The 136239-nt window shown below is 32.2% G+C and overlaps 3 protein-coding genes across 3 annotated transcripts; 1 reads left to right on the top strand and 2 right to left on the bottom strand.

Annotated features, from left to right (window-relative positions):
- Nucleotides 1-55492: 55492 nt before the first annotated feature.
- On the bottom strand, nucleotides 55493-56875 carry LOC139526366 (uncharacterized). The gene has a single exon (XM_071321503.1). The coding sequence runs from the start codon at nucleotides 56873-56875 to the stop codon at nucleotides 55493-55495; it is 1383 nt and encodes a 460-aa protein (XP_071177604.1).
- Nucleotides 56876-60847: 3972 nt separating this feature from the next.
- LOC139526365 (uncharacterized) lies at nucleotides 60848-61891 on the bottom strand. The gene has a single exon (XM_071321501.1). It carries the CDS (start codon nucleotides 61889-61891, stop codon nucleotides 60848-60850), a length of 1044 nt encoding a protein of 347 aa, XP_071177602.1.
- Nucleotides 61892-71925: 10034 nt separating this feature from the next.
- LOC139527561 (uncharacterized) lies at nucleotides 71926-119520 on the top strand. The gene is made up of 8 exons (XM_071323069.1): nucleotides 71926-72091; nucleotides 78626-78728; nucleotides 80633-80770; nucleotides 82351-82677; nucleotides 98936-99247; nucleotides 100030-100065; nucleotides 107570-107614; nucleotides 113256-119520. Exons 2-8 carry the CDS (start codon nucleotides 78629-78631, stop codon nucleotides 116006-116008), a joined length of 3711 nt encoding a protein of 1236 aa, XP_071179170.1. The 5' UTR covers nucleotides 71926-72091; nucleotides 78626-78628; the 3' UTR covers nucleotides 116009-119520.
- The last annotated feature ends 16719 nt before the right edge of the window (nucleotides 119521-136239 follow it).

The following is a 136239-nucleotide window of genomic DNA, read 5'->3' as shown; positions in this document are numbered from 1 at the left end:
CTTCTACCAGACCTGCGACTAAAGGGCGATGATAACCAAATGTGTCTGTTTGGATTTGATTAAAACAATGGTATCGTTCACTTCCTTACACAGGAAGACCAACGTCGCTTAGCTAAAGTTTTCTAATCTTTTCCTTTTGGGCTTTGAATCGTCTGCTACCATTTTATTTGATAGGTTTCATAATATATTTTCAGAAAATAAAAAGAAAAAATGGTGTCACGGTACCGAACTTGTTTTCATGCTACAAGTAGAAAATAAAATTTTCCCTACATGTCCAGTTTTCCTTTTATAAATCAACAGTGTAACCAATACATTGCAAATCTGTCACAAATCTGTCACAACAAATAATTCAGATTTGGACGAAGAACTATACAGATTATTTACTGTGATTTTACAATTCAAGATGGCGGTATACCCCTGACCTATCTAAGTCTGCTTTTGGTGGTATCCAATTGACGTGGCTCTGTACCTGTACATCCCATTATTGTTCTATAACAGTTTTTGTATTGTCTTTTATATTTTCTATTATGCTTTGTCTATATGCCTTTTTGCGATTCTCTTTTACATATGACGTTGTTCTGTACTTATGCATCCATTAATAGTCTTATTTTTCGATTATATGTTCATTTTGGTTAGAATATTTTGTCTATATGCCTTTTTGTGTTTCTTTCTTGCAAATTACATGGCTTTGTACTTGTACGTACAGTCATTTTGTTATTGTCATGGTCAATGTTTCTTTGTATTTCAAGTAATAAAGCACTGTAGGTAATAAGCAACTGGGTAAAGTTGTAATCCACTTGATAACGGTGCTATATATTGGTTAGCTAGGCGATACACTATCTAGTGGTTGAGAAGTGATAAAATGGCCAATTGATAGCTTTCTAATGGATAGGCTGTCCAGCTGAAAACTTTATCAAACGTTTTGATCAACTCAGTTCATACTAATTGATAAGATAATTCTTGTTCTTAATAAAATGTTGGGTTGTTTTTTACTCAGAACTTTGTTTGTTTGTAGATAAAGATTAATAAAAAATAATGCAAAATGCCTATTACTAATAATTAATTTCTATATAATTAAAGAAAACAATTGTTAAAGCCTGGATGTTGCTGTGGATAGTATCTGGTTTTTCCCGCTCTTAACAAAATGTGATTTGATTGTCATTACTGTCCAAGTTGGAAATAGAAATTTGTCAGAAAGCCGTGTTGTTAGTAATTGTGAATATTAGAAAAAATTATTTTGCTGAAAAATACTTTTAAACTGAAAATTTGAGAGATTTCGGAAAACGGACTTTGTACTTGTTTTTTGTAAAAAAAAATAATTTTAAAATGCATGGTTTTCTTTCACTTTAAAAGAGGGACAGTCAAACTCATAAATAAAAATCAAACTGACAACGCCTGGCTAAAAATAAAAAAGACAAACAATAGAACACATGACACAACAAAGAAAACTGAAAAATAAGCAACATCAACCCCTTACTTTTCCTTAGTTGACTAAATAAGCATGCACGATCAGAGTGAACACATAGTTTCTCATTGGTTCAACAGAATAGCAGAAATTGACACATAGGTCGAAAAAAAATGATGATGTTAGACAACAGTTTGTTCATCGTTTGGACCAAGTAGAACATAATCTGGCATAATTACAACCACTTAATAAAGAAATTGAAAAACAACTTTAAGGGTATAGATCAAGTTATTGGAAAAGTTATAGAAAATTGTGACTCAAATATATTTTATATTGAAAAGAAAACACTATACAGGAAGAGCAATTATCAACGAACTGCAGGAAACCATTCTAGACCTGAAATGTGTTAGCAGCATGAAAAATAACTTGGTACTCAACTGTATAATTTATTATCCATCTCAGGACTGTGGGGCAAGTGCAGAATCTTTTATTAATATGGAACTAGGAATAGAAAATATGATTGCAATATGGAAATGTACAGATTCGTCAAACATGCATGGTAGAGATGGATCACACCTGAATTTTTGGAAGATTCTTCAATAGAAAAGGGATTAGAACAAGTTCTGAAACATACATATCGACTTGAAAATACAAACTTCGGTATCTACAAGCAATTCCCGCTAGAGATAGAGATAAGGCGCCGCAAACTAGACCCGATCTTAAAATAGAAAACCTATTCATATCCTGGGCTCATATTCGAATGTAATGGTTCTTTTACAAAGCCAAAAAACAATTGGTTCATCAAACACAAAAACTTAAAGCATCATACAACTTTTACAAAAGTAAAAGACATTAAGTCATTCCATTAGATTTACAGCTTAAACTTTTAGATGTCATGGTAGACCATATTCTTTTATATTGCTGCGAGATTTAGGGACACGAAAACACGGTCTAGTTATTGAAAACTTCGCACTTCGTATATTGTAACTGCATAATGCGTATTTTGATCAATCACCTGCTACAGTTTGATGTGGTTGAGCTTCAAGTTTTGCCATTAGATAACGGACATTCTGTATTGGGTTTTCGTTGGAATTCAGTGATAACTGTTTATATTTATTTAGTTACTCAACATTTATATACCATAGAAATATTACATATTTCACAAAATTTCTTCAGTTTTTTGTACCAGAATAATGTTCTTTAAAATGTATTTCTCATATATCTTACACCACACAAATTTCTGTTGAGATATTATATAGTTGGTGAATAATTTATCCATTGATTCTTCTGTGCAAAATATATTACTTTGTTGAACACGAAAAACTCACTTAATTCAACAAGAACGATACATATATCGATTTTTAAAGAAATAAATAAATGTCGAGTTAGAAAAATCTAATTGTGAGATTCAGTATGTTGAGGCGATGTCCTAAAAAGCGAACAGTTTCAGTCAAAGCAGGTGTTAGGACCCCGGTAACTTTGCAGGATTGCAAGACCTGGTAATTTGTCCAAGTCTATATATATATACAACTTCTGGACATGAAGGCGTTGCCATACCAACCGTTTCAATGACTTGAAGGTTGATGCCAACACTTCCTAACAATTCAGACAACACGGACCACATTCCAGATACGTCACATGTTCCATCATCATGGCAACCAAATAGAGATAATAGAAAAAAAAATTTCAAACACAAGGGTACAGCATTCAACATAGTGTTTTAATCTAAATCACTATAGTACAAACACATATATAACAAAGAAGCATATAGACAAAGCAAATAAGCAAAAATGAAAGATAATACAAAATTTACAATTCCACCATGACAGGATGTATAAGTTCAAAGCCACGTCAAATGTATCAAAGAAGCGAATACATTGTAGATACATTAGCCAAAATACAAAATAGATGAATAACACAATGGCGGGATGTATAAGTACAGCGCCACGTCATATATAACACAAAAACAAAAAACCATATAAAGGTGATAAACCAGAATTCAAAAAATATGATAGATGAATAACACAACGATGAGATTTATAGGTACAAAGCCACTTCATATATATATATAGATAGATAGCAGTACCACAAAAAGCATATTAAGTTGATGTTATTATGAAATTGATTAGCCTTGCATAGCGGTAGTAAACCTTTCTTTAATATCCATCGCTTATTTTTATTATCGTTGTATTTACATTGTATCAATTTATTCGTGCAGTGTATGTTAATTTGTGTTACTTCGTTTTTTGATTGAGTTACATGTAAGCCATTCCAACTGATATTTTATAGTGGGTCTTTCTATGTTATGATATTACACTATTGTTTTAGATAAGGGAGGAGGTTTGGTACCATTAAAACATTAAATCCCGCTGCAATTGTTTGCAACTGTCATCAGTCAGGAATCAGATAATTAGTAGTAGTCTCTTGTTGCTGTGGTTTATAAGTGTTTCTCGTTTCTCTTTTTTATATATAGATTAGGCCGTAAATTTTCCCGTTTGAATGATTTTATACTAGTATTTATGTGAGTCTTTCATATCTTGCTGTTCGGTGTGAGCCAATACTCCGTGTTGACGACCGTACCTTAACCTTTAAGGGTTTACTTTTATAAATTGTGACTTTGATGGAGAGTTGTCTCATTGACACTCGTATCACATCTTCCTATATCTATATATACAAAGCATAAATAAAAATTTAGTTTAACCAAATACAATGAAACGTCAAATTGATATCACAAAAACTAGACTAATCAGTAAAAGTAGTATTCCTAAAGACAGATCAAAGAATACTATAACACTTTATCAACATGATGAACAACGTCAGTACCCAGAAATCTATACTTACCATAAGACCATTGCGTGTTAGTTGTGTAGTTGATACCGAATATTTATCAACAAGGTCTTACCATGGTAGCTTCTGATAAACTTTGTTAGGAAAATGACAAGACGTTCGTCGACATACCCCTTGTTTATCAACTTAATGAAATGAACCAGTGATCGGATATCGTCGAGTTCTTTTTTCAGCCTAAGGGTCTTATGCAGTGTCCTGTAGAGGAGTATAGAGAAAACAAATATGCTACCCAGTCAAAATACATGGTAAAGAAACATGCAAATATGGGTACCTGCTGCATGACCGATTAATAGAGGATTTATTAATCCTGGGTTATAAATATGTAAGTGTAGTATTAGTAGGGTTAGACTTAGGTCATCAGATAGACCATCTAGAGATATCCCGAAGAACTAGTCAGAAGCAAGCCTATTCCGGTAATGGACTAATAATTGCTACAGACAAATTATTATACTGAAGAGCAACCTGCCCGTTCCCGACACAGGACAGACCATCCAAGGTATCTATTTGTATTTTGTATGAATACAAAAGACGACAAACAGCTTTCATTGAGATGGTTTTACAGCTTCATGGGAAGATGGCTAACTTAAGATATGGAGACCCGAATGGGTAAATGGCCAGAACTAAATGTATGGAGACCCAAACGGGAAGATGGCCGGAACTAAAGGTATGTAAACCCAAAACTATTACAGAACTAAGAGCAGAGGCAAACCTCAAGGGCGCTGAGAAAAACCCTATTTTTTTAGTCAAAATTGTGCTCTTCTGCGAAATCTTGTTATGCAACGTTATGCAATTGCTACGTTAAAATGTGACTGCCTCAAACAAAAAACAACATTGAAACACTCACAAGATTGCCAGCAGTACTTAGAGGAAAGGATATAAGGAAGCACAGAAGGTGGATTTTCCCGGAATTGAAGAAACATGCAACAACTACATACAGGGACTTATTATGGCACATGCTAATGTCATTTGTTGTCCACAGGAGTGTTTATATAAACCATTTTGAACAATATGACCTGGTTAGTGTTTGGACAACTTAATTCATACTTGTTTTTTTACTGTAAGCCACATTATTTACAGTTGGGTTTTTTTGTTTGGCTGAAGGATGTTAATTCGATGAAATGTACATTCATTTTTTTCCAATAAAAGCATATTTAGAGGCGTACTCGTAGATAGTCGGACAGAAAAGAGAGAGGCAGTATGTAATGTTGAGACTGTGAGGCCGAGTATTTTTAAGATGTAGGGATTTGAAGAGGAGTGTTGATGATGAAAGTGATAATGAGTCAGGGATTGACAGTAAATTGGAGGAGGATGTGGTGTTTGCAAGGTTGGTAAATTTTTCCAGAGATTAACAAGTATGTTTGTTCTGTTGTTTGATGTAGCTTATTCAAATGAATAAAACCATTGAATTATTCAGTCTTCATAAAAAGATATGTACAAAAAACTGCTACACAGGGCATGAGGATTCCCATAATGTAAATGATTTTTTTTTAATAAATTTAAAACAAGTAAGACAAAGTTTACATTTTTCTAAGCATCTAGTTCTATCCAGGTATGATAAGAATGCAGGGTATTCAGTGTAGAATTTCAAAATTTTCTTTGGGGGCATGCCCAAAAACCTCCCTAGTAAGTTCAGCCTGCAGAACGGGCTTCACATGTTGATAGTGAAATAAAGTGGGCTACTTACTTTTTCTCTGGGCTAATTGATTTTCATGTCTAGTAGCCCAGCTGACTACCGACCTTAAAACGTTAATATTTACCTCTAATTCAATTTAATTTATTATCATTTATTGATTCTGACGGATCTAAGTTTACAGTGTACGTGGCAGCTGCTAGCACTATAACTTTGGAGGAATATCTTAAGAGACATCATTAGCATGTTCCGATACTTCATTTATTTCATCGAGGATTTATGATACTTCTTTTGTGTATTCTGCCGTTGCTTGTTAATCTTCCAGTACTCGGACCACCTGGCGCGAATTACCGCCATTTGCTGTACCTCCCATTTTTAAGGTAGAAGACCGCCAGGCTGCAAACTACCGACTAGAAAACGTTAAGAGCTATGGAAGCTGAAAACAGAAGGTTGAGGACCCAAAATAGCAGAATGAAAGAACAGAGATCATCTTTTCCAGGATATGGAACTCAAAAAAACATTGAACATTTCTTGTGCCAAATTTTTTCTTGAGAGTTGTTTGTTGGTATTTTTTTAGTAGATATATTGACTTGAGTTCGCAACTTATATTCATATGAATGGGTATTTTGTCTTTGATGACTTCGTGAATTTTGAAGATTTATTGCACTAGTGCAATATTAGAACTTATTATACACGCTAACTTTTGGTTACTTTCTGTGGGAAATATGATATTACTTTGCAATAAAATGCATAATTCTGCAGTAGTCAATATATACATGTGCAAACAAATTTTTTGGCATTTAGAGCATGGGTTTATTCACAAAGCGAAAGAAGCAAGTCATATTAGAATAATCAGTTATAGTATTAGAATATTGATAAAAATGTATTGATTTCTGTCTTAAATATACTTTTAGATATTCAGATCACTTCACGGAATTGAGTCAGCTTGCGGTGTTTCATACCTGAGAATGGTAGATTCCATTGTTTCTATCAACACAGTATCTGGGTTGATAGAGACAGAGAAGAAGAAAACATAGCTAAAGAAGATTTTTGTAAATATAACTGAGTCAGAGGATTGGGAGGAGGCAGAGTTGTTGTATGAACAGCACATAAGTAAAATAGATGATTTTTGGGTAAATATAATAGAAAAAATTTATGCAATTCTTTTAGATTTTTATTAGCTCACCTGGCCTAAAAGGCCAAGTGAGCTTTTCTCATTACTTTGCGTCCGTGGTCATTAACTTTTACGAAAATCTTCTTCTCTGAAACTACTAGGCCAAATTTAACCAAACTTGGCCACAATCATCATAGGGGTATCTCGTTTAAAAATGTGTCCGTTGACCCGGCCAACCAACCAAGATGGAGGCCATGGCTAAACATAGAATATAGGGGTAAAATGTAGATTTCGGCTTAACAAAGCATTTAGAGCAAATCTGACATGGAGTTAAATTGTTTATCAAGTCAAGATCTATCTGCCCTGAAATTTTCAAACGAATCATACAATCGGTTGTTGGGTTGCTGCCCCTGAATTGGTAATTTTTAAGGAAATTTTGCCATTTTTGGTTATCTGGAATATTTTTATAGATATAGATAAACTGTAAACGGCAATAATGTTCAGCAAAGTAAAATCAACAAAGAGTTATTGCCCTTTACAGTCAGCATAGACCAAGGTTTCCCTCAAGAATGGATACATCCGTGTTTACCTGTTTCAAAATATGCCACTGCCAATTTGATATTTTGGATTTTATAGTGGGTCTTTCTATGTTATGATATTACACTATTGTTTTAGATAAGGGAGGAGGTTTGGTACCATTAAAACATTAAATCCCGCTGCAATTGTTTGCAACTGTCATCAGTCAGGAATCAGATAATTAGTAGTAGTCTCTTGTTGCTGTGGTTTATAAGTGTTTCTCGTTTCTCTTTTTTATATATAGATTAGGCCGTAAATTTTCCCGTTTGAATGATTTTATACTAGTATTTATGTGAGTCTTTCATATCTTGCTGTTCGGTGTGAGCCAATACTCCGTGTTGACGACCGTACCTTAACCTTTAAGGGTTTACTTTTATAAATTGTGACTTTGATGGAGAGTTGTCTCATTGACACTCGTATCACATCTTCCTATATCTATATATACAAAGCACATTTAGTTTAACCAAATACAATGAAACGTCAAATTGATATCACAAAAACTAGACTAATCAGTAAAAGTAGTATTCCTAAAGACAGATCAAAGAATACTATAACACTTTATCAACATGATGAACAACGTCAGTACCCAGAAATCTATACTTACCATAAGACCATTGCGTGTTAGTTGTGTAGTTGATACCGAATATTTATCAACAAGGTCTTACCATGGTAGCTTCTGATAAACTTTGTTAGGAAAATGACAAGACGTTCGTCGACATACCCCTTGTTTATCAACTTAATGAAATGAACCAGTGATCGGATATCGTCGAGTTCTTTTTTCAGCCTAAGGGTCTTATGCAGTGTCCTGTAGAGGAGTATAGAGAAAACAAATATGCTACCCAGTCAAAATACATGGTAAAGAAACATGCAAATATGGGTACCTGCTGCATGACCGATTAATAGAGGATTTATTAATCCTGGGTTATAAATATGTAAGTGTAGTATTAGTAGGGTTAGACTTAGGTCATCAGATAGACCATCTAGAGATATCCCGAAGAACTAGTCAGAAGCAAGCCTATTCCGGTAATGGACTAATAATTGCTACAGACAAATTATTATACTGAAGAGCAACCTGCCCGTTCCCGACACAGGACAGACCATCCAAGGTATCTATTTGTATTTTGTATGAATACAAAAGACGACAAACAGCTTTCATTGAGATGGTTTTACAGCTTCATGGGAAGATGGCTAACTTAAGATATGGAGACCCGAATGGGTAAATGGCCAGAACTAAATGTATGGAGACCCAAACGGGAAGATGGCCGGAACTAAAGGTATGTAAACCCAAAACTATTACAGAACTAAGAGCAGAGGCAAACCTCAAGGGCGCTGAGAAAAACCCTATTTTTTTAGTCAAAATTGTGCTCTTCTGCGAAATCTTGTTATGCAACGTTATGCAATTGCTACGTTAAAATGTGACTGCCTCAAACAAAAAACAACATTGAAACACTCACAAGATTGCCAGCAGTACTTAGAGGAAAGGATATAAGGAAGCACAGAAGGTGGATTTTCCCGGAATTGAAGAAACATGCAACAACTACATACAGGGACTTATTATGGCACATGCTAATGTCATTTGTTGTCCACAGGAGTGTTTATATAAACCATTTTGAACAATATGACCTGGTTAGTGTTTGGACAACTTAATTCATACTTGTTTTTTTACTGTAAGCCACATTATTTACAGTTGGTTTTTTTTGTTTGGCTGAAGGATGTTAATTCGATGAAATGTACATTCATTTTTTTCCAATAAAAGCATATTTAGAGGCGTACTCGTAGATAGTCGGACAGAAAAGAGAGAGGCAGTATGTAATGTTGAGACTGTGAGGCCGAGTATTTTTAAGATGTAGGGATTTGAAGAGGAGTGTTGATGATGAAAGTGATAATGAGTCAGGGATTGACAGTAAATTGGAGGAGGATGTGGTGTTTGCAAGGTTGGTAAATTTTTCCAGAGATTAACAAGTATGTTTGTTCTGTTGTTTGATGTAGCTTATTCAAATGAATAAAACCATTGAATTATTCAGTCTTCATAAAAAGATATGTACAAAAAACTGCTACACAGGGCATGAGGATTCCCATAATGTAAATGATTTTTTTTTAATAAATTTAAAACAAGTAAGACAAAGTTTACATTTTTCTAAGCATCTAGTTCTATCCAGGTATGATAAGAATGCAGGGTATTCAGTGTAGAATTTCAAAATTTTCTTTGGGGGCATGCCCAAAAACCTCCCTAGTAAGTTCAGCCTGCAGAACGGGCTTCACATGTTGATAGTGAAATAAAGTGGGCTACTTACTTTTTCTCTGGGCTAATTGATTTTCATGTCTAGTAGCCCAGCTGACTACCGACCTTAAAACGTTAATATTTACCTCTAGTTCAATTTAATTTATTATCATTTATTGATTCTGACGGATCTAAGTTTACAGTGTACGTGGCAGCTGCTAGCACTATAACTTTGGAGGAATATCTTAAGAGACATCATTAGCATGTTCCGATACTTCATTTATTTCATCGAGGATTTATGATACTTCTTTTGTGTATTCTGCCGTTGCTTGTTAATCTTCCAGTACTCGGACCACCTGGCGCGAATTACCGCCATTTGCTGTACCTCCCATTTTTAAGGTAGAAGACCGCCAGGCTGCAAACTACCGACTAGAAAACGTTAAGAGCTATGGAAGCTGAAAACAGAAGGTTGAGGACCCAAAATAGCAGAATGAAAGAACAGAGATCATCTTTTCCAGGATATGGAACTCAAAAAAACATTGAACATTTCTTGTGCCAAATTTTTTCTTGAGAGTTGTTTGTTGGTATTTTTTTAGTAGATATATTGACTTGAGTTCGCAACTTATATTCATATGAATGGGTATTTTGTCTTTGATGACTTCGTGAATTTTGAAGATTTATTGCACTAGTGCAATATTAGAACTTATTATACACGCTAACTTTTGGTTACTTTCTGTGGGAAATATGATATTACTTTGCAATAAAATGCATAATTCTGCAGTAGTCAATATATACATGTGCAAACAAATTTTTTGGCATTTAGAGCATGGGTTTATTCACAAAGCGAAAGAAGCAAGTCATATTAGAATAATCAGTTATAGTATTAGAATATTGATAAAAATGTATTGATTTCTGTCTTAAATATACTTTTAGATATTCAGATCACTTCACGGAATTGAGTCAGCTTGCGTTGTTTCATACCTGAGAATGGTAGATTCCATTGTTTCTATCAACACAGTATCTGGGTTGATAGAGACAGAGAAGAAGAAAACATAGCTAAAGAAGATTTTTGTAAATATAACTGAGTCAGAGGATTGGGAGGAGGCAGAGTTGTTGTATGAACAGCACATAAGTAAAATAGATGATTTTTGGGTAAATATAATAGAAAAAATTTATGCAATTCTTTTAGATTTTTATTAGCTCACCTGGCCTAAAAGGCCAAGTGAGCTTTTCTCATTACTTTGCGTCCGTGGTCATTAACTTTTACGAAAATCTTCTTCTCTGAAACTACTAGGCCAAATTTAACCAAACTTGGCCACAATCATCATAGGGGTATCTCGTTTAAAAATGTGTCCGTTGACCCGGCCAACCAACCAAGATGGAGGCCATGGCTAAACATAGAATATAGGGGTAAAATGTAGATTTCGGCTTAACAAAGCATTTAGAGCAAATCTGACATGGAGTTAAATTGTTTATCAAGTCAAGATCTATCTGCCCTGAAATTTTCAAACGAATCATACAATCGGTTGTTGGGTTGCTGCCCCTGAATTGGTAATTTTTAAGGAAATTTTGCCATTTTTGGTTATCTGGAATATTTTTATAGATATAGATAAACTGTAAACGGCAATAATGTTCAGCAAAGTAAAATCAACAAAGAGTTATTGCCCTTTACAGTCAGCATAGACCAAGGTTTCCCTCAAGAATGGATACATCCGTGTTTACCTGTTTCAAAATATGCCACTGCCAATTTGATATTTTGGATTTTATAGTGGGTCTTTCTATGTTATGATATTACACTATTGTTTTAGATAAGGGAGGAGGTTTGGTACCATTAAAACATTAAATCCCGCTGCAATTGTTTGCAACTGTCATCAGTCAGGAATCAGATAATTAGTAGTAGTCTCTTGTTGCTGTGGTTTATAAGTGTTTCTCGTTTCTCTTTTTTATATATAGATTAGGCCGTAAATTTTCCCGTTTGAATGATTTTATACTAGTATTTATGTGAGTCTTTCATATCTTGCTGTTCGGTGTGAGCCAATACTCCGTGTTGACGACCGTACCTTAACCTTTAAGGGTTTACTTTTATAAATTGTGACTTTGATGGAGAGTTGTCTCATTGACACTCGTATCACATCTTCCTATATCTATATATACAAAGCACATTTAGTTTAACCAAATACAATGAAACGTCAAATTGATATCACAAAAACTAGACTAATCAGTAAAAGTAGTATTCCTAAAGACAGATCAAAGAATACTATAACACTTTATCAACATGATGAACAACGTCAGTACCCAGAAATCTATACTTACCATAAGACCATTGCGTGTTAGTTGTGTAGTTGATACCGAATATTTATCAACAAGGTCTTACCATGGTAGCTTCTGATAAACTTTGTTAGGAAAATGACAAGACGTTCGTCGACATACCCCTTGTTTATCAACTTAATGAAATGAACCAGTGATCGGATATCGTCGAGTTCTTTTTTCAGCCTAAGGGTCTTATGCAGTGTCCTGTAGAGGAGTATAGAGAAAACAAATATGCTACCCAGTCAAAATACATGGTAAAGAAACATGCAAATATGGGTACCTGCTGCATGACCGATTAATAGAGGATTTATTAATCCTGGGTTATAAATATGTAAGTGTAGTATTAGTAGGGTTAGACTTAGGTCATCAGATAGACCATCTAGAGATATCCCGAAGAACTAGTCAGAAGCAAGCCTATTCCGGTAATGGACTAATAATTGCTACAGACAAATTATTATACTGAAGAGCAACCTGCCCGTTCCCGACACAGGACAGACCATCCAAGGTATCTATTTGTATTTTGTATGAATACAAAAGACGACAAACAGCTTTCATTGAGATGGTTTTACAGCTTCATGGGAAGATGGCTAACTTAAGATATGGAGACCCGAATGGGTAAATGGCCAGAACTAAATGTATGGAGACCCAAACGGGAAGATGGCCGGAACTAAAGGTATGTAAACCCAAAACTATTACAGAACTAAGAGCAGAGGCAAACCTCAAGGGCGCTGAGAAAAACCCTATTTTTTTAGTCAAAATTGTGCTCTTCTGCGAAATCTTGTTATGCAACGTTATGCAATTGCTACGTTAAAATGTGACTGCCTCAAACAAAAAACAACATTGAAACACTCACAAGATTGCCAGCAGTACTTAGAGGAAAGGATATAAGGAAGCACAGAAGGTGGATTTTCCCGGAATTGAAGAAACATGCAACAACTACATACAGGGACTTATTATGGCACATGCTAATGTCATTTGTTGTCCACAGGAGTGTTTATATAAACCATTTTTAACAATATGACCTGGTTAGTGTTTGGACAACTTAATTCATACTTGTTTTTTTACTGTAAGCCACATTATTTACAGTTGGGTTTTTTTGTTTGGCTGAAGGATGTTAATTCGATGAAATGTACATTCATTTTTTTCCAATAAAAGCATATTTAGAGGCGTACTCGTAGATAGTCGGACAGAAAAGAGAGAGGCAGTATGTAATGTTGAGACTGTGAGGCCGAGTATTTTTAAGATGTAGGGATTTGAAGAGGAGTGTTGATGATGAAAGTGATAATGAGTCAGGGATTGACATTAAATTGGAGGAGGATGTGGTGTTTGCAAGGTTGGTAAATTTTTCCAGAGATTAACAAGTATGTTTGTTCTGTTGTTTGATGTAGCTTATTCAAATGAATAAAACCATTGAATTATTCAGTCTTCATAAAAAGATATGTACAAAAAACTGCTACACAGGGCATGAGGATTCCCATAATGTAAATGATTTTTTTTTAATAAATTTAAAACAAGTAAGACAAAGTTTACATTTTTCTAAGCATCTAGTTCTATCCAGGTATGATAAGAATGCAGGGTATTCAGTGTAGAATTTCAAAATTTTCTTTGGGGGCATGCCCAAAAACCTCCCTAGTAAGTTCAGCCTGCAGAACGGGCTTCACATGTTGATAGTGAAATAAAGTGGGCTACTTACTTTTTCTCTGGGCTAATTGATTTTCATGTCTAGTAGCCCAGCTGACTACCGACCTTAAAACGTTAATATTTACCTCTAATTCAATTTAATTTATTATCATTTATTGATTCTGACGGATCTAAGTTTACAGTGTACGTGGCAGCTGCTAGCACTATAACTTTGGAGGAATATCTTAAGAGACATCATTAGCATGTTCCGATACTTCATTTATTTCATCGAGGATTTATGATACTTCTTTTGTGTATTCTGCCGTTGCTTGTTAATCTTCCAGTACTCGGACCACCTGGCGCGAATTACCGCCATTTGCTGTACCTCCCATTTTTAAGGTAGAAGACCGCCAGGCTGCAAACTACCGACTAGAAAACGTTAAGAGCTATGGAAGCTGAAAACAGAAGGTTGAGGACCCAAAATAGCAGAATGAAAGAACAGAGATCATCTTTTCCAGGATATGGAACTCAAAAAAACATTGAACATTTCTTGTGCCAAATTTTTTCTTGAGAGTTGTTTGTTGGTATTTTTTTAGTAGATATATTGACTTGAGTTCGCAACTTATATTCATATGAATGGGTATTTTGTCTTTGATGACTTCGTGAATTTTGAAGATTTATTGCACTAGTGCAATATTAGAACTTATTATACACGCTAACTTTTGGTTACTTTCTGTGGGAAATATGATATTACTTTGCAATAAAATGCATAATTCTGCAGTAGTCAATATATACATGTGCAAACAAATTTTTTGGCATTTAGAGCATGGGTTTATTCACAAAGCGAAAGAAGCAAGTCATATTAGAATAATCAGTTATAGTATTAGAATATTGATAAAAATGTATTGATTTCTGTCTTAAATATACTTTTAGATATTCAGATCACTTCACAGAATTGAGTCAGCTTGCGTTGTTTCATACCTGAGAATGGTAGATTCCATTGTTTCTATCAACACAGTATCTGGGTTGATAGAGACAGAGAAGAAGAAAACATAGCTAAAGAAGATTTTTGTAAATATAACTGAGTCAGAGGATTGGGAGGAGGCAGAGTTGTTGTATGAACAGCACATAAGTAAAATAGATGATTTTTGGGTAAATATAATAGAAAAAATTTATGCAATTCTTTTAGATTTTTATTAGCTCACCTGGCCTAAAAGGCCAAGTGAGCTTTTCTCATTACTTTGCGTCCGTGGTCATTAACTTTTACGAAAATCTTCTTCTCTGAAACTACTAGGCCAAATTTAACCAAACTTGGCCACAATCATCATAGGGGTATCTCGTTTAAAAATGTGTCCGTTGACCCGGCCAACCAACCAAGATGGAGGCCATGGCTAAACATAGAATATAGGGGTAAAATGTAGATTTCGGCTTAACAAAGCATTTAGAGCAAATCTGACATGGAGTTAAATTGTTTATCAAGTCAAGATCTATCTGCCCTGAAATTTTCAAACGAATCATACAATCGGTTGTTGGGTTGCTGCCCCTGAATTGGTAATTTTTAAGGAAATTTTGCCATTTTTGGTTATCTGGAATATTTTTATAGATATAGATAAACTGTAAACGGCAATAATGTTCAGCAAAGTAAAATCAACAAAGAGTTATTGCCCTTTACAGTCAGCATAGACCAAGGTTTCCCTCAAGAATGGATACATCCGTGTTTACCTGTTTCAAAATATGCCACTGCCAATTTGATATTTTGGATTGTCGACATGCTCATCTGATGTATAAAAATGTGTACTGTTTATCATATTTTTTTTATTTGATCCCTCAAGATTATCAAATAGAGTGAAAATTTTCATCATTTAAGTACATGATCTGTGTAGCTTTGCAAACCTTTGCGGAAGATAAAACAATACACAGCGTACCTTATGATATACATAAAGGCAACAGTAGTATACCGCTGTTCGAAACTCATAAATCGATAAAAAAAAAATCCGGGTTACAAACTAAAACTGAGGGAAACGCATTAAATATAAGAGAACAACGACACAACATTAAAATGTAACACAGACACAAACGAACTAAGCATTAGACAAAATTCGATGAGAATAATTTGGGATAGAAAAGTACCGTGACACGTCTTATAGTAATGTGAATTCACACTAAAACATAAGAGGTAACAAACGACAAAACAGAAACACAACGTTAAAATGTAACACACACTGAAACGTCTATAGCAGTGGCCATATTCCTGACTTGGTACAGGAATTTTTTTTAAAGAAAAAAATGGTGAGTTGAACCTGGTTTTGAGGCATGCCAAACCTCCCGCTGTAATGGCAATGTTAAATATAACATTAAAATGACAACATTACAGGACTACAATACAAGTAAATAGGAGAACATATTGGACAAAGAAACACACGAATAATAGCTAACAAAAGGCACCAGGTTTAAACATTAATACACCAGAAGAGCGTTTCGTCCATACAAGACTCACCAGTGACGCTCAGGTACAAAAGTTTGAAAGCCAAAACAAGTACAAAGTTGAACAGCACTGAGGACCGAAAGTTCAAAAAAGTTGTGCCAAATACGGTGAGGGTTTTGTGCTTGGGACAAGAACATCCTTATTAAGAATAATTTATGCTTTTGCAAACAGTAAATTTTATAAAATGACTATATAAAAGATGTACATGATAAAACTGAAGTATTAACTAATTACAGAAAAAAAATCGAATACATTACATAAACCAACATAATCCAACACAAAAAATAGACACAACCGAGTTATTCAAGGCCTCAACGCGAAAAGTGACGTCACATTTGAAATTGTAAAAAGGCACAAAAAAGATGACGTCACATTTGAAATTCTAAAACAGCACACAAAAAATGACGTCACATTTGAATGACTAAAACTGTTTCTCAAAAAAAAAGACAATAAGGATTGATTTAAGATATTTGTTCTAAATACTGATATCACATTTAATAACAATGGAAATTGCAATACTTATTAAAAAATAATATCAAAATGAGGTAGCAATAAGACAATTAACTATATTATAGCTATGTCCGGTTTATTGTGAATCACTGCAAACGTAATACATCGTACAAATTACGTTGAACCAAATCTAATAAATGAAAGCAGTGATTAATATTCTTCATCATAACACATGAATATAACAGAAAAGACGTCAATACATTTGACAAAATTCGATGAGAATTACAAATATAACATCAAAACTAAATACATGGAAAACTAAATACATGTACCGCGTTCAATATCGTAGCTGCTACGTAGATTTTGACTATTGAACGTGTAGCTATAGACTAGCTGCTACGATATTGAACGCTATCCTAAATTTGGGGTAGAAAAGTACCGTTACACGTCTTATAGCATTCACAGTCAGCAAAACAGTCACAATCAGGAATAAAAAGTAAAATCACAAAAATACTGAACTTCGTAAAGTCCATAATCACATGGCAAAATTAAATAACAAAACCCATAAAAAACGAATGGACAAGAACTGTCATATTAGACGACGTAATGACAAACAACAATCTAACATTTTGTAAAAATGTCCTTAGAGAGTTTGAACAAAGACACATCGTGTGGATCAACCAATTCGTGATGGTGTCTGTAAAATGTACCACACTCCTGTATATGAAGTCCTTATAGTGTGAACAAGCACGAGAATAACGTAATACTTGAAGTCCATGATACAGTTTTTAATTCCACACAACCGAGAGAGGCATGATAAAAATAAACCCAGAAAATCTGAAGTCTATTGTACATCTCAAGAGGAATTAAATCAGCAGAAAATATACACACTTGATGAGAAGCAAACATACAGAGTATACAAATTATGAATAACATGGTATTACAAGAAAAGTAAACACTGGTACTAGAACCATAGAAGCGCTACTAGGAACTGGTTTGTATGCACGTACAGGAATGTGCATGCTTGTACTTTGCAAAATCTAAAAAATAATAGTGTTCCGCTATACAACTACGTGAACCCTCTAAGTGCGTAGCTAAATTTCAAAACATTGTCCAGAAACGGGTCAATTTCAGTAAAAAATAGTAAAAACAGTAAATTGTTATTTAGTCTTGTATAACAGCATGTTAACTCAAATAATTGAAGAATTACCAAACATAAAGTATAGATGTTTTTTTTTTTTTTTTTCAAAAAATAACGTTATTTATAATGATGATCACGTCACGTCCTAAGGAAGTTTCGCGCTATTCAATTAGTCAAGCACTTTGCAGTGTTTTGAAGAAAACGTTCAGTTTTTGCAAAACAGCACTATACTTTACAAAATTTCAAGTCAGATTTACAGCTGTACTTATTTTCGGTTGGTCATCTTAGATCAAATAAAATATTTCATTGGATAAAGCACCTATAAAAAAAGATGGCATTGCGTATTCCAAGTGTACTTCAACAAACATGACATATATACAACATGACAAATAATGTAAATAAAACATAATGCAAAAAAAGAGAAAATTCATTATATGCTGCATCTACAACTACAAGTCTATTTTTTGTATAGTTCTTCCATTATTTATGGTAGACTAACTGACACTAAGCATTGTTTTGAACTTTAAATTGTGGTTTTCTCATTGTTAATGACCGTACGGTTGCCTGTAGTTACAATGTACTTACATCCACTTCATTTGAACTTTGGTGGATAGTTGTCTTATTGCCAATCATACCACATCTGACATCTCCTTTTTTTATATTCAAATGCTTATCTCATATATTTACAAATTTGGTTGGCATCAGCAATTTTATTTTGATTAATCAAATATGATACTGATTTGATAACATTAACTTTAACTTTAACCAATTTTTGAAAACTTAAACGTAAATTCTCCCGAAGGTTTTTATATTGGGGACATTATAAAAGGAAATGCGCACAATATTCTACGGTATCTCCGCAAAATTTACAGAAACTTTCAGTTGCTAGTGCTTTATGTAAACTGTGTATCACCCCGTTTCAATAGCAAGTGATTGTGCACTTATTTTTAATTCGTAAGAAGTAAGCTCTCATACTTTGGTATAACAAAGCATAGGTAAGCTTTTTAAAGTCAAACGATTAGCAAGTTATACAAAAACAATCTGAGTTAAATAGTGATGTGTTATTATGTTAACTATGCTCAAGTTGATATAATGTTATGAAGGATGTATGTGCCCCAACATAAATATCGCCACACCTAAAATCAAAACCATTTTATTGGCTTAATATTTTGATATGAGCGTCACTGATGAGTCTTATGTAGACGAAACGCGCGTCTGGCGTACTAGCTAAATTATAATCCTGGTACCTTTGATAACTATACTATGACGCAATTAATTTTCAGCCTTAATTTTTTAAGAAAGACACATGATTAATGGTGTTTACACATGCACACTTTATATCCTTTTTTTTAATAGAAATGTTTAAAAATGCCAAAAATATGTCAATGCTGTGAAATGTTTTGCTATGTATACTGTAAAATGTATCTGTCTCCGTAAATATTCTCCATCAGTGATACACTGTAATCGTCTTGTTCCTTTTTCTGTGTAGATGATGGTTGCACCGACGCTAATGTCATCACTTGAAATATTTCTTGTGTTTACTACTGTTATTCTTTTCTATGATATGCTGATGTTCAGTAGTTGTCGTGTGTTGGTGTGGTTCATAAGTGTTTCTCGTTTCTCGTTTTTTATATAGATTATACCGTTGTTTTTTCCGGGTTTTTTTTACACTAGAATTGTTTGGGGCCCTTTATAGCTTGCTGTTCGGTGTCAGCCAAGGCTCCGTGTTGAAGCATGTACTTTGACCTATCGTGGTTTACTTTTATATAAATTGTGACTCGGATGGAGAGTTGTCTCGTTGGCACTCATACCACATTTCTCAAATCTATTCATATCATATTTTATTTGTCATATTCATTTTCATAACACATTGATGCTTAACGAATGACAAATCCAAATCAACACACATTTTTACCTGGTGCATGCTTACTAATTACCACCATAAAATTCCTTCTTAACTGTACTATATCTTTGCATACCTGTATTTTTCATTCAGGTGTTGTAATCTGTGGATGGCGTGCGCTATTAGCTATATTTTTACATGTTTGTTTTTTCTGTTTCTTATTTTTTTAGGTTCGGTTCTAATATTTTCGTTAATAACTGCCTAATTTCTGTGATTACTATTGTTCAATGGTATATTTATACTATTTGTAAACATCAATATGTATATATTTATACTATTTGTAAACATCAATATGTATATATTTATACTATTTGTAAACATCAATATGTATATATTTATACTATTTGTAAACATCAATATGTATATATTTATACTATTTGTAAACATCAATATGTATATATTTATAGAATAAATAATTAGAGGGCCCTTCCGAATTTATTTGCGTACTTCAATCTAATATTTACATATATTTAGAAAAGATATTTTATTACATCTTTCGAAAGGAATTAAAAATTTGTCGTTAAAAATGTGAAACTCTGATCTTTTATTGGTATAAATACAGTTCCAATGTGGTGTAACTTCGAGTCATCACAAGCCACGCGTTATAAAATTATATATATATAGATATAATGAGAACACTTGTTCTGAAAGGTTGAAAGGCAGGATACAAAAAACTATAACACAAAATAGATTAAGTTACACATAAGTTTTCAGCAGCAAATATTTCAAAAGGTAACAACACTCGTCAACAACAAACAATGACCAGAAAAATAAAGATAGCACACTCTTTTGTTTACGTCCCAATTCATGAGTCTGTAATTCAGTGGTTGTCGTTGGATCATGTCTGTCACATATGTTTTTAATAAATTAAATTGTTATAAATTATGCCGTTAGTTTTCATGTTAGTTTTACATTTTTTCATGTCGGGGCCTTCTTTAGCTGACTTTACGCTAAAGGCTTTTCTCATTATTTTGCTGATTCCTGCTCCTAATGGGTGTTCAATAACTACATAGTATCTATACATTTTTGCACATAAACTAAAACTAAAGTTTATAATAGCTAATAGTGCATAAAAAAATACATTAAAATGCAGAATGCTATTTTATGCCAATTTTACAATTCGTGTCAGTAAATCAATTAGACTTATTTATTTATTAAATACCAACGTAGACTTTTTCGTTGTTTAATTAATTTGTTTTTAAAGAAGTAAGAAAACCAAGGCAAGCATCAAGTACAAGACTAAGTATATATGTGTTCCTCCAAATCTAAAAGAATTAAGGACATTTGTTTAAAATATTTATTTATTGTTGGGTTTTGTTTGTATTGCTTAATGATCATTTGTTGAGGTTGGGTTCTATCTTCCTTCTGTTTCATACTATGATTCTTTTTTATTTTATCAATAACAGAATAAAATTGATCATTCTAAAATTTGATAGCGCTATCATGCCGTCAAATCAATTACGACGTCGAATGACGTCAAATAATATATGACGTAATGATGACGTTTTATGAAACAGATAGAAAAAAAGAAAACAACAACAAAAATAATAATCACATGATGAATAAAATATATAAAATGTATTCAATAACTGAAGGAAAGGTGTTTTTTCAGAAATATTACGAAAGGGAAAAAAATAATCATTTTTTTACACAAAGGACATATATGTCCTTCCCGCAGTAAGCCAGGGGAGGACACAAATGCCCTTCCCGCAGTAAGAGGGTTAATGGAGTACAGATTTGTACAAGAACTGACATGATCTACTGGTAGAAAAAAAACTATAGAGAAAACTATTCAGGTAATTCCTCAGTCTACATGAAAGACTTGCATCACCTCTATATTCTACTTGGAAATAAGACAGTTTATGACAGAAATATGCTCTTTATTGCTGACAATTTCTTTTCTATAGACTGAAAGAGGTCCCCTTCACGGTTATTTCGGATATATTAGATATGTGGCAGATTTTTATAATGTAGGTAAAAATTAGTGTGAAAATACAGGAAAGCATCATTAAACAGAGCAGTTTCTTGGAAACATTCATGGACTTCCCATACCATTTCCACCTATTTTCAAAAAAGTCTGCCCCTTATTCAATATGGTTAAGTGGCCTATTTGAAAAGACAGAATCGTTTATTAACAAAACAGCAAACATCTGAAATAGGTATAGATTACCACGTTTTTTCTATACTCTAGAAACCCCGCCATTAAAATATAAATGAGAAACAGTTCTGAAAAGAGGCATATTTTACTTTTTATAATTATATAGTTAAATATATGGAAAGAGAAATGCTCAACTAAATCAAAGAATGAAATGCTGTGAGTTCGATTTATTATCACGATGAAAATTAATCAAAGCACATTTACACAATTACAGGATGTATAAGTACAGAGCCACGTCAAATGGATAAAACAAAAAATACAATAAACAGAAAACATGGTTAAAGAGTAACAGTTTATTAACCCTCTTGCTGCCGAGTTTTTTTCTTGCTTTGTCGCTTTGTCGCGCCAAAAGCATCTTGACGTTTTTTATCTGTGACGTTGCAAAACTTGTGCCTCTCTGTAGAACTGCGCTTTCCCGCTGTTCATAGTTTTTCCCGCGTCAATGTAGCCGTAATTATGAAAAGCGATGTATCAGTAACTTTACGGAAGTTATTGCTCTAAGATTGTCATAAACGATGTTTTTAATACAACAATATTTAAAAATACAACTTTTAACCTTGGAATATATATTTTTTTTCATCTTTCTTGTCTTAAAATAAAAGTGAAAATAATATACCAATTGCTATTCTAGCTTTGAAGGCGACTTTGTTTTATCTTTGTCAAGTGAAATGCATAAACGATTCTTAACCACCTATAAAATACTAACTTATATTTATTCTCGTTTTTTGTTTTATTAGGTAGTTGGTAAATACTGTAAAAAAAAACCACTCAAATCATTATATATATATATTAAAACGACAAAAACAACGGCACTCAATGACAATGAAAATAAAAACAAAGCGTGTACAAATTAATAAAAATAAATAAAATCTCCGAGCAGCTGTTCTATGATTCTATGAACTATTTCTTGTTGTAAAGTATCAAACGTGTCAGATTAAAATTATCATGATTTCAATCCTTGTTTCGGTAGTCGAGGAAATATTTTTTATATAAAAATTATTATCCATATTCATTTTGCTTATTTTTTTATCATGTCTATTATTATTTTGTTGACCACTTATTGCTCAAAATTTTAGAGAATACGAATAAAAAAACATAGTAAAAACGAAGGAAGAAATTCTCTAAAATGAATTTCTATTGTCTACAAGTGAACCTGAATCAATAATTAATTTTCATTTACTATGACTAAAGTACACACTGTAATTGACATACACGAAATATCTTTAAAATCTGTTAACTGATAAATTGTTCTCTTTTCAACGTTCAGTGGCAAATATTTCATGCATGATTAAGGACGTCTGAAATTCAATATACAATAAATCTATTGCTCAGTGGGTCCTACAAAGTAAAAGATCTGTGGTGAATGCCAGAAAAAAAGAGGTTGCTACTGGGAAAGGATATATATGATAGGAATAGAAATCATTGTGTCTACTACTAATTTAACATCCCCCATGATTTCGAATGAAAATAAACATTTTTAAGTCAGTGCTTCCATGATGAAACAGGTTTAAAATGAATTGAAATATCGTATGGCAATACAAGTACATCGGTTAACATGTGCGTATTTTTACAACAACAAAAAAATCCTAGCTGAGATTTCAATCGTGGTATTTGAGCCCTAAATAATTTATCCAGTTCTTTTAAATAAAGCGTGTATGGTGTATTGTGAATGAATATTAATATATTTCGCGTAATCAAGTATAACAGATTCCTTTTTTATGATTATTTATCAGGGATAAGATTTTTGATTTATATGAGATATTCTGATTGATAGATGTACGAAAAAAAACGTAAAACAAATTTCTCGAAAGAATGCAACATTTTACTTCATGTACATGGAAATGACGAACTAGATAATTAGTAAACACGTTAAATAAGTTGGTATTATAGTACTAACAAGCTTATGATCCTGTATCATTTCTTGACATCCGTTTTAAGTATACCTTTAAAGCATTTTATTCAGTTTGATTCATTCCCGCCAAAATCGCCCTTTTGACGCCGTCTTTTGACGTTGTCAGTGCCCCTGAGTATTGTGACGTTACAATGGACCTTTGACGTTCTACACAATCAACAAGATTTGTGTGTAGAAGCCATAAATGTCCCTTTGGCAGCAAGAGGGTTAAGAATAAAAAAAAACAACACTATAACACATAATTAAGATGATAAACAACTTCAGTACCTAGAACTGTATGCTTCAAGACTATCGTGTATTTTTGTGAAGTTGATACGGTTTATTCATCCAAGGGCTTGGTATTTCCGATGAACAATTTAAGAAAAAAGACGAGACGTTCTATGACATAACACTGGTTTAATAACTTTCAGCCCAGTCACTGGTGACGTTTTTGTAAATTTAGAGTTACATCTACAAGCTCTTTTATTTCGAATAAGTTGGGGAGAGTCATATCCGATATGTTGATGAAGTTGATATACATTTATACTAAGTTGGGCAAAATTCAAATCGTCTTGTTTGTAATTGATTCTGGTACTGAGATGACTGCTTATGTCAAAATCGAGGTATAAATCTATAAAAGGGACAAGGGAGCCGTTGTTCCTTTAATTTCTAGATCTGGAGAATATAAACATGAAACAAAATCAGAAAACTTTTCAGTGAACCAAATATGGTTGAACTTATTTTTATACATAAACCTGTCTTTACATAGTTTTTTTCTCAGTCTTCTATTAAGAAAGAAACCTGCAGTACAAAGAAGTAAGAAGAGAGAACCACGTCCAGTTGTTCATACATGAAATCCAGTCATTCTAATAAGGTATTCCAGTCATCCATATATAAAAGCCAGTCATTCATATGTGTAAGCCAGTCACTCATATATGTAATCTAGTCATGCATACGTGTAGTCTAGTCATACATATATGTCATCCGGTCATTCATATAAGTAACCCAGTCACTAATACATGTCATCCAGTTATTCATACATATAGTCCAGTCATTCATATATGTGATCCAGTCACTCATATATGTAATACAGTCATTCATATAAGGTAATTTAGTCGTGCATACATGTAGTCCCTTCATTCATATATGTAATCAAGTCATTCAGATAAGGTATTTTAGTCATTCATATATGTAATCTAGTCATTCATATATGTAGTTCAGTCATCTATATATGTAATCCAGTCATTTTAAAATACATGTAATCCAGTCATTCATATATGTCATCCAGTCATTCAGATAAGATATTCCAGTCATTCATACATGTAATACAATCATTAATATAGATAATCCAGTCATCATAAAGGTATTAGCAGTCATTTATACATTTAATCCAGTCATTCATACATGTAATCCAGTCATTAATATAAGGTATTCCAGTCATTCCTATATTTTATCAGTCATTCATAGATGTAATCCAGTCACTCATACATGTGATCAAGTCATTTATATTTTCGGTGATTTAGAGACAGTTTAACGTACGTGTCAAACCTTAACACTTCTTTTATCGCCGTTGTTGACGTCACCATAAATTTTGTTAACGTTGTTCTTTTGTTATGTAATATTTAACTATATTGAGTTGAGATTACACAATCAAACGAAACAGACCTTTTTTACTGCCTGTCTATACATTGAGTTTAACCTACCGTTACATTGGTGCCATGATAGGAAGATATAATGACGAAAAAGTAGGCCATTAGAGTGGACCATCGAGAAGCCACAAGAAGATTTATCTGAAAGATTGAATAAAAGTTAGAATGAAACTAGCTCTAATCAGAAGTTTAATCCAAATGCAGCAGATTTTGTTTTTATTAACCCAATATATACATGTCATACTCCATATCCCATGCAGAATAATGACATGCAATACAGATCGTCAATGAGCGCAACAAATTTAAGCATCTACCACAACCTACTAAAATTGAATCAACCAAATTTAAATGGCAATTTATTAAAATAGATACCTTTCTGTGATGAGTATCAATCAACAATGCATGATAACCATACATTATTATTTTAATTTTAGTTTCTTGTGTACAATTTGGAAATTAGTATGACGTTCATTATCACTGAACTAGTATATATTTGTTTAGGGGCCAGCTGAAGGACGCCTCCGGGTGCGGGAATTTCTCGCTACATTGAAAACCTGTTCGTGACCTTCTGCTGTTGTTTTTTCTATGGTCGGGTTATTGTCTCTTTGACACATTTTCCATTCTCAACAGACGTACAAAAATTTACGTATTTGCACAAAAAATCAATGTTTAGCCGCACAAGGTATCGCCGGATTTAACCACTACCAAGTGCAAATTATTATCCAGCCGTAGCAATACTGAGAGAGAGTTTTGATCAGATCCACGAAATCATGCATGTATTTCAAATTTTATTAATTTGCCAGCGCCGAGGTCTAATGCAAACAGCTTGAGAAACTTTTCGGACAGAATTGAGAGTAGCATACGAGGTTTGGAATCGTTAGAAACAAGCGAGAGTACATTCGGAAAATTCCTTACGTCTATTATATACAATAAATATACGTAAAATCATAACCCGAGACCGCAAAAACGACGACTGGGACATCGAATCATGGCGAGTAACAATAAAGAGGAAAGTATGCGTAAAGCTCGCAGAACAATATATAGGTCCATGTAATGAAGCATTAGAAATTGTACCGGCCGCTTCGTTTAAAGCCGGAACAACGAACTCAAAGAACGAGAAGCAGTCGATGATGAAACGTAAAAAAATATTATTTTGTGAAGAACCGCAACATTGAATACACGTAAAAAAAAAGGCAACAGTAGTATACCGCTGTTCAAAACTCATAAATCCATGGACAAAAAACAAAATCGGGATAACAAACAAAAACTTAGGGAAACGCATTAAATATAATAGAACAACGACACAACATTAAAATGTAACACACACAGAAACGGACTAGGCATTAAACAAAATCCTATGAGAATAACAAATATAACATCAAAACCAAGTACATGAATTTGGGATAGATAAGTACCGTGACACGTCTTATAAGAATGTGAATTCACACTCACAAATAAGAGAAAACAAACTACACAACGGAAACACAACGTTAAAATGTAACACACACATAAACGAACTATAATATTATAATATAACAATGGCCATATTCCTTACTTGGTACAGGACATTTTTAAAGGAAAAAATTGTGGGTTGAACCTGGTTTTTGTGGCATGCCAAACCTCCCTCTTTTATGGCCATGTGAAATATAACATTAAAATGACAACACAACATTACAGGACTACAATATAAATAAATAGGAGAAAAGACAAAGAAACACACGAATAATAGCTAACAAAAGGCAACAAGTTTAAAATTTTTAATACGCCAGAAGTGCATTTTGCCCACACAAGACTTACTAGTGACGCCAAGATACAATAGTTTGAAAGCCGAAACAAGTACAAAGTTGAACAGCATTGAGGACCAAAAGTTTAAAAAAGGTGTGCCAAAAACGGCCAGGGTTTTCTGTTAGGTACCAGAATATCCCTATTATTTAGAATAATTTATACTTTTGTAAACAGTAAATTTTATAAAATGACTATACAATAGATGTACATATAAAAAAGAAGATGTGGTATGATTGCCAATGAGACAACTATCCACAAAAGACCAAAATGACACAGACATTAACAACTACATGATAAAACTGAAGAATTAGCTAATTACAGGAAACAACCGAAATACATTACATAACCCGACAAAATGCAACACATCCGAATAAGTTTAAACCTCGACGCCAAGTGACGTCATATTAGAAATTGTAAAAAAATGACAAAACAAAAACGTGAAAGATGTTGAGAAACGCATAGAAATTGTAAAGCAAAAACGGGTATGTTTTAACTGTTCTAGAAACCACAAAGTAGCTCACTGTAGATCTGAATTTAATTGCTGACAGTGCGGAAAGAGACATCATTCAAGCAAAAATTTACAAACCACATAATCAAAGAGCTTGACAGCAAATGAGAATAGCGCACAAAAGGACCGTAACACATACTGCCGTAGAGGAAACACAACTAAAGCCGACCGCATCATTGCATTCTACTGTTACCGCACATCCAGATGTTCTATTGAAAATTGCCGTAACACAAGTTTGGTCTGATAATCGATCGATCATGACAAATATATTACTTGACTAGGGAGCACTGAATTCCTTTACAACTGAAGATTTAGTGTGCAAATTAGAAATTGATTAGCGCTGATTATTACTGGTCAATATTTGAAGACGAAACAATCCGAGATGTCCGAATCCATGATGACTAAGAACGGAAGTTGTACAAACAATCTGCCATGATGGAATATTTTGACTAGTTACAGAGCCGTTGTTTGCAACTTAGAAAATAATTTAAGCTTTAAATCATTGGGAGTTACAGGAAGCGATTACATAATGAGTCAGTCGAAGTACTAACTCTGTGCATGTATTCCAAACCTCTTGCATAAGTTTAACAAAAAAATCATGAGCATCTTGTTTCTTACCAAATCGATACTTGTGCCAAACAGCTAAAACATTTTTAGAAAACTATGAATAAAGCGGGATGGTATTTCAAATTATTTTTCAAAGATAAATCAACTGTTTCAAAATCAACTTAAGAAACAATAATTTTAGCATTGCTTCTAAAACAATTGTTCTCCCATTCTGAAAAAATTGTATCAGTTAACAAAGTGATATATATGTGAATTCCTTCAACACATGCAAAATAGAATGGGTTTTGTTTGAAATCCATATCAAATTAAAAAGAAATATATGAATGTATATGCACGGTGTAGAATGGTAACGGACTTATCGGGTTTTTGTCGGCGTTTCCGCACTAATCGGGTTCGGCAACGGACTTATCGCGTTTTGTTTTCAGACAGTGTGACACAAAATGAGCCAAATAGACGAAAAGAAGTCGTTAGTGTTTTTAGCTCACCTGGCCCGAAGGGCCAAGTGAGCTTTTCCCATCACTTTGCGTCCGTCGTCGTCGTCCGTCGTCGTTAACTTTTACAAAAATCTTATCCTCTGAAACTACTGGGCCAAGTTAAACCAAACTTGGCCACAATCATCATTGGGTTATCTAGTTTAAAAAATGTGTGGCGTGACCCGGGCAACCAACCAATATGGCCGCCATGGCTAAAAATAGAACATAGGGGTAAAATGCAGTTTTTGGCTTATAACTCAAAAACCAAAGCATTTAGAGCAAATCTGACGGTGTAAAATTGTTTATCAGGTCAAGATCTATCTGCCCTGAAATTTTCAGATGAATCGGACAACCCGTTGTTGGGTTGCTGCCCCTGAATTGATAATTTTAAGGACATTTTGCTGTTTTTGGTTATTATCTTGAATATTATTATAGATAGAGATAAACTGTAAACAGCAATAATGTTCAGCAAAGTAAGATTTACAATTAAGTCAACGTGACCGAAATGGTCAGTTGACCCCTTTAGGAGTTATTGCCCTTTTTAGTCCATTTTTATCCATTTTTCGTAAATCTTAGTTATCTTTTACAAAAATCTTCTCCTCTGGAACTATTGGGACAAATTAATCCAAACTTGGCCACAATCATCATTGGGGTATCTAGTTTAAAAAATGTGTGGCGTGACCCGGCAAACCAACCAAGATGTCCGCCATGGCTAAAAATAGAACATAGGGGTGAAATGCAGTTTTTGGCTTATAACTCAAAAACCAAAGCATTAAGAGCAAATCTGACATGGAGTAAAATTGTTCATCAGGTCAAGATCTATCTGCCCTGAAATTTTAACACTGGTACTAAAACCATAGAAGCGCTACTAGGAACTGGCTGTATGCACGTACAGGAATGTGCATGCTTGTACTTTGCAAAATCTAAAGAAAAAATAATAGTGTTTCGCTATACAACTACGTTAATGGAGTACAGATTTGTACAAGAACTGACATGATCTACTGGTAGAAAAAAACTATAGAGAAAACTATTAAGGTAATTCCTCAGTCTACATGAAAGACTTGCATCACCTCTATATTCTACTTGGAAATAAGACAGTTTATGACAGAAATATGCTCTTTATTGCTGACAATTTCTATAGACTGAAATAGGTCCCCTTCACGGATAGTTCGGATATATTGGATATGTGGCAGATTTTTATAATGTAGGTAAAAATTAGTGTGAAAATACAGGAAAGCATCATTAAACAGAGCAGTTTCTTGGAAACATTCATAGGACTTCCCACACCATTTCCACCTATTTTCAAAAAAGTCTGCCCCTTATTCAATATGGTTAAGTGGCCTATTTGAAAAGACAGAATCGTTTATTAACAAAACAGCAAACATCTGAAATAGGTATAGATTACCATGTTTTTTCTATACTCTAGAAACCCCACCATTAAAATATACATGAGAAACAATGCTGAAAAGAGGCATAAATATATACAGTTAAATATATGGAAAGAGAAATGCTCAACTAAATCAAAGAATGAAATGCTGTGAGTTCGATTTATTATCACGATGAAAATTAATCAAAGCACATTTGCACAATTACAGGATGTATAAGTACAGAGCCACGTCAAATGGATAAAACAAAAAATACAATAAACAGAAAACATGGTTAATGAGTAACAGTTTATTAAGAATAAAAAAAACAGCACTATAACACATAATTAAGATGATAAACAACTTCAGTACCTAGAACTGTATGCTTCAAGACTATCGTGTATTTTTGTGAAGTTGATACGGTTTATTCATCCAAGGGCTTGGTATTTCCGATGAACAATTTAAGAAAAAAAGACGAGATCTCTATGACATAACCCTGGTTTAATAACTTTCAGCCCAGTCACTGGTGACGTTTTTGTAAATTCAGAGTAACATCTACAAGCTCTTTTATTTCGAATAAGTGGGGAAATCCATATCCGATATGTTGATGAAGTTGATGTACATTTACACTAAGTTGGGGAAAATTTATAATTTTAAAATTCAAATCGTCTTGTTTGTAATTGATTCTGGTACTGAGATGACCGCTTATGTCAAAAAAATCGAGGTATAAGTCTATAATTAGTTATCAAAGGTACCAGGATTATAGTTTAGTACGCCAGACGCGCGTTTCGTGTACATAAGACTCATCAGTGACGCTCATATCAAAATATTTATAAAGCCAAACAAGTACAAAGTTGAAGAGCATTGAGGATCAAAAATTCCAAAAAGTTGTGCCAAATACGGCTAAGGTAATCTATGCCTGGGATAAGAAAATCCTTAGTTTTTCGTAAAATTTAAAGTTTTGAAAACAGGAAATTTAAAAAAAAAGCATATTATTGATATTCATGTAAAAGAGACAAGGGAGCCGTTGTTTCTTTAATTTCTAGATCTGGAGAATATAAACATGAAACAAAATCAGAAAAGTTTTCAGTGAACCCAATATAGTTGAACTTATTTTTATACATGAACCTGTCTTTACATTGTTTTTTTTCTCAGTCTTCTATTAAGAAAGAAACCTGCAGTACAAGGAAGTAAGAAGAGAGAACCACGTCCAGTTGTTCATACATGAAATCCAGTCATTCTGATCAGGTATTCCAGTCATTCATATGTGTAAGCCAGTCACTCATATATGTAATCTAGTCATGCATACGTGTAGTCTAGTCATACATATATGTCATCCGGTCATTCATATAAGTAACCCAGTCACTCATACATGTAATCCAGTTATTCAAACATATAGTCCAGTCATTCATATATGTAATACAGTCATTCATATAAGGTAATTTGGTCGTTCATACATGTAATCCCTTCATTCATATATGTATTCCAGTCATTCATATGTGTAAGCCAGTCACTCATATATGTAATCTAGTCATGCATACGTGTAGTCTAGTCATACATATATGTCATCCGGTCATTCATATAAGTAACCCAGTCACTCATACATGTAATCCAGTTATTCAAACATATAGTCCAGTCATTCATATATGTAATACAGTCATTCATATAAGGTAATTTGGTCGTTCATACATGTAATCCCTTCATTCATATATGTAATCCAGTCATTCAGATTAGGTATTTTAGTCATTCATATATGTAATCCAGTCATTCATATATGTAATCTAGTCATTCATATATGTAGTCCAGTCATCTATATATGTAATCCAGTCATTAATATATGTAATCCAGTCATTCATATATGTCATCCAGTCATTCAGATAAGATATTCCAGTCATTCATATGTGTATTCCAGTCATTCATACATGTAATACAATCAATAATATATGTAATCTAGTCATCATAAAGGTATTCCAGTCATTTATATACTTAATCCAGTCATTCATACATATAATCCAGTCATTAATATAAGGTATTCCAGTCATTCCTATATTTTATCAGTCATTCATATATGTAATCCAGTCACTCATACATGTGATCAAGTCATTTATATTTTCGGTGATTTAGAGACGGTTTAACTTACGTGTCAAACTACATAAGTGTCCTTACAAACAACGGTATATTGCTGGGTTTTCCAAGTGCTCCACGAAACCTCTTTCTAAATTATTAACATCTATTTTATCAGAAATCAAAGACGGGCTTCAAAAGTATTGTGAAACTGCCTATTCTAGAGGTGGCGTGAATCAGATGTGGATACTTAAACATTCCAAAGATCTTTTAGAGTACATACAATCTAACTCTCTTTCATCTTGTAACAGTATTAAAACATTTGACTTTTCTACTCTTTACACAAGTATTCCACATTCCAAACTAAAAGACAAATTGAAAGAGTTGGTTTTACTTTGCTTCATAAAAAAGAATGGCCAACGTAGATACAAGTATCTTGTCTTAGGGAGGGATAAATCATACTTTGTAAAGAATCACTCTGATTCAAACAAAAAATTCTCTGAAACCGATATTATCAAGATGCTTGATTTCTTGATTGACAACATATTTGTAACGTTCGGAGGACGTGTTTTTCAACAGACTGTCGGCATCCCAATGGGAACAAACTGTGCACCTCTACTTGCCGACTTGTTTCTTTATTATTATGAGGCTGACTTCATGCAGGAACTTCTTAGGAAGAAGGATAAGAAGTTAGCAATATCCTTTAACTCTACTTTCCGCTATATAGACGACGTTCTTTCACTAAACAATTCAAAATTTGGTGACTATGTGGAACGCATCTATCCAATCGAATTGGAGATAAAGGATACTACAGATACAGTTAAGTCGGCTTCATATCTTGACTTACATCTAGAAATTGACAATGAGGGTCGGTTGAAAACAAAACTTTACGACAAAAGAGATGATTTCAGCTTTCCTATTGTGAACTTTCCATTTCTAAGTAGCAACATTCCAGCAGCACCTGCATACGGGGTATATATCTCCCAATTGATACGATATTCCCGTGCTTGCATTTCTTATCATGATTTTCTTGATAGAGGGTTACTGCTCACAAGGAAGCTATTAAACCAAGAGTTCCAAATGGTGAAGTTGAAATCATCCCTTCGTAAATTTTACGGACGCCATCACGAGTTGGTTGACCGTTATGGAATAACCGTTTCACAAATGATATCGGATATGTTCCTTACGTCGTAACTACAATCCCCTTCCCTTTCATGAATGTGACCTACCGAATTCGACCATTTACCGGATTTGTAATCACATAAGCAACACGACGGGTGCCACATGTGGAGCAGGATCTGCTTATCTTTCCGGAGCACCTGAGATCACCCCTAGTTTTTGGTGGGGTTTGTGTTGTTTATTCTTTAGTTTTCTATGTTGTGTCATGTGTACTATTGTTTTTCTGTTTGTCTTTGTCATTTTTAGCCATGGCGTTGTCAGTTTGTTTTAGATTTATGAGTTTGACTGTCCCTTTGGTATCTTTCGTCCCTCTTTTTTTAACACTTTTTTTTATCGCCGTTGTTGACGTCACCATAAATTTTGTTAACGTTGTTCTTTTGTTATGTAATATATAACTATATTGAGTTGAGATTACACAATCAAACGAAACAGACCTTTTTTACTGCCTGCATTGAAGACCTGTTCGTGACCTTCTGTAGTTGTTTTTTGTATGGTCGGGTTGTTGTCTCTTTGACACATTCCCCATTTCCATTCTCAACAGACGTACAAAAATTTACGTATTTGCACAAAAAATCAATGTTTAGCCGCACAAGGTATCGCCGGATTACCACTACCAAGTGCAAATTATTATCCAGCCGTAGCAATACTGAGAGAGAGTTTTGATCAGATCCACGAAATCATGCATGTATTTAAAATTTTATTAATTTGCCAGCGCCGAGGTCTAATGCAAACAGCTTGAGAAACTTTTCGGACAGAATTGAGAGTAGCATACGAGGTTTGGAATCGTTAGAAACAAGCGAGAGTACATTCGGAACATTCCTTACGTCTATTATATACAATAAATATACGTAAAGTCATAACCCGAGACCGCAAAAGCGACGACTGGGACATCGAATCATGGCGAGTAACAATAAAGAGGAAAGTATGCGTAAAGCTCGCAGAACAATATATAGGTCCATGTAATGAAGAATTAGAAATTGTACCGGCCGCTTCGTTTAAAGCCGGAACAACGAACTCAAAGAACGAGGAGCAGTCGATGATGAAACGTAAAAAAATATTATTTTGTGAAGAACCGCAACATTGAATACACGTAAAAAAAAAAGGCAACAGTAGTATACCGCTGTTCAAAACTCATAAATTCATGGACAAAAAACAAAATCGGGTTAACAAACTAAAACTGAGGGAAACGCATTAAATATAGAACAACGACACAACATTAAAATGTAACACACACACACACACACACACACACAGACACGGACGAGGCATTAGACAAAATCCTATGAGAATAACAAATATAACATCAAAACCAAGTACATGAATTTGGGATAGATAAGTACCGTGACACGTCTTATAATAATGTGAATTCACACTCACAAATAAGAGAAAACAAACTACACAACGTTAAAATGTAACACACACATAAACGAACTATAATATTATAATATAACAATGGCCATATTCCTGACTTGGTACATGACATTTTTAAAGGAAAAAATTGTGGGTTGAACCTGGTTTTGTGGCATGCCAAACCTCCCTCTTTTATGACCATGTGAAATATAACATTAAAATGACAACACAACATTACAGGACTACAATATAAATAAATAGGAGAAAAGACAAAGAAACACACGAATAATAGCTAACAAAAGGCAACAAGTTTAAAATTTTTAATACGCCAGAAGTGCATTTTGCCCACACAAGACTTACTAGTGACGCCAAGATACAATAGTTTGAAAGCCGAAACAAGTACAAAGTTGAACAGCATCGAGGACCAAAAGTTTAAAAAAAGTTGTGCCAAAAACGGCCAGGGTTTTCTGTTAGGTACCAGAATATCCCTATTATTTAGAATAATTTATACTTTTGTAAACAGTAAGTTTTATAAAATGACTATACAAAAGATGTACATATAAAAAAGAAGATGTGGTATGATTGGCAATGAGACAACTATCCACAAAAGACCAAAATGACACAGACATTAACAACTACATGATAAAACTGAAGAATTAGCTAAATACAGGAAACAACCGAAATACATTACATAACCCGACAAAATGCAACACATCCGAATAAGTTTAAACCTCGACGCCAAGTGACGTCATATTAGAAATTGTAAAAAATGACAAAACAAAAACGTGAAAGATGTTGAGAAACGCATAGAAATTGTAAAGCAAAAACGGGTATGTGTTTTAACTGTTTTAGAAACCACACAGTAGCTCACTGTAGATCTGAATTTAATTGCTGACAGTGCGGAAAGAGACATCATTCAAGCAAAAATTTACAAACCACATAATCAAAGAGCTTGACAGCAAATGAGACTAGCGCACAAAAGGACCGTAACACATACTGCCGTAGAGGAAACACAACTAAAGCCGACCGCATCATTGCATTTTACTGTTACCGCACATCTAGATGTTCTATCGAAAATTGCCGTAACACAAGTTTGGTCTGATAATCGATCGATCATGACAAATATATTACTTGACTAGGGAGCACTGAATTCCTTTACAACTGAAGATTCAGTGTGCAAATTAGAAATTGATTAGCGCTGATTATTACTGGTCAATATTTGAAGACGAAACAATCCGAGATGTCCGAATCCATGATGACTAAGAACGGAAGTTGTACAAACAATCTGCCATGATGGAATATTTTGACTAGTTACAGAGCCGTTGTTTGCAACTTAGAAAATAATTTAAGCTTTAAATCATTGGGAGTTACAGGAAGCGATTACATAATGAGTCAGTCGAAGTACTAACTCTGTGCATGTATTCCAAACCTCTTGCATAAGTTTAACAAAAAAATCATGAGCATCTTGTTTCTTTCCAAATCGGTACTTGTGCCAAACAGCTAAAACATTTTTAGAAAACTATGAATAAAGCGGGATGGTATTTCAAATTATTTTTCAAAGATAAATCAACTGTTTCAAAATCAACTTAAGAAACAATAATTTTAGCATTGCTTCTAAAACAATTGTTCTCCCATTCTGAAAAAAATTGTATCGGTTAACAAAGTGATATATATGTGAATTCCTTCAACACATGCAAAATAGAATGGGTTTTGTTTGAAATCCATATCAAATTAAAAAGAAATATATGAATGTATATGCACGGTGTAGAATGGTAACGGACTTATCGGGTTTTTGTCGGCGTTTCCGCACTAATCGGGTTCGGCAACGGACTTATCGCGTTTTGTTTTCAGACAGTGTGACACGAAATGAGCCAAATAGACGAAAAGAAGTCGTTAGTGTTTTTAGCTCACCTGGCCCGTAGGGCCAAGTGAGCTTTTCCCATCACTTTGCGTCCGGCGTCCGTCGTCGTTAACTTTTACAAAAATCTTCTCCTCTGAAACTACTGGGCCAAGTTAAACCAAACTTGGCCACAATCATCATTGGGGTATCTAGTTTAAAAAATGTGTGGCGTGACCCGGCCAACCAACCAAGATGGCCGCCATGGCTAAAAATAGAACATAGGGGTAAAATGCAGTTTTTGGCTTATAACTCAAAAACCAAAGCATTTAGAGCAAATTTGACGGTGTAAAATTGTTTATCAGGTCAAGATCTATCTGCCCTGAAATTTTCAGATGAATCGGACAACCCGTTGTTGGGTTGCTGCGCCTGAATTGATAATTTTAAGGACATTTTGCTGTTTTTGGTTATTATCTTGAATATTATTATAGATAGAGATAAACTGTAAACAGCAATAATGTTCAGCAAAGTAAGATTTACAATTAAGTCAAGGTGACCGAAATGGTCAGTTGACCCCTTTAGGAGTTATTGCCCTTTTTAGTCCATTTTTAACCATTTTTCGTAAATCTTAGTTATCTTTTACAAAAATCTTATCCTCTGAAACTACTGGGCCAAGTTAAACCAAACTTGGCCACAATCATCATTGGGGTATCTAGTTTAAAAAATGTGTGGTGTGACCCGGCCAACCAACCAAGATAGCCGCCATGGCTAAAAATAAAACATACGGGTAAAATACAGTTTTTGGCTTATAACTCGAAAACCAAAGCATTTAGAGCAAATCTGACGGTGTAAAATTGTTTATCAGGTCAAGATCTATCTGCCCTGAAATTTTCAGATGAATCGGACAACCCGTTGTTGGGTTGCTGCCCCTGAATTGATAATTTTAAGGAAATTTTGCTGTTTTTGGTTATCATCTTGAATATTATTATAGATAGAGATAAACTGTAAACAGCAATAATGTTCAGCAAAGTAAGATTTACAATTAAGTCAACGTGACCGAAATGGTCAGTTGACCCCTTTAGGAGTTATTGCCCTTTTTAGTCCATTTTTAACCATTTTTCGTAAATCTTAGTTATCTTTTACAAAAATCTTCTCCTCTGAAACTATTGGGACAAATTAATCCAAACTTGGCCGAAATCATCATTGGGGTATCTAGTTTAAAAAATGTGTGGCGTGACCCGGCAAACCAACCAAGATGTCCGCCATGGCTAAAAATAGAACATAGGGGTGAAATGCAGTTTTTGGCTTATAACTCAAAAACCAAAGCATTTAGAGCAAATCTGACAGGAGTAAAATTGTTCATCAGGTCAAGATCTATCTGCCCTGAAATTTTCAGATGAATCAGACACTCCGTTGTTGGGTTACTGCCCCTGAAATGGTAATTTTAACGAAATTTTGCTGTTTTTGGTTATTATCTTGAATATTATTATAGATAGAGATAAACTGTAAACAGCAATAATGTTCAGCAAAGTAAGATTTACAATTAAGTCAACGTGACCGAAATGGTCAGTTGACCCCTTTAGGAGTTATTGCCCTTTTTAGTCCATTTTTAACCATTTTTCGTAAATCTTAGTTATCTTTTACAAAAATCTTCTCCTCTGAAACTATTGGGACAAATTAATCCAAACTTGGCCACAATCATCATTGGGGTATCTAGTTTAAAAAATGTGTGGCGTGACCCGGCAAACCAACCGAGATGTCCGCCATGGCTAAAAATAGAACATAGGGGTAAAATGCAGTTTTTGGCTTATAACTCAAAAACCAAAGCATTTAGAGCAAATCTGACAGGAGTAAAATTGTTCATCAGGTCAAGATCTATCTGCCCTGAAATTTTCAGATGAATCGGACACTCCGTTGTTGGGTTACTGCCCCTGAAATGGTAATTTTAACGAAATTTTGCTGTTTTTGGTTATTATCTTGAATATTATTATAGATAGAGATAAACTGTAAACAGCAATAATGTTCAGCAAAGTAAGATCTACAAATAAGTCTAATGAACAAAATGGTCAGTTGACCACTTTAGGAGTTATTGCCCTTTATAGTCAATTTTTAACCATTTTTCGTAAATCTTGGTAATCTTTTAGAAAAATCTTCTCCTCTGAAACTACTGGGCCAAATTTAACCAAACTTAGCCATAATTTGGGTATTTAGTTAAAAAAATGTGTCCGGTAACTCGGCCAACAAACCAAGATGGCCGCCATGGCTAAAAATAGAACATGGGGGTAAAATGCAGTTTTTGGCTTATAACTCAAAAACCAAAGCATTAAGAGCAAATCTGAGATGAATCGGATAATCGGTTGTTAGGTTGCTGCCCCTGAATTGGTAATTTTGAGAAAATTTTGCTGTTTTTTTTTGTTATCTTGAATATTATTATAGATAGAGATAAACTGTAAACAGCAATAATGTACAGCAAAGTAAGAACTAAAAATAAGTCACTATGACCAAAATAGTCAATTGACCTCCTAAGGAGTCATTGCCCTTCATAGTCAATTTTTAACAATTTTCTTAAAATTTGAAGATTTTCAATAACATTTTCCACAGAAAGTACTGTTATAGATAGAGATAATTGTAAGCAGCAAGATTGTTTACTAAAGTAAGATCTACAAACACATCACCATCACCAAAACACAATTTTGTCATGAATCCATCTGTGTCCATTGTTTAATATTCACATAGACCAAGGTGAGCTATACAGGCTCTTTAGAGCCTCTAGTTGTTTATATGATTACAGAAGACACCGATGATCTAACTTTGCAAAATGGTGTAAACAAGTATGCTGGATTTCAGTTGGTTGATATCTAGTGTATTTTTCTACATAGGAAAATGCCTGGACCAAGTCAGGAAAAGGACAGTTGTTATCCATTCGTTTAAGACGTTTGAGCTTTTGTTTATGCCATTTGTTTAGGGACTTCCAGCTTTTTTTATTTTTCATTCAAGTTTGGTATTTTTGGTATTTTCATTTTTTTTCTCATCTTTTTCTTTTATGTAATGAATATCACTCATATTTAATCACTGCTTGGTTATATGCAGATGGTAATACCTTTTGTACCCTCTTTGCAATGATATTTGCCTTTTCACCCTTCAGACAATGACTGATAATTTGTGTTTAATTAAATACAAATGTACAGCTAGTGAAAGAATTTTGGTATAAATTAAATATTTAAGTTAATCAATCATATCGATATGCAGTGTAATTTAACATGCCAAATAAAAATAATGTGACCATCAACCAGAAATGCTTACACTTCCAGAGTACCTGTATGCTGCTCAATCTTAGTTTTTATTGTGAAGTGTTGTGGTAAGACTGCCTGTATTTCTAATTCACTGTGGTGTTGTCTAGTGTGTTTTTTTTTTAATTGTCTTATATTTTAAACATGTAATTTTTGTTACATTTATATAAACTGATAAAAGCTGTTATTACCAAAGTCCTCATTTCCAAGCAGCTGGTCTTATTTAACTGCAGCCTATTTCGTTGACTTTGACAACTCATTTTCCCGAATGGCTTGGTGATCTTCATCCAAGGAATGAACACATAGAACCTTATATGTGACATTATAAATATTTTAAGTTACCTATTTCAATTAGCATGTATAGTTATGAAATTAAAGAATATTTCATGATCATGGCTATATTATATACAGGTAACACTTAAATGTATTTGTACTTACAGCTTATAATTTCGGCATGCAACAACCAATAATAGAATATTGTAATACATTTTGTATCTAGAGGCTAGAACTGCAATAATATGATTCGAAATACTTAAGTAATAGTGATATAAACATTTTTAACTAATTCAGATTAGGAACCAAGTCTAAATTTGGGTCAGATAGTTATAGATTTAGCTTCATGTTGGTTTCGTTAGACACATGTGACACAAATGAAATGAAATGTTGTGGAAGGCAAAAAGAAGGAGAAATGGGTAAATTTATGGTTGAGATTTTTTTTCTTTTTTTGTTATGATGTTAATAAAAATAGACTTTTTGGATAAAGCATGATAAATTTTATTAATGTCATCTTTATGAATGATAGCTTTACACAAGTTTTCTAAAACCCGTTAGGTATACTGATTTGCTAAGTAAACAAATAAACATTGTATATTAAAATCAGACGCATGGTTATACCCGTTAATGACAACTGCATTAAAGAAGAATATAACTATTTGTTTCAAATAATATCTTCTTAAAAACGTACATCAGATTGGATTTCTATGTTATCTTTCTGATGCCGTCTTCTAAAAAAAATAATAGTTATTATTCAGTCTGACTGATAAAGAACTTAACATGTATCAAGAGATAATCTGATGTCATATATTCACTCTATCCACGTTTTCGCTAACCAAATTCGAGTTTATTTTTTGTGAATGAGTAATACCAGTTGACCTGAGGTCTATCGGTGAAAATGACGTAATCGAACAGTCGAATATTTGTACCTTCTTTGTGACGTAACAACATGTACAATGTTTTGGGGGTAATGTATAGTTAACTGCAATTTAATTTATATGTAACAGTCAAACATTTTCCGAAATATGAATCTTATCTCCATTTGGACTGTGGCTACTGAATTGGCTGATTCTTGTTGATTCTAAAACATATATTTTATGGAATTTAAAAAATGTATGACGTGACACTTTAGTTTTTCCTGTTTGTAACTGAAAACATATACTTAATGATTAGTTTCCAATTCGAACAGGTCATATGTATATCATAAATTGAGGAGTTTCGAAATTGGGCATAACAATAATTGTTAATTAACATTTAGGTTTTAATTTCTAATGATGATGGAAATAATGAAAGTAGCACTTTTTTGGAACCTACCAACTTTCACAAGTTCTTCAATTTGCAATAAAATTAACGGTACCAATGTTCTTGCACCAGATGCGCATTTCGACAAAACATGTCTCTTCAGTGATGCTCGTGACCAAAATATTTGAAATCCAAAGCTTATATAAAAGATGAAGAGCTATAATCCAAAAGGTCCAAAAAGTATAGCCAAATTCGCGAAAGGAATCACAACTTATTTGATGACGCTGCGAATGGAAACTACATCTGAAATTTACATTTGCAGTTTTGAAAATGATATTTAAGCAGTGCCATTGTTTCAATTCAACATGTTTTGTTAATCTAGTTGTTCATGTTCAAATAATATTATCTTTTTAAAACCTTACATCAGATTGGATTTCTATGTTATCTCTTGACGCCGTCTACTACGAGTTGATGGAATTTCCTAACATCAAAAATAATTGGCATTACACAGTCTGACTGATATAGAACTTAACATGTATCAAGAGATAATCTGATATCATTTATTCACTCATATTACGCTAACCAAATTCGAGTTTATTTTTTGTGAATGAGTAACACCAGTTGACCTAATGGCAATCTGTGTAAATGGCGTAATCCCGGGGTATAATCAAAAAAATGAATCTTTGTTCATTTATTGTGACGTAATAAAAATGACACTGTTTTGTAAGTTATTATTCGAATGCCGTCGCGTCAGTTTTAGAAATAATTTAAGTAGCTAACTTATGTTCACAACCGAAATTGACATATGAAATGTACAAAAAAAAATATATAAGTAACCGCAAACGTTTATACAAATAGGAAGCTAACATATAAAAAAAGAAGATGTGGTATGATTGCCAATGAGACACCTCCGTTTGAACTGTGACACCCGAATCGGGTGATTCTTGTTGATTCTAAAACATAATTTTAATGGAATTTACAAAATCTGTATGCCATGAAACTTTTGTTTTTGTTGTTGTAACCAAGACTGTATGCTGTTCCTTTGCTTTTTGTGTGGTTTTTTTTTCTTCGTGTGTGCGATTTATTTGTTGGCTACGTGAACTGGAAACAACATCGCCAATTGACATTTTCAGTTGTGAAAAAAATATGTTAGGAGTGTTATAGGTAATATTAACATATTCTGTAAATCCAGCTTAATATATTTATATAATACTATCTTCTTTAAACCGTACATCAGATATGGTTTCTATATTTTGTAGTTGATGCCGTCTACTCCTATAAGGTGGTAGAATTTCCAAAAATTAAAAATAATGCTTATTATAAACTAGTTTGACTGATAAATAGTATTTTTACTGACCCCCCTATCCCCCTCCCTTTTTCTCAAATTGATTGACCAATAAGGATATATATAAAATCGATGTCCATTAAACAAAACTTGCAGCAACTTTGACCCCACCCTTCCAAACTATTTGAATTAAGTTTTTTTATCCTACATTGATTTTTGTTTATGTCGTCCCTAAGGTTTCATTGGAATGGGTATTTGAATTTATAGCTGAATTCCGAGGAAGGACAGCGGTTGTCCGAATGATACATATTCTGGCAATGCTTACGTTTAATCAATGATCCTTATACAGCATGTACTCGCAAAGCGACAAACAGGGATCATTATCCGTCGTCGGCCGTGTCAACGACGTCAAAAAGATTTTTGTCGCACGTTTCTCTGGAATTTATTTTGGTTGAGTCATGATATTTGTCTTAAAGCCTCATTTAAATATGTTGTATAGCGTATTCATTATGTTCACTCATCAATTTAATTTTTACCGAAGACTTATATGGAGACACAGACGACAACTCTTAAAGTCTAATGTTGAAACTCCAATCTAAGTATGAATTGATAGAAGCGTAAAAATCTACTAGTGCATTCGATAAACACCACAGTTTTAAACGTGTGCATGGAAAACAAATTTATCAGTAAAAAAAGTCTGAAATACATCACAACCACTTCCAAAAGACGAAAGAGTCAATGAAAATCATTATTTTAACTGTCTTTTCTGATTGTTATCTTTTATTCATTTTGATATTCGCAATTGGCAGGCAGCAGTTTATAAGAAATTCGTTGTTTATACTTCTAGTAAAAATAGGTTGTACATATATTTTATTAACCTGATCAAAAGGAGACCTTTCTAGCTTAGATCTACTGTTTTCGTCTTCGTCTACCTAAATGTATATGCTTATGATTTTAAATTTCAAAACCTATTGATTTTATGTAATGTTAAAACTACATGTAACTGTAAAACGGGGCTTTTATTACCGTTGGGAACATAAAACGAAAATATAAGTCAGGAAAGTTTTAAAATAAACCCATTCAATGTCTTCTAACCTTGATAAAACTCTAGAACAATGTTAACCAGCATTTGTTGATATAATAAAATGGCTGTCGTTACCATGGAAACAATGCAAAAAAAAAATGTTTTAAACCATTAAAGTAGTATTTCCTCTCTTACAATAGAAGGCCAAACCCGGTGATACTTTGATGTTATGATCCCTCTTATGTTCATTAAATTTTAGAAAATTGTGAACACAGCAAAAAGACCAAAATTTTAAAATGCTCGAAATTTAATGAAATTTGATATGAATATTGAATTGCAAAAAAAAGACCTTTGAGTTAGGAATTTCCTAAATTGCCGCCGTTGCCATGAAAACAGCAAAACGTTTAATTTTCGATCTCCAAATGTTCTGAAAAATTACAGAATGGTGTTTAGCTGGTAATATATATGTGCATTTACTATTAACAAAATCGTAGAAAGGATGGAAACGGCTATTTCTTGCAATGGACAATCTATATTTAATTATCATTCCAATGTGTCCGTAGTTATTCTCGGAAACGACTGGACCTATTTTAATGTTACTTTGTGATTAACATATTGTCATATGTAGATGATTTGTACACTATTTTTACTTGTTGTTATATGTTGTTTTAAAGTATAATTACCAGTTCTAAAGGTGTGCTTGGTCTGACGTATAACATAAATTTTTTGAGTCTGTGGCGAATGATTTCCATGGTTTCACCCTCCATCTTCCTGAAAAAAATTCCATCGTTCTTTGAACACTTCTTTTCCAGATAGGCACGGGAATGCCTTGGTGATTTTTTTCTATTAATTTTTGTTTTCTTGCTGATCTTCTCACTTTGGTGGAGTGTTTCCCTGTATAGCAGGGTAACATGTAGAAGACAAATTTTAAACAATCCGTTTATTAGCGAATTAGTAAACGATATTCTAATGGTAAGAGTTATTTTTAAAAGTCAAGTTAATATTTACAAGTCCTTGATTAATCGTATTAGCTGAACTTTGAACTCGACGACCTTTAATTTCATTCGGTTTTTAAACACCTGTGGAAAGCTGACTTCGTAATAAGTTTAAACCGGTTTAGAGTTCATGTAAAATAAGTTTTTTTAAAGTCAAGTAAAATCTGTACTGTCTTCAACTTATTATGAAACCAGGAGTGTTCATAAAAAAAATTTTTAAAAATTTAGAATTGACTCACTGTATGTTTTTTATAGGAAATATTTTTGTGCACTTTATAGTTGGCTTTGCCTTGCGACCATTGGCTCTATGTTGAAAGTCGTCCTATAACATATAACTGATTATATCGACGACATTTGGTCTTGATTGGAGAGTTGAATCATTTGCAATAATATCACTTCTTATTCTTTTATTGGCACGAAATTATTCTCTAGTCATCCCCTAAAAGATCGTGTTTTCTTATAACAATCATCTATGCATATCTTCTTTTCTGTTCTTCGTCTAATTAGTTCTTATTAATACATATGATCTTTAAAAAGCTTTAACTTACCTAATGACTTCTTACTTAAGTCTAATATATGTGGGTTGTCTAGACAGACAACCATAAATGTGGATGTTGGGTATTTTTTCATACTTTTTTTTTAGTTTGTTGACTGTTTGAACTGTTGGAACCTACCTATGAATGTTGAAAGCTTTTTTCAAAGTTTTACTAGATCGGTACTATTTTTAACTGACCACACGGAAAGAAGACGAGTCAAAGAGTTGTGCTCAACCGTTGATAGTTATTCATATTTAATAAAATAATGGTATTTCAGACGTAAAAATTGTTATTGTCATATGAATATGGTGCATAATATCTTATTTGGTTTTGCATGACCTTCAAGCAAAATGGTGTCCAGCATTTTCAAAATTAAGTGTAAACTGTTCATGAAACAGTTTTCAGAGCAGTTTTGATTCAGACACTCAATTTTTATTAAGCAGAGATGGCCCAAAATAAACCAATTCCATAAAGAACACATGCATAAAAAAAACTTTAACGCAAGTCAATCATTCAACATTTATAATTTAGGTGTAAGATACCTGAAGGGATGGCCATTAATTAGTACCATTAATAGTTGATACTTTAGCACTCCATAGATTCAGTCACGGTGTCGGACATGTAGGAAGACGCTTAAATTTTGTAAACAGTTACACAACGGGAATACATCGCTCAATTATTTGTTTTGATTTTTTAATTATTTTTTTTCAAAAAGGTGAGCCTTTTATATGCCAAAGATTGATCAGTCCTTCTAGTCGTTATACAATTACTACATATAATTTTATAATATTGAATACGAAGAGCAGGACAAAGAGTTTCAATATAATCTCTATAAAAACAAAAACAAAATCTGCACTAGTTTTTTTTTATTTTGGTCTAAACCCTTAACCTCTTTGTATATCACCAAAGGGACAATCCTCTGACTTTGTTTAAGCTGAAAAAAGTTTAATAGAACACAGACATTTATTTGAAATATTAAGTTGCTTTCAAACATTTGAAATTGACGTTGCAATGTGGCTTTTACACGTCTATGTACAAAAGAGGGACGAAAAATAACAGTGGGACAGTCAAACTCATAGATTGAAAATTAACTGACAACGCCATGGCTAAACTAAAAATAAAAATACAATCATACAAACAGACAAGTAATAGTACAGAAGACAAAACAAAGAAAACTAAAGTATGACGTTGCTTAACGCATGATATTATAAAAGTTATTTACGGGTACGCATCACGCTCACGAACTTTTGCTTAAACTATCTATTAATAATAAATACCACATCATGATCAAGTGATTATTAAACAATTCAATTGACCTTTGAATAAAAATTAGTCATGATGAGAAGTGCATTTAAGTGATTTTTCTGAGTCCGTGCTGATCTCAACTTCATTTAAAAATATTCAATGCTATCTGTTTTCTGCCTAAATCGAAAATCCACGTGTGACATTAAATAATTATATTATCTTATGTCTTGAGTAACCAACATATACTAGAAGCAGAAGTTGTTATATGATTGAAACATTTCCTGTGTATTAATTTTTAAATGATCTTCACGTGATACCCTTCTGTTTCAATAATCCTTCTAAGTAAAGTCTCATTCATTTGTTCATGAAATTCAATGAAAGTTTCATATATTTTTGATTTGCATGACGTTATATCTAACGGCAATATAAATGATAAATGCCTTTATATTTCTAATAGACACTACTAATATATTATATCTATGTATGCTCAACATACTTCTTAAATTATAGAATTTTTGTCTTTATCTTTAAAACATTTCTATAAATTTCATAAATAAATTGATCCTTTTAAAATCAAAAAGTAATATTGGAATACACAATCAACTGCATTACGACCATCACATCGTGCAAGGGCTGAATTATCATAGCCAGTCAAGGTGGTTCAAAACTGTCATCGTCGTGTAATCTCGCGTTAGATAAAAGTAGCTTAGCTACCATTGACACTTAATCAATAATCAATAATCAAATCCAAAAAAGTACGAATTTTAAGGTCAATTAAATATGTATTAAAGCGTTTATAATTCAATTTATAAAATGTGAATTTAACATTAATTCTTGAAAACGGAAAAATGGTGTACGTGTTTAAACTATTAAGTTCCTGTATATGATTGTCGGATGTGCAAGAACATTATTTGATTTCATTGAAGTCAGAACATTTGTTACGGGCTTCAAAATAACGGGCTTAAAAGTAATTGTGAAACTGCCTATTCTAGAGTTGGCGTGAATCAGATGTGGATACTCAAAAATTCCAAATATCTTTTAGAGTACATACACTCTAACTCTCTTTCATCTTGTAATAGTATTAAAACATTTGACTTTTCTACTCTTTACACAAATATTCCACATTCCAAACTAAAAGACAAATTGAAAGAGTTGGTATTGCTTTGCTTCATAAAAAAGAATGGCCAACGTAGATACAAGTATAAAGATGCCACTGCTGGTGGACGTTTCATCCCCGAGGGTATCGACAGCCCAGTAGTCAACACTTCGGTGTTGACATGAATATCAATAATGTGGTCATTTTTATAAATTTCCCGTTTACAAAACTTTGAATTTTTCGAAAAAACTAAGGCATAGATTACCTTAGACGTATTTAGCACAACTATTTAGAATTTTGGATCCTCAATGCTCTTCAACTTTGTACTTGTTTGGCTTTATAAATATTTTGATATGAGCGTCACTGGTGAGTCTTATGTAGACGAAACGCGCGTCTGGCGTACTAAATTATAATCCTGGTACCTTTGATAACTATTTACACAACTGGGTCGATGCCACTGCTGGTGGACGTTTCGTCCCCGAGGGTATCACCAGCCCAGTAGTCAACACTTCGGTGTTGACATGAATATCAATAATGTGGTCATTTTTATAAATTTCCCGTTTACAAAACTAAGGATTTTTCGAAAAACTAAGGATTTTCTTATACCAGGCATAGATTACCTTAGACGTATTTGGCACAACTATTTGGAATTTTGGAACCTCAATGCTCTTCAACTTTGTACTTGTTTGGCTTTATAAATATTTTGATATGAGCGTCACTGATGAGTCTTCTGTAGACGAAACGCGCGTCTGGCGTACTAAATTATAATCCTGGTACCTTTGATAACTAATTAAGCAGGGATAAATCCTAATTTGTAAAAGATCACTCTGATTCAAACAATAAAGTTCTCTGAAACTGACATTAGCAAGATGATTTCTTGATTGACAACATATTTGTTACGTTCGGAGGACGTGTTTTTCAACAGACTGTCGGCATTCCAGTGGGAACAAATTGTGCCCTCTACTTGCCGATTTGTTTCTTTATTATTATGAGGCAGACTTATGCAAGATCTTCTTAGGAAGAAAGATAAGAAGTTAGCAATATCCCTTAACTAACTTTCCGCTATATAGATGATGTTCTTTCACTAAATTATTCAAAATTTGGTGTAATTTATCTATCCCATCGAACTAGAGATAAAGGATACTACAGATACAGTTAAGTCGGCCTCATATCTTGACTTACATTTAGAAATTGACAATGAGGGTCGGCTAAAAACAAAACTTTACGACAAAAAAGATGATTTCAGCTTTCCAATTGTGAACTTTCCATTTCTAAAGAGCATCATTCCAGCAGCACCTGCATACGGGGTATATATCTCCCAATTTATACGATATTACCGTGCTTGCATTTCCTATCAGGATTTTCTTGATAAAGGGTTGCTGCTCACAAGGAAGCGATTAAACCAAGAGTTCCAAATGGTGAAGTTGAAATCATCCCTTCGTAAATTTTACGGACACCATCACGAGTTGAGTGACCGTTATGGAATAACCATTTCACAAATGATATCGGATATGTTCCTTACATCGAAACTACAATACCCTTCCCTTCCATGAATGTGACCTACCGAATTAGACTATTTACCGGATTTGTTATCTCATAAGCAACACGACGGGTGCCATATGTGGAGCAGGATCTGCGTACCCTTCCGGAACACCTGATATCACCCTTAGTTTTTGGTGGGGTTCGTGTTGCTCATTCTTTAGTTTTCTATGTGGTGTCATGTGTACTATTGTTTGTATTTTTCATTTTTAGCCATAGCGTTGTCAGTTTAATTTCGATTTATGAGTTTGACTGTACCTGTGGTATCTTTCGTCCCTCTTTTGTATTGATTTTTACAAAAAAATGATTCGATTTCCTACTTGGTGTAGTTCAGTACAGTTATGATTCATTCACAAGCGTGTCAATCTCTGATTTATCAGGATATAGCATTAATAATTCTATGTGACTGTATGGTGTGTCAAAAAAAAGAGAGGATAAAAACAAATTGATTGAAAACACATAATTGAATATTAAATATAAATGATTTTGTCTAATGCTTAGTTCGTTTCTGTGTGTGTTACATTTTAATATTGTGTCGTTGTTCTCCTCTTATATTCAATGCGTTTCCATCAGTTTTAGTTTGTAACCCGGATTTGTTTTTTTTCTATCGATTTATGAGTGTCTAACAGCGGAATACTAATGTTGCCTTTATATAAACTATGTTTGCTGACTCGTATTCTAGTTACACTCTATGTTAACCCATTTTTGTTTTTAAAGTCATTAACTTCCTGTCTGAAGGTTTTTTTGTGTCGTTTGGCTGATGTCTGACAACGCCTACCGTATTTTTTTTCATACTCATATTAAGCTATTTTGCTGAATTACTAGTTAAATGATTGAGAATGCTTAAATACGATACTGGGTATAAGTCAATCAGAAAGGGATCAAATTATAAACGAAACATTTAAAAAAGTAACATGCGGTCTTTTCATACAACTGTCTGCACTTAATGTAGGGTTCAATAGAATACCGAGTCTAGACAAGTTGTAAATAAATGAATGAGGTAAAACTCTGCTATTAAGGATGTCTGCTTGTCATGTATGGAATTTTTGTCAGATTTTCGGAATCCTCTGGTTTTATCCATTTGAATGCCTTAAAAAAATATATTTTATAAATCTTTTACGTATATACAAAAGTCCTAGGTATCTATGATGAGTTTATTTACATGTATTACATGTATAATTTTAAGTAATTTGTAAAAGTCTTATAAAATTTTATTTATTTTTTAATAGTATTTGAGAATTTTAACTGGTCAATGATAAAGCTCTGAAAAATCAAGAGAGAACATTTTCCCGCCAAAATTCCAATGGCTAATATCTCGAAAACAAGCACATTGACCCCTATATTTTTTTTGCTTTTTTTAATTCCTCAATTTATTCCCTATCAATACATACTAGTTTTATGAAAAGTTATTTATTTTGAAACTGAGCAGGGAACATCCTTAACATCAACATAAAAAGTTTCCGACACCCCAGAAAGACACGAATAGTGACAGAGCCAAACCAATTTTTAGCACTAACTTTTCCATTATTAAATTCTCTAACGTAAACGATCAAGAACAAAATATTCAGCTACAATAAGTGAAACTTTCAACCAAAACCAAGCATATCCGCCCTTCAAGCATTTTTATTTACAACGTCGAATTTGAAAACATTTCCATTTAAAGTCAAAATCAATAGCTGATTCTTCTCCTTGTTAAAATACATTGAACTAGCATATTTAAAATGTCCGCTTGATTTAGTTAATATTTTAAACAATATTCCGTCAGTTCCAACGGCGAACACACAACCTGATTCAAAGTCGATGGTAAATAAGATATCAGAACCATTGGACGTTAATGCAAAGGGCGTTTTCAGTGTCAAATGCTCGAATTTCCATATCTCATCGCCATTCATATCACAGCAGCTGAGGCCATCGCTTGCTACATAGTATATGTGTTCCTTAATACACAGTGCTTCATGTGAATTTTTATCACTAAGTATGCTTTCAGTTTTTGTTTTTACTGTTCCATCTAGATCGAGTAAACTAAATCCGTAAGAATCGTTTTGAATTATGATTTCATTTTCTCTCACAGAAATTGACCTTAATTGAAAATTCGAATCGAAAGTTACTTTCTTGAATGAAAGGCCTTTTTCCACATCGAAGAATATCAATTTTTGATCTCTGTATGGTACTATAATTATCTGGGTACCTTTTAAAAATGCGAGACCTAACGGAACGAATGATAAGCTCAATTGTTTTTTGAACTCTCCATTATTATTTAGAATTACAAGTCTTTTATTCAGGCTGTCTGATATTATCACATCGCCATTCTCAAGAGTGCAACAACCACAACAATCAACTTCCTCTCTGGTGTCATTTCTGCCAGAACGTATAAGCTGAACTGAAAATTTCACTTTTATTTGAATATATGGTATTTCAACTGGAAAGAATACTTTTGAAATTAATTGTGCTTCTTGAATTTTTCTCATTTTAAATGAAATTTTGGGCAAATTATATTTTACAATTACTTTTCCTAATGATTGAAAATTACTGTTGATTGAGTAAGGTACAGTAGGTTCCATTGAAATCTCTATATGTGTTAACTGGTTCCCCTCAAAAACTTTTCGGGTAGCCAGTTCAACACAATTTATATTCTCTGATATTTTCCGAAAAGCCATAAAAGCTTGAAAATCTGTAGCAAAGATTTTTAGTGTATGTACGCATTCTAGAGAATTATTTATGATAAATCTATATTTTTCGAATTCTTCCAACAATTTTTTTATTTCACTCTCTTTTTCCGAAAATTCTTTATTCATGTCCATTTTAATGTGATCTTCAAATTTTACAAGAATGGCATAAACGGATGCTCTAGCAGATCGTATGTCCTTGCGAAATTTCATCTTCTGTGTTTTTAGTTCCTGAAGGTTTTCTGTACGATCGTCGATAACTTTGCTAATGTTGTTGTTTAAATATGAAAGCATATTCACAAGGTCATAAAATACCGAGGAAAACTTTACATCTTTGACGATGTTTTGAATTGATGACATATTATGACATTCGCTATGCACATCCCTTAAACAGTTTGAACAACATGGCTCGTTATGCTCGCAGCAAAAATACTCATACATCTCTTCGTGGTCTATGCAATATAATTTGGTGTCTTGAACAAACTGTGGCAATTTTGAGATATTTTGGAGGGTCATACACTCGTGATTTCTGCTCAATCTAGCAACAGAATGGTTTGCGCTACATCTTTCGCATAATTTTTCATCGCATTCCGGACAAAAAACAGTGGCGATTGCTGGTATATGTTGATAATAACATATATCACAGAGTTCTTTGCTGCAAGTTGACATATCTTCAAATAAATATAAATCATATGCATTGGAAAAGAAAGACAGTCTGATGAGAAAATACAGTTAACAAACTTACTACGCACGTAAAAAAAGCCAAATGTAAAGGAACAGCGCTGTTATAGGGTTCTGAATCTCAAAGTCACATCGAGGAAAGTTGTACTCTCAAAATATTTTAATTAAGACGACCTCTTACAGCAGTCTAAGTTTACTTAATTGTTAGATGTTGATCAAATTGGTATACCGATAAAAAAAATGTATATAGACGGTGATATAAACAAAGTATAAAATAAATATCTCGAAATGAATTGTAAAAATACTTTCAAATGAACTGCCCAGTAAAAATATTAATATACTTAATTGGCAAATGTTAATTACGTATCATAATTCCATGAACTTATGCCTTCAACAACGGATAATACTACAAGTCTCATTGTTTCATTGAATAGTCAAGAAATGCTGTACTTAACGAGTAACATTTTGATTTTGTACATTTCTAGGTCCATATCATAAATTTCTCGTATCTTATTGTGCTGACACAAAGGTTAAAATTTGCGCAATTTACGTTGATCTATGCCTGATTTGGCTGTACCTGTACAGGCGCTTTTAAACTTCATACTTTCAACTGTTTTATATCATTTGTTTTACTTTAACCTTAGATCTCAAGAGAAACAAAGCAAATAAACACGTATTAATAATTGATATTTCAATATTGAATGTATCTGTGAAATATTTGCATAATAAAAACAAACTTGAATTAATGACAGTTGATCGGAACTGAAAAAAAAAAAGTAAAATCACAAAAATACTGAACTTAGAGGAAAATCAATTCGGAAAGTCCATAATCACATGGCAAAATCAAATAACAAAACGCATCAAAAACGAATGGACAAGAACTGTCATATTCCTGACTTGGTACAGGCATTTTCAAATGTAGAAAATGGTGAATTAAACCTAGTTCTATAGCGCTAACCCTCTCACTTTAATGACAGTCTCATCAAATTCCGTTATATTTACATTGATGCGTTAAATAAACAGACATAATAAAAAAATTTCCGGCATTTGATGTCTTATCCTGGACGAGAAAAGTCTCCAATTATTTATCTCATTTAAGCAAATAGCCGTTGCTGTAGCTCAGCCGCATCCAATCAGAATCTAGATGTGATAAGTAATTTATTCAAGATAGCGTTTATTTCGACTGAAACTAATAGTTCCGCACCATGATGCGAAGCAAACATGTGTGATGCGTTAGCAAATCTGCATCATCCATTCGTACAAGACCAAAACACTTTCCTGGTCACCCAAATAAAATTTTGCAAGGAAAATGACGAAAACATTAGCTGTTTTGGCAAACCTTTTAGGAATTTTTGGTCCTCAATGCTCTTCAACATCGTACGTCTATTTGGCATTTAAACATTTTTTTTATTCGAGCGTCACTTATGAGTCTTTAATAGACGAAACGCGCGTCTAGCGTAAAGATAAAATTTTAATCCTGGTATCTATGATGAGTATATTTATTCAGATATTCCATTACATTATCAACTGGTAGAACGCAACATGTGGAGGTGTTGGCTATATTAAACAATGTGTAGCAGTTCCGCAGCAAAGAAAACGATCAAAGTTAGTAAAATTATAAAACAAAAAATTGAACTGTTCTACACGGTGATCATGCTGAAAGTAAATACTTTTCTACTTATTTGTGACACGTTTGTTGACAGCAAAATTTAGTTAATTCCTCACTGAAATTATAAAAAAGTTTTCATTTGACTAGTAAAGCATGTAATTTTACGAAGCAGTTCTAATAGATTTTATCCATGTAAGCTTTTCATACCTCTTCATTCAGTCCGATAATAATGTTTACACCTAAATATAAAAATACCCACCGATAAGAATGTCTACTTATTGAAACGTCTACGTTCAATGAATCATCTAGCGTAAAAGATAAACTTTCAATATATTCAAGTTTAATGTCAGTCAAATTGTATTAATGTACCTACCAGTGACGCATTATCAAAGTTGTAGAACAAACAAATTCAGATAAAAATGTATTGAAACTTTTACATTTAAATCCATTTTTCAAACTGAATTAAAGGTGTACATGTTTGAAAAATATAGTTGTGTTGAATGAAAGTCAAATGATATCATTGTATTAACTAAAAAATATTAATCTGTAATGGCATACCTCTGTTTTAACTATTACATGTGCCAACAAATATCACAAAATAAAATTTTAACTTAGAACCCTTTTGAAAGGAGATATTCGATTGTAAAAGCATGCTCATTGGGCTCCTTGGACCTTTGTATATTTTGCCAGTATCGATGGGGATGTTGTTGAGAACTCTTAACCATGATTACAAACCCATCGTTTATTTTACAAAGACAGGAGGGGGGAATCATGTCCAATCCTGACGTTGTTAAAGAGGTAATGTCTATTGATGGTTGATAATTTTCCCAAGAATATAGTAAATTTCTATATAAACTCCTATAATGCAAGTTAGTGTTGTGCAAATCTCCGAATTCTTTTTCGTGATAGTTAATTTTTGATGTAGTAGTAGAACTTTTATCGGTCCAGTAAAGACTCGTTTATAAACCAATTCATGTTCACATGACCCGGGATTAAATTAATAAATGCGCATGTGAACACATTTCTATTGAATGAGAACATGTGTTTTCCTAGGTTGACAATTTTGACGAACTCGTATAGAAGTTCTAGCGAAATTTGCAATATATAACTGATATGTAATGAAGTTCACTTCACCTGATTGTACGCAACGGACTAATAATTAGCATGTAAATTTACGATTACACATTTTAGAAATTCGTAAAATACATTAGATTTGTGAGTGAAATGATATAAATGCAATGAAAAAAAATACCCAAGGGAGTGTAATTCACTGTTAACAAATGTGGTCAGTTGAAAATTAATCATGGCCATCACAAAATGATATAATAACTATTTAACATTAAACCAACTTAATTTATCATTTTTTTATTTATGTATTAATGGGTTAAAAACATTAAAATGTTAATAAATTCTACAATAATTTGTAGCCACTTCATAAGATAGTACCATCAAGTGTGATTGATAAATTCTAATATTAAGTACTTTCAATCATTTTTACTTGCAACCGCATACATTAAAACAGTTCCCTTTTCTGTCACCATCAGTAGCTTCTTATTACTATAGTCATAGTTCATCGAATTAACATATCTAAGTCGTTCGTCTGCATAAAATATTTTAAACGATTTTCCATCAGTTCCAATGGCAAATACGTACCCTGTTTGATAGTCTGTGGTTATTAAGATATCAGAACCATTAGACGTCAAAGCATACGGTTTTCTCAATTGCAAGTGTTGGAATTTCCATATTTCATCACCTTGCATGTCACAGCAACAGATCCCATCATTTGCTACATAGTATATGTGGTCATTAATGCAGACAACTTCATGCAAATCTAAATCAATAACTATACTTTTAGAGTTGCTTTCAACGTCACCGTTTGAATAAAGTAAACAAAATCCACGAGAATCGTGTTGACCTAAAATGTCATTATCTTTCATAGAAATTAACTTCAATGGTAAAGTCTCATCGTATGCCATTATTTTTGATATTTCATCTTTTTCTACATCAAAGATATACAACCGTTTTTCGTTGTATGGTGCTATGATTATCTGAGCAGAATTCAAATAAACAGTTCGTAGGGGAATAAAGGTCAAGTTAACTTGCTTTCTCAAATCGCCATTGTTGTTCAAAATCAAAAGTCTGTGATAAATGCTGTCTGATATAAGAATATCTCCATTTTTCAGAATGCAACAACCACTAATATTTAACTTTTTAGTCCCTTCAAAACCTGGTATCGTAACTGAAAATTTAGCTTTAAGTTGAATATCTGGACTTTTCATCGAAATGGCAGCATATCCGATCCATCGAGCCTCAAAGGAAGGTTTGCGAGAAGAGTATTTTACATTTAAAGTTCCTAATGAATTTAATTTGCTTTTAATTAAGGAAAGTGCAGTAGGTTTCATTGAAATTTTTACGTGTGTTAGGTGTTTGCCCTTAAACACCTTTCTCGTTGCCTTATGGACACAATTTGCATCTATTGATATTTGTCGAGCACCTATTAAAGCCTGAAAATCTGTGGCAAAGGATTTTATGGTATCTAAACATTCCTTTGATTTATTTATGATACTAAAATATCTTTCAAATATTTCTAACAAATTTTCTATGTCACTCTCCTTTTCTGCAAATTCCTTATACATCTTCATTGTAATCTCATGTTCCATTTTGTCTAGGATGGCATTAACAGTTGCTCTAGCAGATCGTATGGCCTGCCGGAATTTTATTTTCTGATTTTTCAGTTCCTGAAGGTTTTCTCTACGATCAGCAATAACCTTACTAATGTTATGGATTAAATCTAAGATCTTTCTTTCAAGGTCACAAAATTCTTGAGAAAACTTAATATTTTTGACTCCGTTTTGAAGAGATGACATATATGGACATTCAGAATGCACACCATTAAAACAACTAATACAGCATGGTTCGTCATGCTCAAAGCAATAATATTCGTACCTCTCATCATGGGCCTTGCAGTATAATTTGGTATTTTGAATAAACTTCGGTAACTTTGAAAAATTCTCGAGGGTAATACACTCGTGTTTTCTGCTTAATCTTGCAACAGAATGGTTTGCTCTACATCTTTCGCACAATTTTTCATCGCATTTAGAACAAAAAATAATTGCTTCTGAGGTTATATGTTGATTATAACAAATATCACAAAGTTCTTTGACGCGGGTTGCCATATCTAAAACGAAATGCAAAGTATATATATGTCAACAATCAACAGTTTTCATTGTGAAGTATACGCCGAAAATAAGATTCGAATTTCATCCAATTATGTTACAAGTAACCAAATTTTGCAATCATGTAGTATTTCGAGAACAGTTCTAACAAATCAACAATATTGATGTGAAGTTATCCTTCGATGGTAAACTTAACCAGCGCCCAAAATGCATCAATTGATGTCGATGAATAAATAATAATGGTGACAGTATTTCTAAGGATGCTTACTACAAGAATCTGCGGTGTTCAGAATTTTTGACAGCAGCGTATGATAAACCCTTAATCGTATCCACGAGTTCTGTCAATTAATTGATTTTAAAAAACTAAAACGTTCGTTCGTTTTCTGAATAAATCTTATTCAACTACATTAATAACCAACAGTTTCGAAAGCCACACATAAAAACCTTTGATGGAATGAAAATAAAACAGATCAAAACGTCTTAAACTAACTTCACCAGAGGGTATTGAAACTTTTGTTTCGAACCTGTCATGCTGAACATAATTTTATGAGCAGCAACAATGACTGTTGGTCTCTCTCAACACCAAGACGAAAATGCACATCAACAATAAAAAGACAACAAGCAGAGTGGACAAGTTGTTGACGTGAGACGGGGAAATGTGAAACTCACAGGCCTAGGGTTAAACTTATTCTATCAAAATTGAGAATTGAAACGAGGAATGTATCAAAGCGACAACCCGAGCAATCAGCAGAAAACAGCCAATTGCCATTAAAGTGAGAAAATCCATCACCCAGAGGCGGGCTCCAGCTGAACCGTAACCAAAAATATCTAGTTAAGCGGAAATGGAAGTCACACTTAAACTTCAAATATGCAGATAAACCTAGATTTAAAAACAAAAAGCACCCAAATATATAAGAAAATGTGGTATGAGTCCCAATGAGACAATCAATAATCTAAACCACAGTTTGTAAAAAGTAAATCAGTTTAGGTCAAAGTACGCCCATTACGCATATATAAACGGCCCTGAAATAGAAAATGTAAAACAATTCAAAGGAGAAAAATTAGCGGCTTGGTTAATGTACAAAAATAATTAACGAAAAACAAATATGTTACGCAGCAACAAATGTCAACCACTGAATTACTTGGGACAGGCACATCCATACAGAATGTGGCGAATTAAACATGTTAGCGAGATCACAACCCTCCCCTACCCTTGGATAGGGATGTTACAGTACAATGTAAGAACAAACTATAAAAAAAAACCGTTGAAAAGGTCTTTTCTCATCAGATGGGTACTTATAGAAATACATCTAACAAAAACACTTGGTCGGGTAATTGTACACACAAACAACAACAAAGCACTAAGTATAGATCTGAGAATACTCGCAGTTACTGAAAGCTAGTTAAAAGCCACTAACTGCTTATCTATACCATTTCCCCCTTCAACGCAAATATTAAGATACTGATTATGTCCTCAAATTAATGTGTGCATGCGTACTATCACGTGCAAAGTGGCCATACCAGGACATATTTACTATTTTTTTAATTGGGTAAAAAGTCTATCTTCATGTTTCAAGGATAAGCTTATTAAAAATGATTCCATAACTAAACGTAATCTGAAGTGTCTTCATTTGCTGACAATGAGAAGTATAATAACAAAAATACCGAGCCATTTTATAGCTAGCCTAATTGGCGAATTGAACTAACATTCGAGTTATTTTTTTTCTACTTGCGAAAGTTGCGTAAAATTAATATCAACTACATAAATAAAAACATTTCTATTTTCAGATAAGTCGAACATGGAAGGAATTTACTAGGCAAATATTTGACATGAACGAAATTTTTAAAAACGCATAATGTTAAGATTATTTTTTTTATAAAAAAAACTGCAATCAAAGATAGAATTCGGAATAAAACAAATAGCTTTAAGATGCAATTAGTTGTTTAACAGTTGCGGGTATAATCATTGACATTTTTACTGTTAATCAATATGTTTTCAATTTCTCTATTTATTTTTCCAAAAATACGAAAGAACATTTAATAAACTCTAAACTTTACCGTACGTGATATATCAAAAAATAAATTCATTTTGAATTCATTCTACATAAGCACTGCTTAAACATTTGATATATACAAATTGTTCTTACCTTTCGCTCAGTTTGTTAACAAAATTTCGTCCATTTATAAAGACAACTATGTACTTTAGATGTTCAAGTTGAAATTAATTTTCAAAATGGCAATCAATCACAATGTATAATGCAGTCAGATTGCAGTAACGTAGCTACCATTGACGAATTATCACATTTGTCAGAAGTTTAGACATGATAAGAAATTATAGTGAAATAAAATTGTATTGAACATTTGATAATGATTGTTTATAATTGCATAAACATGCAAATTTTCACAATAATTTTAAAAACTAAGTGGTTAAAATCATGATCAAAGTGTCTGCAAATAAGAACAAAATATCATAGTGAATCTAGACAAAAGTTATCGTATTGGCGTACTAAATTATAATCCTGGTACCTTTGATAACTATTGACTTGAACGTGATCATTTAGTTTCACATAATTTTATTTGTAATCCCTTTACGGTGTTATGTGTATTTTAAAAGTTAACATAGGTAAATTCCCGCTGAGTGATACAATTAGGTCACACTGAAGTTGACCTTCACAGAGCACGAGACTATAAATAGACATCTTTTCAGTTGTTTTATTTTTATCGCTTTTCTTTGTTCTAGGACATTTATCTATGATTCGACTTTTACTTTGTCTTATTAATAGGCATAAGTTATTTATTTTTCTCTTACATTTGAAACTCAAATTGTTTGTTTTATAGTTTATAAAATTTATACTATTGACAATGTCATGACTGCTATCTTTGTTAATGTTTATAAACAGGGTTATTGTTTTACCTCTATTTGTATTTACAATCCTTTTGCAAAAAGGATGAAATACGTATTTCGTTTGAATGTTTTTACATGTATCCACAAGTAAAATGTTAGCACAATTTGTTTCTATTAAAAGCATACAATAACAAGTTACATATACATTCACAGATAAATAAAATCTGTTGTTTTCTTTTACATATACCCCATGGGTCATTAATTGGGTCATCCATGTGACTTCAAAAACAGACATTGACATATGCCTCACAATTTTAGCACACTCAATGTTTGTTAAACAAATACAAGTATAAATATTTATGCGTTTCATATTGAAAAACATATGCAAATCAATTTAAAAAAAAAGAACAATATTTATATACATAAAGGGTAAAAAATATTTATTTTTATTTTTAGGATAAGAAGACTTCTCTGACTGGTTTGGAATGAAGAAATATGAACAGATTAATAAAAATTGGATTTTTTCCAATGCGGCTTTACTAGAAACATTTAACAGTATGCTTGATAGTGATTGTAAAAAATAAGCAGTTTGATACCAATTAAATGCTTTGTATTTTACAGTTTTGTTACTTTTTAATCTGTGATAGGTATCACTTGCCAAATTCAGAAAATTAGAATACAGCGGACTGCATTCTAAATATATACCAGCAATGAGAAATGAAAAAGTGAAAAGTGTTATATACAGTGACATTTTTTTTATTTTTTTTTATATGGTAAAAATATAATATCAACTAAAATGAGATAGTTTAGTGTTAATTTCAAAGTTCAATATATATTGTGTTTTTACTAGCACCATCATGTAGCTTCTCTGTGGGCGTCACTGGAGACTTCTCTAAACCACTTCTATTTGAAGTTTTGACTGGAGTGTCTTGATGTTGGTTTCTACGTGTTGACTGATTTGGACCTTGAATAAAACTGGTGATTTGTGATTGACCACGGGAATTTCTGCTGATAGCCTCACTTGGTGTATGTGAGGGTTTGTTCGTTTCCCTTCGACCTGGTTTTATTTTCGGTCTGGCTGCTGGAGGTTGATTTTGTTGTTCACATAGAGGGCTCGAGCTCTGGTCCTCAGTCAAGATTGAATGTGATTTTATTGAATCATCGTAAGCGACTGTATTTGAAGCAGAATCATTTTCTGCATGTGCTACATTTTCAGTTGGTTGCATAGCATCTATATTTTCATTACTGTTTGTTAATTGTTGTGTGTTTACATCGCTAGGCTCGTAGTGTTTTTCATGATGTGCGCTCGAAGCACCTTCTTGCTCCTGCTCAGAAAACATTTCACTGGTGCATTCATTTTGCCTGTGGCCTGATTCACCACAGATTCTACACTTCCAATCATTTTCACAATTTTTGGTTGTGTGTCCAAGTTCCATACACTTATTGCATTTAATGTTGTCATTTCGTTGACCTCGGTAAATAACCGTTGCTCTATATTTCCCAATTGGAATAGACTTTGGAATATCAGAGATCAATGGACCTTCACAATAAACTATTCTGTCACCAGTTTGACAGTTGGTTATCATGTCATTGTAGCGTAATCGTTCTCTTAAGTGCTTCAAAATTACACAATTGTACCCCTCTAAGGCTCTCAAAATCTGTCCATCGTCAGCCGAGAGTGGTACATCTTTGACTCGAATTTTCACATTTGTTGAATTTTCTTGTATGCGAACTCTAGGATTCATAGAGTATATAGATATAGATTTGCCTCGAATTTCAAGACCTTCTGAAAGGAGAAATTCTTTTCCTTTTAATGTGTCGAGATAGATTCTCCACAAACCTTTGATTCTCTGAAGGCCCATAACTGATCTGTCTGGCACGACTGCACCTTTTTAAATGCTTCGGCATACGACGCCATATTGGATTCTTCTTGTGTGTTTGATTTGGTCATGTTCACTAAGATATCTTGATAGTTTTAAATTGCAAATGCAATTTTACGAGTGAATGATTATCATTGTTTGTAGTCTTTCCTATTTTAAATAATCTGCATTCAATATTCGCCGAGAATTGATACTAAAAATCTGTTTTTTTGCTGAGCGACTCACAGACCCGTTACCTTAGTCAGGGGCCGCAACTCCTTCTCAATTGTATTAGCACATAACTTAAGGGACGGTATTGTCGAATTGCACATCTCTTGAAACACAATTGGTGTTGTAACTGATGAAGTTATGTTATGTTGGCTTTTCGTCCAATGGAATTCACATTTTTCGTTATCAATACAGCCACAAGCAAAGATTGTGTCACGATCTATGTAAAGAACGAGTTTTGTGTCAACCGAATAACTACTTCGAAAAAACTTTAATATAGATGAAACATCAACAAATTGTCGTCATTCCTATCGGAACGAACTGTGCTGCGCCTTTCCTTTTTTCATATTTATCGGAGTTCCCTCAGACACTTGTCAAAACAGATCAAAGAAGCAAGGTAATTCAATTTCACTGTCAGATATATTGATGATGATATTTCCATTAACAATCCAAACTTTTTTTATAGGATTCCATTGAATCGATATAATCCTCAGAACTTGATATTAAAGAAACAACAGACACCACTTCCAGCGCCTTTTTTTTTATAGACTTTCAAAGTAGTAAAGTGATTCTTTTCGAAGGATTAAATATTTCGCCGGGGTGTCTTGCCATGGCTTTGTTTGGGCTTGTTTGTTTGCTTTTTGGCCTTTTTCAGGTATCGCAGATGAAATTTATTCGTTCGTTGTGTGTTAATTTACGTTTTTTGATTTAGTTAAGCCTTCCAATTGATATTTTATCGTGTGGTTTTCTATGTTGTGATGTTATGCTATTGTTTCAGAAAAAAAAGGAGACGGTTTGGTACCATTAAAACGTTTAATCCCGCTGCAAATGTTTGCACCTGTCCTAAGTCAGGAATCTGATGTACAGTAGTCGTCGTTTGTTTATGTAATTTATACTTGTTTGTCGTTTTTTATTTAGATTAGACCGTTGGTTTTCCCGTTTGAATGGTTTTACACTAGTAATTTTGGGGCCCTTTATAGCTTTTTGTTCGGTGTGAGCCAATGCTCCGTGTTGAAGGCCGTACATTGACCTATAATGGTTTACTTTTATAAATTGTTATTTGGATGGAGAGTTGTCTCATTGGCACTCACACCACATCTTCTTATATCTTTTTACCACGAATTTGAATTACACGGTCATGTCAGTACTAGAATCTATGACAAAAGAGACGATTTCAATTTAGAAATTATCAATTCAACCCCCAACCCATCTTAGTAGCAATATATCAACTACACCTGCATATGGGCTTTACATTTCCCAACTTATTCCGTATTCAAGAGCTTGCATCTCTTACGTAATCTTTGTAAAACGTCACCAGTGTCTCAGCAGAAAGTTGCTGAATCAGGGATATGTCAAAAAACGTCTCGTCATTTTTATAAATAAAAAAAAAGTTCATCAGAACGTACCAAGTCCATGTTGATAAATATTCCGTATCAACTTCACAAATAATGCACGATGGTCTTGAAGTATAGATTATGGGGACTTACATTGTTTATCTTAATGACGTGTTATATTGTTCTTTTATTTGTCTTTGTGAATATTACTTGTACTGTATAGTCTGTTTCTATTGATATCCATTTGACGTGGCTTGGTACTTGTACATTCTGTCATAGTTCTATGATAATTCTCGTATTCTCGTCTTTCATTTTTACTACCTAATGTGCTTTGTCTATATACCTTTTGGTGTTTCTTATATACATATGACGTGGGTCTGAACTTATGAGTTATTGTAAAAAATATTTGTATTCATGTCTTTCATTTTTGCTAATGTGATTCGTCTGTTTGCCTTTTTGTTTTTCTTTGATACATATATGACGTGGCTCTGTACTTAAACATCCCGTCATTGTGTTATTGAACATTGGTAAATCTGTGTTTTCTTGTTTTTGCTAATGAGCTTGGTCTGCATGCCATTCTGTGCTTCTTTGTTACATATTATAACACAATGTTGATTGCTGAACCCCTAATTTTGAAATTTTTACCTATGTCTTGTTTATTTTCTTCACACATCGTTGTCAATATAGTAGAATTTGATGCGACTGTCATACAAGTGAAAGGTTAAGCACCATTTTCTACATGAGAAAATGCCTGTACCAAATCAGGCATATGACAGTTGTTATCCATTCGTTTGATGTGTTTGGGCTTTTGATTTTGACATTGGATTAGGGACTTTCCTTTAGAATTTTCCTCGGAGTTCAGTATTTTTGGGGTTTTACTTTTTATTGGTAAAATCATGGATTGAATATTTGGGTTTTTTATTCAGGAATAAGATTATGACACGTGATACGTTTATTCGTGTCATTAACAAGAAAATTCTCTTTCTCCGTTTCAGAAAAGTTTATCCTTCACCTATTTTGATAAATTAAAAAACATATACACAATTTTTAACTGACATTATAGGAAGAGCTTTTGTATTTTTAAAACATCTCCTGTGATGTAGTTTACTTGTCAATGTGTTTATTTCGAAAGTACAGCTAATATAAAACTTTTAATTCTTTAATAAATATGTCTCATATTTTTTTCAGTTCGATTAATGCGTGACTGTCATCTGTTTAAAAGCTTTGCTTGTTAGACATTTATTTGCCATGTATTCAAAATATAAATTTGGTAGGTAATCAAATTATGAAATCCGAGAAATTCGTATCTAGAAGAAAACGTGATATCCTGGGACATCTCGTTATTGACAAAGACAATAACAATCAAAACCAAGGAGTAAACAAAGACTCAAAAAACCAAAGGACATTTACATCAACAGTTATAAATAATAAATAAGAAACAACACGAACTCCACTAAAAACCGATACAATATCACTAGTTTAACTACCTGGCATGTGCTTTCTTAGATAAGAGAGGTAAGAATTCACAAATAAAATGATGCAACACAACTACGCTTATAGTTCGTATCAACATATGTGACCGTGACTGAGAAAATGGGTCCAGATGAGATCAATCATCTTCATTTTTTTGCATTTTTTCAATGCAACTAATGTGCTTACCATGAATACAAAATTTTATGATGATATCTTAACTGGTTTCGAAAATACAGCACATTCTAATAATGAATGCATTTGGGTACATAAAATTAAAAAAAAAAAAAAAAAAAAAAAAAATCTGACTCTTTTTTTCTTTGGCACTTTGAATGTATTAAATGAGTCCAACCTCAAAATTGCCATGCTAAGTAAATATGTGGTTTCTATGGAAACAAAAAAAATATATGATTTTTCAGTTTTTTAGCTTTTGTCTTATATTTCACAAAAGTCATACTGTTTTGTTTTGTGTTGTTTCTATGGTATTGTACTATTTCATATCATTACCCCACATCTGTTATTAAATAAATGAAAATGTGTGTTGCCTTCCCAAGGCTAGAGCTAGTAGTGCAGTGGTTGACGTTTGTACACGTATGTCATATATTTTATGCCTCTGTGTCTTATATGTACAGTGCATAGTCGCATTTGTCATTCATTCATATGAATTTTCAGATTGAGTTATTTTGGGAGAAAAACGAGAAAAAAGGTGTTCGGCTAAAGTGTCCGTCATAGGGCAAAATTTGAAGTCAGGTTATACTTCAGGTTTGTGTTTTCTGTATACCTTGAACATACATATACTTCGAATAAAGTGTATTTTCTATCTGATATCAGAATTATATGGATCATTATGTAAAAAAAACCAATGAATAATAATTGCAACTAACCCATTAATGCAATTTCAAATTTAATATGATAAGAACTGATTGTCTCTATGAATACTTATAAAAACAACATTAAGAGGATTTTAAGACGGGTACTTTGTTGAACTTATGAAAGTTAATGATTTGACATTTTTAAGTTTAGAGGTGATTCATGTTTTTTTGTTCATTTTAAAAGAACTTTAAATGTATTGTTAATGCTGTAAAGTGATATTATGTTTTTGTATAAAATCGCGACATCAGTATCATATACTCGACCTTGATAAATGTAAATTACAGGTGTTTAATGTTTAATGACGCACTTAATAATTGTTTTGGTCACAATTTAGAACGTTAGCACGGGTGACATATTTTCACATTTAATTTGAAATATAAATTCGGTGTTCTATTAATATAAGTTGCATCTTTGTTAAAAAATTCTCAGATTAAGAATGGTCATGGTATAACAAAATCACACGTATTTTCAATTCATGCTCTGTATCAGCATTGTATAACCCTTCCAAATCAAAATAAAAAAAAAACAAAACAAAACAAAAATAAACAAAAAATAAACAAAAATAGTCTTTATCTTTAAACGGAATGCTCAAATCATCAAAAAGAAAACAAGTTTATTTAGCTAACCATTAATCCTGATTCAACCCACCATGTTTTTCTTTAAATGTCCTGTCGTTTGCACTCTTTTTTGTTGCACTTCAGTGTTTCTGTTGTTTCTTTATTTTTTCTCTTGCAGTTGATGTGTTTCCCTCGGTTTTAGATTGTCATCCGAATTTGTTTTCTCTCAATCGATTTATGATTTTTGATCAGTAGTATAGTACTGTTGCCTTTATCTAACAATAAATATTCCTTTACACCTTGTGTAAAAATATACAACTATGTAAAAATTATTCCCTTCTCAGTGACACTATGAAGACAATTTTAATCAAACGTAAAAGGTGCTTTGCTGTATCACTGCATGCGCTGCTTATCCATGTCATCCTAGATAACTTTTCGAAATAAAATACCCAACATATTTGAAACAGTTGCCTAAATGTTTTCTTGGAACGTAGCATAATATATTTATTATTAATTCAAAAATCATAAATCAAATACCTTATGCTTTAATAAAAAAAACATGTTTCTAGGATAATGTACACCAAGCATTTTAACGACCACCATAGGAGAGCTAAAAGTGCGAGACTTAACTCACTTTGATAGTTGTCTCACCGTGGATCGTACCTCATCTCTTTGTGTACATACTGGAATCATTAAATTTAAAGACTGAGATAGTTTGTTTTTTTGTTGTTGGGGACAATGCATTTACAGAGCAAGAATTGCAAATAAGTGTGATTTATTTTTACCCATTACCAGTCTGAATATGAGAATGTTATTTAGGCTAACTGTTTTATTTAACAAAGATGTCATTTAACAGAACACGGGATTTCTATTTTAAGTTAAATGTGAAAATGTGTCAGCTATGCTAATGTTCTGAATTCTGATCGAAATATTTATCAAATTCGTCATTTCATACAACACATCTGCAAACTATTTACCAAGGACGAATATATTATACTGGTGGCGTGATTATATACAAAAACATAATATCACTTTACAGCATTAACAATACAATATATTTATAGTTTCTCTAAATGGACAAAAACATTAATCACCATCAACCTTAAACATGTCAAATCATTAACTTTGATAAGTTTAGCAAAGTACAAAAATGCAAATCGTCTTCAGGTAGCTTAGATGTCTTCGTCCATCTTAAATTTTGAAATAAAAGATACCAATCGGTCCAAATCTTATAAAGTAATTAATATTAAATACTTTTTATTCTTATTAAGAACATAAAAAATATTCCTTTTTTCGACTTTGTCAGTATTAGGAGAAAACTCAGATAAAGTAACTTTCATTATATAATGTGTTGTGTGAATTTAACTATTGTATTATATAGCGAGAAAAAGAGTCCGGTGACCCCATTTTGTTCATTTTCTTAACTGAAAGCATGTTAAAGGAGATATATTTTCATAGTTTATCAAACTTATATGGTGTAGTTTTCTTTTTATCAATAAAGGTAGGTTTTCTAGGTATATTCTATACAAAATCAAAGTAATTTTGCACAACCTTGATTTTGATAAAAAAAAAACGGTGATCCATACTATTTGATAACTCGTTTGTATGTATGTTGGCATTTGTTTTTGTAGAAGTTCAGTGTTTCTGTTGTTTCTGTTGTTCCGTTATTTCTCTTATTATTGATGTATTCCCATCAGTATTTGGTTTGTTATCCAGATTTGTTTCAGTTAAATCGGTTTATGACCATTGAACAGCGGTATACTACTGCCTTTATACAATACATTTTGACACAAATTATTAAAAAGATCTACGGAATTTAATTTATATCCCCCGTTTTATCTTAATGTTGTATGTTTCCTGATTTTAAGTAGTTATAGAGACATTATGTTCTTATAACATGTATTTTACATTTGTAAGTGTTTTGATTTTGGTTGGTTGCGTTTATTATCTTTTGAGAAAAGAGAGGTATACGATTTGTCGTTCAATATGCAAGACAGTTTAATTGAGTTTTCCTCTTGTTTGAAAACGTTTTATGATATATTATTCTCTATTAGCTATTACCTTATGGAACTCTCTTTTGTTCTTTTTTTCTTTACTTCCATACTAGTATGTGACAATATCTTACTGGTTAATTGCTTAACTCGCAAACACGTTATTTGAATCATGAAGAAGAAAAAAAACCGAGATAGAGATAGGTCTTGAAAATACATGTAAATAGTTAACGCTTAACATAACATACACCGACTCCGTCATCATCGCTCAGATTTTCACTTTGGGAACTTTCTATTTGGGCAAAATACAATTCGTCGACAATATGTAGCTCTTCAATAAACTCATCGTCTTGTTTGTCTGTTATTCCCAATGGAATACTTGAGCAAACCGATACAAATCTAGCTTGAATCATGACGATGACATTTCACTTCCAAATTCGATTTCGGAAAGGGAAGTAATTATTTGGGATAAGGCTAAAATACGGAATCAGGTTAAAAATAGATATTGCGGACTTTAATTTAAATAGATAATAACGATAATCGCACACGTAGTAAGCATATATCACGATATAATAAGTAAAGCTACATTGTTTTTAGTCAGCAATAAATTAATTCGCAGGTGCTCGTCGACGTTAACTGTAATTTGCAACGTCATAGCCAAAATTACGTTAAATACCGTATCTGGGCCCATTTTGTCAGACGTCGTCACATATGTGTTTTGAGTATTATGTGTTACCTCGCTATGAATACACAGATATACATGTATCAAACATGGTTTCCTCGGTTCTTTTTCTATCGGATCATAATATCTGTTAATATATTTATTTCTGTATCCATACATACAGTGATTACAATTTAGGCTTGGCTGAGAATAACTTCAGAATTCAGAACCTCTCTTGTTTTCAAAAATTCTATTTATGATTCGTCTTTTCAATTATCTAAGTAATGACATGTACAACTGAAGAACAAACATATAAAATAAGTCCTCAGTCAAAATAAATGTTCCTATTACGTAGCCATTAGAACCACGACAAATATAATGCAATGTGTAAGAAATATAAATAAACCAACTGAAACAATAGAATTATAAAAAAAAATGGACGAGGCATGTTCCTTGTTGTCAGTAAAGAAATAATGTATTCACCATGTCAGGGACGTTTACCCTACACTTCTTTGTGTCTTTTCGTTAAAGAAACTTGGTTATTTTCAAATATAATCGTTCTGCTTATCAGGTTCATCATTTTAAAAAAGTAAAACAAGTAAGTATCTTTATGGTAGATAAAACGTATACAAAAACATTTGTGTCGTGTTGCCTTTAATTTGAGAAGCGCCTGCCAAGCACCTCTTAAAAGTACAATATCTAAATTCATGTTCACTGATAAGATTCTAAATCTCATATGTTATTGAAACATACAAAACGTTTCTTCAAATTACAAAATGTCATAAAAAGAATTTACAATACATCAACTCTGTATCAACATTGCGTGTTTATTTTAGAAAAGACGTCATTTAAATAACCTAATAGATGATCCTTGAAGAATTTCGTAGATCATATGACATGATGTAAACATAGATATGAATATTTGTGTGTGTCTGTATGATTTCTTGGTATAGATTAAAAAAATATGTAAATCAATGTTTAATATATATTTGAAATGTTTTTGTTGACACAATCCCATAGGTTGTATTGTTAATATTGTTCTCAATGTTGCCATTGTAGTCTACTTAGGTCGTGTCTAGCCCATCCCAGTGAAGGATTGAATTAAAGTTCACATACAAATAACATCACATGAGTACAGGTTTAACATGCAAACGAAAAATACCTCATAGTTGTTTTTGATCGTATTTCGTAACGCGTTGAGCATATAAAACATAATATCGATATTTTATACACACATTATGGTCATGTATTGATTATTTATCAATGTCTCGATTCAGTAAACTTCGGCAACAAACACGAACGTTAACAAATTTAAGATAACCAATGAACAAATTTGCACAAAAGGAAGACTTTTTATCGATAATACGTAATAGGTACGTATTAGATGTAAACACATTATACGTATGTTCATTGCACAGCCCCGGTCACAACAGATCGTACGACTTTTTGTCGTGGAAGATATATGAAAACGTTGTGGCACTGTCGTGCAAAATGTAAAAAATATATTTCGAGTGGTCACATCAGCTACGACATGTTCACGATTGGTCCACGACAGAGAAAAAATAATTGTTATTGTACTGTCGCAGGTAAGTCGCAAGTTGTTCGTACGACAATCGTTAGTTGTTTGAGGGTAATGTCCAGGTTTTTATGGAATGGAATGCGCGTGTTACTGTCGTGCCAATGTCGTACGACTGTACATGTCGTGCCACTATCTTGACATATGCCAGGTTCCATCCGCGTGAATAAAGGCAACAGTAGTATACCGCTGTTAAAAACTCGTAAATCGATGGACAAAAAACAAAATCGGGATAACAAACTAAAACTGTGGGAAACGCATTAAATATAACAGGAGAACAACGACACAACATTAAAATGTAACACACACAGAAACGGACTTAGCATTAGACAAAATCCGATGAGAATAACAAATATAACATAAAAACCAAATACATGAATTTGGGATAGAAAAGTACCGTGACACGTCTTATAGTAATGTTAATTCACACTCAAATATAAGAGAAAACAAACGACACAACGTTAAAATGTAACACACACTGAAACGCACTAAAATATAACAATGGTTATCTTCCTGACTGGTGGGTTGAACCTGAAACAGGAATCCAACGAAATCACCGGTAAAATTCCTGCTCCAACTTTTGCATCAGTGTATACTATACTGCCAAAACATCAGGCGCCGTTCGATCTATGGTATAACCCCCAACGTCGGACGTTTCGCTGGTTCCTTTACTGTTCAATGCGTGCATCATACGAAATTTGGTAATCGTGAGATAAACGTGCGAAAGTATCACCAGTGTCTTGCAACAGTCGTAGGATTGTTGTACGACATACCTTCAACAGTCGTACCATTGTTATATTAAAATGATTTATGTTGGTACCACGATAATGTGTTTATCGCACGACAGCCACCAGACAGTGACACGACAAAAAAATCATAGAGCAAAAAAAAAGATGCATGTCCAATTTTCATCCCATGACATACGACAGCGCCACGATGCTCAAATTATCTTGCGACTGTCGAACCAAGATCACAACTCACCCGCGATTTGACCAATTTTAACGTCGTGGCGCTGCATAGATGTGTCGTTTGTTCGTTGTGTAGGTTTATATATATATTATCAATATACATGCTTGAATTTTGAGGTAAACAACAATTTCTTATGTAAGCAAATAGTTTTTGAAATGTCCAGGATCAGGGGAAAGCTAAAGAGTACTACCTCTTTAGTAAATAAATCTTAACAAAAAACTTTAAAAAAAAACATTGATATAATGTCCATAGATAACCTTTAAAAGCGTTGTTAAAAGGAAGTCTATAATTATGAAATATCTTCACGACCGATAGAGATCGTAATACGTTAAATGCAACAGAGCGATTAACGTAACAATATTTCTTTGCTTTATTATATTCAGGCCTTTAAATTACTTGTAAACATCCTATTTAGCACAACCGAACAATTCGGTTGTAAAGTTAATTTTATGTAACCCTTTCGAAATATTGAATGTGTGAAATGATTATTGAGATGGGATAAACAAATACATTTTGTTATTGATACTTTATACTGAATAAGCAGGTAAGTATTTTAATATAAGGTGTTATCAATATGACGTGTAAAACTCAAATTTTGTATAAAACATTATTTGTATTTCAGTAGTTACAAAGTAAATGTGTGGTTAAAACACGGAAGGTTGCAATCTATATTTTACTTTAACTGTGTAAAATATTTTTGTGAGACGATTTAGATTCTTGGAGAATTACAGACCATTCCTTATTTAAAAATAAATGACGACATATTGCATGCTCGATCGTCAAGTTAAAAAGTGTATTTTTAATGTTAAATGCTAAATGTTTTATTTCTAATTGATATTTCAGTTGTAATAGTTTAAATGAAAGCTTGTCGGATTTATGATTTAAAACATTAATAATAAACCAGATTTACATCTATTTTGATCAGATTAAAATGTATTCATGGTATTTAAGTCCCATTTTGGGTTTATTTGTGTGCGTAAAGTGTCAGAAAAACACATTTCAAATGATGTTTTTCCGATTTTCGGATCGCCTACATATCTGCAAAAGGGACTTTTTAAGAACGTTTATAATTACTCTAACGAAAAATCGTAGCTTCTTTATCATTGTATGTAACATATTATCTACAAACTCAATCACCGTACGGGAGGTTCATGTCCATCCTGTTACCGCTACTTAAATTATCTGTTAAATTGTTCTCCCTATGTATATCGAATTAGTCAATGTTGATTTCAAAAGTGCAAAGTAATCTTTACATTTAAAATGCCACGTTTCTTGAACGACAGTGTAGAGAAAGGAAATTTCAAGACATTTAGTGAAAAAAAATAGAGGTTCCTTTTATCATGTCTATGCTGTTACCAACAATTTTGATTAATTACACCAACAATATACTTGTAAAAAGTGCAATAACGTATTAGGAACCAAATTCACTCAGAAAACCATAATCACTTCACCAAAGGGAGTAGTCATTTCACAACAGAATTCAAAAATGAAGAAATTTGTCTATCCTGTTACTAGGGTTGCTATGGTTACAGTAACAGAATAGAAAATTTTAGACAGAAACGTCGTAAAATTTTTATCTTAAAATATAGTTGCAAAACGAATGAAATATTTCGTTGTTTGAACTCATCTTAAGGTTATAACGTCTTAATCTTCCTAATTTATCATTTGCATGTGCAATACTGATATCGGTAACAGTATAGACAAAACGGTAACAGGATAGACTTTTATATAGTGAAATATCATAAACGTACGTTCCTGTTACCAATGAAATAAAGAGAAAAGTAAACTAACTTATGAGGGATTTACTTGATGTAGGGTTTATTTGACAGAGAGAAAAAAATGCCGAACAATATGAATTGCTATCTTAGACTTTCATTACTGGTGGTAATTTTTACAACCATTGAAAACCAATTTTTAGAGACGTTTTTCAGTACAACCTGGAAAATTGGCAAATAATCTATTATTTTACAGAATGAATATATATAGTTTACTCTCTTGGAAACCATCTAATTGGCTACGTAAAACAAGCTTAAAATTTAAACTAAACTTGATAACCTAAATTTTCTTTTGAAAATGGTAACAGGAGAGACAAAATATTGTACCACCTATCAAAAAATGTTTTAATAATATTCTTGTATGACATTATTAAGATTGCATCTTTTCATATGTTGTTCTTTAAGTACTGTTTGTTTTGATTTGCCTATATAGAGGGTTGTTTGAATAAGTAACTTTTAATAATTTTTTCAATTACAAAATCGACATTTTTTTTATTTTTTAAATGAACCATCTATCAATACAGGTAAATATTAGAAACACACTAATGACATGACTTAACGTCATTCAATGCCATATGCATTTAAAGAATTTAAATGACACCCTATTTTCGTGGAAATCTAAAAATCTTTACTTGTAAGTGTAATTGGTATGTCGTTTGTTCATGTGTTACATATTTGTTTTTCGTTCATTTTTACATAAATAAGGCCGTTAGTTTTCTCGTTTGAATTGTTTTACATTGTAATTTCGGGGCCTTTTATAGCTGACAACGCGGTATGGCCTTTGCTTATTGTTGAAGGCCGTATGGTCACATATAATTGTTTATTTCTGTGTCACAGATGTTGCCTTACATCATTTGTTCAAGAGGAGATTCTGAAAATCACTAATCCGTCTCTCTGGTTTAAACATAAAAAAAGACTTAATACTGGATACACAATCTTCAGAAATATTCTTATTAAAAAAATATATATAGCCGGGTCGTCAAAATATTTGATAAAACATATTTCTTTAGTTATGTCCACAATTCTTTCTACAGTAAAATATTGCCTTCAGAAATACTTTGATAAGATATGATTAACCAGTAATTTGAATACTTGTCTTTCAATTTTACAGTAATGGCAAACCTTTTTATGTGGCTATATTTTACATTTCTATTTCCCTAGATTAACTGATTATATTACTTATTAGTCTTTGTATTGTCTTTGTAAAGAAATGGGAATCGTAGATACAAATTCCTAATTTTAAGGTAATAATATATCCATACAGCGAGTGCTGTTTTTTTAGCGACCACATGTGTGTTGTAGGATTGATATGATAATATACCGTCGGTATTCCAATGAGTACTGTTTGTGCAACTCTTTTAGCCGACTTGTTTTTGTATCAAATGCCACCAAGTCATCAAAAGTCATATGAAACGAGTGACTGGTGAAAAATAATTGTTATCCAATTCTTGAACCAATGCATGTATATGTCATAAAGTTAGTCTTATGTGCACAATTTTATCATTTATTAGGCATCCATATCATATAATCGTCTAAAAAAAATATTTCGGTCTTTTATTATGTGAAAATATTGCAGGTAATTAATAGTCGTGTTTTGAAACCGTAGTCTACCAATTGTAACCTTAGTTGGTAAACAATCCGAAAAGAAGCATGGATCTGAGCACGTGTATAACATGTACAATAAGATAATAACTTATTTCAATGATAGATCTATGCGTATTACGATCACTAGATTTTTATGATAAAGGTCACGCTGAGTTCATTGCATACGGCAAACATATCGCGAAGTGTTAGCTGCATACATCTTCTAAATTTGGACAAATAATATTATTTTCTTGAGAAAAAAGTATATGTGCATAAGTTTTATAAAGAAAACTAGCCGTTTATTTATAAAAAAAAAACAAACATATGCATCATTTTTTAATTTGAAGTTTCAGATGACTTTAAGGTTTGTTTATTGCCTACACAATGCGTCGCAACATTTTTTTAAGGTTATAGTAAAATGAAAACTAAAGTGTCATTTCTCTTAACATAATATTATTATAGTAAGATAACACAATTCTTAAAGGGAAAATTCGCGATTTTTTACATGTAGTTTAAATATGTTCATGATGATATAAAATACATATTCACAAAGTTTTATCGCTATATGTGCAGTTATACAGAAGAAAATCAATAGTTAATAAAATAAATATTGACTACTTCCTGTAGGTCGTGACGTTTGTTTCTTCTGGTATTGCATGACGGGATTTAGAATACAATCACTTAAAGTCTTGGTCTTATATCATACTTTAACGTAATCGTAAGCGCGTCGATGACTAATGTTATATCTAACTACCATCCGATGATACGAAATTAAACGAAAAAACATTCAACTGTTTACACTCATGAGCTATATTTTCTGTACTTTACCGTTTATTATTCGATTTATTTTTGTAGACAGCAAAACAAATGATTTGCATTACTTTTTTTGTTTTAATATATTAAGACATTTAAAGACTGTTAAGACAATATATAGGTGTACGCTTATTGACCTTTTACTATCTACAATATGACTATGTTTATACGATGTGTGTATTATTTTCTGGCAATATTTGTGGAAGGCTTGTAAAAAGGTAAAATGTTATTTGCAGATCGGTAGTTAGCCGGGCCTCTAGGTCACACCGTAGCAGGTGTGACTGTCTATTCAGATCGATCAGTGGATAAGACAGGAGGTCGCGTTTAGTAAACAAATTTAAAATACATTTCCAAGGTGTTGATAATTACAAATGAATCGCCGTGGAATTATTTAATTATATTTGGTGCTATTATGTATTTGAATTCAATTAGTTAATAAACTAAAAAATGAACAAATTTTGGTTAAGGTCAGGAAACTAAATTGAGTGGTCAGAATGAAATTATATACACTCTTATCATTTATTTATGTCTCATAAAAAAGCATTTTAATTGTCCTTAATAGGCAAAGAATGTACGGGAACACTTAAATTTAGATATTTAAAAGCCATGACCAAATGAAAGGTGTACCTTTTATACTTCTAGTGTGTGGCATTATATCTTAGTTTTGGTCGGAAGGGTTACTTTTATAAATAATATAGATTATCTGATATCATTTGGATAATGGAAGGAGCTATACTATAAAAACACATTAATTTATTACCAATATACTCGAGATCAAAGGTTGTTGATTTTGCCGATCAAATAATCTTTTACTTACACATTTTTTTCTCTTTTGATTAGGGCGTGCTTGCTTTATATGACAGGTTTTTTTCAGTTCTCTTATCTTGTTAGACGAAAGCAATCCTGCACAGTATATTCTGCATTTGTATAGTCCGAAGATTACCAATTGATATTCTATTTGATTTTCACATGTTAAATGATTGAACAATTATAAAAAACATTTATTTCGAAATTGTACTGATTAGAAATAACGACTAAATCTTATAGTAAACTGAAGAATAGGTGCTGAAATATAAATAGTAAAATTGAAATTAGATAACATGGGGAAAAGGCCTAGACCTATACCCATTTCTTATAACCACTCTTAAATTGTTACAAGTCATGGAGAGTTACTGTCCGACCTTAAATTCATATGTACTTCTATTTCCGAATTGTCACAGCTTCGATTTTGTACAATCTGAACAATAATCTGGAAGTAGTTCTGAAAATAATACTGGTGGATATTTTTAATTAAATTTTGAGAAAAAAAGAAGCTAAAAGATAAGTGCAACTGCGGAAAACAACTTGAAATAATAATTTATTCCTATATACGTTAATGTTATATACTTCTTTCAGAATCGTGACACACAGTTGTACAAAGGCTATTTCTCACAGGCAGTTTATTAGTGTGGTATATTTTATAAAACTTACCAGTGCACACCTGGTTAACTCGCGATCACGCACATGATTCGTGTACCGCGTTCATTGTGTATTACACAAGCCTGCCAGGAAGTCGACCGTTAGAATACCCGAATGTGTAAATTTACCCAGGTAATTATGAAGCCATGATGATTACCTGAGACACATTTTTTAACATTGGTCAAGTAAGGTAAAAACCCAAAATAAACTAGAAAGGAGTTAATAATTCTTCCACAAAAAGTATCTCCAAACTTTTTTTCACTTAACTGAGACTACTATAACATTATTATAGCAGAATCGGTAACTATATAATACTTGCTACTATATCTCAGAGCATAAATGTAAACTTAACGAGGAGTTAAAACCGATGTACGATCTTCTTTTATTAACAGCTCTTAAACCTGACGTAAGCATTGTACGCAAATATGTAATCCACTAAATAATTTATGATGTCTTGTTAAATATTTTTTGAAATATTCCTATCAATTTTAGTAAACATAAGTTGATTTTAAGATCTTAGAAACTATGAAAGCTTCTTCTTTTACTTGGTCAGGTAAAACATCCATCAAATTGACAAGTTATATTAACACTGATTAATGGACATGTCATGCTGGGTACTAGGACTTTGTGGTAATTAGATTTCCGTGGTCATTAATTTTCAAGATGGCTACTTGCCGAGATTTGATAATCGGTTTTCAAAATCGATTAACTCACATATCTTATAGACGAATAAACCTTCAATATTTTTGGAATATGCTTATTTTATAAGAATGAACAAAATATCATTTTTTTTATTTTATTTTTGCGAATTTTCCCTTTAATAAGTAACACTACATCTCAGACCGTGACATAATACGAAAACCTGTGCAATCTGATGATTAGCTTCGAATTTAAACAAAAACATATGTATTATTTGTCACTATTGAAGTATTATCCTCGTCGATTTTAAATGTCGTTTTATGACACGAATGTTCACGATACAAATATTTCATTGAATAAACCACAAAAGAACAATTGTACTGTCTGATCAAAAATCAGCTTTACATTTATCATTTAGACAATAAACGAGATTTTAAACATTTAAACATAATACGAATCTAAATAACACAAATACAGAATAAAAAAATTTCAGTATGCTTAATGATCCTTAATATTTCAATTACACCAACTTTCTAAATTAGCTCCTTATACATGCGTTGTCGGTTTTTTTTTTCGATTTATGAGTTTGACTGTCCCTGTGGTATCTTTCGTCCCTTTTTTACAATTGTAGAAAAAAATAATGTTAAAAACGTTCTTGCAATTTTACTTTAACATAATTTTATAGTGTGTATCTTTTTATTAGCAAACGCAAGCAATTCACAGAAGTTAACGAGACTTGTTAAATTTTGTTTGAAAGCATGATACATGAATATAATTATTTTGCATATGTTTAATATTGTGTTCTTCAGGGTATGGCAACAAATCAACCTAAGAATTTGTTAGAACGGCAGCTGCATTGTGTTCTAGAAAGATCAAGCCTTCTTCAGTATTATGAGAGATTCATCAAACATGGTATGCATATTAATTAAAAAATGTTTTGTCCTTTATAATAAATTTCGTTAAGTTACACATGAACATAATAGTTATACAATATAGTTATCAAAGGTACCAGGATTATAATTTAATACGCCAGACGCGAGTTTCGTCTACATAAGACTCATCCGCGACGCTCAGATTAAAAAGGTTATAAAGCCATACAAGTACAAAGTAAAAGAGCATTGTTGACCCGAAATTCCTAACAGTACCATAGTATTTTTCAATTTTAAGGGAAAATTGAATACATAGGCAAGGACATATACTGATTTAATAGACAATCATTAAAATATTAATTTAAAAACCATATACTAATTTTAAAAAGTTTTGATATGTGATCAGGATACAATCAATGTCATAGATATATTATTGTCTCTGTCGTATACCATTGTTATCCTGGTTTATATAATGATTAAATTGGTAAAAGTCTTTATAGTAACAGCCTTTTATGTGTATTGAATACTCTCCCTTTTCTTTTTCTTTGCAAATCTGTATTTTTCCCTATCGGATGCGATCGATTTCCTTTGTCCTAAACTGATTTTTGCACTGACGACAAAAACGTTTCTTTGGTAACATCGGTGGTAATTTTATTGTGTATTCCACAAGTTAGCTCACCATTGTGGATACTTATACTTTCTGAATATGTACAATTAAGGGTTTTTATTTCAATCCTAAGTTGAAACTATGTATTAAAACACAAGCTGTATATTCTTGTCAATGAGATAAATACTTCATATGTATTGCGTCTCGAAAGTTGCAACACGAAGATGAAATATATGTATCTTTATTTTCTGTGAACTTTGTATTTTTAAGCAACACACTGATAAAAAAAAAAAGAAGAAACAGTGTGCAGTGTACATTAAGTAGGAGGAAAATAAAAATTTCTATTCTTATAAGCATTCAGTTTTATATTATATATTTATAGGTTCGATCATATCTTAAAAGTTTTATTTTCTTTTCTTTTTCTTTATTTTAAAGATATTGTTGCATGAAGCATCACATCTGGTGTAGTAAGAGTTAAAACCGTAAATTTTGTTTAAATAAATCAAAAATGTTACCAGTGAAAAACTTTAAAAGCAAATAGTTACATGTATTTAACTTTTAACAGAATAAAAACTTGCTTAAGGTAGCACAATACAAAGATTTTTTTACTTCCAATCACCAACCTTTGAAATGCTGTAACTTTCTTATGAATGCATAGAAAATAATAAAAGAGGTATATATAGATAGATAAAAGTTTAATCTTTTAAATGAATGCAATATTTTTATTATGCAATCATTATATAATCAATTATTATGTAATTAGTGGCAAAATCTGGATAAGGTCACTTGAATGAATTTAGCTCCATCATCTCTTTAACTATACAGAAAATTTTAACGAAATCTTAATCAACACATCATGGGCTTCAAAAGGGTGTCTCAGATTGTCTCTATTGTATTCCATTCTCTCATAAATCTCTAATTAGTGTAAACATCCTAACCACATAAAAGAAGATAATGTTTAATTAGGTGTAAAATTTGTTCTATACATTCTATCTGAAATCTGAGACACCCTTTTGTAGATAATGGCCATAGGAACAACATATAATAAAATCAACCCTCTAGGGATACCTATGCAGAAGCTAATATCATTTGAAAGTGGAAATTTGGTGAAAAATATTTTAGACACAGTTAACATTATAATTGGTTACATAAGTGTTGCATAATACTAACAATTGCATTTATTTGAAAGAGTAATCTGTTAGCTATCCAAAACTACCACTTTTATAAATTTTCAAGCATTATTAAGAAAGGTACAGCATTTTAAAACTTGGGAGTTGGAGTTATAAAATCTTTGTATTGTGCTACCTTAATCGACCATTATATATTAAAATTTGTTTCAGGAGAGTGCGATGTACTGACGTTATCTAAAGCAGGAGATGGAAAATTTAAAGACGTTATGAAGACAGTTGGAATGGCAAAGAACTCGAGTCATGTTCACCAGTTTAAAGACACTCTTCTTGAATGGGCAAAAGATCCAGGTGAATCATAAGTTTATTTCCTTGCAAAATTATGTAGCGAAATAAGGGCGGTGGTGCTTATTTACAGAATAAAAATTTAGGTGTTGGAAATAAATTATTTATCCTGTTTTGTACCGATGTGTGCAGAAGTTATCCTTATTATCCCTCTGTTTCAGACTTTCTTTCCAATGTTTTATAACTTTTAGTGAATAAAACATACTTGGACGGAAATTAAATCAAACATATCTGAAATATTTCTGAAAAACAAACTCACACAAATATAGAAATATCTCTACTACTAATAAATTCCCTTGTTAAATGTATATAAGCATGTACTACGGCTGACCTCGTATTATGCGATATTGCTATCAATAAGCAGATGACTCTAACTAAATTTATAACTCCGTGTTTGAATATAAAACCACAATTTTAACTTTGACAGAGTGGTGCCCTTTATATATATTCCTTAATGAAATTTGAAAGTTCACATAAACAGTAAAGACACATGAATATAACACTCTGAATAAAAGAAGTGATTTGTTTCTTTCTATGATTATTATTTTCAATTGTGCTTGTTTAGAATTGTTCAGAAGTTTCTTACATTTTAACTTTCTTTACTTGATTTGCCTCTTATACATAACGAACAGTACTAAGAGACTAACCTTTTGCGTAATAAAATCATTTCAAAAGGAGACAAACCTACATTTTTGGAAAGTTGTATAACATTATATAATAAATATTAAATGACGATATGATTAGAATAACCTCAACTGACAATAGCCCATAACATAACATAAACTGAAGCTGCTATAATTGTCTTTTTTGTCTTGTGTCGGTCTCGGTCGAGTTGTCGTGGTCAACTAGGCAACACTTTGTTAATTCGTAACTACTGGAAAACAATTTTCTTATATCGAATGTCTGAATATTTTATTTACTCAAAGTAACATGGATTGGTAAACAGTAAACCATACTTATGAAGTCCGCTCCGAATAACAATAATTTACCGGTCTCAGATTGGATGTCACATTCATATGTTATGCAATTATAGATATCGTCATTATCTTATGTACTTTGTGTTTATATTTATATAGAGAGAGGACGTCCCTCAGGTTGTTATAACTTGTGTCCAACTCCTTTTGCAAATAAAATATGTTTAAACTAAACGGCACTTATAAGCGCCACTTTTGGGCTATTTTGTGGCGGTCAGTGATTTATAGATGAAGGAAGCCACAGTGCCAGGAGAAAACCGCCAACCTTAGTTAGGAAAACTGACATACCTAGTCAAACAAGATAGGAGCCAAACGCGCACGCACGAGCGGGGTTCGAACTCACAATCTTAGTGTTGACGGGCTAGTTATTACAGTAGTAGAACTATTTAGACCTCTTGGCCACCGATCACTATAACAAGGTCAGGTAGGAAGTTAGATAAACAGAACATATGCAATAGCTCTTTAAGAAAACTGTACATAAACATCCTTAAATTTAGTAATTACATACTTTCTTAGTTGCGAAAAGGTATATTAAAAATAAGATCTAATTAACATCAGAAGATATTGTGGGTGTCTTTCTGTATAATTAGACATTAGATTTAATTATTTCAGATCACAAACTTCATGGACTTTTTCGTTACTATGACGATTTGTTAGAAAACACAGTTCTTGACAAGATGGTTCTAGATAACTTGATTTCCAGGTGTATATTAATGATAGAGGACAGAGAGGAAATAATCAAACCAACAACACAGCGTGAACGTAACAAAGTTTTACTTGATATTTTGACTGAACGACCATATCCTACCTTCCATTTGTTCAAGGATGTTTTAAAGGAATCTGAACCAAACAATGAATGTGTTCAAATGCTTGTCAGTAGAATGCAGACTACTGAAAGCAGAGAAGAAGATACCTTTTGTCATTACGGACCCGAGATTTGTAAGTAGTTTCAACTAACATGTAGTTAAGAAAGATGTCAAATTAGCCATCAACACTAACTTGTTATAAGTGTTTACACACTCAAATATATATACTCACAAACAATGCCTTAGTTGAAGTAAACCTTTTCTTAATCTCTAACTATATTTCAAGACAAAAACTAGACAGGGATTACGTGATGGAGAGAAACAATCGTTGCTTACTTTCTAATTTAAATTACTGTCAGAAGAGGATATTACAAATTAATTATTTGAAGAAACAAAGAAAGATAAAACGATTTTACTGTTGCCTTATTTACACCGGTACCAATGCAAATTTGAATTAACTGAAAATGACAAACTGTCAATAGTAAGAGATAATTATTAGCATGTTATTTAAAAGCGATCAACCGACTTGAGATATTTCTTCCATGACGGACCTGGATAATAGGTTTAAACTTTAATGAGAGAAAAAAGGGATGGTTTATTTAGTGTTATTGTTTCAAATAAATATGTAGGCCAATGGGTCAATTTCTTATTAAGATGGCACTAGTAAATAATTGCTGTAATTTTAAGACCGGTTTTTTTTAGTCTCTTGAACAAACTAGAAAACAAGATGCACTTGATATCGTATTAATTATCGATGTAAATAAAGATTTCGGACAAAGATATCTTTCTGTTTGACATTGTTGACTTCACAAAAAACTAATACCAAGCATTACATTTTGACGATAGTAGCAAATCAACTGTTTGGGTAAAGTCTTTATCATATTAACATGAAAAATATGGTATAAAAGGACACTTGTTATGCTTGTCGAAAAGTTACTTGTCTAGACAACCACAGATAGTTGTCATAAAAGATTTATTATCAAGTATGGAAAATTAAACCTAGTGTGCCAGAGCGGTGTGGTTTAATGACATTTGTTCATTTTAATATATATAAATGATATATCTGATAGTATGGCCGAATTCAGAAGGCTTTTTACAAATGGTACTTGTATATACTGCAACTGCTGAATTCACTTAAGAAAATGTAAAACATGCAGATATTACGATATTCAGTTTGTGAAATATACAAAGTGATAGTTATCTTTGTTTTGGTGGTGCTACATGAACAACAACTAATGACACCTCGCTAACATTAAGGTGTCATATATAGTTTTAGACAGATGATTTTTTTTATTTAAGAATTGATCTCCTGTGTATTCAACAATCATGAAAAAATGAAAAAATACTAGTTTTTTTTTGTTTCAATGCATTATTTGAACATTGTCACGGATAGTGAACTCAGTCATAGCTTTTTAATATCATACGGAATTATATTATCATTTTGGAGTGCCTCATGATTGTTGTCAACATTGCAGATTCTTCTGAAACATACATCATGTACATGTAAAATAATTATTAGTTGTTATTAGCTTTAAACTAGCTTTCAGTAACTGCAAGTACTCGGAGATATATGTCTTGGGGATTTGTGTGCTTTCTATCAAGCGGATGATTTTAGCCCTTTCAACTGTTTTTTATAGTTTGTTCTAATATCGTACTGTTACATTATAGTCGCAGGTAAGGGGAGGTTTCGTACCAGTAATATTTGTAATTCCGCCAAATTATGTAACCGTCCGTCCCAAATCAGAAGCCTGAAACTCAGTTTTTTTTTTGTTGCTGTATATCATATTTGTTTTTCCTTTATTGTTTTATATATATATATACGTTTTCTCTTTGAATTGTTGAACATTTGTCATGCGGTCTTTAAAATCGTAATTTATGGTGTAGGTTTTAATTATTTTAGGTAGTAGGGTGGTCTTCTTCTATGTCATTTGGTCTAAAGTGATGAGTTGTCTCATTGCAATGAATGTTATTGTTATATTTAGTAATAAATGTTGATGAACTGATCGTGAAAACTACAAAGCTGCTTAGTTTTTAAACAAAACTTAATTTTACAGTAAAATGGAAATATTTGGGGAAAAAGTATTCTTCCAATACTTGAGTATTCATTAGAAGTTTTGGATAAAAAAAAGTGCAGTGACTATTTTGCCGACGCCTGCAAAATACAAAATATGCTATTCTGTTTGCTCTGATTAAATTTGTTTAATTTTAGCAGGCAAAATAACATATTTGTATAGCAATGGCTTTTTTACCGGCGCCAGCAATATTGTGAATTTATTATTTTGCTGGTTCTTTGTAAAAAGTAAATTCTGATATTTACTTTTGAAAAGTACTACGGAAAGGTCGATTGCCAACTTTAAAGTATCAAATTATTACTCATAGTAAAATAAGGTAACAACAATAACAAATATATATTGTCATACATACTTTAAACAATAAGTTTATGACAAATTATATAAACATTCACATAATACATTTCACAATCAAAACCATACGAAAACATATCCCATAAAACATAAAAAGAAAAAACAATTGATCTATATAATACAATATTTATCTGTACTATTAAACGAGAATACCTCATTTTGTGTGTCGATTCTCTTCCTTCCGCAACAAATTAATCATCATGCCTCTGTGTCCTATAGGTACCATACATCGTCGCATTGCCTGGTATCTATGATGAGTTTATTTGTCATCCATTCTTATGATTATTCAGTTTGGGTTATTTTTGGAAAAAACGGGGGGGGGGGGGGGGGGGGAAGGCATCCGGATATTGTTTCCGTCATTGGACGGAATTTCAAGTTAGACTAGACTTCCGGCTTGCGTTTTTCTGTATACTATGAACAGAGACATATAATACTGTCTCTACTTTGAATAAAGTGTATTTGCTATTAGTAAACTGAGAATTGATAATAAAAAGCAAATACACTTAATTTATAGTAATGAAAGTTCATACTGAAATTAATCAATTCAATTCAAATATGTATTGCCATATATAAACTTTAAACATTAAGTTTGTGACATACAAAATAAGTAAACAATATAACTATAATTCACATATATATATATATATATACACAATCATTCATTTACAGTAAATAGTCCAGTGTCCCCTGTCTTTAGTTCAACTTTTTCTCTTTTTCTTTCATTTTTGTTACTTCCAAAAATTTCTTACATGCTGCATTTATCTCAGAAATATATTGCAAAATATGTGTTAGCTTTTCAACTGCTTCATCAACACCATCTTGAGTTTTATTAATATCAAGTATTTCCAGACTTATAGTTTCTTCTCTGATATAATCAGTGAATACAGCATTAATCACCAAGTTCTTTGATTGTTCTGTCCATTTATAGGTACTAATACTCTTCCATGTATTGTTATCTAATTTTAACTCAGTGTTCTCATTAATTGAACTTTTTAAAAATAAATCAATTTTAGCATGATCTGAGAGATATGTAAAGACATTTGTTTTAAAATATTGAAATGAGAACAGGAGACTTTCACTCACTAAAGCATAAACAACAGTGCTAAAACCATTTTTAGACATATAAGTATCATTACCTGACGAGTCTCATAATAACCTTCCATTTGCTATACGTAGCCCCGAGGACAAGCAGAGATCCAAAAGTTTTTACCATGCCGTGGGAAAGCCAGTGACATTGAAGAGCTACTTCCGGTGGTCACGCGGGAAAGGGGAGATAATCTAACAATTTTGAGGTGGCGCTGTAACCAGCGTGTAAACAAAAACATAGCCTGTGCTTCAGACAATAAATTTATTAAAACAACTAAACATCCATCAGTATTTGAGGTTAATTTTTCATTAGAATAGATTTTGTCACACGACTGCCAAAATAGGTATTAAAATAAGTGCTGCGTTACTGAAATATGATAAATCAAAAGACGTCCTCCGTAGATTTCCAAAAAAACGCGGGTAATCCCCCTGTTTGCTAGGAACTGACACAAATGCATCCTAAAGCTTTTCATTGGTCGAGATATAAATAAATGTGACCCAGAAACATATGGGCACATGACTATGTATAGGATTCCCCGTCACTCTGAGTCTTGTTTACATAATAAATACTTCAACCGGAGGTCAAAATTCAACACTTTTCTAACGTTTTTGGAGTTATTTCGGCGCAAAATTAAGCAAATTATGTCATATTTTACAGTTTTTAACCACGAAACTGATTGAGACAATGAAGGGTGATGATGTTTCCAGGATTTTAAATATATTTTACTTAAAAATGATGATGGGTTGAAGGCTTTACACCGTCATTTGTTGATGTTTTTCATGTTGCTCAGACTGCTCAAACTCCTCGCAGTATTACATTTTCTGTAGTTATTTAATTATGCTGCAGTGTGTAACAGATGTATATAGTACATTGAAACTAGGTTAATCTATGAACGAATTTGTCCATATAAATGACTTCAGTTGTCTGGAAGAACCCCCCTTTTTCCCCCCAACTTTTCAAAAATTTCAGCTGAAGGGGTAAGTCAAAAGTTAATGTCTGGATAAAAATCCTACGCATGTGCAAAGTGTAAGCACTCAGTTAGTATTTGTTTTAAGCCATTTTTGTAGGGTAATGGTTAGTCATTCTTTGATTCAGTAAATATTAATCTGAAATCAACTTGTCAATTAAAAAAAGTACCAATCAACAAATATTAATCTGATGCATCTATAATTTTCACCGCCTGATCACTATCCCTATGTCGAGCTTTCTGCAACAAAAGTTGCAGGCTCGACAAAAAAACTAAGCAAGTTGGAAGTTGACACTCACACATGTTTATAACTTGATGTCTGTCCTGTCCTTATCATGCATATCAAGCAACATGGTGTACACTAACCATTCATGTTTGAGTGTGTCTGGGCCGTGGGGCATGTTTAACTCTTGAGAACTTGAGATTAACATTCAATAGGAATGCACAATGCCTAGTACATCCAATTCTTAATACATGTCAGAGCTATATGACCATTTAAAGCATTAACAAAATGCTGTATCACTTCTAAGGTCTACTTTGAAATTTGCATATGAAAGTCTCACTCTGATTTTGGGGATCCTGTTTTGTTGCATTGATATTAATGCTTGACCCACATTTTTATTTTACACCAATCTACAAGAAAACAAAGCTTGGACACAGGATCTATAGTCTAATCAGAATCATACCATTCCTATATCTGTGTGCTGATTTTTATGCAATATATTACTTTTTCACACATTTTTCTCCATTCTTAAAAAGCACACAATTGCAATAATTTGCAAAATCATGTGATAACATATAGGAAAAGAGCACCAGGACATCTCATTCCTAATACTACACAAGGAGCAGGATCTACTTACTCTTCCAGAACACCTGATATCAATTGTATGTTGTGGGTTCAAGTTGCTCAGTTTTCTTTTTTCTAATTTGAATATTAGTTTAGACTTTTCATCAAAAAAGTATGAAAAAAAGAGAGACTACTGAAAATGATTTATTTAGGTGCAGGGGTTACCACACTTCAAAAAAACAGTGAAAAGTCGTCATGATAGGCCATTTGAGAGACCTCAAGGATACCTCACTATGTCTAGGAGAACTGAACGATTTTAAAACCTTTCTATTTCAGTCCTTCACACCTATAATCAATCATTAAAGACCATCAAGTTTACTTTTTATATCTTTGATTTTTTTATGTCTCAAATACTACAGTACATACATGTATATGCCTGATATCAGTGACGGATCCAGAACTTTTTCTAGGGGGCTGCTGACTGACTTAAGAGGGGCCCGCTCCAGTGATTCCCTATTTAATCAACCACAAAAGGGACCCCTATGAATATGCTAGCTTTGCATCTATGAATCTCAGGTTTTTCAATGACAATAAGTTTTATTGTATTGCAACAGCATTATTGTCTCATGTACATTTACCCCACGTTATCAATATAAAATGGTTGAGTGTTTCACATTGTATATTTAAAAATATAAAAATGTTTAGAAATAAACGTTTATTAAATGATAAATAAATACAGTCATAAAAATAATGTTAAAATGAAACATACGTATAAAATATTTTAAATAATTTAAGAGTATTATTGTTAAAAAGTCCAAGTTAAAAGTAAAATCAAGTCAAATAGTCCTCTGTCCCATACATGTAAATCCTCAAAATAGAAATCCTGCTCTTCTTATTCCTATTGTTATCTGAAAGTATATAATATATGCAGATGATATTATCAAATGAAAATAATTTCGAACTTTTCTACAGTTGTTATATGAAATTATAATATATTTTAATTGTCTACAAATTTCTATGTGGTCCAAGAATGAGAAGGTTCACATTTAAATTAGAATTGAATGCTTTTTATTTGAATTTTAACATTTTAATGGAAAACTAATCAGATGTGAATAATTGCCAATGAGACAACTATCCCAAAATACTCATTTGGAGTGGATATATGGGCATTTTTTTGCTACATGAAAGCCTTTAAACATGAGAAAATCTCATAATGTATATACTATGATTGTTTTCAGATGTGTGTTATCATTTCATTTAAATTGAAATCTTTCTTATTTTAATCTTAAATAATCAAAAGGAGGTTTATATGATTCAACAAAAATAAAGAAATTATTTTAGACTTTTGATGTAAATAATTGATATATTTTTACTGACTTTATATTATTTGTCAAAGAAGGAGGTGGGGATGTTGCAGGGGTCCTGATCCCAAAATCCCGGGCTAAAAACATGATCTTCTGAGGTCCGAAATTTTAAAATAAAATCACGAAAGAAAATCCTGAGCTTAAAAACACCCAATCCAAACGTCCCGAAAAAGTCCTGCCCTCCATCAAGAAAAGTTAATAATCATATACAGCAACACAAATTTTCTATTTATTTATTCATTTACTTCAATATCTTAAATCCATCAACATAATAACATATCAATCTTTTTAATAGGTATATTAAATAATGTGTAAATAAAGTATTACTTAATATGCAACATTAAATTATCTTACATGTATCTGTTATTTAAAAGGTAACTTTTCATTCAATCATTCATATCTTAAATTCTTCATACCAGTAATAGATATTAAATGTATCCACCACCAATAAAACCTGGCCACAACACCTAGCCAATACTGAATGTGGCAATAAAATTCAACAATAAATCACATAATTTGTTTTTTTTTTGCATGGAAGGAGGGACAGAATTTATACTGTCTTACTGGTTAATATTTCATATACCTGAAATCTTTAAAAGATATTTTACATAGATATAGGAAGATGTGGTGTTAGTGCCAATGAGACAACTCTCCATCCAAATAACAAATTATAAAAGTAAACCAATATAGGTCAATGTACGGCCTTCAACACGGAGCCTTGGCTCACACCGAACAACAAGCTAAAAAGGGCCCTAAAATTACTACTGTAAAACCATTTAAATGGGAAATGCCTATATGCACTATTCAGCAAAAATAATAGTTCTGTTGTTCAGATAAACAAGGGTCTGGATGAGGTGTTTTCCATTACTTTATTATTTATTCTTTACGCTCATTTGTCTCTATTTTTTTTTTATACTTTTTGTCCATCATTTCTCTTTTCTCAATATATAAATTAGCACATCAATAGTTCAAATAATATTATGACGTCTGGCTAGGATGTTTTATAATTTTTTTCTGGGATGCGTAGGAGGGCGTCCTAGATAAAAAAATAAAATAGCCTTGTCAGACGTCATATTATTTTGACTAGCATGTCATTTGCTCTATTCCTTATTACAGTCAATTTTCTCTATTCTTTGTTCCTTTAGTCATAGTTCTCCAAATTTTTTTTATACTTTTAGCCATAGTTCCCAGTGGCATATCCAGGGATAGGGTTCCGGGATTGGAATCTCCCCTTTTTATGGACAATCAATGCATTTGAAAGGGGACATTTAGTCGGAACCCCCCTTTATCCTGGGTAGGGAACCCCTTTTCAAAATGGCTGTATCCACCCCTGGTTCCCTATTTTGTGAACCCTCACCCTGTACTATCTGTAAGAAATGATGGATAGAGGTTTAGGATAAAATTAAACTATACTTATGTAGTTGTTATATTTTTCCTATAATTTTATTTTGTTTGTTTTTGTTTTTGTCACACACTTTTTTGGGTTCAAAAATAATAATATAAAACCATTTAATTAACCTTTATACTATTCGAGACAACCAAACAAATCAGCACAAATGCTTAACACAACCGTAATAATTTAATTAAAATTATAAAGCTAACATTGACATGCCAAAATTCAAGTTTTAATCAAAATTATTGAAGTCTCGGGCTGAAAAAGGGGCGTTTATTTCGTGTGGTCTGGGGGAATTTAATGGATTTCAGCATCCTAAAAGAGGCAAACATATAGCCATAACCCGATCTGATCAATGAATTATGTTATGGATAACGTTGATATCTTTCTACTAACCATTAAAAGTAATAATAGTAGGATTTCGTAAGCTCAGAAACCTTAATCTGTTGAAAAATGGCGTCGATTTATATGCTTCCTTTTCGCAGCCTCAGTTACAATTTTACAAGGAGTGATGGGTATTTATGCAAATATTTAGGGACTCCTATCATCATAGATACTATTTTTGGTCATTTTATATTTAAATAGCCAATAGGATGCGAATGTGTCAGTTATTTTCAGAAGCGGAAAACACCCGCCATATTTTTATCTTCAAAAATAACAACGTGTCTTGCCAGTTTCAGATGTTTGTTTCTTGTAAAATAAAATCTCCTAAGAAGAAAACATAGCATAGTCACCTGTAAAACTTACCTATATAACTAATTAATGATGAAATGACACAAGTTTAATTGTCTTTAATAGTAAATTTCTTGAAAAATCACACGTACACGATGTAAACAAATTACCGAGATGGCGCGATACTGTCGCCGTCTATGTAAAAATCGCGATTGTCGCCCTTGATTTTTTGGCCGTTACGTCATATGGAAGGAGGCGCAGAACTGATCTGTGGCTTTCCCACTGATGTGTATTAAAAAAAAATCTTGGTTAATTCTCTTGTTTTCTATATCAATGACATAGTCGTAAATCTGAACCATCAAAATTATTTATCTGTAAAGAATCAATTTTGACATAATCTAATGATTCTCTTGTTCTGGAGTTTAAATCTGCTATAACCAATAGCTTACCTCTACTAGATAGAGTGCTTAACTCATGACCAAGCATAATAAAGTAATTTTCAAAATGTGTAGATGAAACTGGAGGAATATAAGAAGCACATAGACAAAGGACGTCTGATAAACCAAAAAAATATTTGTCCACCTTCAACCAAAGTTTTTTTTCTGATAGTGAAGCATCCTTTAAATAACTAATTACCTTCATGTCTTCTTTTCTGATGTAAATTATTCTACCTACACTATATCGTCTTGACCCTTTTTTTCTTTTATTACGACATTTTGAAATTAAGTTAAATCCATTTACTTTGAATTCCTAACATTCTACTTTCCAGGTTTCTAATAAAATATTAATATCAAGGCCATGAACATTCCATGATGAAATAGAAAGCTGTTCTTTCCTAGATACCATAGAATTAATATATACAAAAATAATTCATACTCAAGTGTGTATCTTATGATTGCTTCTAATAACTTTTAAAGCTATTTTGTTTTTGTATTGAATCAGTCCAATTCGTATTTGGCAGATATCATACAAGATATTTTTTATTAAGCTAATATTATTCCAAATTAATTAACAATACTGAACTGTATTTTTTCCTTAAAACAATTAGATTAAACATTTCTTTTCAACATTGAAAATTTGCAATCCCTGATTTCAAAGATATTTTATAAAGGGTAATATTGAAATCCACCCAATTTAAAATATATACTATAATATCTTAATAACAAAAACAGAAATTAAGTATACAATGAAATGAGCTACATCTTCCCATAGGTATATGATGTACAATGTCTTTTTTCTCTAGGTATTTTTAAATGTTTTCCGTTTTCTATAATTATGTTATGGTCGCCTTATTCTCATTTTTGTTATGTTACTTCTCTTTTCAAAATATTTACATTTTAAGTAATTTTCCATTTCTAAATTTTGCTTCAAACTTTTATATATGTTCCGGACCATATGAGTATTTGGACCATACGCGTATGGTCATGACCATGTGCGTATACTTATATTGTCCGACCATACGCGTATGGTCCGACCGTACGCGTATGGTCGGACCATATAAGTATAATACTCGTTTGGTTATTAACGGGCCGGACCATATGAGTATTTGGACCATATAGGTATTTTTTAAATAACATTATAAAAGTTTCAATAATACAAAAACTTTATATAGAAAACAATGATGGTTACATGACAATGTATTATTTTATATTTCAAATACTACGTAAAAATTAAATATTGATGCCATAGTTAGTTTTCATCGCTAATTACATTCTTGCATGTAGGCTTGGGTGACATTTACTTCCACATGGTATCATAGATTTTTTTGCATTTGCAAGTCTTGGTTGTGCATGATCCTTTTCATATACACCTTTTAATTGCGAGTGAAAATTTAGCCTTTTTGTAGCTGCTTACAGTGATACCAAGGTCTTGGGCCATTCCGATATTTCTACGGTGTTTTTTAGAAGCTCCAGATCTCAAATATCGTAACATGATTTTAATACACCATATTCACAAGACAACTTATATAAACTGTGTTATTTTCCAGTGATTCTTGTGTGACAGTTCATTAAGAAATTTTTGGAATTTATTTTTTTAAGTCGACATATTGCCGTTCACTTGTAATAACAAATCGGTAATGACCATCGGTAATGACCATCGGTATAAAATTTGTTTATTATAGTTTTGACAAGGAAGTCAAATTAACTATAAGTGAAACTTCTCATATTTATTTAGCTAATATTTTTATTATAATATAATAATAAAATTACCTATATGATAGCTAGCGTCTTTTTAATGAACAGTCATACCATATAAAGAGTTAAGAAGTATTAAAACTGTAACTAGGTGTTAATAACCCAGACCATACGCGTATGGTCGGACCATATGAGTATATACCCATATGGTCATGACCATACGCGTACGGTCCAAATACTTATATGGTCCGGAACATATACACTCAACGTCTTCTCGTCGGTTATAAAGTACCGTCTCTAAATCAATTAAGTTTTGAATCAGGATAACACAGTCACAATAGTAAAATTCTTTCATGTTAAATGACAATGTCATTAACACTGTTCAAATATCACCGCACGTCAAACTGTGTACAACAGAAAAGTTGATTAAACATAAGTGACAATTTTTCACGCCCTCGTGAATGAGCATAAGTCCTATTAAATACCTACATATTTTCAGATAAGCTTCCATTTATATTATTTTACACACACACAAGTAACTCAGTGTATTTTCTAAACAAAACACAACAATAATAGTTCACTTACGGTTGATAAATTGTGGAATGACTGAATAGAAATGGAACAATTATGCCCAGCGCGCGTTTCAGAACGGGTTCTAATTGGACATTTAGAGATACCAAAGAATTCTAGAGGTCAATATGTCTTCTAAAAATCAGTTTGATTTTAGATTTATGTCCGCAAGCTATGACAAAATTTCGATACGTGAGGAGACTTTCTTGCTTTAAGACAGTAAATATTTTCTTTATTATGAGCTAGAACTATTTTCGACCTCTGCGTCTTTTTTTCCTCATACTGTCCGTTGACATTTAAAAAAAAAGAAAGAAACAAAATCTTTTTTTTTTTAATCTACAAAGCAGGCATATAATTTATCTTTATTTTTGTGTAAGTATGTTATATATACATATATATTAGAATTAACACAAATTAAATTCCAGGGTTCTGTGATTTTATTCTAAAGCCAAATTGAATATTACTGATAGTATTTTCCATCAGTTTTATCAATCTTTCATTTAATACAGCATTAAACAACTTCAATATACAACCTATCATTGATATTCCCCCTGTAACTATTAGGATTACTTTTTTTCTCCTGATTTATGCACAAAATAGATATGAGTATTTCCATATTGATAGGTGATAATAACTGTATTCAAAGTTAAGTTAAACAGTTTAACAATACTTGTGATAGACACATTTTTACTAAATTTTACTATTTCATTAATTATGGTATCTGGCCAAGGAGCTTTTTCTTTTTTTTAGCTTACTAGTATTTCTTTTTTATTTCAGAGTATTTAATTTGAACATCTGTTTCTCTCTAAGATGTTATGTTCTTTTCATTTTTAACAACTTGGTTTTCTATTCCCTCTTTCCATTTTATATTTACAATTGTTTTCTCTTACTTTTAAAGTGATTTTCACTTGTTTATTCTTGTACATCTTTTTACCATCAAAGGTCATCAAGGTCTTTCACAATAGATGATCCTATGAACCATGCATCTACATTTTGTATGCTTGTGTTTTTAGAATTTTCAATGCTTTTTCCTAACTCTTTTTCTATCATACTTTGTGTACCTTTACATTTGTGTTACAGATTGTGTAAAAGTTTGTGTACATTTTGGTTGAAAAAGATCTTTCATTTAAGATCACGTCTGGTTTACCGATTGTATTCTTTCTTATTTCTCGAAATTTGTGTAAACACCTATCTTCAAATCCATAAAATGTCTATTTATTTCTTCGAGGATTTTTTTCTTCATTTCATTTCTTTTTTTTTTTAATTTTCCAATTGTTTCAGTCCACTGTTTTCTATAGGTATGTTCTTCTGCATATCCTTTATTTCTTCTTTTATCTCTTGCTTTTTCTGTTCTGTTTATTTTTACACATAACAGTTAGAATATTGACTTTTTCATAAAAATCTTGATTTATTTGCCACAAAGTTCTCTTTTTCTATCAAATGCAATGAAACAGTAAAAAATAATGCTTTGCATCAAGTTTCCCGTTGGAACATGTACTAAATAACCTATCTCTATTATTTATTATATCTTTAGTTTTGATACAATTGAGGTTTGAAAAATTCATACAAAAATGGCTACAGAAGGGTACTTAAAACCTTAAATTCTGAACTAACCCTCCATTCACTATGGGTCTAAATTAGAATTCAATTTAACCGCTACCATGTGCATTTATACTGGCAACATTTCCAAGTTATGTCTATGAGATGAAATATAGAGATTATATCTGGGAAGCAATACGTAAACAAAACCAAATACATATGAATTCCATATATATAAGAGAGGCATTATTAAGGTTTATGTACCCTTCTGTAGCCATTTTTGTACGAATTTTTCAAACCTCAATTGTATCAAAACTAAAGATATAATAAATAATAGAGATAGGTTATTTAGTTCATGTTCCAAGGGGAAACTTGATGCAAAGCATTATTTTTTACTGTTTCATTGCATTTGATAGAAAAAGAGGACTTTGTGGCAAATAAATCAAGATTTTTATAGAAAATCCACAGCCTTTAATACAGAGATTTTTGTTATAAAATTTGAAACATAAATTACTCACTTGATTTTCTATGATGTGCTAGTGTTTATTTTTTACAAAAAGTTCTAAGTAACTTGTAAATTCCAAAACACCTCGTGCTGAGTCACTAAAGTCGAGCGCACCCTCAAAAGTGTACTTGATTTTGGCCATATTTATACTTGTCTTAACCAATAACTACATTTATAAACTTGTTTTAAGGAAATCAATGCTAGCACTGCATGCAATAATCCTATATCTATCAGTCATCAAATTGCCAAATATGAAAGTACAAAGATAAAGGCTGTGGTTTTTCTATAAAAATCTTGATTTATTTGCCACAAAGTCCTCTTTTTCTATTAAATGCAATGGACAGTAAAAAATAATGCTTTGCATCAAGTTTCCCCTTGGAATATGTACAAAATGGCCTATCTCTATTATTCATTATATCTGTAGTTTTGATACAATTGAAGTTTGAAAAGTTCGTACAAAAATGGCTACAGAAGGGTACATAAACCTTAACGAAACAGCTGTTTTTACACAGTGCAAACTATTAGTAATAGATCAACTATATTTACTGTATGGAATGATTGTAATGTGTACATGTCTGTATTGAAGGGTTTTCACAAACCTGACCTCATTTTAATATTTTGCGGTTAGTGCGAAAATGTAGTTGAGTTTTTTTTCAGCTACATGTACCATAGACAAAATTATTAACCATATTTGGTGCATGGAATGTTGTCCGACAGAGTTCATTGGATTTATTTTAGTCTTATATAAAGGATTTTGTATCCAGCCATGCTAGATTTGTGATCTACAGATTTTTATTCTTAGTATTCTAAGTTGAAGACATATCCTGAAATTAAGAATGTGTGTTTCTGACTATCAGAAACTGTGCACACAATTTTACCATCTATTGCCAACTTTGACATGTTATTCTCACTAAAAATAAGAAAATATTGGCAACATAACCACTTTAATTTAGATAAACTCTTGCAAAAATTCCTTTCTAAATAAAATATTATAATTTCTATTTATAAATTAATGTGGAAAAATAATATATTATTAATTTTATTCTTGTTTGATTATAAGTTATTGTTTCACAAATGATTTCGGATATGTTCCTTACGGCGTAACTACAATCCCCTTCCCTTTCATGAATGTTACCTAGTGAATTAAACTATTTACCTGATTTGTTATCACATAAGCAACACGACGGGTACCACATGTTGAGCAGGATCTGCTTACCCTTCCGGAGCACCTGAGATCACCCCTAGTTTTTGGTGGGGTTCGTATTGTTTATTCTTTAGTTTTCTATGTTGTGTCATGTGTACTATTGTTTGTCTGTTTGTCTTTTTCATTTTTAGCCATGGCGTTGTCGGTTTATTTTCGATTTATGAGTTTGACTGTCCCTTTGGTATCTTTCGTCCCTCTTTTATTGAATAGAATCTGGTTGAAAATGAGTATTGATATAAAAGTTGAATCCCACACTTTTTATGCCCCATTGATGGGAATTTATTGGTTTATTCCTCATTATATTGCTATTAAGCAGTTTCTGGTATTTGTACATGTATTTGAACCGAATTTTTCTCTCAATGAAGAATGAACACCAATATAAATAAAACTGTAGTTATTAAAGTTTTGTTGCTCAAATGTGCATTTTAAATGCCTTTTTCTTGAAAAAATTATGTCAACATTCAATAAAAAAAAATATAGTACACCTTCATTTGAAGATTTCTATTTCCAATAATTTCAAAATCATTTAATTGAAAAAAAGAACATATAAAACACAAAACAAAAGTCAATACCCTTTAATGAAACTGAAATTTCAAAACCAATTGTATGAATATTCAGAAATTCTTCATCTTTTGAAATTCAATGCAATTTTTTATAAGTTTCATAAAAATGATATTGAATTCTTCATCTTCAGTGTCACATATATTTTTAAATTTAAAATCATTTATTCATCCTTAAATGAATCAGAAACATTGAAATGTTTAAACATAGAAATATTCATAAAAGCAATTTAACAAGTGAATTTAGTGCAACAAGCTTGTTTCATCAGACAATAAAAAAAAAACAATTATCAATCTGGACTAAAGTGAGATATATCAAGTTTTTTTTTGTTCATCAACGCCTGAGAATATAATTTAAAATTTTGCACACTACTCCTCCGGTCTTTCCGTCAGTGACCTCGATTAATTTCATTGTCAGAGGCTCCTTAAAAGTTGTTTTTTTTAATTTCATGAGCAGAAAGGCTGACTTTTAAAAGGAAAAGTAACACTGGTATTTTTGGGGGGTTTAATTATGAAAAGAATGACATGTTCTACATTTTAATCCTTGTCCTGTCTGCTTTTTGTTGAGTTCCTTGTTTTTTCTCTGTTAAAAGTGTAAAAACACTAGTTCAAAGATTTAGAGCTTAAATCACTTATCAAAAGTTGTGATGTTTGTTAATCATGTAGTACCTGTGGAATAGCATCTACTTGCTCTCTAGGAGCATCCGAGATCTTCAAAAGTTTTTTGTGGGGTTTGTGTTGTTGCTCATTCTATAGTTGTCTATGTAGGTTTTTTATCTTTCGTCATCTTTACCTTATTGACATGTCGTTTTCAGTCTCTTAAGCTCCTAGAGTATCATATGTCTCCTTAAATCTTCTACCTCTTTTGATTGAATTATTATCTTTAAAAGCTAGTTAATTATGGCATGTTGTTCATACTGTTTAATTCTTTATTTGATATTAAATAATTCTACTTAAATGTTCACTGGTTTATGACATATTATGATCCTCTCGTACAGTTATTTATGATGTGTATTGAAAGATAATTAAAATTCCCCAAAACAAATAATCTTATCACCAACATAGTATTAAATGTTTACAAATCAGCCGATTACAGTTGCAAAAAAAAAAAAAATATTTGCGAGATAAGTTTCAATAATAATTATGGCTTTAACGTATTTTTCACTAACTGTTCTTATATTTTAGCTTTACACAACTACAAACTTCAACTACAACAGAACTACACGATATTTGTCCATGGTGTTGAGTGCAAAACAGATATAGCTGATTACCTCTACCAGGAGAATGTTTTAAATGATGAAGAAAAAGAGGAAATTTGTAACTCGTTACTTACTCAACAGGAGAGTAATAGACTTTTATACCACAAATTGTTTCGCAAAGGTGAAGATTCATGCAAGCACCTTCTTGCAGCTCTTAGACATGGGCAATATGAGGATGTTGCTTCAAAAATTGAGGAGACAGAATTTTCAGATCAAGAAATACAATTGTATCAAATAGGTAAATATAGTAAAGTCTGAAATAAATATTGTACTTTGTATTTTAAAGTATATGCAACTAGCAATTTTTATATAAATAACTTGCATTTGGAGTGTATGAATTTATAACGCGTAAACGGTACCGGATACCTTTATTTTTAGGGATATCAGTTTTCATTGATAAAGAGAAAAAGACATGCATGTGATATGTGATTCGTTGATCGCTGTTTCAAAAATGAAAAATAAAAAAGTAGTATACCAGGAAATCAAAATGAATCGTAATGCGTAACCATGAATTTTAAAATTGCTATCAAAATTGATAAGAACAACAGTCTTGATCTTATTACAAAGGTTCAATTACATTTAAGTCTGATGCCATAATACTAGCAAAACAAAATTACTGCAGATACATTTATGCATTCTTTTTATCACCTGATCAGTTGTGTTCAATGTTGTACAATTCAATTTTGTTAGATGAGAGATAACTCTATTGCTTTTTAAACTTGTCCTATGTAAAGTTTGGGTTTTACTGTAGGGAATTGAGTTTACCCTATTATGCTAAGTGGAGATAGTTAACAAGTTTTACTTTGCCACAGCTTTAAACAAATATGTTTATTGCCATCCAATCATAACCATTGATCAAAAAGGATTTCATTAGAAATATTGATTGAAAATCCTTGATTTATGATACAAGATATTTTTTTGTTTGCTTTACCTTTATGACACAATATTGCTGGATTTAAGTTATAGAACAAATTTAGACTATGTATCATCAAGACATCTAGGCATTGTGTCTTGTTTTAGGAATGAAGAAACTAAAAGACAGACTGGAGGAAAAAGGTAACCATATGTCATATTTTATTCGAGCCTTAAAGTTGCTGTAAATATTTTAAATTGAAGTTCATTGTCTAAAGACATGTAGCTTTTATACGCTTCAAAGTGATGATTTACATGTTACATTTTTTTTTTTTAATTTTATCGCTTATATAGCTCTGCGGGAGACGTAGACTTATTTGGCATCCATGAATCTATCAGTCTGGTCTTGAAAGTCCTTATGTATACAAGTTAAGCCAGATCAAATGTATATCAGAGATAGAGCAACGCCTAGGATAAGTTAAAGATGTGTGCTAATCAATTCTAAGAGTTGCTCCTGAGAAATATTAATTATATAGGAAATTGCATTGTTAGTGCTCTCAAGTGCACAAATCTTTTTTTTTTTTTTTTTTTTTTATCAATTTCATATCAAAGGTTTATATCAGCAATGACTTGTATAGTTTCTGAAGTCAGTACTGATTATTTTTAAAGAATTAGTTCTCCTAGTAAACAAAAAATTTATAGAAAATAGTTTTTTTATCATTCTCAAGCAATATTTCTTTTGCCATATTCATATCAAATGTATATCAAAAGTTTATATCTGCACTGTCTGTGACAGGGTTCAAAAATCACTGTTGTTTTTTGCAGGTGTTGTTGCCCTTAAATTAGAATACTATAGAATTTGAATTGTTAGCGCTCCCATATGATAATAGCAGCCAGATAATTCTGATTTATAAAACGGGTTTATATCACTGATGAGTCTTTTGTAGACGAAACGCGTGTCTGGCGTTTATAAAAAAATATTAAATCCTGGTATCTATGATGAGTTTAATTATCAGCAATATATCGAACAACTTTGAATATCAGTATTGATCAAATTATTTTAAAAGAGTTATTTTTCTTAGAAAAATTATTAAATGGCGAACTGCTTTGTATAATTAAGCGTTCGCATGCATACATTCCTTTATATTTATAGAAATATGCAAGATATATATATTTAAATTGTAAGAAAAACATCTTTTTAATTTATTATTACCCTCTGACAGAACAAATATGTGGAACTCGTGATCGGCGGCATTTGAACTCTGTTGTTTTATTCCTATATTCAAATAAGTTTTCTGACCCTCAGCTTATTACAATATTTGGTCAGTGATAACTACCATAAAAGTCGAAAGACTGCAATAAATTATTCAGTCATGATTAATAAAGTAGGTGATACATATTTAAGTCATTCTTGAATTAGGTTGTTTATTTTTGGTGTAAGGAAAAACTTATCAATAATAGTTAATATACGATTCCATTAAAACAACTCTTGTCAAAAGACCAAAATCACGTAGAAGTTCGGTCACTGTATGGACTTCAACAGCGAGCATAACCCTTGTCATATAGCAAGCTACAGAAGGCCCCAAACTGAGAAATACAATTATAGTTATAGTTTTTCAAACAAGAAAAATTAACGACCAAAAAGGTACAAAACAAAACAAAAACCAAATATGATAAGGAACAACAAACAACAACAACTGAATTACTGTCGATAGTTTGGGGCAGTCACATTCAGAGTGTCGTCGGATTAAACATGTTTTTTTGCAAAATATGCAGTATGATAGTCTGACATGTTGTTTCTGGATTTAACTTATATGTATGTTTCACCAGTAGTAATGTAGTATGTTAGTATAAACGAATGATAGCATTTGTTTGTACTTTGTCAAATCCAGTTTTCATGATATATTTTTTTAATGTTCCTGCTGCTAGCTATATGCGTAAGGAGCATTCAGGTTCTTGTATGTCGGATATTATGAATTTTGTTTCCGTTCTCTCAGTTTCGTTTGCCACAATCAATTGATCTGAACCATATTACTACCAAACACAGATCAAGGTTGAATTTTGATGGCGTCGATCTTACCGTTCTTGTGTTGTGTTCCTTTATAAATGGATAATTTGTTGTTTTGCACACTCTTTCTCTTTAATGTTAAAGTTTTGTGATAAGAAATGTAAGAAACTGTAAAATCATCAGATAAAGTTCAACATAAGACGATCAGTTGAATATTATTGGAGGTAATGCATTGCAATTGTAGGAATATGTTTTAGCATTTATAATGTTACTTTCTATCCTTGTGGAATTTCGTAAATTATTGGTATTTAAACAGTTCACTGTAAAACTGATTTGGATCACTATATTTATAGTTAAGTCCCGACAACAAAGAAATTGCTATTGACTATTTATTGACATTATACATTTTTAATTGGCAATAATTTCTTTTTTAGCTTGCACGACAGGTTAGCTTGTGTCTCACTTAATGTCTACCGTATCGGCCATCGTCAGTTATTTTTCATCCACTCTCTGTCGTCTGCAAACTTTTCTTTTAAAATCTTTTCCCTTGAAACATCTTCACTGATTAAACCAAAGTTTGTCTGGTTTATACATATATAGAATGTCGACTATAAAGCTTGCAATTTTTGTTCAGAATGACACATTAAGGTAGCACTACAGTCAGAATTTTCTGACCCCAGCCAACAGTCTTTAAAGATTAATTTCTCCAAAACTACTCAATGGATTTTTAAAATCTTAAACTCATTTCAAAGCTGAAATATTACTCCTTCTTATTCTATAGATTGATTCATTTGTGGTATCATTAATCTCAAAATAAAGCTAATTTTTTGACAAAAAAGTGGTCTTCCAACTTTCATGAAAATGGCACATTCTGCTCAAATGGTAGTAAAAGTTTTTTTTATCAATTTAATCAACCATACGCAATCTACAAAACTGTGTCTCAGATTTTTTATTTATGCCTCCAGTAAAAAAATATATTGATTGAACTGCTGGGTGCCAAATCTCATTTCACCTTTCATATTTGGACACCTATAAATTCATTCAGAAGCAAATTATCCAAAAACTTGGGCACGGTATTGTAGAAACATGGTCCTGAGGAATGACCTAAAAACTGAATTTCACCTTTTAGAACCACAAAAAATGCAAAATTCCACTGATAAACCCCAGGAGTGATCGGACACCATTATGTTATCAATATAACCACACACTTAGTGTCTGTGATGCTCTAATACTGCAAAATTTGTTTCATAAAAAAGAATGGCCAACGTAGATACAACAGGAATAAAACCTACTTTGTAAAGGATCACTCTGATTCAAACAAACAATTCTCTGAATCGGACATTATCAAGATGCTTGATTTCTTGATTGCCAACAGGGAACGTGTTTGTCTACAGACTGTCGGCATTCCATTGGGAACCAATTGTGCTCCTCTTTTGTTAGACTTGTTTCTTTATTATTATGAGGCTGACTTCATACAGGAACTTCTTAGGAAGAAAGATAAGAAGTGAGCAATATAATTTAACTTAAAGTTTACTCTTCGCTATATAGATGATGTTCGCTCACTAAATAATTCAAAATTTGATGACTATGTTGAATGCATCTTACCAATTAAACTAAAGATAAAGGATACAACAGATACAGTTAAGTCGGCTTCATATTTTGACTTACATCTAGAAATTGACAACGAGGGTCGGTTGAAAATAAAACTTTACGACAAAAGAGATGATTTGAGCTTTCCAATCGTGAACTTTCCATTTTTATACTTAAAAAAGGGTGATTTTATGAAACTTTGGTGAATATATTAATGTAACATCCCTTTTGATTTGTATATATATTTCTAGTTGATCATATAAATTCATTTAAAGCATAAAAGACAAGTTAAAAGAGCAACGGGAGTATCATGCGTTAAAGCGCAGCCCTTTATTCTAATAGGAGTTATCTCCCCATATTCCATTTTTCTTGTTATCTTTTAATCTCTGAAACTGTAAAAGATTTTAATCGAACTATTTTCACCAAATTATTCGTCAACTCTTAAAAACATTTTGATCAAATTAATAGAAGTGATTCGATTACATAATATGGGAGGTATTTCCCTTTGAAAATTAAGCATAAGTGATATGTTAAATAAACAAATACATTATAAATAATAGAGGCCAAAAGTCTTTTGATATGCAATACTTGGTCTATGTTGAGGAAATTGAGGTCAAGGTCATGTTCTAGATTTAAAATTTTGCTTGTTATCTTTATTCAAAAAGAAATCATAGCAGTTAATGTAATGATGTGTTTGTCAAATAGTTGTTTATGATAGGGCGCATCTTCAACCCATTTAAGTCGAAGTGTTTTGGTCAACCTTTATCAGAGTTTTCTCCCCTTATGTATTTGAAATCAAGGGACTGTCATGGATTCTTTCAAATTGAGATCACCGACGTATGACCTTGAAATCGAGGTCAAGGTCAAAGAACAATTTGACGTTCTAGATTTTGACCTTTGCTAAAAATTCTTACTGGTTCATTTTAAAACCATTAAGTCTTCTGCATTTGGATGACCGTATTTGAACCAAAAGTAGCCTTATTGCGATTCATCATATGAAAAAGTACCTAGAATTCTTAGTATTTTAATATCAGTTTGACATTATAAATTACATAAACCAGGAGTGATATTTTCCAACATCGTTTTTTAAATTTCATTTTTCATTATCGAGGTGGAAAAACCTTCAATTGTTCTCTGAAGAATTGGTTTTTATTTTTTTTTTCTTCCGCCGTATTTTTTTCCTTTGCTGTTTTGATGTTTCGCAAGATGTCGCTTAGATATTTGTAATATGATATCGTACAGTTTCTATGCTTGGAACCTAACATTGCATTACCGAATACTTTACCATGTAAGAGTTATCCACCCGAACACTGTTTATCTTGTTCATCGGGATGTTCGTTTAATATTTACCGAAGCCGTATAAAGATTCCATATGAGAGTTATTTCCCCTTTTGTATTTGATATAAATGAAATGTATTTGTAACTGAAAAAAAAGTGATAGAGGCCTAGGGTCTTTTGCTTTGAGGTTCTTGGTCCAAAAAAATGAAAATGAGGTCAAGGTCATCACTTTTTTTCAGAAATCTTATAAGATATTGACAAAATATTTGCACACAATTGTTAGTTACGACATGTAGTAACATTTAAATTTTTGTTAAAAGGGTACGTAGTCATTTATTGGGAGTTTCCCCCTTTTTATATCTAATATTAGTCGTATGGTAGTATAACTCATTAACTATATATAGTCGAGGCCTAGAGTCTTTTGATTTGAGACCCTTGTTTCGTGATCTTAAAATTGGGATCAAGGTCAAAGTTTTATTTGACGTTTTAGATTTTGACCTTTGCTTTAACTTCTAATTTATGCATAATAAACCTATAGGACTTTGTGCATTAGGTTGCAAGTCATATGACCTTTAAGAAATCAACTGTTAATTATCTTTTGTAAACCGGAAGTAACCATTTTTGTTCTTATTTATTGCAAAAATACATAGAACCAGATATTTTTGAAATCAGTGTCAAGTAAACTATCGAATGAGACCTACATTGACATTTTTCAAACTGGAAATAACAACTTATCTCCCTTATTTCAATCAAAAATGTGTAGAAACCATATATTTTTAAATTCTCCGTACAATATATTTTCAATTATCACTAAAAATTACATTTCTAACCGAGTTTAATTATTTTTAACATCAAAATATATCGTACCGAGTGGAAAGACCTTCAACTGTTCTTTGAACATTTGGTTTTTAATTTGATTCTCAATTCCATTTGTAAGGAGTAGGTTCTTTGTTTATTTTTTATACATAAATTAGGCCGTTAGATTTCTCGTTTTGATTGTTTTAAATTGTCATTTTGTGGCCTTTTATATCTGACTTTGCGGTATGGGCTTAGCTCATAGTTGAAGGCCGCACGGTGACCTATAGTTGTTTATTTCTGTGTCATTTTGGTCTCTTGTGGAGAGTTGTCATATTGGCAATCATACCACATCTTGTTTTTTAAATTGACAAAAAAAAATTTTTTTTCTGAATATTTTCCATCCAAAAACTGCTACATAATACGACTGCTTTTGGTTAAGATGCTAGTTGTCAAATATAGTCTAGATAATAAAAAAGAGAAAGTATATTCGTACGTAAAGCTGATTTAACCAAAGCACGTCACGTGACTGTTCCAAGTCTAGCCATCCTAACCACATGGTGTTTTTATCGTTTTCAATCTTTGTGAATCTTTTTTTAAGGTGGAAGAATTGAGTTTGACCTTGACTTTTTTCATGGCCCGAGAACACAGTTTATTTGTTGTGCCTTTCTTAAAAACAATAAAGTTTTTTACAGTGTATTGTACTACTTTTGGGACAACACTATCAAAGTTATAGAATAGTCTACCAGCTCTAATTCAAAATATTTTTGATGTTAAGAGGGTCTATAATTTAGTTTAACAGCTTCAGACATACTATTTTTTTACCTTTCTTAACTAGGCCAAATTACTACTTTACATAAAAAATCATTATCCCAATTTCTTTTTTTACAAGTAATTGCATCCTCTTCTTAACATTTCATGCATAAAATATAAAGAATAAATTTGGCAAGTATGTGAAAAAAGTTTGCAAGTCATACACTGTTTTCACTAGGAACTATAAGTGTAGACAATGAAAATCAAAAAGAACGATAACTGTGTCCTCGGACCTCATAGCTCATTTGTCAACGTCATTTGTCAGCTTTTTTGTGGTTTGATTTTATCTTTCTGATACTTTAAGTAATAAGTCAACTATATTAAGAGTATGTAATGATTGTGAGGGATATATTTCTGTCTTGGAGGTTTCACTTGAACTTGCCCTCAAGTCAATAGTTATAGGGTCGGTCTTAAGTTTTATGTTAAAGAGGGACGAAAGATACCAGAGGGACAATCAAACTCATAGATCGAAATCAAACCGACAACGCAATGGCTAAAAACAAAAAGAGAAACAGACAAATAATAGGATAGAAGACACAACATAGAAGACTAAAGCCTAAGCAACACGAACCCCACCAAAAACTGGGGGTGATCTCGGGTGCTCCGGAAGGGTAAGCAGATCCTGCTCCACATGTGCATAAACCATTGTAAGGTGTACATGTCTGTTTAGTTAGATACATATAACCTTGACATCATTTTCATCGTAGGGCAGTTTCTCAGGTATATACACGCAATAGGTATATGGAATAATTATATAGTAAACATGTCAACCTGACAGGATATGTCTGACCTTACCTTCATTAGTAAAGTTGTCTAGGTTAACAGATACAATAAGCAATATATTAATACAGCTAAACTATAATTGGTGAAAGGAATAACTGTTATGACAATTGACAATGTCGGTCTGACAGGGCTCATCTGAACTTGTACTTATTAACATGGATCGTTAATAATGTTAATGTTATGAAATAGTTGCAGCATTATTTTTTCTTGAAGACTTGAACGTTATTTCAATCGTGACTAGTAAAACAGTTGAAAATGTCAGCATGCACACTCTTGTTTAATTTAATATCAATATTGCATAGTATTTGCTGACAAGATGAGCGATTTATCGTCCATTGAACATCTACTTCAATATGGAAACAACATAACAACGTGTTTGATTAAATGCCATGTACAATTTACATTTGAATTCAAGTAAAGAAATTTGCTTTTTTATTTTAGATATTCCGAGGATTCAAGATGAAGTTATTCCTAAACATATACTTGGTAAGTTTATTAAAAAAAACATTTGAACAATAATTTCTTTTCTGATTGTAACCTGTTGTCTACTACTCGCATGTAGATATCTTTCTTGTATCACTCTGCAAAGAGTCAGTGTAATACGACGATGCATCAATTTGATTGGCTTGTCCAGCATCACAAAAGCAAAACTCATCATAGATAATATGATCGAAATTGTGTACACCAATAGCGCAATTCGTCTACATGTACGCTATAATTAAGAAAGTTAAACAGGTCAAACAAAGAACACCGTTGGAGAACATTGATGACCCCAAATTCCTAAAAGTTTTGCCAAAAAAACAGCTAAATAATCTATTCCTGGGGTAAAAAAAAATCTTACGGATCTCCAAAATTTCAATGATTATAAAAAGTTTATTTTTCATTTTTATAATCATAACCCTTTAATGACAATTCGTGTCAAAACATGAGTTCTGACTTTTGAGCTTGTGATGTTGATACATTACAATTTTTCATAGATGACTTTCAAAGATCAAAATGCTGAACATTTCCTCAATGGTATCTATAATACTAAAATTACGAAGTCCAATTTGTAACGGTCATCACGTAAAAACAACAAATCAAAGAATTCAACTTTATATACAACTAATATAGTACAAAGGTGTAGATTAAAAATTACACCACTCCAGGCCCTTTTGTTTTCCACGTAATTAATATTGCCAATAATTAGGAATTTTCGGGGCGAGTCCGATACCGATACCAATAGTATAATCACCTGTTACCTATTACCTTATCTGTACGTTCCGCATCTGAGAGGCGCGCCACCAAACGGTGTATTCAGGATTAATATGGTATATACACGGGTCACAATCACAGGGTTGACACTACTAAATTGTCAAATTGTTGCCTATTGTAGTATTTTAATCCATAAGACTTTCTAAGACAACAGTACGAATACTAAAAATCTGGACTAAAAATAAGTTTCAATTTTTTAGCGGGCATGACGTAAAACAGCGAATCAAAGAATTCAACTTTATTTATAACTAATATGGGGACGAAGTCCCCTATTACAGTAGAAAATTCAATAAAAAAAAAAAAACATTCCCGAATTTTTCATTGTACTAATGAACTCAAATCGTTCAATTTGTTTTTGTCGCGTTTTTTAATTTCCGGATCTGCGCAGAACACATAACTCTACTTCCTTCTTCCGGTCTTGTTGTCGTGAGACTTTGATTAGTCTAGTAAAATATAGGAACTCAAGGAACACAATACTAATATTTCATTTTTAAACATTCTTTGTCTTTGGTATGAATAAACGTTACCTGATGCATTGCGTTTCTTTGTTTACATTGAACATGACTTCATAACTTAAATAACGTCACAAGTAAAATCCCTGACAACAGAACCAAAATCGGAAACGTTACGGTATTTCCGTTTCTTTTTTTTAACAAATATTTTTAAAAGTTAAAAAAAAAAATAATTTAAACAAACTTCGTCCCCATTCATAGGTAATGCCTGCCTCATATTAAAGGACAATGCTGTTGATTAAAAAATACTCCATTCCAGGACCTTTTGTTTTCCAAATAATTAATATTAACAATAATTGATAAGTTCCACTTCGACGGGTTCAAACAAAAAGATTTGAAAGCAGAGAAAATTGTGTATCTTATAATCGGCATGACTTTATCAGATGACAGTACTAATACTAAAATAAGGCTTGCGCATAGTTATATACTTTAATTCAGTCACGGACCCGCGATATGACGGGTGTGTTCTAGTAGATATGATATTTCTTCAATGAGATTTTAAACACTTTTATTTTCACCTGATTTTTTTTTTTATTTTATGTCCCACCCGACTTTAAAAAATATGTTGGGTGCCCTAAAGTGTTACCTTATCCATCATTCCATCATTCGGTGAATCCACAACAAATAGTAACATATGCATGATATATATGAACTTTTATTGTTAACGTCTTCACAAATTGAGGTGATTTTTAGTATGTGAGTCTACAATGATGAGTAGCAGATCAAGTCTCGTATTGTTCTGCTTCTGTTGAACATGTTGAAATTGTGTGCTTTGAACCTTCGAATTTCATGAAAATAACAGCAACAATGTTTTCAGACTTCACATTGAGTCTACTTTGATGAACTTCAGGGCTAGTTTATGTTTTGTTTGCTTCGCTGATAATTTGCCAAAATTACAGGCTTTGGACCTTAAAAATGTCCACTCCTAAAAAAAAGGCTTCAACAACAGAAATACAACAGAAAAACATTTACCTGTGTAGGATATGACGCAAATTTTTTCAAAAGTGATGATTTTCTAAAAATTGTTTAATATTTCAACATGGTATCTTACTTTAACATTGTTTAAACCTGTTTATTTACTTTTGACCTTCATTATGTATCCCTTATAATTTTAATTACCTATGTATTTGCATTCAGGTATCGCAGATCAAATTTATTCGTTCATTGTGTGTTAATTTGCGGTTTTTTTATTGAGTTAAGCCTTCCAATTGATGTTTTATAGTGTGTTTTTCTATGTTGTGATGTTATACTCTTGTTTTAGAAAAGGGAGAAATGTTTGGTACCATTAAAACGTTTAATCCCACTGCAAATGTTTGCACCTGTCCTAAGTCAGGAATCTGATGTACAGCAATTGTCGTCTGTTTATGTAGTTCAAACGTGTTTCTCGTTTCTCGTTTTTATATAGATTAGACCGTTGGTTTTCCCGTTTGAATGGTTTTACACTTGTTATGTTTTAGGCCCTTTATAGCTTGCTGTTCGGTGTGAGCCAAGGCTCCGTGATGAAGGCCTTACCTTAACCTATAATGGTTTACTTATATATAGTGTTATTTGGATGGAGAGTTGTTTCATTGGCACTCATACCACATCTGCCTATATCTATTCAAGCTTCTTTTTTTTTTGGCAATCGTGGTCATTCTTGTTGTTTTGACACATCTAAAAAGCAATTAAAATGTCTGATATTAAAGTTTAACGCCAGAACATGACGTATGACGTCATACTGATATGTACAAGAATAAAACAGATCAGCAAGTCAAAAACTTTTATTTTTAACACAAAGAATGTTAACTGTAAGATAAATAATAGATATTACAAGTTTTGAGAACTGAATATTGCTTGATATCAACTCGTGTTACTTAGCTTGAGATAGGATCACTCGATTTGATATCAAGCAGAATCCAATTATCAAAGACAGAAACAGAAATAAGCAACTATTGGTCTCCGTATGGCCTTCAACAATCAGCAAAACCGATACCACATAGTCTGCTATAAACAGCCCCGAAATAACCAAATTAATGAAAAACAATTCAAACGAAAAAACTAACGGCCTAGTTTATGTACAAAATAATGAATGAAGAACAAATATGTAAGCAAAAACAAACGACAACCACTGAATTACAGGCTCTTGGCTTGGGACAGGCATATACAGAATATGCCGGGGTTAAATATGTTTGTTGGCGCCCAAACTTTCCTCTTACCTGGGACAGTTGTGGTACAATACATCATAAGAACAAACTATTATAATCAGTTGAAAAAGGCTCAACTCATCAAATGAATACAAATAAAAATATATCTTACAAAACCACAGAGTGGACATAGACGGATACTAACTCATCCAAACAACAACAAAAGAGACACAAAGTACAGATCTGTATTTTTTTCTCAATCATTTTGAAATGCAAATAGTGAAATAATAATTTGCTTTTATCAACCAGTATGGTTCAATTTTGTTAAAATAAGCTAAAAAAACATTGATTATGAATTATTCACTTGCAAGTGAATAATTCGACCTCATTGAATCCGTATTCATTTGAACTTCAATTTAACCCCTTATCTTGAGATGGATAAGACATGAATTGTATATGTAAAGTTATTTAAAATGAAAAGAATGTCAACATTGAAAGTGAAACTAAGGTAAATCATTTGATCATGTTGATTGAAATTCGATCCATAAAGATCATTCTTATGCAGGTAAAAACGATGATAAACATTTATTGTTCATCTATAATATGAAATAAAATAGACGTAGAATATGTAATCCAACAACATGAGTTTGCTAAACTATTTATAGCTATATTTATGTTTACATCGCTTATATGGTCATCGGAAGACTTTACAGGTCAACTCGATAATTAAAATATACACGAATCGAAGCTACGATAGCCACTTAAAAAATTCTCTTTGAAATTGTTTTATTTCTGTACATTCCAGAAATGTATGCTCTATAGTTTATATTTCTTAACAACTTGCAAATTAATTAGTTAAGGAATGTTTATATTTTTCAAGAAGATAATTATTTGAGACTATTATGTGTAACATTTTATATTGGAAGTTTGCTTTCTATAGTACATTTAAAAGCCAGTGAATAGATATTTTTCAATGTTTTGTAACTAATTTCTGTAGTAAAACTTTCTTCTTGTTGTGAAATAAAAGAAACCTTTCCCTGATCAATAAAAAGTGAATAAACATCTTTAGCAAATAATTTACTGATAGGCATTTTCTCATGAACAAAAACGAATCCAAATGAGTTACTGTTAGGTGACATGCAGGTTGTCTATTAGTATTTTTTTTATAATAGCTTACATCAACCCCATTGGAAGTTTGGTGGATAATAATAATACCACATGTCCTAATATTTATATTAGCACTTTTTAATTTCTAGGATGAAAATAATAACCTGTTGTTTACTGGTTGTCGTTGATTGATGTGGTTCATAAGTTTTTCTATTTTTTTATATAGATTAGACCGTTGTTTTAATAAAATTAACGGTACCAATTTTCTTGCCCCAGATGCGCATTTCGACAATACATGTCTTTTCAGTGATGCTCGTGGCCAAAATATTTGAAATCCAAAGCTTAAATAAAAGATGAAGAGCTATAATCCAAAAGGTCCAAAAAGTAAAGCTGTTTTAATTGTTTTACACTAGTAATTTTGAGGCCCTTCATAGCTTGCTGTTCGGAGTGAGCCAGAACTCCATATGGAAGGCCGTACTTTGGCATATGATTGTTTACTTTTTACAAATATTGACTTGGATAGATAGTTGTCTCATAGGCAATCATATACCGAAGTCCGATTGAAATCAAAACGGAAATTCCATAATCAAATGACAAAATTAAAAGCTCAAACACAGCAAACGAATGGATAACAAGTGTCATATTCCGGATTTGGTACAGACAATTTCTTTTGTAGAAAATTTTGGATTAAACCTGGTTTTATAGCTAGCTAAACCTCTCACTTATTTGACAGTCGCATTAAATTAAGAGTCTGTAAGAACATACAATAACATTATGTTGACAAACAATGTGTCAACAAAACAAATAGACGTAGAAGGTAAAAATGCCAAAAATAGGATACAACATTGTGTAATAATCTTAATCACTAAAAAACAATCAAATTATTCTAAAATTCACAATAGCACAATAACAAAATGACCAGAGTGAACATTTCATTGTTGAAAAGAATATAACCCACTTCGAAAGTAAACATATTCACTTTTCGCTGTGTACCTACAACTGTCAAGTTCAAGGGATTATTTTTCTTAACATGAAGCCAGATGTGGCTTACCATGTTTTGATGGTTATACACCTTAAAAATAAAACTTTGAAACGATAGTAAATGTATCTACACAATTTTTTTTTTTGCAGAGCAGTTCGAAAGACGATTGGAACAGTGGAAGGAGGATGATCAACAGTTTGTTAGTACAGAAGCCGAAAAACATGTAATGCAAAAAGTTTTGACACAAAGTTCCATTACCCTGGTAGGAAACTCAGGCACTGGAAAAAGTTTCCTATCAAAACATATTGCCCTAAAAATGATTGAAGACGGCTATACTGTTATTCCATGTAGCAAACCTGAAGATATTGAAAAATGGTTTAAACATGGAAGAAAAACAGTATTTGTCTTTGATGACGTTTGTGGCCGGTATACTCTTAATCAACAAATTTACACTGAATGGAAACAAAGACTTGATCACACTACATCACTTCTTAAAGACAAATGTTGTAAAATATTGTCTACATGTAGGTTGGAGGTTTACAAAGATGAACAATTTGGCAATCTGTCTATTTTCAAAATGTGTAGTATCAATTTAAGTTCACAAGAGTTGAAACTTACAGATGCTGAAAAAATTGCTTTAGCTGAAATGTACTTTAATGAAAATATTGATGAAGTAAAGGAATTGTCAGACAAATATGACTTTTTCCCACTTTTGTGTAGCTTATATCATAAACAGAAACTGAAAAATGTAAACATTAAATCTTTTTTTAGCAATCCTTTTGATGTTTTTAAAGATCAAGTTGTTGAAATGTATGGGGAAAGTGATGAAGGTAAGTTGCAGTATTGTAGCTTAGTCCTCTGTGTGATGTTTAACAACACATTAACAGAAGAAAACTTGTCCACAAAAGATAAAAAGATGAGAGAAGTTATAGAAGATTTACTAGAGGAATGTGAACTAAATAGAGGAACATCCACCAAACGGTTAAAGAAAGCCCTTGAAAAACTTGAAGGGACCTATGTGGTCAAGGAAGATAGTACGTACAAAATAATCCATGATAAGTTATTTGATTTCCTTGCAAAGTACTTAGGGGAAAAGATGTTACAGGTTTTTATTGATCATGCTAAAACTGATTTCACTGCAGAGAGATTTCTATGCAAGATAACAGAAAACATGGGCACAGAAATCGAGTTTGTGATAAGAATACCTGAAAAATATGTAAATAGTTATATAGATAGGTTACTAAAAGATTGGGAGAACGGTTATGTAAATAAAGTATGTCAAAACAGAAACATGAATTCTACTACATTTACAGAAAATATGGTAACACGATTAAACCAACTTGACCCATCAAAGCAGGCAGAACTAGTTTGTACTCAAGATGTTCGCGATAAAGATATAGCACTCGGTGGAAGTTGCTATATGGGCTCTGTTGACCTTGTCAAATGGTTGATAAGCAAGAATAGTGACATTAGTTATTGTGATGACGCTGGTTGGTTCCCTTTATTATGGGCTAGTCAGGAAGGACATGTTGATGTTGTAAAAGAACTATTACATCATTCAGCTGACGTTAATCAGTATAACAACGACGATGCATCATCTCTTTATTTAGCAAGTGAGAATGGACATACTAATGTTGTTAATGAACTGTTACAACATTCTGCTAATGTAAATCAGTGTACCAATGAAGATGCATCACCTCTGTATATAGCAAGTCAGAATGGACATGTTGGTGTTGTAAAAGAATTGTTAAAACATTCAGCTGATGTGAATAAGTGTACCAATGATGACGAGTCACCTCTGTATATAGCAAGTCAGAATGGACATGTTGGTGTTGTAAAAGAATTGTTACAACATGCAGCTGATGTGAATAAGCGTACCAATGATGAATCACCTCTGTTTATAGCAAGTCAGAATGGACATATTAATGTTGCAAAAGAACTGTTACAACATTCAGCTGATGTAAATCAGTTAACCGATGATGGTGTATCACCTCTATCTATAGCAAGTCAGAATGGAAATATTGATGTTGTAAATGAACTGTTAAAACATGCAGCTGATGTGAATCTGTGTAACAATGCTGTGGTATCACCTCTTTATTTAGCAAGTGAGAGTGGACATATTAATGTTGCTAAAACACTGTTAAAACATTCAGCTGATGTAAATCAATGTACCGATGACGATGCATCACCTCTGTATATAGCAAGTCAGAATGGACATGTTGATGTTGTAAAAGAAATGATACAACATTCAGCTGATGTGAATAAGTGTACCAATGATGATGAATCACCTCTATTTATAGCAAGTCAAAATGGACATGTTGATGTTGCAAAAGAACTGTTACAACATTCAGCTGATGTGAATAAGTGTACCAATGATGATGAATCACCTCTTTATATAGCAAGTCAGAATGGACATGTTGATGTTGTAAAAGAATTGTTACAACATGCAGCTGATGTGAATAAGTGTACCAATAATGAATCCCCTCTGTTTATAGCAAGTCAGAATGGACATATTAATGTTGCAAAAGAACTGTTACAACATTCAGCTGATGTGAATAAGTGTACCAATGATGATGAATCACCTTTATTTATAGCAAGTAAAAATGGACATGTTGATGTTGCAAAAGAACTGTTACAACATTCAGCTGATGTGAATAAGTGTACCAATGTTGATGAATCACCTATATTTATAGCAAGTCAGAATGGACATGTTAATGTTGTGAAAGAACTGTTAAAACATTCAGCTGATGTGAATAAGTCTACCAATGATGATGAATCACCTCTACTTATAGCAAGTAAGAATGGACATGTTGATGTTGTAACAGAACTGTTACAACATTCAGCTGATGTCAATCACTGTGACTTTAATGGTAGGCGTCCTCTTAGTATAGCACTGGACTAAGGACACATAGAAATCCAAGCATTGTTAAAAGAAAAAGGAGCAGCTCAACATTAAATACAAAACGATCAATTCCTGGGAAGGATATTTTCTTGATATTTTCTTATTGTGTGCATTCTACATTTGAAAATGCCTGTACCAAGTCAGGAATACGACAGTTCTTGTTCATTCGTGTTTGATGTGTTTGTCCTTTGATTTTGCCATGTGATTATGGACTTTCCGATTTGATTTTCCTCTGAGTTTAGTATTTTTGTGATTTTTAATTTTTTCGTACAAATTTATACATTATAATTCATGTATTCAAAACCCTCTTAAAAGCTTAAATTAATTAACCATGTTTATAGTTTGAAGTATTGGCATTAGTCAAATACTTCTTTTTACCTTTAGCTGTTTTATTTTTATTTTTCCTGTAATATGTTGTTAATTGGCTGACTTGTAGATATATTGACAAATCTCTTTAATTCATACATATAATATATGCTAACAAAAACAGCCGCAGTAACTTATTACGGTACAAACAGAAGGTACAAACCGAAGAGGAGCAGCAAAGTAGTTCTGTTTGTTTTAACATGAAATCCCGCATTTACTAACCTTTCACGTTTGATCCGTGCCAATAAGCAAATTATTGCCAAGCACCCAAACAAATCTTTTCAGAACCTCTTGTCTTAGCTTTTGCGGAGACCAGAAAGTCTGAAAGACTTCTTTCTGAGAGCTGACGTCACCAATAATAAAAGTTGTTCGACTGCAGGATAGTGTGTGGTAACTGACGATGTCTGACTTGCCAACAAATACTAATTACTCAAACATTTACTTGCCACTCCACTGGATATGTGTGCAGCTGATGTGAATCAGTGTAAAAATGCTGTTGCATCACCTCTTTATTTAGGAAGTGAGAATGAACATATTAATGTTGCTAAAATACTATAAAAACATTCAGCTGATATAAATTAATGTACCGATGAAGATGCATCACCTCTGTATATAGCAAGTTATAATGGACATATTGATGTTGTAAAAGAAATAATTCCACATTCAGCTGATGTGCCTTAGTAAACCAATAATGATGAATCACCTCTATTTATAGCAAGTCAGAATGGATATGTTGATGTTGCAAAAGAATTGTAACAACATTCAGCTGATGTGAATAAGTGTACCAATGATGTTGCATCACCTCTTTATTTAGCAAGTGAAAATGGACATATTAATGTTGCTAAACACTGTTAAAACATTCAGCTGATGTATATTAATGTACCGATGAAGATGCATCACCTCTGTATATAGCAAGTCAGAATGGACATGTTGATGTTGTAAAAGAAATGATACAACATTCAGCTGATGTGAATAAGTGTACCAATGATGATGAATCACCTCTACTTTTAGCAAGTAAGAATGGACATGTTCAGCTAATGTCACTCAATGTGACTTTAATGGTAGGCGTCCTCTTAGTGTAGCACTGGACCAAGGACACATAGAAATACAAGAATTGTTAAAAGAAAAAGGAGAAGCGCAGCATTAATTACAAAACGATCAATTCCTGTGAAGGATATTTTCATGATATTTTTTTCATTGTGTGTATTCTACATTTGAAAACGCCTGTATCAAGTCAGGAATATGACAGTTCTTGTATTTGATGTGTTTGTCCTTTGATTTTACCTTGTGATTATGGACTTTCCGATTTGATTTTCTTCTGAGTTCAGTATTTTTGTGATTGTACTATTTTTGTACAAATTTGTACATTATAGTTCATGTATTCAAAACCCTTTTAAAAGCTAAAATTAATTAACCATGTTTATAGTTTGAAGTATTGGCAATAGTCAAATACTTCTATTTACCTTTAGCTGTTTGTTTTTTTTTTTTTTTTTTTATCTTTCCAGTCATTTGTTGTTAATTAGCTGACTTGTAGATATATTGACAAATCTCTTTTTTACATATATTTAATATATGCTGACAAAAACAGCCGCAGTACTTACGGTACAAACAGAAGAGGAGCTGCAAAGTAGTTCCGTTTGTTTTAACATGAAATCTCACATTCACGTTTGATCCGTGCCAATAAGCAAATCATTGCCAAGCACCCCAACAAATCTTTTCAGAACCTCTTGTCTTAGCTTTTGCGGAGACCAGCAAGTCTGAAAGACTTATTTGTAAGAGCTGACGCCACCAATAATAAAAGCTGTTTAACTGCAGGATGGTGCAAGTCGTGTGGTAACTGACGATGTTTGACTTGCCAACAAATACTAAATATTCAAACATTTACTTGCCACTCCACTGGATCTGTGTACACTATATTTTGCAATGTAACTTGCAAACCCATAATGTTGTATATAATCTTCATTGTCGATGTGGCATGCAGTATATTGACGAGATAGCCAGAGATCACATGGGCACGCCCAAATTGATTTTAAAAACCTTACCATCAGAATCATAGACCACAATAATGTTTTCCAATGGACCGACAGACTGATGCGCGCATTCGTAAATTAATGTGTTGTTCGATCACTCGTTGAATATTTTTATCTATTTGAAATCTTCGATTAGTTATTCTATAAGTATATTTATGAATTTCCATTTAAATAATTGTGTATATATCAATGCATACTAAATGATAAAATATTTACTAATGAAGAAAAACAAACTTCTGATTTATTCATGTGTGTTCTGTTATGAAAACAGACATTTATATTTATTGAAAGGTTTATCTAACAATGTACGAATTTTGTTGATAACAAGTATCATATCACTTATTTTATTTAGTTTCATCATGTTTTTGTATTTTTATTTTCTGAAATTATTGAATAAAAGCTATCATTACAATTTATTTTCTCTGTTTGAATGAATGTGAGAATATTTCTGTACTCTTACAGTCTAGCTGTAAGACTATTAACTTGTTCTACATTAAAATATTATTGGATAATTGATATGTGTTGTATAAAGAATGTTGTAGAATATGTGTAATTATATTAATTAATATGATTTTTTTAACGTTTTTAGTTCGTCTCATATACGTCGAGGAAGCACTGTTAGAGTATCCTCCTCATTAATGTCAACTCCTTATCAGTAACATATACCGTATATCTAATCTGTATACATGGTATATTCGGAAATTGTTTTTCGATTTGATGTCAAAATGTGCAGGTTAAAACTAATTTAAGAAGGGACTTCCATTTTGAATTTTGATCAGATACATCTTTAAACATGAACATCCAAATAATGTTTGAATTTACGTTATCAATTGTAGCATCTGAGTTCATTTATAAATGACTCTAAGTTATATGATCTTTCAAACTAAAGAGGATGCGTAATTTGTCACTTTGACTGAAGAAAAGGTTGTGTCCTACCTATATTTCATGAGCAGGATCACAGTGTAAATATGTTTGCAAATGTATAATGCTAAATTGTATTTCTTTATATATTCATGTATAATCTAGTATTTAACTGTTACATATATATATGCTTTGCCAAAATAATATGTAATTAATGATCCGTGTTTTCTTTAACAAACTACATGTAGTGATGATTTTTAAGAGCCAGTCTGCCATAAAACCATGCAAAATCTCAAATTTCGTCCAAATTGGTAGTAATAACTTTGCAACATTATATATATTTCCAAAATCTTTGGGTATTAAGAAGTTAAGATAAAAAAAATAATTTTGGTTAATTCACACTATTTTCCATTTAACAGCCTTATTTGCATATTTGTGAATTATAAAAAAATAATGCAAAAAAATCACCAAAATTTAGGTACTTTTTAAAGGTCTGAATAATTGATATATCTCTTAAATATAGCATTATCTTGTTATATTTTGCAAAGAACATTATAAAAAAAAGAAAAAATGCATTTTGACATACTTTTGACCTTTTGGCAGGTTGCCAGAGAGATTCGTGCAACAGATGTATTAGAAAACTTGCATGTAGTACATGTACTCAGTAGGTGTTTTCTCTCAAGATCATATTTATTTTTTTAAACTTTTAGGATTTTTTTAAAGGTGCATATCAGTTCTAAGACAAGTAAAAATTTTTAGCCTGGCAAATAATGGGAAGTTAGTAAAAAATTCCCCCAAATATCTATAAAATGCACTATTGTAATAGTTTTTGGCCCTTAACATTTTAACTAAAACTGATCAAAGTAGACTTATATTTTGGACAATAACTTTAGTTTAAGTGTATAGATCTCTATGATTTTTTTCAGAAGGTTCAATACCACAAAAGGAAGCTTTGGAATGATTTTGGGGATGATGGTCCCTACCTTTAAGGAATTAAGTGCCCAAAAGGGGCCCAAAACAAGCATTTTATAGTTTAAGGATAATAACTTGTGTATAAGTATTTCAATCGCTCTGATATTGTATCATAATGTTTAAAACCACAAGTAGAAGGTTTGGATTCCTTTAAATGGGTCATGGAATTAAAGTTATGAATAAAGGGCCAAAAAGGGGCCCAAAACAAGTATTTTTCTTATTTCAAGACGATAACTTGTGTGTAATTGTATGGATCTCTTTCAAACTGTACCACAATACTCCATATAACAAAGAGGAGGCTGGGATTTAGTTTTGGATTAATTGCCCAAAATATGTAGGAATAAGGGGCCAAAAAAGGGCCGAAAAGAAGCACATTTCTAGTTCCCAAACAATAACTTGGGTTTAAGTACATGTATGTGGATCTCTCTGTAATTGTACTACAAGGTTCTATACTAAAAAGGAAAGGATGGGATTGTTTTTAAGGTTTATTGCTGAAAGGGGGGTTTCAATTAGTTTGGGGGGGATTTGTTAAAAAAAAATTAGGGGTTTCTTTTTTTTCTTTTTTTCTTTTTCAAATTTCAAATTTTGAAAATTTTCAAGAAGAAATCTTCAATTGCACAGTATTGTGCAATAGATTTGTTGATCTTTGGCCACATTTATTTTGTAACAAAAACCTTTTTTTTCTTGTCAAAAATTCAATCACAATCCAAATTCAGACAGTATCAAGCTTGAACATTGTGACAATATTTAATTTGCCCCAACTGTTCAGAGTCCAACCACTGCGGTTGTATAAAGCTGCGCCCTGCGGAGCACCTGGTTTTCACATACTTTCAATTGATGACAGTCTTTTAAAAAGCTTGTTATATGAAACAGAGTTGTGAACATACTTGTACTTCAAAAAATCTTCCTCTTTAAAACTTTTGATTGGAATGCAACCAATTATAGGGCCAATCACTCTTTGAGTGTCTTGATTAGAAAGTTGTGTCTATTAGAGTGTATGTAAAAAAAATGTGGCCATTTTTTTGATCTACGAAAAAAGGTTATGTTTGCATATATAATGTGCCATATAAAAGTTTTTGATTTATATCTCAGATTAAATCAGGATAAAAGAAAGACATTTGAGGTAACCCTACTTCTTCAAAAATCGAAAGCTTTTCCAAAAATATTTTGAATGTTCCCTCTCCAAAGAGCATCTCTTGTGTTTGTTGATACTTTGATATTTTGATTTTTAGTCCCCTAACGGCTAACGTCTAAGTGGACTTAGGTTTGCACTGCGTGTCTGTCAGTCTGTCTATCTGTCAGTTTGGCAAATCAGACTTTTTTGTGCTTGTAGATTTTGATTTGATTTATCATGACAAGTTACAGGTCAAATTCATTATTCACGCTTTAAGCTTTTCTCTTTGTTTAGTTGAAACCCTTTCTCTAGAATTAAATTTTTGATGAAATACTTATTCATTAGAAGACTTCTGTTCAAACGGAAATAACTCATTTTTTTAAAGACAAAATAGCATTTTGATTGTTTTTTCTTTTCTTTGGTATTTAGTGATTCAATTTTGTTCCAGTTTGATAACTGTGTGCAGAGTTGTTGTCTTTGGACATAGAAAATTCACAGAGATAGTCAGAATTCAACAAGTTTTTACATTTTGCTGGAAGATTTTGTTTCGATATTTTTATGTAGTTTACATTATGACAAATTATAGATCAAATTTTCGTTCCAATACAATGAATTTGTAACGGGTTGGGGACTATGTATTGCCATGTATTAGTCAGCTATAAAAGGCCCCGATAAGACAATGTAAAACAATTCAAATGAGAAAACTAACGGCCTTAAGTATATAAAAAATGAACGAAAAACAAATATGTTACACATAAACAAACGACTCCCACTGAATAACAGGCTCCTGACTTGGGACAGGCACATACATAAATAATGTGGCGGGGTTAAACATGTAAGCGGGATCCAAACCCTCCCCCTAACCAGGGACAGTGGTATAACAGTAAATCATAAGAACGAACTATAAAAATCAGTTGAAAATGGCTTAACTCATCCGATGGACAAAAATACAAGTGGACGTGGTAGGGCAATTGTATGTCTGCTCAACAGTTTAACCATTTATCTGTGTATATTTGTTTTTATACAACCGCAAAAATTGAAAAAAATTGGTCCTATATTGGTATGACGTTGTCGTTGTCATCGTCGTTGTCATCCAAAGACATTTGGTTTTCGCACTATAACTTTAGTATAAGTAAATAGAAATCTATGAAATTTAAATACAAGGTTTATGAATTGACCATAAAAGAAAGGTTGGGATTGATTTTGGGAGTTTTGGTCCCAACAGTTTAGGAATTAGGGGCCAAAAAGTGTCCAAAATTAAACTGTTTGCTTTCATAAAAAAATGAATTATTGGGGTTCTTTGATATGCCAAATCTAACAGTGAATTTAGATTCTTAATTTTTGGTCCTGTTTTCAAATTGGTTTACATCAAGGTCCAAAGGGTCCAAAATTAAACTTAGTTTGATTTTAACAAAAATTTAATTCTTGGGGTTCTTTGATATGCTGAATCTAAAAAATGTACTTAGATTTTTTATTATGGGCCCAGTTTTCAAGTTGGTCCAAATCGGCGTCCAAAATTAAATTTTGTTTGATTTCAACAAAATTGAATAAATGGGGTTCTTCAATATGCTGAATCTAACCATGTATTTATTTTTTTTAATATTTGGGACCGGTTATCAAATTGGTCCAAACTGAGGTCTTAAGGGTCTAAAATTGAAAATTATTTGATTTCATCAAAAATTTGAATTCTTGGGGTTCTATGATATGCTGGATATAACCATGCACTTAGATTTTGGATATTGGACCATAATAGGTAAATGTTAAATCAATTTTTTTTAAGTTTTTAAGTTTAAGTTCTTAGACCACACTCATTGTGTTGTGTCAACTATTTAATCCCAAACCAAATTCAGAGCTATATCAAGCTTAAATGTTCTGTCCATACTTGCCCCAAATGTTCAGGGTTCAATCTCTGCAGTCCTATAAAGCTGCGCCCTGCAGAGTATCTGGTTATTACATGTGGTTATGAAATAAATTTTATTGCAATTTGAAATATTTGTGTTTGTCTCAGCTGGTAGTAATAGGCCAACTATATTTTACATGTCTTATTCCCAAGCCTCAAATTGCTAGAGATTACATTCTAGGAGGAAACTTGACATTACTGTTATTTCCACTGTTCTCCCAAAATTGACATAGGGATGACTAACTGGTTCATGTCAGCTTCACAAAATTTCAGTTGCAGTTTTATCAGGAACTTCTAGGAGTAGTCTCTTTATATTTGGCATAAAGCTGTATCATAATATAGAAAATATAGCACTTTTCTAGGTAAGAGGCACAATTTTATGAAATTCACAAAACTATTAAATCTTCCTCTTTTCTGGAAATAAATTACATGAATGCACAAGGCTTTCACATTTATGATTCATTATCAAATAATTACATTAAATGTATGTTTCACTATAATACGTTATTCTGATTGGCGCTTCATACAAAATGTACTTCGGTCAACGCTTTTACACCCCAATAAATTTACAAAAAAGAGCATTCAATTCTTAAATACAACATGTTTTAAAAATTTAAGACTGAACTCAATTGTGGCCACTTTGAATTTAGACAAAAAGCGTCTAAAAACTAGACTATTATAAAATGCAAAATTTGTGAAGAACTCATGGTGATATTACCTGATGAGTGTGCATAGTATTGTAAATAAAACAGCCCATTATAAAGTTACTAAAGCTATTTTCTTTTGAATAGGTTAATATTTTAAACATATTGTAAAAATGCTCAGTTTAGGGGTAAAAAATGCAAAAAAGCGGTCTCCCCAGGTTTACTCCTTTGGTATATTTTCTAATTTAAACTTAGTTGAACTTGGTTTATTCAATTAATATAACCAGTTAACATTAGTTCAGTCATTATTTCTTATATTTTGACTTATCACATACTTTTGAAAAGTTTCTATTGAAACAGATAAAAAAATCAAAAACTCGGCAAAATGGCCATCACGCCTATCTTTAATTATTATTTTATCGTAATAAGGTATCATTTGCCGAGCACCATTTTCTAGCATTTTGAAGATGAATATATAAGCTTCATGAAATATTACATTTTATTGAAAATAAAACATGATCTTACAAGATTCAAGCCTTTAAAAATATACAAATTTTGCTGAATCTGCACTTTTTCAAAACCATGCAATTTCAACCTGTCAGTAGGGGTATTGAGAAATCTCACAACTTTTTGAATTATCATAATTTCCTTTCATTTCAAGTTGTTTGTTAAGATATATGTTATCATTAAGCTAAATTTTTTCTATAAAACAAAAAAAAAATCAGGTCAAAATTCCCTAAAATAGGCTTAAAATGGCCATTTGTCTGTACAGAAATGGACAATTTTCGCATGTTCGGCATACACAAATAATGGCTGAATATTTTTTCAAAATATTTTGCACAAATAGTTATTACATATAAGGTATCTAAAATACAAAATATCAGCCTGATTGGAATATTTTGGATTTGGACCATTTTGCATGGTTTTATCACAGACTGGCTCTTAATATGTCGTTTTGTTTATTGAGAATGTCTTACTGAGATGTATATGCTATTTAACAATATAAAGTACCATACCATTAATTTGTATTTTCTGTAAAACTTACCTGACTTTTTTGTGCCAAAAAACAACTTCTCTCGAAAAATAGTAATTTTGTAACACATGTAGAGGATGAAATGATTTTCTTTTAACAGAATTAAATCTTTATGTATCAAAATTTAAAATATACTCTGATTGTCATTATGATTTTCTTTTAAAATGAATTAAACAATAAATTGTACAATTCCAAATATATCAATAGGCACATTAAATCAAGACCGACCAATAATGTCTATGTATAGCCTGATATTTAGTTTCTTTGTGAATATCTTTATCTGTAATAAATTTTGTTAAAATGGTTTTATACATAAATGAAGTTATGAACTTACACATGTATTATAGATCAACAGACGATAAGTGTATGGAGAGTTGTCTCATTGGCACTCACACCACATCTTCCTATATCTACTTATTTTTGTTATTAATACTGTTACTTCGGTACTGACATGAATAAACAAACTTTTCTAAAATTATTTGTTGATTAATTTTGAAATTATTAAGAAACTAAGGTTTCAACACCATCAGGCAAAGTTAACTTTAACTGAATTTGGTTATTTTTTTTATTTGTTTTTGTCATATAGCTCTTCAACGGGTTAGGTACTTATATATACATCTTCGGATTTCAAATGTTTGGCTTTGAGCGTTCTTGCTGAAGGTAAATCCGGAAAAGCGCTTCGGACGTATGAAATTATTAAACGTGTTGCTTTCCATTTTCTACAAATACGTGAGCTTTTTATGTATAAACTATAACCAACACATGATAGAAAAAATTGTATTCTTTATCTGACAATCAAAGACATTGTCATTATATCATTCTAAATTTACGTGTTTACATAAGGGTTTTAATATCATACTTTTCATCAATTAAGAATTGCTTACAAGAAGCTTAAAATATCTGAAATTTGATTTATTTTTCTTAAAATTCTGAATAGTTATCAAAATAAAACAGAAAAAGTACATTAAGTGCAAATGTCCTCACTTAAGAATAGATTAGCATATGAAAATATTCTAGAATTGCATACATTGGAACGAAATTGAAGCCTTGTGTAGCCAGTACTTTTCGTATACATTTACATGCATCATATACAGTAGATACTATATAATATTTGTTTGAGTGTTTTATATTAACCTATACTTTCTAATAAATTCATATTCGTATGAGTGGCTTTTATTCATTTTTCATATAATTTGAAAACAAAGAGGGAGGTTTATTGTCATTTTCTGGTGTTTGGTTCGGTATTTTATCTTTACTTCCCTGGTATTTGTATAACATGTATATATATGTGTCATGTTTAACAAAATAAGCACATAATTATCATTTTATTGCATAACAAAATCTGTAACAAATAAAACCTACAATCAACTGTTTTCTCTATTGGAGAAAACGGCCATTACACAGGAAGAATAGTTCAATTCATATAATTTGGTCCTGTAGCTGCCAGACATGCATTCGTTTTTTAATAAGCATTACCCGTGTAATATTACAAATACTTCTATACCGTACATGTGATAAAAAAATCAATTCCTTTTGGCAACTGTCCTAGGTTCAAAGGTCAAAGCCAAAATAATTTGATAATTTCCATTATGCATCTGCATATTTGGTTTGACTTAGTTAAGTGAACCTTATAAAAAAGAAGATGTGGTATGATTGTCAATGAGACAACTATCCACAAAAGACTTAGTTCATCGGAAAACAGCTGTCACGAACATCAACGACTATCATAAGAGTCAAAGTTAAAGCTCAGGATCAAGACATCATACACAAATTTGACACTATTTTACTATCGTAGAGATCATAGATCAAAATCAAGATTAGTAGTATGCTTCTGTTTAACAACGTTTTGTAAATGTCAGTTCTGCAGATCAATAGTTACCTGACCTGATATATGAAAACCATCCCATAATGCATTCGTACACACAGGTTCGCCAATCTTAGTCCTAACAAAAGTTATACGCTGGACACAACGCCATCAAGATTTGACTTTTATAGGTTTTAAAGGTCAAATTTAAGGTCAGAGAGACCCGACATTAAGAAATAGTTCACCCCCAGTAAATGATACAACTGCCTAACCAAATTTGTGTAATCTAAGTTTTATGGTACACAAATTATGAGCCGGATACAAATTAGACAAGAATTTACTTTAATATGGATCAAATGTAAAAAAAACATGGTCAAAGTGACCTAACGCAGTCAGGATTCTACTTCGTCAAAATTATCTCCCCACTACGCCAGTTCATTTTCACAATCGTCGAAATGGAAGCCATTGTAGGGATGACGCGCTGCCAATCTTGCTCTAGAAAACCGATGAATTTATCCACATAGCACCATCACGATCCTTATATGTCAGTTGTATTTTAGAAGACAAATATATCTACCAGCATCAGTTAATGATCGTGTCTGCATTTATTCAACTCAAAACTATTGTCTGATCGGTTGTCAGGTGGAATTTTTGAAAATAAACATTTAAAAAATTCTAATTAAATATTTTGTGGAAGGGCAGACTAGATTTTTTTAGTGGTTAAAGACTATAAACCCTAGTTATCGCACACACACAAAAAAAATCGAAGATAAATACATTTTCAAACACGCCCTAACATAAAAAGGTGAACTCGATTTTTCTCTTTTCGATACAATTGTTACCCATTTTTTAAATTTGTTTCTTGCGTCACATAATAGAAGGGCAGACACGAAAATTACTGAACTAATAGATTGACATGTTTTCCGTCTTGGTTATTTTTTTTTAAATCGGAGGTTATGCATTTTCTACATCCAACTTGATAGATACCCATGTCGTCGACTTGATATCTAATTGTTCTCCTTAATTATGTGATAGATAAATTGAAAGCTTATGCAAATGGTGTTTTTAAAATAAAACACTTCGTAATGGAGAAAAATTGTCATTTTATTTGTTTCTATTTACTTTTAAAAAATTTGTTACTATAGTAAACATTATAGTTTATCGCCTTCTCTTACAAAGAGCTTCGATTCTTTTGTTCTATTTCAACTGGGTTTCCGCCTGAACGTTGGTATATGATATCCCTAGCCCATGATGCATACGAATTTCATGTTTGATATAGACAATAAGACAGACATCTGTAGCTTTGTTTTGCTGTACAAACATTGTATATTCTACCATGAGATGAACATTTCAGTGCAACTTTTGTCAAATGTTTCCTAATGCCTGGTCAAAGATGAATTTCTAAGTTTGCGAAATATGAGATGCTTGTCTTGCAGTTAGAGCGAAAGATAGATAGAAAAGCTTAGAATTTCTGTAATGATTTATGATCTATATTTGGTAAAGTTGTGAGTTGTAAGCTGTAGTTTCCCCTGGCATAATTTCGTTTTTCTTTGCTTGTCCAAGAACCCCTCTAATACATGATTATATTTGTAACAAGTGATTTTCAATTTCTTTGAACAATCATTTGATCATAAAACATTTCCAACAACAAGTGTTCTTTGTATGGTTTTCAAAAATCTTTTCCTCTAAAATTTCTAAATATATTTTTGAACAAAATGTTTTTAGTTAATAAATCATATTCGAAATTTGATTCTCAAAACACGCGACCTCCCATTTCCATATGCATTTGTCATTCATCAGATTTTTTGTTTAGGTCAGTTTCTCAGATACTATAATAGGTATAAATAACATGACAATTATATTTGACTTGTATACTGATTGCAGTGTCATGAATGTACACATGTCTGTCTGTCTGTGTGACCATGATTTTCATAGTTCAGCGACACACACGGGGATTCGTGATAATGTTGGTTTCTGAGTCGGAAACTGGCAAAATGTATTCTTTGTATAGAACAATTCTTATGTACACAAAGTTTCCCGAACCTTAGCAATAATTTATTTTCATTAAGAACTTAACCGACACTTAATAAAGTTTACGGAATTGGTTAACAAAATTGTTCGTATACAATAATTGTAAGGTATATATGTTCCGTTAAACTTATGTTCATAGTTCATTTCTAAATGATAACTCAAAAAGTAAAAGAAATAAGCCTTATATGCAGGAGTTACTAAAATGATTATTGTCGATATTTCTGGTGAATTGTTTAACGTATTTTTTTTGATAGCGTTGAATTTTGTTAAGATGTACAAAACCTCCCCCCCCCTCCACACACACACACACACACACCATTGTCTTTTGCATTTCGTCCAAAACATATTGAAGAGTTAGAATAATATTCCCCTTCATTTATTTCACACCGGATTGATTTTCAATAAATCTACCAATCTATGATAAGGTTACGGATTTACAGTACCATATCATGATTTTACTTTAAAGTATAAAGGTAGTTTTTTTTAATACAAATCAATTCTAATAGGGTTTATAAAGGATATGGCGTTACTAAATTATAATCCTGGTACCTTTGATAACTATATATCATTCATCAAATTTATACAAAACAGAAAACTATGTCCTGATACAACAGTTTCAACCATATAGGGTAGGAGTCGAATCCCAGCAGAGACGTCGGTTAGACATTGTAACATCTAAGATTTCACAAATCGATTTGAACAATTCTTTGTCAGGAATACCAGTGGCGGATCCAGAAATTTTCATAAGTGGGGGCCTGTTGACTGCATAAGAGGGGGCCCACTCCGGTCATGCTACAGTGATTCCTTATATAAGCAACCAGAAAAGGGGAACCCGGCCCCCCTCCCCCCTAAATCCGCCTCTGAATACGACAGTTGTTGTCCATTCGTTTTTGATGTGTTTTGTCATTTGACTTTGACATGCGATTAGGGACTTTCCGATTTTGTTTTCCCCGTAGTTCAGTATTTTTGTGATTTTACCTTTGCTACTTACACAATACAAATACCTTAATATAAAAATTGTCTTGATCGAAAAAGTTTGCCGTCTAGTATTATTGATGGGCTGTTGTCTCTCTTTTGTTTATTTTATTCTTGTCTTACATTGGCTTCTTTTTTCTTTTCTACTGACTTTTGCTTACCACTTTAGTACCTTTTTGACTACTGATTTGGAAATGTAAGATATTCGCATAAGTTGTGATAATCAAAATTTGTCTTCATGTATTGATTGATTGTTGTTTCCATCGGCAAATATTTCATCAATATGTGATTACACAGTACAAATTAAACTAAAAGATAGACATGCAAACTGGTTTTACAAAGGCAAATTATGACTAGCGGCACGGAACAGTGTTGGCATGTTGGAAAGGGACACATATTTGTGCTATAATTGGTCAACTACAGACTACGATCAAAATTGTTAAACGGGTTTTTATTTCACTTGCGGAGACCTTGACACTTTCCTTATGCTAATCATCAGATTCACCGGCCTAATTAAGAAACGGCCAATATTTTGTCACAAGTTAGCTGAACAATACGTTGCCGTGCATGCGTATCTAAACATTCAAACCCAGCAAAAGCACGACGTTTTGGGGGAATAAAATTGAAGTTCAGCAGTCAACATTGTAGTATAATCTCAATCACAAACACTACTTTTTATGACCCATTTATGGGCATTATGTTTTCTGGTCTGTGCGTCCGTCCGTCTGTTCGTCAGTTCGTCCGTCCGTCCGTTCGTCGTTCCGTCCGTTCGTCCGTCTGTCCCGATTCAGGTTAAAGTTTTTGGTCGAGGTAGTTTTTGATGAAGTTGAAGTCCAATCAACTTGAAACTTAGTACTACAGAGGCGGATTTAGGGGGCAGGAACCCGGGCCCCCCTTTTTGGGAAAAAAATTGGTTGCTTATATAGGGAATCACTGAAGTGTGACTGGAGCGGGCCCCCTCTTAGGCAGTCAGTGGGTCCCCACTTATGAAAATTTCTGGATCCGCCAGTGGTTCATATGTTCCCTATGATATGACCAACAAAACGTCATATAGACAAAGCACATTAGCAAAAAAACAAAAGACAAAAAATTATCATATATGATACACAAGAATGAAAGACATTTTTTTTTTTACATTAATCAGTGCACGTGCTTTGTCATTGATAAATCTTATAAATAGTTATTATTGATGTAAACGGGAAACACTTATACCCTGTTATAATTTTTAATATATATCTTTTTTTTTCCTTAAATGTGATTAAAAAAAGATCCATTGCAAGTGAACTTTAAGAAGGATTTTCAAATATTATTCTTCAAAAAAAAAATTTAAGTCAGCGTTTACTGTTTTCAATGGACATTTGAAATTTTTGTTTAACATTCATATTTATTTATTTTTCCTCTATGTTTCTATTGTGGTAATTGTACCTTTGACTATGGGTTGATGTTTTAAAAAAGTCATAAAATTTCCATTCGCAGTTAATTTTTCCATAGCAGATAAGATTAAAAAATGATGAAACAATCTAATTATCAAGAAAAATAATATTTTAAATCAATGTTTTCTGTTGTCAACTGCATTTTGAAATGCAAACTCCAAACCTCCGTTCGGCAGATGTCGTAGATGTATGAACAGTATAAAAATGGATCGACATTATGAATAGACTGAAGGTCGACTTTATAATAGTTTCTGCTTTGTCCACGTTCTTTATTTAGAAATAAAAATTGGTAACTGTTATTGAAAGTTCTATCAAATTGTAAGAGATTTGATACTGAAAAATGTTTCAAAATGACGTATTGTGATAATAAATTTGATATACCGTGGCCATGATATATTTCGTTAAAAAAAATATGAAAAAAAATAGAATAACACAGATAAATTCAAAACAGGGGTTATGTCAATTTACCAAAATTATGAAGACTTGATTTAAATACACATATACGAGATATCATGTGTCATTGTAAAATTATATCTCGGTAAGCAATTTAAAACTATCAGAGTTTAAAAAAATCTTAAACAACTTGGGTTATCTCTTTTTCTTCTTCTTTAGGTTTTTAGCGATCCTTATATTATTGAAGACTATTCGCCGGGCGTCGACTATAAAATTTATAATTTACACTTAATTTAGCAACAAAAAATCAAAAATCAAAAAATCAAAAAATCAACATAACGTATGTACATTAAAAAAAAATTGTGATTTGATAACAGAATAGTTAGGGATGTCAGTGATAGAATATGGGGATGAGGGCAGATTCTGAGATCATACTCTTGAATCCCTCTACTGTACTGCATGATACTATTTGTTGTTGTAGAGGATTCCAATTTATAACAGTTCGTGGATAAAATGAAATGTTTGTATTTGCCTAAATGAGTGTGTTATAATTGCTATGTCTGGTTCTATTGTCTAGTGGGATCAAAAGATTATGTGTAGGGACTGCAATAATTTCATGAATAATTTTGTAAAAGAAAACAAGTCTGTATCGTAAACGCCTAATTTCAAGTGGGTACCAATTTAGGTCTGTCATCATTTTAGTAACTGAGCTGGTGTTATGGAAGCGTTGCATGAGAAGCGTGCTGCTCTTCTCTGAACTTTTTCGATTTGTAGAATTTACTGTTTTTGATGTGGGCCCCAAATTGTTGAGCAGTACTCTAATTTTGGTCGGACAAGAGCTTTATATGTATGGGCTTTAACTTTCGGTGATACTATATTTAGGTTTCTACGAATAAACCCAAGTAGGGACTGGTTTGCTTTAGATGTCATGTCGCTTGGAAGTGTCCACAACTGAACATTTTTGATGATCATCAAAAATGTTCAGTTGTGGACACTTCCAAGCGACATGACATCTAAAGCAAACCAGTCCCTACTTGGGTTTATTCGTAGAAACCTAAATATAGTATCACCGAAAGTTAAAGCCCATACATATAAAGCTCTTGTCCGACCAAAAAGAGTACTGCTCAACAATTTGGGGCCCACATCAAAAACAGTAAATTCTACAAATCGAAAAAGTTCAGAGAAGAGCAGCACGCTTCTCATGCAACGCTTCCATAACACCAGCTCAGTTACTAAAATGATGACAGACCTAAATTGGTACCCACTTGAAATTAGGCGTTTACGATACAGACTTGTTTTCTTTTACAAAATTATTCATGAAATTATTGCAGTCCCTACACATAATCTTTTGATCCCACTAGACAATAGAACCAGACATAGCAATTATAACACACTCATTTAGGCAAATACAAACATTTCATTTTATCCACGAACTGTTATAAATTGGAATCCTCTACAACAACAAATAGTATCATGCAGTACAGTAGAGGGATTCAAGAGTATGATCTCAGAATCTGCCCTCATCCCCATATTCTATCACTGACATCCCTAACTATTCTGTTATCAAATCACAATTTTTTTTTAATGTACATACGTTATGTTGATTTTTTGATTTTTTGATTTTTGATTTTTTGTTGCTAAATTAAGTGTAAATTATAAATTTTATAGTCGACGCCCGGCGAATAGTCTTCAATAATATAAGGATCGCTAAAAACCTAAAGAAGAAGAAAAAGAGATAACCCAAGTTGTTTAAGATTTTTTTAAACTCTGATAGTTTTAAATTGCTTACCGAGATATAATTTTACAATGACACATGATATCTCGTATATGTGTATTTAAATCAAGTCTTCATAATTTTGGTAAATTGACATAACCCCTGTTTTGAATTTATCTGTGTTATTCTATTTTTTTTCATATTTTTTTTAACGAAATATATCATGGCCACGGTATATCAAATTTATTATCACAATACGTCATTTTGAAACATTTTTCAGTATCAAATCTCTTACAATTTGATAGAACTTTCAATAACAGTTACCAATTTTTATTTCTAAATAAAGAACGTGGACAAAGCAGAAACTATTATAAAGTCGACCTTCAGTCTATTCATAATGTCGATCCATTTTTATACTGTTCATACATCTACGACATCTGCCGAACGGAGGTTTGGAGTTTGCATTTCAAAATGCAGTTGACAACAGAAAACATTGATTTAAAATATTATTTTTCTTGATAATTAGATTGTTTCATCATTTTTTAATCTTATCTGCTATGGAAAAATTAACTGCGAATGGAAATTTTATGACTTTTTTAAAACATCAACCCATAGTCAAAGGTACAATTACCACAATAGAAACATAGAGGAAAAATAAATAAATATGAATGTTAAACAAATAATTTCAAATGTCCATTGAAAACAGTAAACGCTGACTTAAATTTTTTTTTTGAAGAATAATATTTGAAAATCCTTCTTAAAGTTCACTTGCAATGGATCTTTTTTTAATCACATTTAAGGAAAAAAAAAGATATATATTAAAAATTATAACAGGGTATAAGTGTTTCCCGTTTACATCAATAATAACTATTTATAAGATTTATCAATGACAAAGCACGTGCACTGATTAATGTAAAAAAAAAAATGTCCTTCATTCTTGTGTATCATATATGATAATTTTTTGTCTTTTGTTTTTTTGCTAATGTGCTTTGTCTATATGACGTTTTGTTGGTCATATCATAGGGAACATATGAACCACTGGCGGATCCAGAAATTTTCATAAGTGGGGACCCACTGACTGCCTAAGAGGGGGCCCGCTCCAGTCACACTTCAGTGATTCCCTATATAAGCAACCAATTTTTTTCCCAAAAAGGGGGGCCCGGGTTCCTGCCCCCTAAATCCGCCTCTGTAGTACTAAGTTTCAAGTTGATTGGACTTCAACTTCATCAAAAACTACCTCGACCAAAAACTTTAACCTGAATCGGGACAGACGGACGAACGGACGGAACGACGAACGGACCTCTGAAGATCCTCGCCAAGTAAAAATCAAGAGGTAAAACACTAGAAAATATCCTGTAATCATATAAAGCATCAAAACAAATAAAAACATTGACAACAATAAGGCTTAACTCATCAGATGGATACATCTAACAAAAATCTATGATTATTTCAAGAAAATTATCAATGCATATGAGCATATAATATATAAAAAAAAGATGTGGTATGATTGCCAATTGCCAAGAGACCATGTGACACAGAAATTAACAACTATAGGTCACCGTACGACCTTCAACAATGAACAAAGCTCATACCGCATAGTTAACTATAAAAGGTCCTGAAATGACAAATGTAGAACAATTCAAACGAGAAAACTAACGGCCTAATTTATGTGTAAAAAAATGAACAAAAAAACAAATATGTAACGCAGCAACAAACGACAACCACTGAATTAAAGACTCCTGACTTTGGACAGGCACATACATACAGAATGTGGCGAGGTTAAACATGTTAGCGGAATCCCAACCCTCCCCTTAACCTGGGACAGTGGTGTAACAGTACAACATAAGACGAACTATACAAATCAGTTGAAAAAGGCTTAACTCATCAGATGGATACAAATAGAAATACATCTAACAAAAACAGAGAGTGGACGTGACCGAGTACTTGTACATCCCATAAAAAAAGACACTCAGTACAGATCTGAGAGTACTCGCAGTTACTGACAGCTAGTTCAAAGCCAATTACAACTAATAAAAAGTAATGCATCTGAGACTAAATTATCAATCATTACACATCCAGCATCCAATGGCAGGGTAAACAACATCTCCGTAAAAATGAGGATGTGCTATCCCGTTGGAAATAAGTTTTCTACAGGTAGAACCAAACTTCAAAACCAAATCTAGAATTTAGTAAAGATTTTAAGTGATTTGTGGTAACGAAATCCCTGACTTAATAATTTACCAGTAATACATATATTTCGTTCATTAAAATCCAAAACGTTACAACAGACACGGGCAAAGTGGAGGAGTTGTGATATACAAACACCGTAAGATAGTGCCAAAGGAACATCACCATCTAAAAAAGGAAAATTAACAATAAGGAACGAGGTATGGAAAGCAAAACAAATACTTTTAAAATTATTAGTACACATGAGCATATAAATATCGAAAATAGAGCAATACTTTTCGCTTGGGTTTGGATGACTTTTAAATAAAACGACCATAAACTCAATTAAAATCAACAAAGCACTAAAATGACCTTTAATATTAAACTTTTTTGGGCAATTTTATCAAGGACTATCAAGTGAGATGTAAATATTTCTGTACTTGACTTTCAAATTCCACATATTTTTTTTCATGTTAAAAGTTCAATATCCTTATAAATGCATCAATATCCCATATCCCATTTACTTTTAGGACAAATATCCCATATCCCTAAAATTAAAATGACAAATAGCCCGTATCCCAATATACCCTATACAAGCCTCATCTATTTTTTTCAAAGCAGAATTTTTTTATTTTTTTTATATTCCCGCTTCCCGCATCCGGAAATGTAATCGTGTCCATTTCCCGCACCGTTTTTTTTTTTGTTTGTAAATATTATAAACAGATATTTGCACTTGTTTTTATAATCACAATCTAACATGTATTTATAACGATTTTAAACATATAAGCACCCAAG

This window comes from Mytilus edulis, chromosome 6, assembly GCF_963676685.1.
Source record: "Mytilus edulis chromosome 6, xbMytEdul2.2, whole genome shotgun sequence".
Classification (NCBI taxonomy): domain Eukaryota; kingdom Metazoa; phylum Mollusca; class Bivalvia; order Mytilida; family Mytilidae; genus Mytilus; species Mytilus edulis.
Note: the sequence above shows the minus strand (reverse complement) of the source record. Positions and strands in the feature narration are given on the sequence as shown.

Bases quoted from the DNA above. Each gene is read 5' to 3' on its own strand.
- LOC139526366 (XM_071321503.1), bottom strand. From the start codon at position 56,875: ATGTCATCTCTTCAAAACGGAGTCAAAAATATTAAGTTTTCTCAAGAA.
- LOC139526365 (XM_071321501.1), bottom strand. From the start codon at position 61,891: ATGGGCCTTCAGAGAATCAAAGGTTTGTGGAGAATCTATCTCGACACA.
- LOC139527561 (XM_071323069.1), top strand. From the start codon at position 78,629: ATGGCAACAAATCAACCTAAGAATTTGTTAGAACGGCAGCTGCATTGT. The intron at 80,771-82,350 runs GTGAATCATAAG...TAATTATTTCAG, and splicing joins TGAATGGGCAAAAGATCCAG to ATCACAAACTTCATGGACTT. The intron at 82,678-98,935 runs GTAAGTAGTTTC...CTTATATTTTAG, and splicing joins TCATTACGGACCCGAGATTT to CTTTACACAACTACAAACTT.